This window comes from Vipera ursinii (assembly GCF_947247035.1).
Source record: "Vipera ursinii genome assembly, chromosome: 1".
Classification (NCBI taxonomy): Eukaryota; Metazoa; Chordata; class Lepidosauria; order Squamata; family Viperidae; genus Vipera; species Vipera ursinii.
The window spans coordinates 224,271,347-224,407,971 of NC_139512.1; the positions used below are offsets into that span (position 1 = coordinate 224,271,347).

Here is a 136,625-nt window from a genome sequence, read left to right on the forward strand (position 1 = left end):
TGTTTACACTCTATATATAGGCTCTGTTGTCTTGGAACAAAATATCTAAGTTGCAAGCATATACTTTTTCTAAATGTCACTTATGCACAATATGGAACTCTGTCCAGCCATTGGCAGTTAGTTATGTGCTTATATCATATATGATGTCATTCATACCCTTTAAAGTACTTTACTAAATTAATTTTAATTAGTATCAAAAATCCAAAGTATGATTAGCTATGATAATTATCTTAGCTGCCTATCTGTCAAAGAAAGTGAATGGCTGATTTGCTTTGGTCCTAAGAATCCTTGACTGAGTTCATATTCTAGATCTAAGAATATTGGCTTGCTATTAGCTGGGAATCAAAAGTTGGAATTAAGATTGCCGGAAGAAATATCAACAACCTAAGATACGCAGATGATACCACTCTAATGGCAGAAAGTGAAGAAGAACTAAAGAGCCTCTTGTTGCGGGTGAAGAAGGAGAGTGAAAAACTTGGGTTGAAACTTAACATTAAGAAAACCAAGATCATGGCATCTGGCCCTCTCAATTCCTGGCAAATAGATGGGGAAGAAATGGAGGTAGTGACAGATTTTATTTTCCTGGGCTCCAAGATCACTGCAGATGGGGACTGTAGCCAAGAAATTAAAAGACGCTTGCTCCTGGGGAGGAAAGCCATGGCAAATCTAGACAGCACACTAAAAAGCAGAGACATCACCCTGTGAACAAAAGTGCGCATAGTCAAGGCTATGGTCTTCCCAGTTGCAATGTATGGCAGTGAAAGTTGGACCATAAGAAAGGCTGAGCGCTAAAGAATTGAGGCCTTTGAACTATGGTGCTGGAGATGACTCCTGCGAGTCCCTTGGATTGCAAGGCGATCAAACCGGTCAGTCCTAGAGGAGATCAATCCTGACTGCTCCTTAGAAGGCCAGATCCTGAAGCTAAAACTCAAATACTTTGGCCACCTAATGAGAAGAAAGGACTCACTGGAGAAGAGCCTAATGCTGGGAAAGATCGAGGGCAATAGAAGAAGGGGACGACAGAGAATGAGGTGGCTGGATGGAGTCACTGAAGCAGTAGGCGTGAGCTTAAATGGACTCCAGAAGATGGTAGAGGACAGGAAGGCCTGGAGGAATGTTGTCCATAGGGTCGCGATGGGTCGGACACGACTTAGCAGCTAACAACAACAACAACATTAGCTGGGCTGACCTGAATTGTGAGAAGAAAAAGGAAGGTAGAAGGAGACTTATTATACATATGGACTTATTTTATTTATTTTAATCCCATTTATATCCTGCCCTTCTCCGAAGACTCAGGGTGGCTTGCAATTTAAGCACAAACCAATGTGCTTAGCAATAGCCTTCATTCTATGTATATGCCTGCTTATTAGGGCTTTCGGGCCCCCACCAAGCGGCATTATTACAAAGTCAGCTTAATTGCCCCCAACAATCTGGGTCCTCATTTTACCTACCTCGGAAGGATGGAAGGCTGAGTCAACCTTGAGCCTGGTGGGATGCGAACCTGCACTAATTGCAGGCAGCTGGTGGACTTGATAAAGGAAAGGAAAGGAAGGAGGGTTCAGCAGAAAAGAAATAGAAAAATTGGGTTTGGCTGGGTGGGTGAGGTAAGGAATTTCAAATTTGTGACAGGTACATATTGTCATCAATCTGAAATAGCCAAAAGAATATTTCTGTTCAGACAAAGGTATCGCCATGTTTAACCTTTAACTGTAGTCAGTGGAATATAAAAATACCTAACCTAGGCTAGGCAAATTCCAAAGAAATGTATGATGTGTAAAATACTGCTCTTTGACCATAATGTACTTTAGCATAAATTTTAGTTGTTATTATTATTATTATTATTATTATTATTATTATTATTATTATTATTATTAATTTAATTTGTATACCGCCCTTCTCCTGAAGGACTCAGGGCGGTGAACAGGGCAATACATAATAAAAACTAGATACAGTTAACACCCGTTGTCATCTTTGTCAGTCTTTGTGTAGATATTTGAAAGGGAAAAAAAGAGTAGGTGAAAGAGAATTGTGTGGCATAAGTTGTCTTCACCTTCAACCTTGTGTTCCTGGAAAATACACAGTTAAGACAATAGTGTCTATATTGCTTCTGCCCGGTTATGGTTTGGCTTCATAGAAGCTGATAAAGGTGATGAATTGAATAGTTACAGTATACCCTTAAGTGAACAACGACACTGGGTTTTCTGCTTTGAATGAATAATGAGGACAAATAATTTCACACTGGTTCTGTTTTATTCTCCTTCCCTTTGTTCTTTTACAGTTAGAAGCCTGTAAGAAAATTAAACTGTTTCAGGTGTTTTCCATTTTGTAACTTGTTGGAAAATAATTATAGAACACTGCATAAATTTAGCACTTTTATTCTCACAAACATGTTACTTTAACCAGCATATTACAGCTAGGTAAACATTATTTAAAACAAAATAATTGGATTTCTAATATGCCATATGATGATTAATTTACATGTTAATTTATTTAAAGCATTTATATATTCTTGCTATTGCAAATATTTTCCACAAAGTGATTTACAATGCAAATTAAAAGTTCCCACTCTCACATACTTATTTCTACTGAAACTAATTGTGTAAAATATTTTGGTTTTTCTGACATTCAGATAATTTAAAGGAGACCTTACACAGAACCTGCCGATATGAATACTTTAATTTGCAGACTTTCCTATTTATTTTATTCACAAAATTAAATTCTAAAAAAATTGCCTTACACTAATGGGAAGAAAAGAAGAGAAAATCTATGTGAATATATAAACAAGAACAAGAAATTTTTATTTATTTTAACTATTGTAAAAATATGAGGAGGAGGAGGCAATGTAAAAACTGCACTGGATGGATTAGCAACTTGAAATCTTAATTTTAAATGATTATTTGCAGGATTATTTTGAAGACGAATAACTAAAAGCAAGAGGAAAAGGCTGTAAGTAACATGAAAATGCATTGAATGGATTAGCAAGGCAGCAACTTAATTTTAAAGGATCATTTGTAGGATTGTTTTGAAAGCAAATAACTAAAGCCAAGGGGAAAAGGCTATAGACATGATTAATTATGTGTCATCGAATTGGTGTTGACTCTTAGCAACCAGATAGATAGAGTTTCTCCAGCCTGGCTTCAGGTCCCCAAATGGTGTGCCCACCACCATTGTAATTGAAACTATTCATCTTGCTGCTGATCATCCTTTTCTTCTTTTCTTTCCACCTTTGACTGCAGACTGACTTTTCAAGGGAACTGGGCCTTCACAAATGTGTCCAAAATATTATTTGTGCTTCCAGCCAGAATCCTAGGTTGATTTGTTCTGTCATCAATTTACTTGTTTTCTTAAAAGTTAAGCTATAAGGCATTCCAAAGAAAAGAAAATTACCACTTACCTCAGGAGTTATCCAAAGCCGTAATTCAGGATATTTCCTGAAGTATTCCTTATAACTTTATCCATAGATACCTTAAACAACCAAGGGGGCATCCGACACCTTTGTCTTACTTCCTGCTTACTAACCATTTACAAAGCATTCCACTTGTGCATGCATTATGATATATCATTCGTATCAGATTTGTCAACCAGACCTCAACTATATATTGTGCATAACATTTTATAATTCACGGTTGTTCCTTCAACCTTTTCAAGCAGAATGTCGCCAGACACTTGCTAGCATTCTTAACAAACCAATCCCCCCATGCTATGTTCTCCTTTGCTCAGGGGAACAATAAACACATTCTTCCAATGACCACATACAAATGCACTGTTCGTTCAAAAAGCTAAATCATCACACTGCCTCTCTATAAGTAAACCACTTCCTGTTTTTCATATTCCTCCAAGTTACACTATTTCAACCCTACTACATTTCCAGCTTTTCTTCAATTTCTTTTTAGATACCAGTATTTATGGCATTTATTGAAATACTGTTATTATTCCCATAACATCTCTGTTATACTCTTTCCAAGACTCCCTTACTTCAGTTTTATCACAAATCCATTATTTTTATTTTTAATTCCATTCACTCTGGTAGAAAATCTTTGGTTCAGTCACTTCACCTACTTACAAAAGAATACAAAAGAATTAAAACACCATTGCCTGTTCAGTAAGGTATTTATTTTTCATTCATTATGTTAAAAGATTGATTTTTCTACACAGGTTTTAAAATTTCTCTTTTTTTATAGTCATTCTACTTTCTTTCATAGCTTTTCTTCTGCTACTGTTTTTCACAAGATGCTTTTCTGATGTTATCAAACAACAGATATAGTATAGGTGGTACCTTGCTCAATAGTAGCATCTGTGAGAGGGATCTCAGAGTCCTAGTGGACAATCACTTAAATATGAGCCAGCAGTGTGCTGCAGCTGCCAAAAAAGCCAACACAGTGCTAGGCTGCATTAACAGAGGGATAGAATCAAGATCACGTGAAGTACTAATACCACTTTACAATGCCTTGGTAAGATCACACTTGGAATACTGCATCCAGTTTTGTTCACCACAATGTAAAAAAGATGTTGAGACTCTAGAAAGAGTACAGAGAAGAGTAGCAAAGATGATTAGGGCCTGGAAGCTAAAACATATAAAGAATGGATGCTGGAATTGGATATGTCTAGTTTAGTGAAGAGAAGGACGAGGGGTGACATGATAGCAGTGTTCCAATATCTCAGGGGCTGCCACAGAGAAGAGGGAGTCAAGCTATTCTCCAAAGGAGCTGAAGGCAGGACAAGAAGCAATGGATGGAAACTAATCAAGGAGAGAAGCAACCTAGAACTAAGGAGAAACTTCCTGACAGTTAGAACAATTAATCACTGGAACAACCTGCCTCCAGAAGCTGTGAATTCTCCAACACTGGAAGTTTTTAAGAAGAGACTGGACAGCCACTTGTCTTAAATAGTATAGGGTTTCCTACCTGAGCAGGCAATCGGACTAGATGACCTCCAAGGTCCCTTCCATTATCATCATCATCATCATCATCATCATCATCATCATCATTATTATTATTATTATTATTATTATTATTATTATTATTATTATTATTATTATTATTATTATTATTATTATTAGTCTTTCTTTAAGCTTATCTTTCTGTCCTTCGCTAATTCTCTCAATCTTCCATTATCAGCCAGTCACGACTATAAGTTTATATTCATTTCTTTGCAGAATATATGTAAAAGTAGATATTCACCATACTATTTGCAATTCTTATTCATTCCTCAGTCTCCGAAAGGTCCAGTCACTTTTTCTACAACCCCCTCACCTCATTCGCATCTGTCCATTGATGTCGTGTAATGGACTTTCCCCAGCTCTCATCATTAAATCAGAATGTTGCACAATTTTCCCTGAAACCTATATCTGATTCTTTATTATCACAATTCACTGGAGCCATAACACGCAATTATCATCCACTTATATGTATCTGTTTTCATGTGCATCCAGAACAGTCTAGATCATACCTTTTGCCATATAACATAGTCTTTTCATTCGTAATTAAATCTATACATCCATATTTCTAATTCATTAGCTCTTAACCCGGAAGATTAGCATGTTCATTAAGATCTATTCGGTCTTCCTTTTTCTTAGTTTTACAGGAACACAACTTAAGTACCTTTCCCGTTCATTTCATTTAATTAATTTATGCTGTTTATCATTGACTTCCCTTACATTCCAAATCATTTTCTTCCATCAAATAAACAAATGGATTGCCCCTGGCAGTTATACCTCCACTATCCCTCATAGTCTATTAAAGCTTTAATATCATGTTTGTTAGTAAGATAGAGGACAAGGAAACCAGGTTCTCAGTTTAGTCATACCAATAACACATGTAGTGTTCTCTGCTAATGGTATGGTCAATACCAGTCATTTAAGGCACATTTTGAACAATATGCCACAAGAGAAGCAAAGCCTAGTTTACACCCTCAAAATCCTCTTACTATACTTTGCAAGCTAGGATCTCTAATTTAGAGTCTTATTGAAAGCAAGCCAACATTATATCCCCACAAAATAAAGGAGATGTGGTGAATCAGTACACTCAGGATGCAGACTGATCCGGAAATTTCTCTTACACACATGACTTTGATCTAATCATATGCAGTTTTAACAGTTCCAGGAGCAGATGGGGTGCTTTCTGATTATAAAATTAAATAGACTTAGAATCTCATATGTGTGCCAGGGAATCAGTATAATTTGGAATAAAGGCTAATAGTTCCACTGTAGGCCCACTGTATCACATATTCAACTGTTATGGTTGTGGAATTCCCTTACAGGGATAGCTCCATTTACAACTGAGAATAATTTTGTAAATAAAGACAATCATACTGGTTCTGTTTAGGAGCATGCCATCTTTCCGTATTTTATTGAAAATTTAAAGGATATTTTAATAAACGAAGCTCTGGTCAGGGATTCTTTTGGTCTTCAAGATACAGCCTATTGACACTGCCTAGTCTTTATTTAATCTGCCCTTTGCCCTGAAAGTAGGTATGCATAACTGTGAAAGGAACTTAGAAAGATAAATTAAAATTAAGAATCTTCATTTAGTTCATCTTTTCTAAAAAAAAACAGTGTTATGTTTTTGAGACTGGCAACACACTGAGCCTATTTAGCATATCTAACCAATTTGTACATACTTTCCATAAATCTATTGCGGCTTTTGACAGATGCTATGTTTATCTAAATTTCTTCTACTAAAAGAGGCATATTGTGTGTCAAAGAGACAGATATTGGAGTTTGAAATTCTATGCCTGCGTATATAGAATATGTAGCTTAAATCACTGTTGATTTTTAAATTGTTTTAGTTAGGCTTTTCACCCCTTTTCTGATTGAAATTTTCATGTTACTGTTTCTTGAGCAGGTAAAAGACCAGCTACTTGTGAATATCAGAAAGCAACAGCAGCATCTGTTTCCTTTGAAAATAGAAATATGCGCCTATACTATTAAAATAATGAAAAGTCTGTAAATAACTGTGATTCAAATAATGGTTAGTTCTGCAGTGAGTAGGTGAGGAAGTCTCTGGAATCATTTAGGGCAAATTGAAATAATAATTTAACTGTCTATTGTACCATCCATATGCAAGTCTGGTCCCAAAAGAAGAATTGTTGCTTAAAGCTTGGAACATAACAATTAAATATGTACTTTACTATTAAATAAGAAGTAGCTCACCATTCCCAGTTTGAATGTCTAAATTGGTCCTTTTGGAATGCCACCAACTAAATTCTCCAAAAGGGGAAGCTTTAAAAACACAATTCAAATATAATCCCCAAATGTATGTTCCCCCAAAATAGTAAAAAAAAAAAAGTATAATCTTGGTCATCAACTGATTGCTGCTTTTTCACTTTCCTATGGATGTCCTTGCCTTCTCAAAAAGAGGGAAGTATGCCCTGTTGTCTCCAAAATTTTCAAAATTTTGATTTCCTTTGTGGAATTTAATCTTTTTTTACAGATTTCTTTTATCCAGATAAAAGATTCTTTTTTCCAGATTCCAGATTCCTTTTTCCTAATTTGTGACTGCAAAAGTAGATTGCCTGAATTAATAAAGGAAAAACGTGTGGCTATTATTTGTAGAATATTGTAATTTGTATGTTTCGATATGGAAGTTTTGTTTAATAATAAAATATGCATTATTATGTTAGATGTTGTAGTTCAGCTCTTAGATCATAGGACAGAAAGATAATTTTACATATCTACAAAAGGATTACTCATTTAACATTTTTCCAGTTACTATGGATAAAAGAGAAAAAAGACTTATATGCATAAGGATCCAAGCTATATACTTTTTGGATCATATTATAAGTCTAATATTATTTATGAAAAATATGCCCATGAAACACGACACCACAACATACCAAGTTCCACACAATATTATATGCTATGTGAAGAGGTTTTTTTAAAGTATACATATATAATTATTCTCAATTTCTGTTTAGTCATTCCCAGAATAACAAGTTTATATTAACTGGAATGAGGACTATTTGTGACCAAATTTAGTAAAGGATTGGATTCTGCAGTTTGTTTGTTTGTTTGTTTGTTTTGGGGGGGAATCTTTTGAGGTCTATGCTTCTGGGTTGTCATCCAACTTACTTGTAATAGTCCTTGAATAATGCAATATCTGGTCAAAATCCTTTAAACAACTTTCCAGTTAATGGGCACAAACCTCTAGGAGCAATTGCTACAATATTTTTGGAAATGGAAGTGAAACACAATTGGACAACTAATTTCCTTCCATCGGAATCTGTACTGGAAGTGTTGCAGCTGACCAGTTCATCTAAATCTAAGAATTTAACATGCAACAAAATCCATGTACTATCATGATGCATAAATTCTTGGTGTGAAGTGTTCCTGTGCTCCTACATTAGATAATAGTTTAATTAATTATTTAGTTATAAAAAGAAAAAAATAAATAGAAAAACAACATGAAGAAAATGCTTGTGCTAGAAATCATTCTTCTAACAGCCAACTCATGTGGTGACTGCTGACTGAACAGGTCTCTTGGGAAACAAAAGAAAGATATCAGAATGACTTCCAAAACAATCCAACATAAATTTAAAAAATGGGGTATCTGCCCCTACAAATCAAATCAGTTCTAGTAAAGACTGAGCACAGTAAAGACAAGACATAGTAAAGACAAGTAAAGTAAAGACATAGTAAAGACAAGGCAGTGAACAATTGTGCCAGTGTTCCAGGAACAGGAGTTCAAGGAAAGAGAAAAGCTACGTTTTAAAATCCTGCCAAGAAAGTTTTGGTGTAGTGGTTAAGACAGCAGTCTTGAAACCAGGAGACTGTGAGTTCTAGTCCCATTTTAAGTACAAAGCCAGTTAGGTGATTTTTGAGCCAGTCACTCTCTTAGCCTTAGTAATAAGGAAGCAATGGGGGAAAAACCACTTCTGAAATTTTGCCAAGAAAACTATAGGAACTAGCCCAGGCAATCATCAGGAGTCAACACTGGATGAAAGGTGCATGAAGATAGATATTCTGCCTCATTTGGGACTACCTAAACTTTTTAGCTCACTCCAGTGATTTGGGTTGTGTTGTGTTCTGTTTTTTAAGATAAACTTCACTCATGCTATCTTTACTGTTTGTCATGTAAGTCTTGTTCACGAGCACCATGCTATTAAAAACTATTGCTTATCCTTCTACTAGGCTGTTGGCTGCTTTTATAGTGAAACAGCAGGTTGTTTTACAGATAAATTTCAACATTCCTGTTTGTGAATGCTTTGACTACAGTTTATTTAATTTTCTTCCTCTTAAAACTGTATTTTTTATAAATTTTATAAATTTCTTTCTCTGGACAGAGACAGTGCTACTTAACAATGTGTACAGAGCTCACCTCAACACAGAATTTATTCTTTGTCAGCACTGGGCTCATTTTCATACCCTACTTGCTGTGGCCCAAAGATATTTTACTAATCAGAAGTTCCATATATCTATCAGCTAGGATTTCGTGTGTGTGTGTGTGTGTGTGTGTGTGTGTGTGTTTTGTGTGTGTGTGTGTATGTGTGCACATCTGCTGGGGGCAGATCATGAGATGGGGAAAATCTTTCTCCCTCACCTCCCATCCTCCCTCTCTGTCTGTCTCTGTCTGTCTGTCTGTCTGTCTGTCTCTTTCTGTCTCTCTTACATATATGTGGAATTGTGGAAGGGAGAGAAAATAGACCTTTTGTCTAACCAACATTAATTCATAGAAGAGCCCGTCTTCACAGGGGAGAAAGAGAGAAAGCTCCAGAGTGTTATAACATTAAAAGTGCTATAATTTAGGATTCTCTGTTTCACCTTTTAATCATTTAGGCAGCAGACAGACAGTCTTATAAAATGATTTCATAGATCTTGCCACCAAGAGGTCATCCAGATTAATCAAGAGATGGACAGTCCCATCAGAAGAGACACACAGTAAAATGTAGGGTCCATTAATCAATAATACAGACTAGAGATTGAATTCCTATCCATCCTCAGGAAAGCAGTAGTGATGCTCCTGCCAGTAGGTGACATGGGTGGGAGGGGAAAGCCCATCATGGAAGCCTTCAATTGCTGTCCAGAAACTACCCTGAATCATATTGCAGAATGGGTTAGGGTTATAACATTGCCCAGTCTCAGTCTTGAAAGTGTCTTAATGGTTGGCTGTAGGGCAGTGCAGTAGCTCTCATACCAGGAACTGGACAAAAGCACATGGGAACTAATCAAGAACAGAACCAACTTAGAATTAAAGAGAAATTTAATGACCGAACAATTAATCAGTAGGACGACTTGCCTGCAGAAGTTGTTGCAGGTGCTCCATCACTGGAGGTTTTTATTTATTTATTTATTTTTGGGACTTATTTGCCGCCCTATATCCCGAAGAACTCAGGGCGGCTAACAACAATAAAAATACAATAATACAAAAGTTTTTTAAAAAAGAATTAAACTAGCAGCCCCAATAATAAGTTAAAAACATTTTAACAATCCCTGTCAATCCAGGTCAGCCTGATGGAAAAGAAATTTTTTAAGGCCGCGGCGAAAGGACCGGAGATCCTTTTAAGCAGAGTTTGGAAAACCATCAGTCTGAAACATTATAAGGTTTGCTACTTGAGCAGGGCGTTGGACTAGAAGACCTTCTAGGTCCCTTCCAACTCTGTTATTCTGTTATTCTTACATTATTTATTTTTATTTATTTATTTTAATTCCATTTATATCCCGCCCTTCTCCGAAGACTCAGGGCGGCTTACAAGCTTAGCAGTAGCCTTCATTCTATGTATATGCCTGCTTATTAGGGCTTTCGCCCCCCCCCCAAGCGGCATTATTACAAAGTCAGCTTATTGCCCCCAACAATCTGGGTCCTAGAAGGTTAAGCATGTATACAGTAGGCCTCTTTCACTCATTTGAATTAAAACATGACTCTCTACAAGAATGCAAATGACCAGCTGTCTGTAAAGAGTATACATCCTTCCACTCACCACCATCCAGTCAGAGCTGAAGAAGCTTGTTGAATGAGAAGTGAAACACCTTCAAAGACAAAAAAAGACAGTCCAGTTGCCTCGTGAAAAAGCACCTTTGGGTTTCCTAGAAATAATATACAGTATTAGCATTCATACCAGAACAGAAGTACAAACAAAACTGCCCGTGATATTTGCCACATCAGAAATCAAATTAATTGAAATATCACAGCATTTATTAATGAGGCTTGTCCCAACTACTGTTACTTAAATAACAATTCTCAGCATTTCACACTAAGGCTGTACAATTTCCAGGTACTATGTTCTTGTGAAACCCAAAAACTCATATTAAAACTTGAACATCTTCAGAAGCCCCACCAGAGTTTTCAAAAGATTTCCATAAATGAATTCTGAAGGAAAGATAATTTCTTTTTCTTGTATTTGGAAACAACACATCTTTAAAACATTTAGGAATGCCACTATTTGACATTTGTGGTTTTCCTCATCTGATAATACTCAGATGTATTGCAATCACAAGTTCCAAATTATCCAGACAACAGAGCTTGTCATTTCCATGCTGCCTGGGATCATCGGGGTCAGTTTGGAGGCTGAAGGCTACGGAACAGAATCATTTTTATATAATTGTTAGATATACTAAGACTAAATTATTTGCTACAGAGAACATCAAAAGTCTCATCACACAGTTTTATTTCGGACATCCAATAATTCAGTTTTTCCTTAACATTTTTTGCTGGTTCAGACATAATTATAAACGGTAGCTATGGCTTGCACCTTCTCCCCTAGCTTGTGCCAGTGGGGATATTTGAAGTATTTACATCCAACTTTATATCAATCAGAACTTGGAAAAATCTGGCTGTTTCCAGAATCTGGTGAATTAGGTGGCATACAAATTGTAAAATAATAATAATAATAATAATAAGTAGAACTTAACCTTTGGAATTAAGTAAACCTGGAATTTTGGTTTAATGCTGATGTATTTGCAAAATCCATAATTTTAAAAAAATGAATTCTGGGTGACCTCTGGTTTACAAATATTTTTTTTTATTTCCTTCATCTCCACATACCAAGGGAAAGGAGAATGTGTATAGCCTAAATATTCAACTATAGTTTAATGTTATGTCTGAACCAGACAATGATGATGAGGAAAAAAAAATCCAATTTCCTTTTCTTCAGCATTGAAATATAATGAAATGTTTAGATGTAGTTTATAAAAAATTGCTAGTCACTATCCAAAGCACCAAGCATTAAGTATTATTATTACTTTCACAGATTTTGTTGTATTCTATGGAATCCAATTTTTCATGTAAAAATGGAGTTTGGGGGCCTCCTGTTTGAAAAGGTAACATTTCTTCTGTAGTTAAATGTATCTTAGCATTAAGTGCAGTTAGCTTTGTAGACTAATGCCTAGTAACTTTGTAAGTTGTAGGTAGCGTTTTATATTTTTTTTCTGTGTGCCAACCTCCTGTAGACTACAGTGTAGATTTGCATATTTCAGATTCATAATCATGCCATGTTGATTGCTGGATTTCAAAACAGAACATAAAATATGAATCTTCATTTAATTCCTGAATCTAATAGGCCTCGTAGGAGTTCAAAAAAAAAAGTTCACTCCAATTTCTTGTTTTTCTGATGTATTTATTCACACTTACGGTTTGAAATGGGGAAGTCATCTTAGCCAAAAACAAGGATTATGTATGATCTTGTTACATTTCATATCAGTATGACTAAACTCAGAGAAACCGAGAACTGTTAAAAGCATGTGTCTCTTTTACTGTGTACTTTCTCATTCTGAAAGTGAGATGGGTGGCATATAAATTTAATACACAAATAAATAAAGATGAAACGACCAAACATATGACACTTGGTGACTAAATAACCTGCATCAGGTGCACTATGTCTTTGAGATATCTTGGCTACCATGGATATTTATGGAGAAACTATTTAATACCTCTGGGAACACTGATATGCAGGTCACGTTTTTTATATTTTGGTATGGAAGGGCCATTTTGCTCAAGTCTAGTGGTTAAAGCACCAGACCTTAAAAAAAAACACAGCTGGGTGACCTTGGGCTAGTTACTCTCTGTCAGCCCTAGGAGGGAATCAGTGGCAAACTATTTCTGAAAAAGTTTGCCAAGAAAACTGCAGGGATTTGTCCAGGTAGACTCTGAAAATCTGATGCGACTGAATGGAAGAAAACAAAAATAGAAGAGATGACCAGGCAGGTTTTTTTTTAATGCGGTAGATTGTTGGCATTGAAACTTGGTAAAAACGTTTTAGGTGCAATGAGAGTTGCTTGTTAAAGAACACATGTCTCTATAAATAAAATGTATGGCCTATTGATGAAAGCTTAGCCTTGCTATCATTTATGGATATGTATTTACATTGGCAGAAATATATAATTTCCATCGTAATTCCACTTCTCACAAAAAGGAGAGATTTTTTTTTTAAAAGGCATTCAAGACACGCTCCTTCTCTGCAAAAAGTGAAAGACTATTTTCGTTTCATCCATAGCATGGCTATCTTTAGGCCTTAGTGTCATTCTGCATCTGAGACCACCTGATATAAAGATCTGGATGGGTTAAATAACAAAATAAAATGTAGTATGGACATAAGGCTTGCATAACAAAGAGAAAATGATCACCTTGCTTTCTTCATGTGAAAGTCATGGGGAGGGGAATTGAGCCAGTTGATCCTGAGGAAGGTCCTTGCACAGGTTCCTTGTGGCTGTGAGCTGTGAGCTTGGCTTCATTATTTTGTTGAAGGGTGTGTGTGTGTGTGTCTGTGTGTGTGTGTGTGTGTGTGTGTGACAGAGAGAGAGAGAGAGAGAGAGAGAGAGAGAGAGAGAGAGAGAGAGAGAGAGAGAGAGAGAGAGAGAGAGAGAGAGGGAGAGGGAGAGAGAGAGAAGTTAGTCTGGTAAAAGCCCACAAAGAACTGAATATAAAGTAAGAACTGAGGATTTGTGGGTATAAATAAGAAAAAAAATCATAAGTGTTGGATTGGTTTCCATTTCAAAATTGCCCACAAATTAAAACTGTGTAAAGGGTTGTGGGTAAATTTCTGTAATAATTCCCTTGTTACTTTTTATTTTACAGCAGTGAACTCATAATGAAAGAACTATTTTATTGGCAACTATCAGTTGAAATACTATATACATATGATTTGCCAGGTTATATTGGCATCCAATATGTTTGTAATCAAGATTACAGTTATTCTGAAAATATTTAACATGTGGGTATATTAAATAAGAATACTTTATTCAGTCCCTGTGGTGCAATTAGTTTGTGCTATGAACGTTCTCCATCCATTGACAGATAGATTGATTTTAATATTCAGTTTCTAATTGCACACTTGTTTGGAATGGCCTCAGAATTTCCAGCTGGTTTTGCATGATTTCAGTTAGCCAGGAACATCACTTTCAATGTTAATACTCTGATTTGGATTCTTCTATCTTTTGGAAGGGGGCACGGTGGCTCAGCGGTTAGCTGACAACCCAGGTTTGACACCCGAGCATAGTGCGACAGGGCAAGCTCCTGTTCTTGCCCCAGCTCCTGCCCTCCTAAGAGTTCAAAAGCATGAAAATGTGGGCAGATAAAATAAGTTTCACTGCGATGGGAAGATAACGGCGTTCCGTGTTTCTCTGCACACTGTGCACTATGGTGGGATGTTATGCTGGCCACATGACCCCAAAACATGTTTGGACATCACTCGTTCCCTTGGCTAAATATTTAATCCCATTTATATCCCGCCCTTCTCCAAAGACTCAGGGCGGCTTACAATTTAAAGCACAAATCAATGTGCATAGCAATAGCCTTCATTCTATGTATATGCCTGCTTATTAGGGCTTTCACACACACCCCTAAGCGGCATTATTACAAAGTCAGCTTAATTGCCCCCAACAATCTGGGTCCTCATTTTACCTACCTCGGAAGGATGGAAGGCTGAGTCAACCTTGAGCCTGGTGGGATGCAAACCTGCACTAATTGCAGGCAGCTGGTGTTCCTTAAGGAGGCATTAGCCCACTGCTCCACCAAGGCTCATTTGAGACCGCCCCTCATTTGAGACAGAGTTGAGACCGCCCCCTAGAGTAGGATACAACTGGATAAGGGAAACCTTTACCTATCTTTTTAAAACTACAGGTAGTCCTTGACTTACAACAGTTCATTTAGTGAACTGCTCAAAGTTACAACATCACTGAAAAAAAGTGATTTATGACCATTTTTCACACTTAAAACCATTACAGCATCCCCCATGGTCTTTACAGCATTCCCCGTGGTCATGTGATCAAAATTCATTTGCTTGGCAATTGGTTCATACTTATGACCATTGCTGTGTCCCAAGGTCATGTGATCACCTTTTTCAACCTCCTGACAAGCAAAGTCAGTGGGGAATCCAGATTCACTTAACAGCCATGTTAGTAATTTAACAAGTGCAGTGATTCACTTAACAACTGTGGCAGGAAATGTCGTATAATGGGGCAAAACTCACTTAACATTTGTTAAGTTGTCTCACTTAGTAACAGATTTTGGGGCTCAATTATGGTCGTAAGTCAAGGACTACCTTTATTGCTCAGTTCTTGGCTGAACTCTTACCTGAGTGTTTAGCTATCCACAGTTATTAAAATCATCTCAGGTACAGCTTCTTTCTGGCTGTTATTTCACCAATGTTAAGAAACACATGGAGCAACTGAAAAAGAAGCCATGTGAAATATCGACTCCGAGAGATTTTGGAGTCATGTTACAAACATTTGTAAGATAAGTGGATGTGGACTTTTGAGGTTGTGAAGGCAGCGGGATAGAGTAAAAGTTCAAAGAAGGGCAGGATGCATAGAGAGAGAGCAAAAGCTTTCCTGATGTGAAAAAGCTACCTTGTCTATGAACTCTTCATTAGGCTAGTAAGTTATTTTAGATATCTTACATGGATTATTCAAGAGAACTAGTTGAAAGTCAATGGGTTTAAAATCTTTCTTTTAGCATTTAGGTACCACTTCTACTACCCTTTGTTATAGCACAATGTACGTTATAAAAGAAAGATTTTAAAGTAAAAATACTGGTGTTTAATGAGAAGCACAGAGAGCAGTCAGTGTTTCTTTTCTAGAAACATTTCTTGCTTTTTCAAATGCATCTCCCAAGTATCAACGTAACATAATTTCTAGAAAAGAATATCAATAAACAGCCCATTAAAACTAACATTTTAAAAACATTCAAGGTACCGTTAACAGGTCAAAGGATGTGATCCAAATATAAATCCAGAAATGGAAGATCACATTCTGGGATCTTTGTTAAAGGAAGGCATGCTATATAAGCCGGTGATATTGTATATGTCTTAAATTCTATCCAACCAACTTCGTTCTACAAACAGAATTAAAACAGATTAAAATGAACTTGGCCTTCCCAAGTGACAATATGATATAGCCTGTATTATGTATAGAAGGGGGCATTGTTCATGTGTGAATTTTAATATCTGCCTGTGTAGCTGAAGGGACTACCAATCTCTGAGGGTCAAGTTGGAGACTGCTAATGTAAGGCAACCCCTTTCCTTTTGCATAGGCAAAGGTGTCCACAGAATCTAGTATTTCATCAAAATAACAAAAGTAGCATTGCAATGCCAACTCTGCCACTTTCATGTCATGACACAAGTATAAAAGGGTCAGAGTTTCCCTTTTATTTCATACATTCATATATATATATATATGTATATAGATAGATAGATAGATAGATAGATAGATAGATAGATAGATAGATAGATAGATAGATATAGATATAGATATAGATATAGATATAGATATAGATATAGATATAGATATAGATATAGATATAGATATAGATATAGATATAGATATAGATATAGATAGATATAGATAGATATAGATAGATGTAAGTACTATACTGTAGGTAATACAACAGGATGGTAGATTCCAGTTGGTAGTCAGGAACACAAATTGTATACAGTACTTGAATTAAACATCTAAGGCAGGGCTTTTCAACATTTTCACCCATTGTACCACTTTTAGGATATGGCAACATCCTTGTACCACCAGTCGCCTAGCAAGGTGTCAAAAACTTGATAAAAAAAGGAAACAAGTGATGAAGTAAAGGTAGTCCTTGACTTACAACAGTTCACTTAGTGACTGTTCGAAGTTACAATGGCACTGGAAAAACTGCCCCCCAAGCCACAGCTGAGCAGGAACCCTGCCTGCCTACCCGGTGGCGCTCTTCCTCCTGTCCGAGGTTTTCATTGTTGTGAGCATTTCTGTTGAGGATTGGCAGTGGGGGTGGGGCGCTTGGTGTTTGGTTTTTATTCCCCCCCTGCTGGATGGTTGCAGCAAGTTTTGGTCACTTCCCATGACCCTGGGACACTGTGACCATCATAAATATGAATCAGTTGCCAAGCATCTGAATGTAAATCACAAGACCCTGGGGATGCTGCAACGTTCCAGCTGATCAGCACTTCTTCTGGGCTCAGCAGAAGCACCGGGCTCAGCAGCAAGCTCCAGTTGGAGCCTGGCACTAATCCTGGTGCTTCCTCTGAGCCCTGAAAGCCCCAAAGAAGCGCTGATCCTGGTGCTTTCTCTGAGCCCTGACAGCCCTGCTGCTCCAGCCATCTCTCACTCAGGCTTGTGTGGTGCTGCCACCGGTTCAGCTCATTCCCTCCCCTGCTACCACTTTTCTAGGATGGTCGCATACCACCTGCTAGGTGCCAATGTACCACAGGTGGTACCCGTACCACTGGTTGAAAAGCCCTGATCTAAGGCAGTGGGTGGGCTTGTCTTTGCTGGATATCTTTAAATAGGGACCAAGTAGCCATCTTTCAAAGATGCTTTAGTTCAGATCCCTGCACTGGGCAGGTAATTTTTCCCATTGGCTTAAAAGTTTCCTTCTATCTCTACGATGCTAGGAAAGCTCTTAATTAGAAAATCTTTCTGAAAGGAATTGAATGCTCCAGCTCCAAGGTGTCCTTCAATAGTTTTCAAATAGAGCATCAACACAATTGGCCATACAACTATGTATCTGATATTCCAAAAATATCTGGAGAGCACAAGGCTGGGTATCCCTGATGCAACCAAAACAAAGACAATGTATAATGTAATCAAAACAAATATAGTGCATTCTCTGTTTGATAATTTATTGTGTATAATATCTAGGATGGTCTTTATGTTTCCAATTTATTTATTAGCTGGCTTAGGAGCAGGAAGAAAATGTGCTGAATGTTAGACATTCAGCAGCCAAGCTGTGGCCTCCAGTGCAGAGCTTGCCCAGCGTGGAGATATTGTGGTTGAAAAGGCAATAACAAAAAGGGAGGTTGGGAGACAATCCACATTAGCAGCATAGTACATGAGCATGAGTCATGTACATAGGAAGCCAGAAATGAGACTGGAAGAAAAATGTTCTTTTTATGTAGGTATTTGGTACTTACTAGTTTTATCACCTGTTTTTAAGTAATTTAAGTGTCTAATTTTGGTTCCCTTTTGTGACTATTTTAGTGCAGTGATGCTTTTATTATGAGTTGATATTTGACTGTATGGTAGTTCTTAACACTGATTAGGTTGTGCTTTGTGCAGAAAGTCAGGTTACAAATATTTTAAATAATGAAAACCAAAATTTAAAGAGGTGTTTGCTTGGCAGAAAACTCTCTCTTTCTTGACCAGAGGCATAAATTGATAGGAAGGATGTAAGATCTGTGAAGGCTAGCCTTAGAAGATGAGTGCAGTGCAGGGTAAGCTGGGGTCTGAAACTTCCTAGAGTAAATGAGTAACAATTCATTTCCAGGAATTAAAAGGAAAAAAAACCACCAGTCAAATCTCTAAAACCACTTGCCATCTACTTCCAACCACTGACACAGCAAGGAAAATAATCCAAACAACAAATAGCCTGCATCGGAGATACAATAGAATCAATCTTGGGACATTTCCCAGAATAGCAACTCTTAGTAGTTTTTCTGAATGCCGACAGGATTGGTGCTGATCCCCTTGAGGTGGAGCACCATTCCAGAGAGAAGGCAAGCTTAATCACATCACAGTTAACCACGGCAGCTAAGTTTGTCAAGGATAAAGTCAAGGGAAACAAAAATTGATCAGTTGAAGAAAAACGTAATTTCCACCTTACGGTATCTCTGCATAAAGGAAGGAGGTGCAAAAGAAATAAAATGGGTTTCATTTTGTCCATGTCACTATTTTTCACATAGATTCCATTTTGCGATGTTTTTTTAAAAAATGTAGAAAACCCATATTGACTGTTGTTTGCAGCTTTCCGCAGCTGACCCACTTTTCTATGCAACTTAGCTGGCGTAGGCTTTTTAATGCAAATCATTCTACCAACTTTATACTTCTTTGTGTGAATATTTGAATGGCAAGAGCACACATTCCAAGCCTCCAGTCAAAATTGGTTGTTGGAGTTATCATTTTTGTTGTTGTTAGCTGCGAAGTCATGTCTGACCCATCACGACCCTATGGACAACGTTCCTCCAGGGCTTTCTATCCTCTACCATCTTCTGGAGTCCATTTAAGCTCACGCCTACTGCTTCAGTGACTCCATCCAGCCACTCATTCTCTGTCGTCCCATTCTTCTATTGCCCTCAATCTTTCCCAGCATTAGGCTCTTCTCCAGTGAGTCCTTCCTTCTCATTAGGTGGCCAAAGTATTTGAGTTTTAGCTTCAGGATCTGGCCTTCTAAAGAGCAGTCAGGGTTGACCACCTTGCAGTCCAAGGGATTTGCAGTAGTCTTCTCCAGCACCATAGTTCAAAGGCCTCAATTCTTTGGCACTCAGCCTTTCTTATGGTCCAACTTTCACAGCCATACATTGCAACTGGAAAGACCATAGCCTTGACTATACACACTTTTGCTGACAGGATGATGTCTCTGCTTTTTAGTGTGCTGTCTAGATTTATTGTAAGCGTCTTTTAATTTCTTGGCTACAGTCCCCATCTGCAGTGATCTTGGAGCCTAGGAAAATAAAATCTGTCACTACCTCCATTTCTTCCCCATCTATTTGCCAGGAATTGAGAGGGATGGATACCATGATGTTGGTTTTCTTAATGTTAGGTTTCAACCCAACTGTTGCACTCTATCATTTTTGTGCTATCACACAAAAGAATCCATGCTGGATTCTTTTCTTTCTGTAGCCTTGACAAAGCTTTTTTTTTCCTCCTCAGCCATACCTTTTCTTTGGCTTCTTCCTTCAGTTGCCCAGTGTACACAGAGACAGGGCAATATTGACAGAAAGAAAACAAGGTTTTCCCTTTTTCATTGCTGAGAACAATCAGCGGGGTGGGGGGAAGAGACCTGTGTCTGCTGATGGTCTCTATCATTCTATGGAATCCTTTGATTATCAGAAGCTTGAAAACCATTTCACTAGCATAAATAGCTATGTCAGTTTGGGTTTTGTGATGCCTTTTCCTCTGTTTTGCTTTCTTTAACAGCTGGTGCTATCCAATCCTAATTTGATTGCTTTGTACATGGCTAATCCAAGTGTGTCATTTTGATTTGTAGGCTCGTTGTCCCAAATTATGTCATTGGAGTTTGGCAATAATTCTTGTTCTGCATCCAGATCTTCATAGGCATTTCCAGGCTTTTTGGAGAGGGGGGGAATGTGATGAATGTGTGAACAGAGACATCCCTAATTTTTGAAAATAGACTCAATACAACTTCAATTTTGCATAGAACTGATGATTAGGGAGCTTTTCATGCAATCTGTTTTTAGATGGCTACTGTAACAATGAAAAAGGCAAATTTTTGAAGTCTGCTAGCTCTCAATCACCTGGGGAAAAAAGCGAAAAAGCAAGTGTTATAAATGCATAAAGCACATACATTGGGGTATGAGAAAATTTAAACGGAGGGAGGGTTCACTTTCATAGAAATTGGGGGAGGGCACTAAGCCATCACCAATAAAGGGCAAGGAGCTCACTGCAGCTGCTTCTCATCTGCCCCTAGATCTTCTCACTATCCTCTCATGAGAAACTGGTGTATGTTATAGGGTTGAAAGGCAAAGCACGTGGAGTTGAAATAGTTGTTGTTCCCTTGAAAGGCAAAGCAATAGAAATGCAAAAGGGAGGAACATAATTCTCTTGGAGTGTGAGAGATTGACGTTCTTCCATGGTCCCTTAAGAAATAGGGGTGAAGAGAGATGGGCAGCCTTTTTCAGCATAACGTTTAATGGCATTTATTTTATGAATTAAGGTACAATTAAACTAGAGGAGAGGAACGCGGTGGCTCAGTGGATTAGGACACTGAGCTTGTCGATCAGAAGGTCAGCGGTTTGGTGGGTCGAATCCCAAGTGCTGCGTAACAGAGTGAGTGCCTGTTACTTGTCCCAGCTTCTGCCAACCTAGCAGTTCGAAAGCACATAAAACTGCAAGTAGAAAAATAGGGACCACTACAGTGGGAAGGTAACAGCGTTCCGTACGCCTTTGGCGTCTAGTCATGCCGGCCACATGACCACGGAAACGTCCTCGGACAAGCGCTGGCTCTTCGGCTTTGAAACGGAGATGAGCACCGGCCCCTAGAGTTGGAAACGACTAGCACACATGTGGGGGGAAAATTTACCTTTACCTTTAAACTAGAGGAAGTAAGTTTTCTTTCTTTTAAAAGAACTCACTGCATCATCATCGTCTTCATTTGAACCAAGGTCCCAATATTTATGAAAAGCTCAAGTTGTAATTTTGCTTTGCTCCAGGAAAGACACCTGAAAGACTCCTGTTCTGCTTTTTGTCATTGCACAGTCTACATCCTCCCAAACTCAAAGTTGTGAAAAGGATCCAATTACAGTTTAGCAAGTTACTCTTTGAATGCCTTCCAAGGTTTGCTGGCATTTCCACTGTAGCTCAGCAGCTGGTACCATCTTTCATATCAAATTCTATTCATTCGATCAGAAGATATTTCAACATTAAACCATTGACGTGATAAAATGACAAGGAAAACATTATAGGGCTTCAATCTCCCTTGAAATTGACTACTTATTTGTATTGTGCATGAGTAGTAGCTTTCAATAACTATCTTTTCCAGAGCAAATGTTTTTTTTAAAAAAAATCTTCAAGAAACCAGCATAAAGCATAATTACCGTAATATACGGCTGATCCTGTAAAAGACTGCTCTTACAGCTCAGATGTTCATCTCCTTTTGAAAAAGTGGTAAACTGAATTTGAGAATTCTGAATACCTAAATCAAACTTGTATGTTCTATTTCTTTGATTTGTTTGCAAAATTTACCAGCTGCAAGAGCTTAAATAATATTGAGCAATGAATTCATCAAGCTATTAACACAATGGTATTCTATAAGACACTTAATTAGAATCCCCTTCTTTGTTTATTAGACATAATTTACCATGAAAACCATGAAGAAATTTAGCAGAATCTGCAGCTCTGGCAGTATATTTCTGCCTTTGCTAGCAAGAGTGCAAGAATAGATATAATACATATATAATATACTAAAACTCTCCTATTTCATTGGCTTAACATCGATAATAACTGTCAATGGTAATAACATTGCTACCTAACTGTAATTGATAAGAAGCTGGACGTTTGCTGTATAATGATAGAAATACCTTTCTGGATTTGAACTGACTCCAATTTCTGCTCTTCCTCCTCAGGAATCTTTCAGAGCAGGGGTCCCCAACCCCCGGTCCGTGGACCGGTACTGGGCCACAGCATGCCAACAACCGGTCTGCACAAACAAGCAAAGCCCCATCCATGGGATGCAGGCAGCACACAAAACCACGCATTCTCCGGTCCATGGAAAAACCTTTCTCCACGGAACCGGTCCCTGGTGCCCAAAAGGTTGGGGACCTCTGTTTCAGAGAATGTAGCCACATTTAAATACCTGATTGATTCATCTTATTTTTTAAAACTATGAACTGGCATGAATAACACTAATTAAATTAGAGAAATGAATGCAATTCATCAGAGTCTAATCCTTTAAGGATTTGAGATTGTGGATCATGGAGTTCTGGTTCTTCCTCTCTCTAGTTTCCTCCTCCTCCTCCTCCTCCTCCTCCTCCTCCTCCTTTTCTTCTTCCTCTTTATTATTTGCCATGAATGTGAGATCCATTCTTAGCAACTATATAGATTCTCTTCGTGACAATCTGTCCCTAACCAATTCTTTAGATCTTCCAATTTTTTTTACACAATAGCTGAAAGCAATAATAACACGCATGACATTGAATATGTAGTCCTTGACTTGCAATCACAGTTGAGCCTATTTTTTGTTGCTAAGCAAGACAGTTGTTAAGTGAGGTTGGACCCATTTGATGACCTATTTAATGACCTTTCTTACCACAGTTTGTTAAGTAAATCACTGCAGTTTTTAGTAACATGGTTCAGTGAATCTGATCTGGCTTCCCCATTGACTTTGCTTGTCAAAAGGTTGCAAAAGATGAACACATAACTCTGGGACACTTCAACCATCATAAATACTGTATATGCTAATTGACAAGTGTCTGAATTTTGTCCAGAAGGTTGCTGCAATAGTCATTAGTGTGAAAAATGGTCATAAGTCACTTTTTTCAATGCTGTTGTAAATTCAAATGATCACTAAACAAATAGTTGTAAGTCAAGGACCCCCTGTATAGCAATATACACAGAGTACTGGACTGAACCAACCATTTATTTGTTTGTTTATGTATTAGACTTCTAGAACTGCCTATCTCATGCATTATAGTGCTGAGCTACTTACAAATAACAATTAAAAAACCACCAAGTTTCTGATTCTCCCAACCCCCAAAGCAACACATCCCCAAACACATTTAATGGGCTCCACCTTCACTCAACCCTAAGCAGCCAGAATTTGAAGGTTTCTGGAAGGCAAGGAGGTTAGGGGCCTGCCAGATCTCAGGGGGAAAGGTCTTCCATATTTTGATAGCCTCTAGTTTTTGTCCCATACAGAATGAAACATAAAGACATAAACTGTTTGAAGCAATTATCCAGATGAAATCTAATTGTAGATTAAAATATTTAACATTTGGCAATAAGACCAAATGAATGAAGGTGAGAAAAATCCTATTGGATCAAATCAAAACAGGACATGAACACAGTTCTACCTACCATTCTGCTTGTACTACCCAGGAACTGAGGTTTTTCTTTTTCCTTGTAACACATTGAAATGATTTTGTCTGGGCATACATTCCCCCTTTGCATTGTTTTCTTCTATTTTAACTGTGTTAAATTTAACTGTGTTAAAATTTCCCAGAGAAATTTTAGTCAAGTAGCCATCTAAATCTAATACAATAAATAATAAATATAAAAACTAATATTTAACTACCACAACAGTAAAGGATGCTACTGCTAATATTAAACCACCATAATCACAATATGGTTAAATAACCGTCATAATATTTAACCATCAGTGAAATATTAGTATTTCTTAGTATTATGTGTTTAAAATTATTGTTAAGCTTTACTTTCTATTATTAGTTTAAATATAAGTTATGTTTGTCCTAGCTGACAAATATATCTCTTTCCATCTCCTAACAGATCCGCCGTACTCATGGTCTCCAACTCAGCAGTCCTTCAGTGAGGAAAGATATTCTCCTGTTTCAAGGAACATGAAAGGATTATCTGGTGGGCGTAATCAATCACAATTATGTTCTGCGCATACTTGTGGTTTACCATCCCCTGAAGATTGTGAACACAGCCACGATCATCTTCATCATGGCCAGGAGTCAAGGCAATCGTATCTTCTCAGCCCAACTGAGAGTTGCCCAGTGGATCACCATCGCTGCTCACCACGAAGCTCTATCCATTCAGAATGTATGATGATGCCCATGGTTATGGGTGATCATATGTCCAGTAGCACTTTCCCCAGAATGCACTACACCTCACACTACGATACTAGGGACGATTGCACCATGTCTCATGCGAATACTAAGATTAACCGGATCCCGGCAAATTTGCTGGATCAATTTGAGAAGCAACTTCCTCTCCAAAGGGATGGCTTTCACACTTTGCAGTACCAAAGGACATCAACAGCAGCTGAACAACGCAGTGAAAGCCCAGGTAGAATACGTCACCTTGTTCATTCAGTCCAAAAACTGTTCACAAAATCACATTCTTTGGAAGGATCTTCCAAGAGCAATGTAAATGGGGCAAAGGGAGATGGCCGAGGTGATGACCATCAACATGGACATCATTCTAAACATAGCAAAAGAAGTAAAAGTAAAGAGCGAAAGCCTGAAAGTAAGCATAAAACTGGAATGAGCAGCTGGTGGAGCTCTGATGACAACTTGGACAGTGATAGCACTTACCGAACACCTAGTGTGGTAAACAGGCATCATGTAGACCATATCTCTCATTGCTATCCTGAAGCTCTTCAGGGACATTTTGGGGATCTCTCATTAAAGACTTCAAAAAGTAACAATGATGTGAAATGTTCAGCTTGTGAAGGTCTTGCCCTGACTCCTGATGGCAAGTATATGAAAAGGAGCTCTTGGTCTACCCTCACAGTAAGCCAAGCTAAAGAAGCTTATCGGAAGTCATCTCTTAATCTAGACAAGCCTCTAGTTCATCAGGAAATAAAACCCTCCCTGAGACCATGCCATTATCTTCAGGTAAGTGTAAGATGTTGTTAATGTCCTTAACTGAAGAGCAATGTACTCTTTTAACATTTGCAAGACAGGATTCTATGGGCATTCTTTACAGTATTTTTTTTTGTTAAATTTGGTTAAAATTCCCTATTTTTTCCAAGGTTCACCTACAGTTAGAAATTAAACATGAAGCAGAGATCAGAAACTGGTTTTATATAAGTTATCCCTAACAAATTTTAGGTAAAAGTAAAACATAACCATTGCCATGGAAAAACCCAGTGAAAAAGACAAGAGACAGCAACACAAAACAATAATTCTTACTTTAAGATTCAGAGGTTTATTTCAGCAGTAATTTAGAACATACACATAAACATCACTTACATTAAAAACCCATTGCAATGAGGTCCAATGACATAGCAGTTCCAATAAGGACCGCTGTAGGCCAGTGGCAAATGAATCAGCCCTGGTCCCAATCTCTTATATCCTTTCTCATCCTAAAACCACAGACTTTCTGCTGACTTTCTGCTGACCCTTTCTACAGACCTGTGTACATAGGAATCTGCTTCCATCAGCTACTTTCAGTTCCCTATTTCTTACAGTTCCAGTCCTTATGTTCTAAATATATTTGAAACAAGCAAGCTTAGCAAAATTATATTAAGTAAAATACAGTTGTAGTTTAGATTACAAACAGTTCTTTCGGATTGTAAAACTGAAGATAGCACGAACTTTGGTTCAATACTTTCCCATGAGGCCTGATTTAGTTCACCTGGGCCTAAACCTTGCATAGAAGAACAATAGCCAATATTTTCGTTTTCCACACCATCATAGTCCTATTGATATTTGACGGCCTTAACCTCTTCTCAGAAGTAGCTCGGATATGTTTTACCGGGCTTCCTCATTCCCCCCCCCCCTTTAACAGCACCTGCATAAGATAGCAGTGGTGGTGGCCATAGGCCACAGGTCCTAGTCTTTAATTATGTGCTAACCAAATGGGGCAACAAATGCTCTGTTTCTCCCTGAGGACTCTGAATGGAGCCTGAGTACCCTCAAAAATGTGTGATGTGTGTATTTTCTTGCAGCTTTGACCACCCAGTCACAAAGGATTAACTTTGAAAGATGCTGATTGGCTTTGCCAAATTCATGCAATGCATGTATAACAAATAATACTATTTCTTTATTTTAAAAAAAAGAAGCAGAATTGTGAGATTGGAAAAGCCTTATTTCAAATTCTTTTCTGTTTGCCTGTTCTTTTCACTATATCCTATTCTTGGGCACTTTTCCCAGCTAGTTGTGAAAACCTAAGCTCAACATCATTGCTGCAACTTTTCTGTCCATTAATGTTTTATTTAAAACTCCCTTTAAAAGTGAGATTAAAGTTTCTTTGCGGGCTCAGCTATAAATGTCTAGGTTGTTTTACCACTGTTTTCCTTTTCTTAAGCTCAAAAGAAAATAATTACATTCAAATTTTATCAGACAAAATAGTTTCAGTTAATAGGATAAAGACTAAAACCATAATATATAATATTAAATATATATATTTAATTATATTTATATTTACTTGAATTGAGGAATTACATGATATGTAAGCATAAACAAAACAAAAATAGATATCAAAATTCATCAGGTGTACATTTCTCATGTTAAAATCATATAATTTGTTTGGTCTCATCTCCTATTAATAAATTATCAATGTGTCCATAAATTTGATGTCCTAAGCCAAGAAATCTTATTGACATTCTTGTGAATGGCAGTTCAAAACACAGCAGTAAGAAAAAACATATGAACTGATTTTCCAAATTTAAATTAGGTTTCTAACATGAACATTATTGCCAAGTTTTATTAAACATTCTCTGAAATATTCATTAAATACAGACTAAACATTTAATTGTGTAAACCACATTAGAAAATAAAAAATGAGTGACAGTTAAGTGGCCTAAATCTATCAATCAATCAACTAAGTTTTTTGTGAAGAAATATAATTATTCTATTGAAGCCAGTACATTTTCCACTCTGGAGCTAGGGGAAGTTTAAAGGAAAATATTTTAGAAGAGAAACAATGAGAGTTAAGCATTATTTCTTTTGATTTGCTTTCTTTTTCAGCAGCTGCAAAAAACTGCTAATATTTTTAATTATATGAGATTGCATAATGGATCACACAGGTCATACTAAAACATTACTATTGATCTTTATGTTAGAGATAATTCATTTATTATATATTTATTTTATTTATTTATTAGATTTTGATTCCACCTTTATTACTTTATAAATAATTCAAAATGGCAAACACACATAATATACTCTTTCTTCCTCCTATTTGCTCCACAACAATAACCCTCTGAGGTAAGTTGGCCTGAGAGTGTGTGACTGGCCCAAAATTATTTTGTATACTATAATTTACTTATATTTTATAAATTTATATATTATAAATTATATACATTGCACAGAGAGCAAATTAGTCTATCTTTGAAGCATCAAATCACTGAATCTTCAAAGAGTTGCCTATGATACTGCCAATTTGAACAGAAAATATGTAAATCTTAAACAATGCAGCAAGTAGCTAATGTTGTTTAATGAATGAATAAAAAATAGATCAATACCACTTTTACTTGACTGTGTCTAAGAGATATTTTGAAATGGATGTTAACTAGCTGAAAGAAATTCGTAATTGTACATGTTTAAAGTTAAAGCAGACTGACAGAATGAACCTCTTTTTAATCACTGAATGGAAATCTATTATTGATTTTCTTTATTCAAATACTCATAAATGTAAATGTGTGTAAGGTACATAAGATTATTCTAAGAATATAAAAGCAAAAAGGGAAGGTAGAGATAGGACATATTTATCTACAGGGGCCCTTAGTCTGTATTCCTTTTAAATAAAAAAAATAAAAATGAAAAGATAAAAAATAAATTTACTGGCTGCAGTAGAGATTAGGAGAGAATGAATAACAGAGACTTTGGAATCAGAGCTCAAGTTGCAATTTGTTTTTGGCTTAGTGTGAAGTATGAACCAGTGCCTTATACTTTAACTGACAGTTCCAGCGGATAACCCAGAAGTGAAAAGCTTAGTTTTTCACCTGGCAGTTACTTCAGACAGCCACCATTCCTAATTCTTGTTCTCATCAGCTGATAGCTCATTTATTTTTCAATAGCTTCCAAAAATGCTCTCTGCCTCAGTCTGAGTAGTAGCTGCTGCTGCAGCTCTTGAAAGACTTTTGAATTGCCACGTATGAACTCTAAGAGGAGGATGGTTCTGGAAGTTAGTGATTTGCTTTGCAGCATGCCAGCGTCCTTTATTTAATTAGATTTAGGCACCATCTGACTCCAAAATGATTCTGGGTGTGGCTGACAATATAAAGCAATATAAAAACTAGACAAGACTATATAAGTAAACAAAATAACACCCACCAAGACAATGGAATATGTATATGAATACAGGCAACAGTGGGGGAGGGGGGGAAGCATATCCTATCCTAGCCCAAGGCCAGGGAGAACAGCCAGGTTTGCAAGGCCTTCTGGAATGACAAGAGACAAACAAGATAATTTGAGTACACCACCCAGAGCCATTTTGCTTGATTGGGTGGCTTTTTAAATCTAATTGAGAAGGAGAAAGAAGAGAAGCTTGATTGTGCACCAAACAAATTAGCAAGGTCAGAGACTTGTGGGGAAATTGGGGACAGGATGGTATGCAATGTCCCGTGGTCTTTAAACACTAATTTCCATACCTTGTTGGAACACAGTGAAGAAACAGAAGCTTTTTTTCCTGGAGTTCTTCTCAATGTAGTTTGACAAAAATTCTGAGTACAGGGTAAATGCATATTGCACGAAAATGTAGAAATAATGCTATACAGGGATGGCATGCATACATAAATTACCTATAGAAGCTGGTAATTAGCCATACCCTTAAAAATAAAGAACGCAACCATACTGATGCAGATAAATCTTCTACCAGATAGTAAACTTAGAATATAAAAATTGCTTGATACATTAAGCAATGTGTGTACAAAGATTAAGTGTCTAATTCAATAGAAGTCTTCTAAAAATATCAAAATTTATAATGAAGTATTAGAGTACTGACTCTCAGCCGATACAAACTCTACAGATGGAAAATTCAGGCTTCGGTTACTATTTGAACAAGCAGCAAAAAGCATTTTGATGTTTTTCTGTGCGTACATATGGGGTTTTACTACCAATTGAAATGACACGGAGAAATAAATCCAAGATGAAAACGCTTCCTTGTGCAACTGGCTATATGAAATGGGGAACTCGAATTTGAGAGAAGCTGGAATTTTTATTTATGTTTCTAGAACAAAAGTTATCAGAATTAAGCTACAGAAGAAAAGGCAAACTAAAATGATACATCTTTACAAGCTAAATTGAAATTTCACTTCAAAAAATTGTTTTTCATACTTTCCAAATGAAAGTTCTGCAGAAAGTAATCCCCTCTTCCCCCTTTTTAGGCCTTTCTGGCATTTTTTCCGCTTTCTGTTAAGCATTCAAGGCAGACTTTGATCAGCTTTTAATCGGGTTGTAAGAAGCCTATTCTACATATCACTCTATTACTTTAAGATGTTACTTAAGCTTGAGGCAGATTTTGTTGTTGTTTTAATTGGATAAGCTTTTTACCCCCCTTTGTATCTTGTCAAAACCCATAGAGGCAGACTTTCTCCATCTGTTCAGCTCTGTTCTGAGATAAGTAAGATAACATGATGATGTGATTTGTTTTGCAAACTGAAATTTTCTCATGATTTCCCGCCCACCCCCTTTTTTTCCTTTCCATTCTTTTTTTTCATTCTTACAGATTTTAGAATGTTTTCACCTGTACACATTTACACAGAATTCTTTCATTTTATGTAACATTGCTTCTTGGTTCAGGAGATTGCACGCCAAGAAATCAAGCAGTTTCTAAGTATATCAGTACAGCTGTATTTTAACAAATCTTTATCAAGTGCAGGAGTCCAGAGATTCACTTAATATATAATTATTGAGAGTAGAACCAGTAATATTTAATTTAGTGAAATGTGGTTCACATCTGGAATTCTTGTTTTATCAAACAGTTTACAGGTCAAGCAATTCACGCTTTTTAAAGCTACTCCGTTTCTTTCTCAACATCTGCTCCCCTGCTGCAATCCTTTCAGTAGGAGTCTTATAAAACACAGTTCTGTATGTTTCATGTGAGCCTTCCATAAGACAATGATTGGTAAAATGGTTTCCCAGGCATTTGGGGTATTATTTTGCTTTTTACTCTTCGACTTTCAGCCATTCATTCAAAGCGACTTATGTTTGTTTGTTTTCACACTTAGAAGTGTTGCACCAACCCCATGGTCAGGTGATCAAAATTCAGGCCCTTAGCAACTGGCCTGTTTTTATGATGACTGCAGTATACCGTAGTCACACGATCACCGTTTGAGAGCTTCTGACAAGCAAAGTCAATGGGGGAAGACAGATTCTCTTAACTAACTTAGTAACTGCAGTGATTCACTTAACAACTGCGGCAGGAAAGGTTGTAAAATGGGGCAAAATGCACAACAACTGTCATGCTTAGCAACAGAAACCTTGGCTTAGTTGCGAGGACTGCCTGTATGTATCTTCTCATGGACAGAACAGTTGATCTAGGAAGAGAAAACTCTCAAATGTGCACCATGGGAAATGGTTCCAGAAGAGAACAAGCAGAGAATGAAGGCTTTGCAGAAAGGGCATTTTAAGGAAGATCAAGGGAAACTATGGTTTCAGGGGGAATCTTCGTAGAAAAGTAGGATACCATAAAATAATTGCCTCAGTTAATTTACGACATAAATTCTGCTTCTTCTGCCTTGCTTCTTTTTCAGCTGTTTTGTTTGCTTAAAGCACAATAATATCTTGTCAAGTAATATTGTAATACTCTGACAGTGTTGTAACCTGGGTTTTTCTGCAAGCTCTGGGAAGGGATCTAATGTAAGTTAAATGACTTGCATTTGGATATTTTTACTCTTAGTGGCCTTAGACTCTTTCTTAATTACTTTTTTGTTACTAGTTCTCACTGTGGCTTTTTATTTTACTATACTATTTTTGAATTTTAGCCCTTTTATTACCAGAAGGGTATATAAAATGCTCTGCATATAAGCCTCAAAACATCAGGGATATTCCTGTATATAGCTATTTGACGGGGGCGGGCAGAAGGCTTTGCTTCTAGCCTCTCTTAACTTCTGGTGACTGCTACGATGAGTCACAGCAGTTTTCTTGACAAGTTTTTTTTTCCAGAAGTGGTTTACCATTGCTTCTTTCCTAGGGCTGAGAGAGTGACTGGCTTAAAGTCACCTGGCTGGCTTTATGCCTAAGGTGGGACTAGAGCAGTCTCCTAAAGTCTAGCTTGGTGCCTTGACTACCACCCCAAATTGGCTCTTACATGTCATTTACAACAGGAAATATTTATCACGCTGAGGAGAGAGGAAATTAGGCTCATATACCCAAACATACAACATCCAGCAGTGCAGGCACAAGGTGTTCTGGGTTTTGTGCTGTATTAAAAATCAAAAATACAAAATTTTCAACAGTGGCTACAAAATCTTTATGTGTACGTTTTTTTACACGTGTATGTTTTATATATTGAAGACTGAATGTGTGCGCCTTCTCCACCATATCCCATGTCCAAAACTATCTTAGTTATGAATTAAACAGTAAGATAGGAAAAAGAAAATGTTCCCTTTCATAGTCCATAATAAGAAACAATAGCACTGAAGGCTGAATAATGTAATATAAAGCCATGTAAGCACTTTTTTATTTTGTCTTTTTTGTCACTTTTCACTGTTCTCCTAAATCCAGGATCATATTGTCAATCATATTAATATGATAATGGCCTTCATAATTCTATAGCTGTGGTACATGACTGTTGATTTTAGGGACGGTTATATAACTGTGTGTATATAGTGTGTGTGTGTGTGTGTTGGTGTAGGTGTGCATATTAGAAAACAGTAAACAGGAACAAGTGTTTAATTGAGGCCAGAACCAGTTAGAGACTACAACTATGTATTGGATTAAGGACCTGCCAAAATTCAGAGCCAAAAGCTAAGTTGGAACAATTAAACATTAGTCATATGCATGGACAAAGTGTTGTATATAGCAATACAGGTTCATGGTATATTTAATAATATTGTGTGCTATTTTTTGTAAAACTTCAATTTATTTAGAGATTTATTTATTTATTTATTTATTTATTTATTTATTTATTTATTTATTTAAATTCCATTTATATCCCGCCCTTCTCCGAAGACTCAGGGCGGCTTACAAGCTTATGTTATTATCTGAATGATATTAATGTTTTCATTTGATTACCAGGTTGCAAATTTAGATTTCCATAGCATACATCAGGCTTATTTGGGTTTCTGCTAAATCAGACAGGTGTTTCAGAAGTTTTTGTTAGGTTGGTCTTCTTTTTTTTTAGCCTGTTGTGTAGAACTAACATCATACCCCATTCTTTAGCAAATACGTCTAGTTATCAAATGCTTTTATAATATACAACTTCAGTTGTTGCCTGTCTCAGCTTCAATTTGATCAGAAATCATCCTCTTTTAAGACACTTGAAGAATCAGAGTGATAGTTTTTCCTCACTCACTTTGACCGTATGCTTGATTTTTATTTTTGTTGGGTGAACCTAGTCATTGCTGTTTATAAATCGAGGTTTATGTTTTGTAGCTAACTGTGCTTTTCCCAATAAACATTAAACAAACCGTGGTTCACCACAAAGTGCAAAGCAAGCAATAGCTGCTGTAGGTTACTACACCACACCATCGTCTGGTAAACAATCTTCTGCATTTGACCCCAGTCAAATATCATTAGAATGTTGTACTTAGTTAATAGCTAAACTAAAATCTATCCTTTTGGCAATGTCAAGTACTTAGTTGTTATTTGTAACAGATTGTTTAAAGGGCCCCACAGCAATGTCAGATTTATTTCTGTTTTGTGCTTGTTGTAATACCTGTCCCAGGTACCTCAAGATGAATGGGGAGGTTACCCTGCTGGTAAAGATGAGGAGATTCCCTGCAGAAGGATGAGAAGTGGAAGTTATATTAAAGCCATGGGAGATGAGGAAAGTGGAGATTCTGACACTAGTCCCAAAACATCACCAAAGGTAGCAGTCCATCCGGAATCATTGTTAAAATCTATTGGACAAAGAGCCCTTGGTGACCACCAGAAGTAAGCCTCGCAAAGCTTTTTCCTGTTTTATTTTTGTGGGTTTCATTTCGTTCTACTATTTCTTCATCTTCTACTTCAGCTGATAATGTTCTAAAAATAATATTGGTTGGATATACACTTTCTCGGATTAAGCTGATGCTTTTTATTGCTGGCGGGAAAATGATTTCTTACTCTAGAACAACTGGCCATTGCGTTTCTAAGTCACAGGGTGAATGTCTAGTCAGTATTCAAAGTATAAAACACCTGAATGTTGGTCAGTTATTGTGGAGTACTTTAAAAAATGCAAAGTAATGAGGGCATAGGCACCTGACCATGTTAAAATGCCATCCACCATTCCTTGAATTGGCAGAAAAGTGTGCCAGCGTTACTGCCAAGCCTTATTCTGTCTCAGTAATGAGGCCAAGGAGTAGTGCTGTCCATACTGTTTTAATGCAGATCAAGTTACAGAAAGTGAGTAATGGCTTCGCTATCTTGTTCCTCTCCACCAATCATTCTTCTTAATGGGGTATAAAGTGTGGATGGGTGCTTAGTGTTTCATCTCATCTCATCTTTATTTATTGATTAGCCCATTGGGCCATATCAAATTGCCAATTTCCAAAAACAAAATATCACTAAAACTTGACAAAAACAATTCAAATGAAACTGGATAAAATACAATTTAAAATGAAACTGAAACAAAATACAATCAAAATAAAATCAGGATAGAATACAATAATTTAAGATACAGGTTAAATATGCTTAAAATTATATTACAGTATCGCCCCTGCGTCTACCCCAAACAGTCTTAAAACTACTTTTAAAATCACATTTTTAAATCAAGTGATCTTTCCTACAATCTACCACACTCTGCTGCACCAACTTTGTTCTTATTTCCATCAACTTTATAGCATATTTGGCAATCCATTTCACCAACTGTAAATTAGAGCCTAACAAACAATGATGCAAGAAGCACTCTTTAGACACATGGGTACTAGTATAAAAGAAAACAGTAAACAGGAACAAGTGTTTAATTGAGGCCAGAACCAGTTAGAGACTACAACTATGTTTTGGATTAAGGACCTGCCAAAATTCAGAGCCAAAAGCTAAGTTGGAACAATTAAACATTAGTCATATGCATGGACAAAGTGTTGTATATAGCAATACAGGTTCATGGTATATTTAATAATATTGTGTGCTATTTTGTTGTAAAACTTCAATTTATTTGGAGATGTTGGAAATACACAATCTTAACAGGCTTCTGAAGCCTTCATTGTTTTTCTACTTCAGTTGAAAGGTAAAATACACATGGTATATTATTACAAGGCTAAAGGGAGAGATGGCTCTACAGTTACAATTTATTTTTCTCTCCAAGTTAATCAAACCTCTTAAATGGAAGGCAAATATGGTCTCACCTGTGGTGTGCAGACCGATACAACTTTGTATCTTTTAAGAAGTAATAATCAAAAGGTGTATTTACAAGTCCAGCCCTCCCACAGATAAGCTTGCTTAATACTTGGAGGATCTTTTAGATTTGCCATGGAAAATTTCTTTCATTTCTTAGCTGCTCATTGGGGAATACCGTCAAAGGGCTTCTGATCTCTGCCTTTCAAAGTAGTCCAGGAAGTCCCGGTCATGCACTCTATTTCTGTATCATTTGTGACATTTAAAAACCATAGACTTTACTGAAGAAAGAGACTTTTCATTGTTCAAAGACCTTTTATAAGAAGCTAGGATGAACCGAAGGTATTCGTGCATCCACTGAAATTAGTTTCTGAGGCATTTTTTAAATGAATATTAGACAAATTAGCCAATGCTGGTAGTCTGTTAATGAGGAAAAACCTGTCTGTTTCGAGTAGATAAATTGTGCTGTTCCTTAAAATGGATTTAACATCCAATACAGGGTCATCAACAAGAACAATAATTACCAATTTGAAAATTGTCAATCAATTTACCACTAATAAGTCAGATATTTATGTAACAATAGCATAAAGGAAGTTCAGTTAACTGCAGTGAAGAAGTGGATTACAGGTTTGCAGTTTTAAGCTTTACAAAAGTCAAAATATTAATAGGAAAAGGAAAATTGTCTGAATTCACTTCGCTACCCTTATCGCGTCCGCAGATAATCGCCCGGCCGCCCTGTTTAGGGTGACCCGCTCCCTCCTTAATCAGGAGGTGAGGGAGGAACCCTTGCAGGGTCGTGCCGAGGAGTTTAGTCAACATCTGTCGGAAAAAATCGCTCGGATTCGGACTAGTTTTGACTCCGACTGGGCAGAGTCTGACGATCAGGACACGGGTGGTCTTGTCGATGTTATCTGGGAGGAGTTTGATCCTGTGACTCCAGAGGAAGTGGACAGGATTATAGGGAGGTTGAGCTCCACCACATGTTTATTGGACCCGTGCCCTTCCTGGCTGGTTTATGTGGCTCGGGAGGGGACACGAGGCTGGTTCCAGGCGGTTATATCTGCGTATTTGAGTGAGGGTAGTTTCCCCACCGTCTTGAAGGAGGTGGTGGTGAGACCTCTCCTCAAGAAGCCTGCCTTGGACCCAGCTGTGTTAAATAACTTTCGTCCGGTCTCCAACCTTCGCTTTCTTGCGAAGGTTGTTGAGAGTGTGGTGGCGCATCAGCTCCCTCTGGTTCTGGATGAAGTGGATTATCTAGACCCGTACCAATCGGGTTTCAGACCCGGGTACACCACGGAGACGGCATTGGTCGCTCTGGTGAATGATCTCTGGAGGGCCCGGGACAGGGGATATTCCTCTGTCCTAGTCCTATTAGACCTCTCAGCGGCTTTCGATACCATCGACCATGGTATCCTGCTGCATCGTCTCAGGGGATTGGGAGTGGGAGGCACGGTTTTTCAGTGGTTCTCCTATCTCCTGGGACGTTCGCAGTTGGTGTTGGCAGGGGGGCAGAGGTCAACCTCGAGGCCTGTCGCTTGTGGAGTTCCTCAGGGGTCGGTCCTCTCGCCTCTCCTGTTCAACATCTACATGAAACCGCTGGGTGAGATCATTCATGGTTTTGGAGTTGGGTATCATCAGTATGCTGATGATACCCAGCTTTTTATTTCGACCCCAAACCACCCCAGTGATGCCCTCGATGTGATGTCCCATTGCCTGGAAGCAGTTCGGGTCTGGATAGGGAGGAACAGGCTTCAACTCAACCCTGACAAGACTGAGTGGCTGTGCGTAATGGCATCTCGGGATATTCAGAACATTCCACCTCTTTCTATGGAGGGTGAGCTATTACCCCCCGTAGATAGGGCTCGCAACTTGGGAGTCCTCTGTTGTGACTCAGGGCCAGCCTGTGGGTCCGACAGCCGGCTCCGACGTATCGGAGGACTCAGATGAGGGGGAGGAGGGAGACAAACCGGCTGATGATGGTTTGGAGGCTTTGCAGAGTCCTCAGCCGGGGACCTCTTCTCAGCTGCGTGAGCCCGAGAGTGCGGAGGATGATGACCCACAGCTGGCCCTGTTCAAGGACGCCCGACGCAGGAGGCAGTCGAGCAGGAACAAACAAAGAAAGGCTATGGGACTCCTCGGGAGGAGGCACAGGGAGACCACGCCCTGAGCTCTCTATAAAAGGAGTGTTTGGGGAGGGGCTGGTTGCTGAAAGCAACTTTTCCGCTTGAGAAGACAAGCTCTAGTGTTTTTGTTAACTGCGTAATTAAATCTTGGCAGATGCCTTTTAGCCTTGGACGCTCTCCAGTCTCTTCTTTCTGATAAGGGGTTTGCCTTACTACAAGGCCAGAAGGGCTGGTTCAGAACATCCTCCTAGATTCACAGCTTTCTTTGGAAGACCACATAATAACTGGAACTAGGGGGGGCCTTCGCCCAGGTTCGCCTGGTGCGCCAGTTGCGGCCCTATCTAGACCGGGATGCCCTGCGTACAGTCACTCATGCACTCGTGACCTCTCATTTAGACTACTGCAATGCTCTCTACATGGGGCTGCCCTTGAGAACCATTCGGAGGCTCCAACTGGTACAGAATGCAGCCACGAGAGTTGTGTTGGGAGTCTCCCGATACTCCCATGTTACACCTCTGCTCTGTGAGCTGCATTGGCTCCCAGTTGTCTTCCGGGTGAGATTCAAGGTTCTGGTAATGGTTTTCAAGGCCCTACATGGCATGGGTCCGGAGTATCTTAGGGAACACCTGCTGCCGGCGTCAACTTCCCTCCGCCCTGTGCGTTCCCACAAAGAGGGCCTCCTCAGGGTGCCACCGGTCAGAGAATGTCGTCTGGTGGCCCCCAGGGGGAGGTCCTTCTCTGTGGGCGCCCCGGATTTATGGAATTGTTTGCCGGTTGAGCTCCGGATGGCGCCTGACCTTCGCTCCTTCCGACGCGATCTGAAGACTTATTTGTTCGAACAAGCCGGCCTGGCCTGATGGGGGATGGGTTTGGATTTTATTGTTGTTTTAAATGTATTTTAACCTATTGTTATAACTTGGGCATCTCGTTTAATTCTTTCTTAACTTTTTTATTTTTGTATTTTTATATGTTTGCCCTGTTCACCGCCCTGAGTCCTTCGGGAGAAGGGCGGTATACAAATAAAATTATTATTATTATTATTATTATTATTATTATTATTATTATTATTATTATTATTATTATTATTATTATTATTATTATTATTATTATCCCATGTGAGGCATTTTGAGAATTACATTACCTAGCACAGCAAGCAAGTTATCGTAGTGTTAAGGAATCAGATTATTGGTACGTTAAAAGGTTATGTTGTCTCAAAAGTACCAGGCTTTGCTACATTGCTTCTGAAGCTGTATTCTGGAATCAGGTTTTTGCTTGATCAAGTCTTTTACATGTGTGTAAAACTCCACAGAAATATAGGACAAGCTGTAAATCTGCTATGATCATGAGCTGGTGGCAGATAAGTGGTTTAGGGGCTATATCCGTTACTTCCAGTCCTCAAATTTAGCCTTTAGCCTTATTTCCTTTTCTTTTTTTAATGAAAAAGAATTTTAGGGAGTTGACCAGGTAATTGGTAAAGGAGCATTTAAACAGAGGAGAAAGGATGAAAGAAATGAGGCCCGCAACCATTTGTTTTCAGAAGGTGGGAATTATTGACCACCCTTTATAAATAACATTACATTTTTCGATGCCGAAGAAATTTGAATCCAATTATCAAGCATCACTTGCCCACCTGTTGCCTGCATAATCTCTTAAGGTAGCTGGCTGGGGAAATCAAGAATAGCACATTTATATGCATCCCTCAACATAAATGGATCATCTGCTCAGTTGCCATCAGCCACATTCTCCAGAATGGAAGTTAATGAAGTCTCCTACTGCCTTGATCCTGGGTTAGTCTTCTTTTCAGTTCCTCCACTTCATCTGTGCAGTACTTTCACAAAGTCTTTCCAAAGCCACAAATGCTTGTATTGGCCAAAACAGTTGTGACAAAAGTAATCCTTCTAAGGTCTTTCAGGAAAGAGTGTCATGGAGAAGACCTGTTGCAAGAGAGAAAGGCAGCCCCTTCATGAACTATGCTGTGGCAAACTTACAGTAGATTACTTTTCTGTTCCAAATTATTATTTTTTCCCAAATGCCTTGGGGAATAAAATTGGTACAGAATATATTAATAGATATTTTTTTATTTTTTTATTACATTTATATCCCGCCCTTCTCCGAAGACTCAGGGCGGCTTACAAGCTTAGCAGTAGCCTTCATTCTATGTATATGCCTGCTTGTTAGGGCTTTCACACACACCCCAAGCGGCATTATTACAAAGTCAGCTTATTGCCCCCAACAATCTGGGTCCTCATTTTACCTACCACTGTTGGGTGAGTCAACCTTGAGCCTGGTGGGATGCGAACCTGCACTAATTGCAGGCAGCTGGTGTTACTTAAGGAGGAATTAGCCCTCTGCTCCACCAAGGCTCTCCTTCCCTACAAAACAAAACACAGTTGCTTAATTTTTCAAAAATATTAATTAATATTAATTAATAGGTTCATCAAAGACAAAATTTAAAAGTACCCTTTTAACCGAGTCTCAAAGTTTTCAGTTGTTTGCATGCCTCCCTGTTAAAGTTTCATTGATTTTAAGGAAAATAAGTGATACATCTGGGTCTAGTTCATTTTATTGGGCTCAAAATCTAACTGACCATATTAGCCCAAAATTAGAGGGGCATGATTTGCTAAAGTTTGGAGTGCTTATAAATTATGTGCAAAGAAAAAGAAATTATAAATAAAACGATGCTCAAAGGGTTTAAATATTTCCAGATAAAAAGTGTCATTATCCATCTTTTAAGTTAGCTGCTTCGTTTATGAATCTTATAGTATAATTTCTCCATGAAAATATTCAGGTCCTTTCAAGTTCACTTTATTGTATCTGAAGTATTTTTTTCTACATTTGCCTGCAGCTTTATTTCTTTTTCTGATATTGTTAATGGGCACTTAGTGACCAGCCAGTGTTAGAAATCATAGCCAAGATGCTGAACATTGATGAATGACAAAATCACACTATCAGTTTCTTGTGAGGTAGTGAGCCTACTGATCAGTATAGGTCATCGGGGTCTGAACTTTCATTTATGTTTGGCATGTTGCTTTAGTTTTGACATGCTCCAAGAAATTCACTGAAATTGCAAAGTTAGCCAGAAGTCCCCAGTTCTTCCAATGAAAATGTTTTTCCCTTGCTATCAAACTTAAGGGGAATTCAGGTTGCAAAACTTCAGATGATCACAAGAGGGCATTGAGTAACTAGGATTTTCTATAACTCTTTGCTGCCAGCTATTGTTAATCCCATTATTTACAATTCAGGTCTAGGTGGCCTAGTAAAATAGCAACTTGAACAAACATCTTCATAGCTTAGATGCTCTGAATGATAACTTGTAAAATGGGGAATGTAGTAACTTTCATTCTGATGGGAAACATCTTGCTGAAACCACTTGATCTGAGTCTGCTTTGCAGCATTCTGGTTGCAATTCACAATAGCAGTTACGATGCCTCATAATTCTCAGTACTATATTTGGCTTCCAAATTTTAAAGACCAACCACCTCTCTGAAACTGGTCGTCTGTTCTTTTGAGATTATATTATTGATTTTTCCATCAACAGAGGAAAAGGCTATGCAGAGAAGTATTCTCAGTCACTGCTTTGTAGCTGTGGATTTCCCTTCCAAACTATGTCTTGTTGTGTTCTTATGTTTCACTAGAAAAGGCCAGACTGATAGTAAATGAAGAAAGAACCAAACATTAATGGCATTTTCTGATCATATAGTTCTTTCTTTCTATATGACAGTCTCTTTGATCTTTCTAATATCTGTATGGGTGCTTGCATGCGCCATAGAGAAAAAAGGAGCAATCTTAAAGTTTTTCAGAGAGATCTGAAGAATCAGGTGATGCTAAGGACTGCATGGAATTAGGTCTCCATTCTTGAACAAGGGTTAGTAAAGGCCAAAATGGACCCAACAGTGGTAGGAGCACCCAGGGCTATGACTCCTAAGCTGGGTGAGGAGTTGTCTGTCCATCGGAGCTGTCTGTCCATAAGAGTGCAGTGCTAGGAACAGCTAAGATATTGCACAAAACCTTCAAACTCCCAGGCCTCCCTCTAGTAGAGGACCCGAGATTGAGCGAGATGTCTACCAAGAAGAGATTTTGTTTGGGGAGGGATTTTTTAATCATGGTTCATACATAACAGATAGCTCGTGTATAGTTCATAAAGTACAGAACACCTGAAGAGTTAAAGATCACCTTCCTCTCGGCTCCTTACATTTCCTTTATTTTGACCAGTTTGAAAATCTAAGCTTCTTGCCTTGTTAATAAATTTTTCTAACAGAAATTTTCACCATCAGCAATCTAAGAAGAGAACTGGAAACTATAGAAATAAGAAAACAAAACAGGGTAAAATCATTATTTTAACCGAAGTTATTCTGTCAAGCAAAGATAACTTTAATCTTTGCCATTTAATGATTTTTTTTTACTTGCCTCAAGAGTGGGTTGTAATTCCTACATACTAATTGGCTCCCTTCTTTTATCATATAATACCCAGGTATTTAAATGAAGATTATTTGAGCTGTATTTCTGACAAAACCAGAATTTTAAGCTTTGGATTGAATGGCATGGCTGTGCAGAAAAGAGATGGCTTTTTTTTTCTTGTATTCAAACCCAAAGTAGTTTTGAATGAATTTGAAAGTATTAAATGGTTCCAATATAGCTTACATGAATTAGAACATGCTTAATGTGAACAGATTTTCTTTGTGATGTACACTTTTCCACCTGTCCCTTGCTTTGTGGATTGGAAACAGATCGCTTCTGCCACACAACAGTTGTAGAATAGATATGGCCAGGGAAATAGCATGATCTTCTGTCATTTTTTTAAGAACAGTCCTTTCTGAATTACTGTACACTCAGGTGTGACCTGTGTATTTTCACATCAGTTTTCTAAGGTACAAATAAAAGCTCCTTCAAATCATAGTCTTCATGTGACTTAACAGATGGACCTCCTTTCTAGACTAGCAAATATAAATGCTTAAAATCAAAAGGGTAGCCAGATTTGTAAAACATCATTTAATAGAGTCTGCCGTGGGTTTTACAAGCATGAAGATCTATTCAGACCTATTCAGTAACAATATAATTGCTAAATAGAATTAACTGTACAAGACAGAATTTTAACTGAATAGATTTAACCATATAAGACAGAATTTTGATAACCTGATTCTAAAATTCTGTAGCTTGATAGGAGAGTGGGAACTCAATTCTCTCAAGGCTTTAAGAAATATTATTACCGTAATTGCTAAACGTCTGAGATCACTTTCCCAGTGAGAACTTATTAAAAAAAACAAGGAAAGGAGCTAAAATATATTTCAAACACTTAAGTACTTATGTCCGTCATGCTAGGTGATATTCCGTTCTTAACGTGCTTCTAAAATGACGTGTTCAATTATATGAAAGGCATTTAAATTCCAGTGAGAAATTTAAGTGTTTTTTCATTTGATTTTGTTGACACAATTGCTATTGTTTACACAATCAGGTGCATTTTAGATACATAAATCAGGAGGCTGTACCTTCCTTGGTCTAAATTTGAACTCTAGAGATATTAAAGAAACCTGTATGTAACTTATGTAGCTTGAAATTCAGACTGCCCATAAAATCCTTTGGCAGGATTACTGCAATTAATTTTATGAAGAGAAGAGGGATCCTTTAAAATTTTCCTCCCTTATTTCTCCTAGCTTGATTAACATTGATAGCCTCAAAAGCCCTTTTATGGCAGCCTTACCATACAAACCTTGATTTAAGACACAGCGTGTCTTATACCAAGACAGGACTATTAACTAGGTTTTCATAATCAAACATCTGAATATTTCTTTTTACTCTTTCAACAATCCATGCCTATTAAGTAAACAATTGTTCCCCTGCCATATGAATAATCTTAGTTGATCTCCAGTATTAACCATCTTATTCCTAAAAAAAACCAGAAGCAAGCGAACAAACAAAATGTTAATCTTACAGTAAGGCCTATGTCTATTTTTTTAAAAAGGATATACTCTCTCACTATTTATATTTATATTCCAAATATAAATCAAATTAGAGTCATGAGAAAACTGATTAGATTTATTTGCACCTTATTCTGAATGCAGGGTCATCTATCATCCACTTTTGGAAAAAGTGTACCATTTAAATGCTCCTTCCATAATTGTCTCTTTTAAAATTATTTGATTTTCCAAGTATACGTACTGTAAAACTAATAAATCTCATCCCTACATTTGAGGTGTAAGAATTTGCTACATTAACATTATTAGAACTATTGGAACTTCTAAGAAATGAATAACATGTTTCAGGGTTGCCCATAAGCTTTTCCATTCTTGCTTATTAACTTCCCAACACCGGCTTCTTACAAATATGTGAGCAAAAAATGTTATTAATTAATAGAAGCCAAAGAACTAGCTATGCTTTGTTGACTGTTGACATTAAAAACACAAATCGGTGATGCATCATTTGGAAATTCTATCATAAAACGCTAGATGTTTTAGGGAGATGGTATTTAACAAGCTCAAATGTACTTGACAGCTAGGTCTCTTATCCATAAATCCTCTTTTCTGACAATGGTTGCTCAACAATGACTCTTTGAAGTTGCATTTCATGCTGTTCCTTGAAGAAGCAAAAGGCTTCTTGTCCAATTATTTCTGTCTCAATTGGCAAGCTCTCTTTCATACCGGTAGCATTGTCAGTCTCTTTTCTTCATTGGTTGGCAACATCACTTTTAGATTGGCTTTCCAGGTAAGTGCAGTTTCCAAAGTAGATTTGTCGATCTGCAGAGAGACATTTACACTTTTCACTTTCAGTGATTCAGTTGTTCAGAATATATTGTCAATGTTAAAGATGGCTTTGGGAAGCAGAAAGGCAGCTGTGGCACTGATAAGCATCAGTCTATCTTTGATTATATTTCTGCTTGTTCTTCCCCTTGAAAAGAGCCAAAGGTGTTTTCAGATTCATTTTAAATATTGTGGTGGGCTATGATGTTGGAATCTGTGATTCAAATTCTGAAAAATCACATACGGTAAACAGCCCCAGAAATTGAGATTACCATACATGAAAGATAAATGGTGTGTGAATTTATCCTAATTTAAGATGCTTTCGGTGAAAAAAGAAGATAAAATGGAATGCTGTAGCTACAGTTAGCAATCCATCTTAGTGAGGGATGTCTACTACTGACTTACGGTATATGTTGCATAAGCAGAATAAATTAGATAGCACACAATATATTGAAAGAGTTCACTGGTGATCGGGATATTTATAGAGAGATTGAGAAAAAGTCATAGAATAAATGAGGCATTAGCTTTGACCTTTAGTGTCAGCTCTCTACAATTCCTAATGTTCAATCTTAACTGTATTATCCAAACATAGCAGCCAAATGTTTCATTGTTTATCTAATGTTCATCGGTTTATCAAATGTTGATGATTGTTTTACAGATCTGAATTTGTAGAACATTATTTTAAAGAACTCATAATTTTTGGCCTTTTATAGCATTGTATTTTTAAAAATCAGATGGTATGAGTACATTTGATAATTAAAGTAAGAGAGTGTTTATATATATTTCTTAAAATTTTTCCATTTGTTCTTTTATTTACATCCTGCACTTTTGTGTGTGTGTGCTTTCAAGTCAGTGTTGACTTCTGGTGACTAGCCTCTGAGGTCTGATACTTTGATACTAATATAACTAATGGAGCTAATTTGGAATAAAAAGAATATTCTAAACTATAAAATATATTTTTAAAAAAACATAAATCAATTAAGAATTAACTGTCTTTTTGAGATGAATCCTGGAGTCTAAACAGAAACACACTTTCTATCAGATGGCTCTAAATGCCTAAATAAATCATCATTCATCTTCCAATTACTACAGATGTTTTCCAGAGAGTAATCTAGTGATTCTGATCATCTTAACATATCTTATTCACTTAAAGCTTAATTATGTACATGTCTGGGAATGCAAATGACCTCAGAATACATCCTATTATGAACATAAGAAAGTATAAAAATGACAGATTTGTTTGAGGTCTTGTTGCAGCAATACCAAGAAACTTCATGATGATGATGTTGATGATGATGACATAGATATAAAGTTTATATCTTACCTTTTCTCCAGCAGTTCAAGGTATCTTAATTGGGATTATTCCTTCATTTTATATTCATAACAACAATCCTGTCAGGAAGGGTGACCTGAGAGTCATTCACCTATCTGTCTTCCAGTGAGTTTCCATGGCAGAAGGTTGACTGTAATCAGAATATAGTATATTCCTGTCTTAATTAGTATACTGCACTGACTCTCGTGTGCCCATTCAAGTGGTATTGAGAGACAGAATGCTTTTAATATATAGCTACCGAGTCTGTTAATGATTGATAGTCTAATCCCATTTAATGACATCATAGTTGGTGGCCATAAGAGCAGTATTTTTTTATTTAACTATGTACTAATTAAATAAATGCTCCCTTTTTATATCACTTCCATCACTCAGTTTCATTGATGAATCTAGTTATCACAGCAGGAAAAAAAATTAATTATGTTTTATCCATATAATATGTAATTTTATACATATCTATCATATCCACCCCAATGAATTTTATTTTCTGAATTAAAAAGTCCAAGCTGTAATGGAATCAAAAGGCATTACAATATTGGCAGTTCTTTTCCTATAATTCCCATCAAGATATTGGGCTTCGTCATAGCAATACATATAGACTGGTATTCTCATTGTGCTTTCTGCCACAACTCTACAATTCTATTTTAGTCAGTCCATTATCATCCCTGATCCCATCAGCCTGTAGGTGTAGGTAGAATATTTTGTCCCAATATGCATTGTTCTGACTCATCTTGTTAATATCTGTTCTCTCTGTTTGAATATATCCATTTGGAATTCATTATTGTTCCTTTTTTAATTCTAATTACCCTAAATAATTTAGCATCACCAATTTGGTCATCTCAGTGCTTACCTCTGACTCCAGATCATTTATGAAAAAACTCAACAACACTAATCCCAATATTGATCTTTGCATCTCTGATTGAGAGAACTATCCATTTATTCCTACTCTCTGCTTTTTGTTCTTTAACCAGTTACCGATCCATAAGAGAGCTTCTTCTTATCACATGACTGCTAACTTTGCTCAGGAGTCTTTGGTGAGGGATTTTGTCAAAGCGTTTTGAAAGTTCAAGTAAGCTATATCTTCTGGATCACCCCTCTCTACATGCTTGTTGACACTGACAAAGAACTCTTAAAGGTTAGTGAGAATAGGACTTATCTTTGCAAAAGCTCTTCTTTAGCAAGACTTGTTCTAAATGCTTACATTTCTTTTGTGCAGGTGTGCTTCCATTTTATTGTCATCCTTTGCTGAGAAAACTTTCTTTTCGGTTATAACTTCCACAATAATGCTCATTAACCGTGCTGGTAACCACTTAGGTTTGGTAGTATCTTTCCAAACTGCAGCACATACTCCAACAGCTTATTATTGTATATTTGAGAAAAGACAAAGATTGTAGAAAGCAAGACTAAACTCAAATTATATTTAATATAAATACCATTGATGGTATTGAAAAATATAGATATCAATGAGCACAATGTTGGATGTGCCATTTCCATCCCAGCTCCATCAAAGGTAATTGTCAAGCACAACCAATGCCATCTCAATATTTTATCCTGGCCCAAAATCTGTTTGGAATGGATCCAGATAATCCATCTCCTTCAAGAACCTTGGCAGCTGCTATTAAACTACTTTCCCTCTGACCAAAAAGGGAAATCCAGGATGAAAGGGTCTAGCAATGGCCTCTTGAAAAGGAGTCATACCACTGCCTCCTTCGAGGCCAGAGGAACCCTTTTCAAGAAGCCTAATCATAATCCAAATCACAGGTCACTTCTTGGGCTGCCTTGACAATCCAGGAGGAGCATGGATCTAACAGTTAGCCAGACTCACAGTTCAGAGGACCATATATATGTGATCAGTATTTACAGAATCAAACCCAGTTCAGATAGCATCATAGGACTGATGTCCCAGGCAACTCATTTGTATTTACTCAGACTCCAAGATTGCTTTTTGTCAAAAAGCACAATACTCCTCACTACTACTCTAAAGATGCTCCTGGAGTGTATCTCTCCTATCTACAAATGCAATAAAGGTTGAGAAATAATGTTTGCTAAGCCCAACCTGTCCCAAATATCTCCCAGGTCTTAATAGGTATAAATCCCTTCTTCTCATACTACCATTGGCTTCATATCTTGAGATGTCTCATCTCTTCTTTCTAGTGTGCAGAACAATTAGTATTTCAAAAAAAAACCACTGCATTTTAGCATTTACACATTTATGAAAGCTTAAGTTTGGCTCCCAGGAGTTAATGGCAACATGTTTAAATGATTTCTAAGATGTGCATAATTATATGTTCCAATTTAGCATCATCTGGATTTTGATTATTAAGAAATCAGTTCTTTTATACTGCTGGAGCCATACTGATTCACCTCTTATAAAAGTGAGCTCTTCACTCTGAATATTATAACCCCCAGAATAACTGAGGTGGAAGGGACCTTGGAGGCCTTCTAGTCCAAATCCCTTCTCAAGTAGGAGACCCTATACCATTTTAGACAAATGGTTGTCCAGTCCCTTCTTAAAAACCTCCAGTGTTTGGAGCACCCACAACTTCTGAAGGCAAGTTGTTCCACTGGTTGACTGTTCTTGCTGTCAGGAAATTTTTCCTTAGGTCTAGGTTGCTTCTCTCTTTGTTCAGGTTCCATCCATTGCTTCTTGTCTTGCCTTCTGCTGCTTTGGAAAATAAGTTGACCCCCTTCTAATATTGGAACACTGCCATCATGTCACCATCATTTAGGCACAAAGGGGGTGACTGTTTATCCCTCTGAAACAGATGACTTCTAAAGCAGGGGTCCACAACACCCGGGCTGTGGACCGGTACCGGGCCGTGACATGCCAGCAACTGGGCCACACAAACAAGCAAGCCCTCATCTGCAGGATGCAGGCAACACACAAAACCACACCCCCTCCAGTCCTCAGAAAAACCTCTCTCCACGTAACTGGTCCCTGGTGCCCAAAAGGTTGGGGACCTCTGTTCTAACGGACCATCTCCCCATTCTTTGCTGATCGTCCTCTTTGCAGCCTTCATTATTTACCAACTCCTTGATTTTTTTTAGGTAACAGTCATTTAAGAATCTGGAAAGAGTTTTTCTTGTAAAACCCAAGCTCTTAATTTATTGCTTTTACCACTTCACTGTATACTATTGTGCTAAGTGGAGCCTTGGTGGAGCAGTGGGCTAATGCCTCCTTAAGTAACACCAGCTGCCTGCAATTAGTGCAGGTTCGCATCCCACCAGGCTCAAGGTTGACTCAGCCTTCCATCCTTCCGAGGTAGGTAAAATGAGGACCCAGATTGTTGGGGGCAATTAAGCTGACTTTGTAATAATGCCGCTTGGGGGTGTGGTTGAAAGCCCTAATAAGCAGGCATATACATAGAATGAAGGCTACTGCTAAGCTTGTAAGCCGCCCTGAGTCTTCGGAGAAGGGCGGGATATAAATGGAATTAAAATAAAAAAAATAAATAAATAAAAAAGTGACTCCCCAGTAGCTTCTTTTCTTAGTAAAGTATCTTTCCTATTTACTGCCCTAAGTTTTTCCTATAGTTGTATGCATATTGCAACAGAAGAACCTGTCCACTAACTCCTGTATCTTATCTTGAGTAGATGTATAGAGTAGATTGAGTAGATTGCACTTTATTTATGTTGTAAATTTAAGCAGGTTGTCCAAAGAAGACTTTTATCATTCAAGATTTTGCCAGGCTACCAAATGAATGAATATAATGAGAATATAATCTAAGCTAACATTAATAATGTTAAGCTATGCCTGAGGATAAATTGAGGCAATTTAATTTTATTTAAATAATTCATAGTAATGTTTAACTGCAGCCTGTATTAGTGGTAGCACTACAACAGGCGTTAAGTGTACATTGTAAAAATAAATAATTTGATCAAGACATGTTACCTTGGTAAATGTATTGTAGCTCTCAGTTTACATGACTAGAATGTATTAAGTTGCAATGCTGGATTTGGTAATTTGTTTCTCTACATATTTAACAGAAGTTTGCTAAAAAAAATTCTACCAAATTCCATTTACTGTAGAATTCAGCAGTATGCCGCTACTTCTTTCTTATTATAAGCCAAAGAGAATGTATGTTTTTAATAGCATTCAACTCTTCACTAGATCCAGGGAAATTTATTGAAAGTTGTTTTAGGTACAATATATTGAATTTCAGAGACATTTTCTACAAATGTTTACAGCACACATCTTATGCTTTTGTAATGAATTGAACATGGAAATCCTAGGATTACATAAAAAGGTTGAAAGCTATAAAAACCATTTGTTATAGCTGTCATTTGGTTGTGTGTGTTACTTGGGTTTTTCTTTTCCCCAAAGTTCTTTAAAATTTTCAAGGTGTCTAAAAGCATTTTTAATTTAATTTAACATGCTAATATATACCATTCAAAGGAAAAAGGTCTTTTGCACTGACTGCTGACATTCAAAAAAAATGCAATAAGACAGTCCTGCAAAAGTTTAACAGTTTTAGGTCAGATGGATGTCAGTGGGAAAGTCAAAAGTATTTTGAACACGTAATTCTTCCATTGACAAAAAATGCTCTCTAAAAGATTATTAAAGCCTATAGGAAACTTTATTCTTTTATTCTCCAATTAGCTTTGCTAACTTTGCTATTTTTACTAGTAAGCTTCTATGTGAACTGTACCACCTCTACATTTTTATGGAATTAAGAATAATAATTACAATACAGTTTCCTAATAAATACATTTAGGTAATTATTTCCTAGAATTATTTAGTATCAAGGTTCAGTTAGGAGTAATTGTAGATAATGTCATTTACTAAGGATTGTATTTATTTATTGGCTTACTCATTTACATGCTGCTTCAGATGCAATTGTTATCCATATATATTGTCTTGTTATTATGCAAGAGATGTGCTAATTAAACCCCGAGCTACATGCTAGTTGTTAAGGGTGGCAAGTTAAAACTAACTTTTCAAGCACAGAAAATCTATATTTGATTTAAAGTACGCACTGTTTAAATTAGTTTACAGGAAGCTATCCTTTGGGATTGTGTATAAGCATCAGTCCTGGGCCTGAGATATCTTTCTTAATGAAATGGGCAGCACAGCCTTCCCAGGGGATCCACTGCAAATGAACGAGAGGACTGAACATGAATTAATCAGTTTTCTCAATGTAGCAGAGACTCTACTGAACATAAAATGATCAACACATTTAAAATGTAATATAACACAAAGCCTAGAGAAAAACAAAGATCTCAAATGCTAAGCATAAAGAAAAACTAACTGGCAGATCAAAATTTGGAGGGAGCTGTTCAGGTTATCTGGCTTGCATAATGAATTTGAATTACAGTACCATTATCAGTTATTGCTGTTATAGATTGCTACTGCAGAATTATTAGATTATTTAACATAAACTAAAAGTTACATGCTTCAAAAACAAGTAGGGGAAATGATCTTTGGGGCTGTAAGCTTTGGGGAAGATTTGTTCTAAGCCTAAATTTTGAGTAGGATGTCAGCAAGTTTCAGAAGAGCTTCATTGATCTGATTGTCTCAGAACTCTTAAGTACTTATTATGCTATTGGAGTTTATAGTAAATTTCAGGTCTACTCCGTGTCCTGTTTTGACCAGATGGTTATTACTGACAGGGCCAAAATTTTACCTAGCAACAGAAGAAGCCAAATCCATCATGTGTTCTTTTTCCATTGGGACATTCCAATTGTCAATACCATGTCTGCGAATACCCACTATGCAGAAATCATTTATTTTCTTTATTAAGATACGTTATATAGAACACTTTTGAGCTCTTTCAGGAATGTTTTTGTCACAGTTTTTCAAACTTTGTGTCTATCTTTCTTTAATAGTCAGAGCTATCTGCAAGCTACAAGTGAAGTGCCTGGTGGCCATACGTTGGATCCTTCGGCAAACTACAATTCCCCTAAGTTTCGATCAAGGAATCAGAGCTATATGAGAGCAGTAAGCACACTCAGTCAGGCCAGCTGCGTTAGCCAGGTTGGATTCTTTTTCCTGTTATGCATTTTACAATAATATTAATAATAATAATAGGGTATTTAAAAACAAATTCAGGAGTTTGACCACGTATCCCAGGCTTCTAATCAATAATTTCTACTGTTATTTTCCTAAGCTGAAAGCTGTGTTTATGTGCAATTTAATAAGATTTTTGTAATGGAAACCAGAAGAGTCTCAGGCTGCTTATACACTGAAGTTTGTAAATAGTAGTTTTCAATGGTTTTACATATATACCTAACAAGAACAAGTCATAAGTGAAAAAAAATAATTTGTAGATACCAATTATCTGCTCCCTTACTGTATATTTTATGGCAAATACTTTCTTTCTTTGATACTATATATGAAAAATAGCGGACTGAGTTAATGCATCCTTAAGTCAGTACCTGTGTTACACTAACAGTAATTTGCAATATATTACAACTACAAATAAGTAGATTGTACTCTTTGATACCTGCACTTATATCTACAAAGTCACAAATAAATGATTAATTTCTTCTTCTTTTGGGGGGGGGTTAACTACTTTAAGAAAAATCTGAGTTGGAAACTTAAAGGGAATGGTCAGCCTGTGGGTGATATGTATTTTCAGAGTCCCATTTTTGCAACTGTGTTATCTAAAATCTATCCCAATATTGGATAGTTATTTTTTTTAAATAATCCATATAGTTTCAGTGATGTAATTTTACACTTTTTAAAGGAAACCGCAAATTAAAGTGGATTCATCATACCTTTGCAGGCATAAACCACATCCATTGACTTTGTTCCTAGATCCATAAGACATTAGAAAGACCTTCCTCATCCAGGGACACCGTCACCTCTTCTCCCACAGCCATATTCCTCCAGTCCTTGCTTGGCTTTCAAGAGAATTCTGTTCTGTAGGGAAGGACCCTGCAATCCAAAGTCACTTAATGTTAAATTTTGATGTGTCTGCCTTTGGTATTCTTTTCATATTTAGGTATAAAAAGTTTAAACTGGAGTCCTTTTTTTTGTAGGGGGCATGGTGGCCTAGTGGTTAAGACACTAGGATGTTGACCAAAAGGTTGGCAGTTCAAGACCCAAGTACCACATAACTGAATGAGCTCCCATTCTTGCCCCACCTCCTGCCAATCCAGCAGTTTGAAAGCATGCAAATGCGAGTAGATAAATAAATACCGCTTCAGTGGGAAGGTAACAGCGGTCTGTGTGCTTCGGCATATAATCATGCTGGCCAGATGACCACGGAAAGGTCTTTGGACAATGCTGGCTCCCTCAGCTAAGAAACAGAGATGAGCACAGCCCCTTAGAGTCAGACACAACTGGACAAGGGAAACCTTTTTTAAAAAAAAATATTATTCAATCGCTTTCTGTGTAACATCACTTTGTAGCTGTCACAGCTGAATTCCAACAGTGAATTCCAACAGGTTCAGTTGTTGTTGTTTTTTAAATAAAGCTTTATTAGTTTATAGTATACAATACAAAGAAAATATAAAAGCAAACAGGGGGAAAGATAGGGCAGGGGAAAGGGAATAGAAAAGTGAGGGAAGGGGGAAAAAAGAAAAAAGAAGGCATTGATTTCCGACTTCCTTTGGTGCAGTAAAATAGAATATCAACTATCAAACCTCAACTTTTTACTTTTACAAAATAGTGTAAACTAGCCATTTCAGTAACAATAAATCTATCCAATCGGTAAAGCCCAAAATCAAAAATTCATTTATTTTTTTTCACCTCAAGCACAAAGTCCAGAAGCGGTTTCCATGTAGAAATAAAAGTATTTGTATTCTTTTTCTTTAATCAGTACAGTCAATTTAGCGATCTCTGCTAGTTCCACCAGTTTTTGTAACCATTCCTACATTGGGGGAATCGATGCAGTCTTCCGTTTCTGAGTGTAAAGTACTCTTGCTGGTATCAACATATATAACATCAAGGTTCCATTTTTTTCCAGATCTTTATCCATTAGCCCCAGAAGAAAGGTCTCTGGTTTTCATTCTATATTCACTTTAAGAATTTTCTGTATTAACATATGAATCCTACTCCAATATTTTCTTGCTTTATCACACGTCCACTGTAAATGATAAAAAGTCCCCTCTTTACATTTACATTTCTAATATTCATCTGAAATGCCTTTATACGTTTTTGATAACTTATCTGGTGTTAAATACCAATGGTGCATCATCTTGTAAAAGTTTTCTTCTAAATGATAGTTTAATGTAAATTTTAATCCTTTATTCCTCACATTCTCCCATTATTCAAGCATTACATTGTACCCAAAATTCCTTGCCCATTGAATCGTACGATGTTTTACTTGTTCATTTTCCAGATTTAAATTCAATAACATTTTATAAACTTTAGCAATATTATGTTCATCACTACCACACAGTAGGATTTCCAATTCGTTTTTAACAAAGCTAAACCCATGATTCTTTTTGTCTAGCTTAATTAAATCTTTCTTTCGATTGCATATATGTAAACCAATGGCAGACATGACCTTCTGATTCTAGCTCCTCCTTAGATTTGAGGCTAGGCTCGCCCAAATTTAAAAATATTATTTCACCATAGGTCCACCAATTGGGCCTCATCACCATCTCTTTTCTTAAAAAAGGTTTCTTGTGTGGAAACCCAAAGTGGCACCATCATAAAGAACCTAGTTTTATATTTAACAGCATGTTCAATTGCGATTGCCCACCATTACTGTAACAGGCTTAACAGCTGAAATATCTGTAGATAGGAAAATCTGAGCAGCATGAGAAGGAGACGATTCTTACTAACCTTATGCAACTCTTGTACAAGAGTCCCAGTGTCTACTGATGGTACAGAGACTGTAGCCAGTTTTCAGTGCTGCGAATATATACAGAGCTGCTTTGCAGAGCCATAAAATAACAGAGAGGACTGGCTACTGGCAATCCAGCAATCCAACATCACCTCTTCCTCCTTTCTTTTACAAGGCTAAACAGAAAATGTAGCTAGCACCGTTCTAGAATCTTCTGCTGTATAGAGAGACTACTGCCTTCTGCCCTCTGGGATACCAAGATTTATACGCACCCAAACCTGGCCCTGTTTAAACAAGCCCTTGAAACCTGGCCTTTCCCCCCTGGACATGGGTGTTCTGAACCAGCCAACTACCGGCCTTGTAATAAGGCAAACCCCTGTTCAAACAGTAGAGACTGGAGAGCGTCTGAGGCTGCAAAGCGTCTGCCAAGATTTATTACTCAATTAACAGAACAAGAAACAAAAACACTGGAACTTGAATCCTCAAGCGGAAGGGTTGCTTTCAGCAACCAGCCCCTCCCCAAACACTCCTTTTATTTAGAGTTCAGGGCGTGGTCTCCCTGTGCCTCCTCCCGAGGAGTCCCACAGCCTTTCTTTGTTTGTTCCTGCTCGACTGCCTCCTGCGTCGGGCGTCCTTGAACAGGGCCAGCTGTGGGTCATCATCCTCCGCACTATCGGGCTCACGCAGCTGAGAAGAGGGCCCCGGCTGGGAGCTCTTCCAAGCCTCCAAGCCATCATCAGCCAGTTCGTCTCCCTCCTCCCCCTCATCTGAGTCATCCGATACATCTGAGCTGGCTGCCGTACCCACAGGCTGGCCCTGAGTCACAACAATGGGTCTGCTAGAATGGGATGTTTCAGCGGGTGGTGTTTTTTTTTGTTGTTGTTGTTGTTTTTACTTTTTTTCTCTGGGTTCTCTTTTGCTGTTATTTTGATGCTTTGATTGCATTTTGTAAGACACAGTTACAAGAAATTGGAGCAGAAATCGATTGATGAATCACAGATGCACTTGAGTTATATGACCTCATAACAATTTTGTATTATTAAATACTAGAGGAAAAGGAAGAACAGCCTCATCATTCATTTTCTATCATTTTCCAATTATAGCCGTGTCCACTGGCTATAATCGACATCCCCACTTGACCATAGTTCTGTTTTCAGAATAAGGCTAGGGTCAGATCTACAAGGGAGATCAGACTAGGAAACCAAAACTCTATAGATCAGGGCTACTTTGATTGCAACAACTATAGTAATAGAATCTTGCAAGTGTCAATGTAGTTCCCCCTCACTCACTTTATCTTCATGAGAACTAGACACAGCTTATCTGAGAGGTTTTTTTTCAAGTTATTTCCTTGGCTCCTGCTCAAGCCCTACTTATCTGACTATTGCCTTGGTAGCGATGCTTCCTCCTTCAAGGCCATTCCCTATACCCTCTGGTATGACAAGAGAAATGGCTATGTTCACGAGGCATTTGGAGTTTGCTAGGTATATCTCCTACCATTTCTGCAGAAGACCAAAGGACAATACAAGCTGAGGGTAATGCAGGTTCTTCCTCATATGTTCTCCATCTTATGCATTCTTTGTACTTCTGTATAAAACATCCATCTATACTGCAAAAGAGGATAATATGCCATTTTTGCTCTCCCTTTCAACAGAAAACAAAGATCCTTTCTGCTAGCAGATTGGGTTTGCAAGTAAGGAAATACGACATTCCACTTCATCTTATTTATAATTGTCACGTCCATCTTTCTTTCTAAAATAAATCTTCCTTTGTTTATATCAAATAATTCAAAATAAGAATGTTTGTCTTTCCAGAGTGTACTTAATATGATTAGAATTTATTTATTTATCAAATTTGTATGCCGCCTGACTCCCTATGGGAGAATTGAAATAATAATTGCAAGCATTGAAACTGATTACATTCGGACCAAATTCATTATGGAGGTGTACTTATGGGGCATGACTGCGCATATTCTGTGTGGATAGACACACCACACTGAAATTATTTAATTAACATGTTTAATCAACTTGTCTTCCTGCTTTTTCATATTGGCATAGTTCAAGCAATATTTCTGGGCTGAGGAACAAAGTGCGAGCAGTCAGAACTGCTGATGGGCATAGCTGCCAGTTGGGCTGAATTCTACATCCAGCAGCCTTATTTGGTTTGATGGAAATGTTGCTCAACAATATCTAGGTTGTCACAAGTGCCCTGCCCTGTTCTAGGATTTCCCTTGAAACAGGGACCTCTTGAAACATTTTTTTAAATAACATATGGAAAACAATACGCTTTGGTTCTCCTCATATTTCTCCCTACCAACTTACTGACACCATTAAATGCAGTACCAAGAGAGACCCTATATGGCACGGGAGCAATATCTGTTGTACTAATTCTTACTTCTTGTAGTTCCTCAGCTTTGCTGATGTCCAACGTTGCTCCTTAAATGTGTTTGAGTTCCGCTCCCATGTACACCTGAAATGTACAGAATAAACAGTGTTTTATGAGTTAACCATTAAACTGTCTAAAAGAATTGACAACTGGAATACATACTTTCCTGATCAAATATAACAGAAGGCAAAAATTTCCAGTTATGGTCTGGGGAAACTTCACTTAGTCATGTCATCCCCTACTTCTTCATCAGGGAATAAAATCTCACTTTACAGTTTAAAATACAGAATAATTTCCTATTATATCCAGATTTGAGGGAATGATGAGCCCAACCACATGAAAATCAAGTTGGTTCCAGACCAGAGTTAGCTAACTAATTATAGCTTGAACAAATTAGTGTCCTGTTGGGGATGTAACCTATCCAGCTTTCCCAATGACACAATGAACTAAAGGAAGGAAGGGCAAATTAAATGAAGCAAGCACACAAGCCAGAACTCACTGCTGAGCTGTCACAAGAATGGTAACTTATTGCTGTAACTTCTAAATATGAAGAGTTGAGGGAAATATTTTGTCATTTTTCCTAAAACTGCTTACTTGCTTAAGATTTGTAAAAGAGGGTATTTTAGTTATATTTCTGTTTTATTTTCAGGATGATTCCTTGAGAAAGGCAAAATAGTGGCAAAGGGAATACAGGTTAACAAAAATTAAGACAACAATTAAAATGCCTCAGCTTTAGGACATTCCTCCTGTTTATTTAATGTAATGTAATATAATAAAATTAAAAACCAATATATGAAAATGTTCTTTCAGACTAACACCGGAATTAAAAGATAGTTTGTTTAGCTCTCAGATTATAGCAAAGGGAAGCTAATTTCAATTAAGTTGATGTCTACTGCTGCAGTATGAAAAATATTAAGAATGGAAGGGGTATATGTGGTTATTGCAATAATTATATTGAAGTAAAAGTCTTTTTGAGCTCTGATAGTGTATTGTAGCATAATGCATTTCTTCAAAGCCAGCGGGGGGAAAAAACACACCAAATGCATTGTTGTTGTTTATCTAGATGAGTGAAGCAGAGGTCAATGGGCAATTTGAATCTGTTTGTGAATCAGTGTTTAGCGAAGTTGAAGCTCAGGCCATGGATGCCCTCGGCTTGCCAGGTTGCTTCCGAACCAGAAGTCACAGTTACCTGCGTGCCATTCAGGCTGGTTACTCTCAAGATGATGAATGTCTCCCTTCAATGGCATCTTCTAACATCACCTCAACAATCAGGTCAACAACAGGTGAGTATTCTTCTTTGTATACATGTGTGTGTATATATATATAAGCCATGGTGACGCAGTGGTTAGAATGCAGCACTGCAGGCTACTTCTGCTGACTGCCGGCTGCCAGCACTTCAGCAGTTTGATTCTCACTGGCCCAAGGTTGACTCAGGCTTCCATCCTTCCGAGGTCGGTAAAATGAGGACCCAGATTGTTGGGGGCAATAGGCTGACTCTGTAAACCTCTTAGAGAGGGCTGTGAAGCGGTATATAAATCTAAGCGCTGTTGCTATACTTTGTAATCATGAGTCTTACATCTAAAATGATGGCAATACAAAAGAGGATGGATGGATGAATTAATTGAAAGCTACATCTCCATCTCAATCCAGTGATGAATAAAAAGAAATTATTTTAGCTCTGATATGATTTTAGATTTTGGGTAATTTTACTGTATTCTTTTTATATATTGATTTAGGTTGATATGCTGATTTTATAAATTGATATATATTTTGCATAATTTTAGATTGTTGGGACTGTGTGCTATCTTCTAAGCAATGACCTTTCTCAGCTCTGTGGCAGGTTTCAAGCCCTGCTCGTGCCTTTTATCCCTGAAACTGTAACATCCTAGCTGTCTGAAGAAGACTGAAGTGATACCAGTTGCCTTGCAGTCTCATGATTCATAAAACTGCTTAGTTACTGAGGGAGAAAGATGGAGAAAGTGGCAGAAGTAGTGGAAAAGAAGGACAGAAATAAAGAGAACACAGTTCCTGCTGTAAACCAAGTACACAAAGAAACCCGAAAGCACCCTAATGAAGAGGAAGTGTATACATAATCATGCTCATGACATTTATATTAAGAGCTTTTAGTATGTTCATAGCTTATAAATGATTTGTAAAGAGAATTGTGTTCTGCTCAGAGCCTGGATGAATCTCAGCATTCTCTCTCTTTCCACTCTGATTACTCATCAGGGGATTCTTTCATTGATTAATCCCTCTGATGCACCATGCAGGAAACTTGTATATAATCTGCACACCGTTACGAGACTATGGCAGACATTATAAATGCTGCTGTGCCTCTCACCTTTTAGCAGCTTTGGGAGTTGTGGGTTACTAAAGACTGCCCCTTGGAGGTCGTCTCAACTCCTTCAATCCAAAACCTGCCAGTCCTGCCAGAGTCAAAAGTTGTACCCTAACAGTTTGGTTAAGAGATCACCAAGCCTTTAAATTTCCATTCACTAAGTTAATCAAACATGGTCATGCTGCAGACATCCAGATCAAGCTACAGATTCTTTTAAGCAAAATGTGGTTTACTTAAAACAATATTTTAAAGTTTAAAATACCAATTAGACTTGATATTCAGATCAGCTGCAGCTGGCTTGAATTAATTTTCTTCTTGTTGTTTAATTCAATCCAGCTGGTGCGGATTTTGAATCATATGAACACATTTGTGATTTCTTCATCCTAATACAAATAAGGGGTTTGATGGAAAAGCAAAGGTGAAAGGGAAGTAGAGCAAAGTCCATTGAGATCCTAACAATGATGGGACTCCATCTTTTCCAGAGCATGGTTTCCATACTGCATGGTTTCTCTTGACTGTGACAAGTTGTCCCTTGAGGGCTGTTGACCATTTATTGGAGCTTATCAATTTTCCTTATCATAAACTTCTAAAATCAGGCTCATGTGAAGTGGGCAAGTCAATAAAGGGAAGTAGAAGCTTCAGGGGCAAGAATTAACAGGGAGGAGAAAGTAATACCAGTTCTCCAGCATGATAGATGGAGAATCCACGAATGGGTTAACTCTGTCTTCCTGCCCAATTAGACTAAGTCTGTCAAACTTGCCATGCCTCTCCTGGACCAGGATACCTCCCAGTCACGACTTAGTCTGTGCCCAGAATAGACGTGATAATTTTGGCTCCCAGTTTGCGGACTGAATTCATTGAGCAGGTTGTATGGTTCTTTACTTTCCATTCATGAATTCTCCATTTCCCTCTCTGCGCTGGGATCAGTGCAGCTCCTAACTGCTCAGCAGATTTTCCTCTCCCTTTGGAGCTTCAAACTCCAGGAAGCATTTGGCTTCCCAGCCACTGCAGAAGGCCCTTTCCACAGGCCTCAGCCTACATTTCTTCTTCATCTCTCTAGCTGCACTGGGATCAGCGCAGCTCCTAACTGCTCAGCAGATTTTCCTCTCCCTTTGGAGCTTCAAACTCCAGGAAGCATTTGGCTTCCCAGCCACTGCAGAAGGCCCTTTCCACAGGCCTCAGCCTACATTTCTTCTTCATCTCTCTAGCTGCACTGGGATCAGCGCAGCTCCTAACTGCTCAGCAGATTTTCCTCTCCCTTTGGAGCTTCAAACTCCAGGAAGCATTTGGCTTCCCAGCCACTGCAGAAGGCCCTCTCCACAGGCCTCGGCCTACATTCCTTCTTCATCTCTCTAGCTGCGTTGGGATCAGCGCACTGCCGTACTGGGTAAAGGTGCCCTTCTTACTCTGCAGTCTCCAGGAAGCCCCAGGCCTCCATCCCTTATCGCGGCGCACTCATTGCAGGTGCTATTTTAGAAGCCCCATGGGGAGGTTTTCTTTGGAAATCCTCTGCTGCCTTTCAAGTGTGCCTGTAACAGCTTTCCTTACCGGCTCTCCCTATCATCAGCCTAACCCTCTTGAGAATTTTCCTCAGTAGCGGCTGCCATTTTAGGCGCCGCTATTGCTCCAGGTGCGGCCTGTCTCTGCCAGCCACAGGGGCGTGGAGTGCACACTTCTTTGAGCTAGAGGAATTAGAACATACTGTATTGCTACCCACTGCTTGACTTCATAGGTTAAGCAGGCGCAGGCGTTCTTTTATACTTCTTTTCTTCCAGCCACTGCAGAAGGGTCTGGGACCAGAGCTCTTCTTTTGACCATGGCATCAAGGCCTTAGAGTGATAATATCGCAGGCCACACATTTGAGGTTACAGTGGCTATCAGTTCCAGCTGTTCCTACAACATCAGGTCCAATCACCTTTACCTCGCCTCCCTACTTACATTCTCTGGACAAGCCTCTCAGAAGTGGATGGTCAATTACAGGAGGCAACAGTAACCCAGCATGGGTGTTTCCTCATCCACTCCAACAGACGATGTGTGCTGGCCGTGCCATCCTTGGCCTTGCCGCCACTAAGTGAGTTATGTGTAAGCTGGCCGTTATCACTGAGATGATCTTGCCACCACAGTAGACCTGTCCAGTACACCAAAGGTGCTTTCAACTGGTATTATGGCCATCAGGAGCATTGCAGGTGTGCCAGTGTCCATTAAGTTGGTCCTGCAGCCACCATTGCCCTAGAGTTCTTGTTGATCCCTGTGAGGTGGCATACAGCCACAGGTCAGTACTCTGCTCCTCTACTTGAGTTCCCTCTCAGCATACCACTGAGATATCTCCCATTGTGATGGCAGACAACACGGCACCTCAATCTTCACACGGTGCCCCCATCACTTCTGGGCAGCCAAAGCACAAGTCTTCCAAGCTGGAGGCCGCTGGGAAACTCAAGGCCAAAGTCATTTCTGGCAAAAGGCCCTCCAAAGCAGCAGAGAAAGAGGCCAGCAGGAGACACCAGGCCTTAGAGAAACAGTTTTCCAAAGCCCATAAACAAGGCACAATGGGTTCTGACCATGTCTCCTCTCCTCTCGCAGAGGACTCAGTATTTGGCCCACAACTCACTCCTCCCACCTCGTCTGCCCAAAGGGCCTGGTCTCTGGAAGGGGACGCTGGCCAATCCTACTTTCCCAGGGCTGAACAGGAGGAGATGATTCCCTTCACCCAGGGACCCAACCTTCGACTGGCTCCTCCTATCCCCATAGTGACACAGTCAAGACCTGAGGCCACCTTTACACCCACAGTAGCCAGTCTTCGACCCTCAGAAGCGCAGGGAGCATGGTCACCAGAGCAATTACAGGCCCTGATCTCCCAGGCGGTCGCCCAGGGGTTGGCTTCAACATGCCAACAAAGGTCTGGACCTGATTCGGTGGCCTCAATCTCTCCCAGTTGGGAGCTCCAGACTTTTCTGATCTTATTTCTCCTGCCCGGTCTCCTCTCTGAGGAGTACGACCCAATGGACCTGCTGCTCTCAGATGATGAGGTTCTTGCTCCAGACCCTCCTGGCCTATTCAATCCAGCACTCTTCAAATCATTGCTCCATAAGGCCAGTGCTACTGCTAAGATTGGTCCTGACCAGGTTTCCCAACCTGATTCATCCACCAGCCGAGACACAAGTCTGGTATTTTCTGAGCCTATTGTCACTGAACGCCACATCCCCTGTCCCCCTCTCTTTCTCAACACAGTGCAGAAACAATGGGGTATGCCTGGCACCTTTCCCTCACTGGGGGGGGTGGACAAGAGACTGTTTAATGTAGCCCCAGCCTTGTAGGAAGTGCTAGAGGTTCCTACTGTGGATGAACCTCTAACCCCACTTTCTCTTCATCCACGGTGTCAGGGGATATGGCTGAAATGTTGAAGGCGGAGGACAGAAAATCTGAACCCTCCTTCCGCAGGACACACCAAGCCTCAGGATGGGTGGTAAGGGTGGCCACATCCACCTCCTTCTTTCCCAGAACCTCCCTTCTCTGGCTCCGCCAACTTCAGGTCAGAGTACCCCAGTGTTGTGATTCAGCGTCAGCCTGTGATACCAGCAGCTGAGTCTGATGATTCTGAAGAGGAGGAGGAGGAGGGGTTTGGAGAGCCTTTGGTGTCAGAGGGAGGCTCTGATGCACTGCAGGACTCTCAGCCTGGCCCCTCCCGTCATGTTCCTCATCAGTCTCAGCCGTGTGAACACAAGGTATTGGACATAGATGATTCACAGCTGGATCTATTCAGGGATGCTAGGAGCAGGAGGCAATCCAGCAGAGTAGAACAGAGAAAGGCAATGAGGCAACTCGATGAGAGGAGAAGGCAATGAGAAGCCATACCTTGGGACTGCTGATAAAAGGAGAAGGTGTGGGAGGTGCTGGTTGCTGAAGGCAACCATTTGAAGATCTTCTGCTAGAGTCCTGGTCTGTTATTTCTATTTAACTCTTGTTTGAACTTTTGGTTTAACTCTTGTTTGAAGTTTTGATTTCTTTGTAAATAAATTTGGTTGGGTTTTTCCAGCCTGTTGACTATAAAAAGGGATTGTCCCTGACATTCAAACAGGACCGGTCTTAGGCTGGAACAGAACACCCTGGAGGAAGTCCGAATGCACCAGGACTTAGGCAAGTTACTGGCTGCTTCGGCTCCTGTGGCTCAAACACTGGCGAGCGGATGTTAAATCCAAGTGGTGCTTGGCTGCCCTGTACTGTGGTGGTCAGCTGTTTGGAGAGGCCTTAACACCTTATTTGGTGGAAAACAAGGACAAACGTAAGGTGATGTCTCACCTCCTTAGATGGACAGATAGACAGCCTACCCCGTATGCCCATAGACAGTCTTTCCAATCAGGGTCAGGATTGGAGTTTGCTCTGCCTTCCCGCTCCTTCCCTCCCAGGTCAGACCGTCAGGTTGACCGATCTGGGACTAGAGACAGATGCAGGCTGCAATTTCAGGCCAAATGGCCCTTTTGAGGCATGGGGGGGCATCCCTTCAGAAGATCCAAATGACTTCAGGGAGGCCCCCCCAATTGGTGGCAGATTGACTCTCTTTCCTCAGAAATGGGAGACCTCCACCACAGACTCCTGGGTCCTTGACACAATCAGGTGCGGCCTGTCTCTAGAATTTATATGCAACCCCCCAGTGTGCTTCATTTCTTGTCCACTGTCAAAAAATCCAGTCAGGAGGGCTCTCATGACAGAGGCTATTCGGCACCTCTTGGAAATAAGGGCCATAAAACCAGTACCGGCTGGACAGCTAGGAAGGGGGTTCTATTCCATCCTCTTTGTCATTCTGAAGGCTTCGGGAGGATAGAGGGCAATTCTCAACCTAAAGGGGCTGAACTCTTATCTTGCATACAAGAAATTCAAGTTGCGAATGCTACAGTCCATCTTGGCCAGCATCAGGATGGGAGACTTCCTGATGTCTATCGACCTCACGGAAGCATACCTCCACATCCCCATCCTTCCCAACCACCGGATGTTCCTCAGGTTCTGTTACACAAACCACCATTATCAATACAGAGCCTTACCGTTCAGCCTCTTGTCGACTCCAAGAGTATTTACAAAGATCTTGGCAGCACTGGCCGGGCATTTGAGGTCAGTTCCGGTATGCATTCAGTAATACCTAGATGACATCCTCATCCATTCTCTTTCTGTTCAGATGGCTCAATCGGACCTGGCCTTGTCTATCAAGACCCTCCAAGACCACGGGTTCTCGGTGAACTTTCAAAAGAGCCAGACAGTTCCCTCAACCCATCTTCTTCATCTGGGCGTGGTCATGGACACAAAACTATGCAGAGTCTATCTATCTTGGGAATGTCAGGACAGCATCCGAGCCCTGGTTGTCCAGGTCCAAAGGGAGTGTGTAGTTACACTGGCCATTCTCTCCCAATTGTTAGGGAAGATGGTTTCCTGCAAGGCGATAGTGCCATGGGCCAGACTACACTGAGGAACCTGAAATGGTTTTTGCTCCCGTTTCAGAGACTGGGCACCAGCTCCTCCAACCAAAGGGTAAGGGTTCCATCTCAGACCCTAAGATCCCTCCAGTGGTGGACCTTCCCAGCTGTAGCCAGAGGCTCATTATTCAAGGAGCCCATTCAGCTCACCCTAACTGCAGATGCCAGTTTGTTTGGCTGGGGAGCGCACCTAAAGTCACAGATGGCTCAGGGCCGGTGGTCCTGGTCAGACCTGAAGCACAACATAAACTGGTTGGAGCTCAGAGCCATACATCTGGCCCTATGCCACTTCCACAACAGGGTGGCGAGACAACATGTCCTGGTCTTCATGGACAACGTGGCGGTGAAAGCCCATGTGAACCGGCAAGAGGGTACCTGTTCCAGGTCCCTTATGGCCGAGGCCTAGTTGTTAGGATCCTGGGCAGAGACCAACCTCTCCTCCCTCAGGGCTGAGCACATCTCGGGAGAGGCAAATCAGCAGGCGGATTTTCTGAGCAGATCAACAGTGGATCACTCCGAGTGGTGCCTGCATCCTGATCTCTTCGGGGAGATATCAGAGAGGTTTGGTCATCCGGTACTGGATTTGTTTGCTTCTCTGGCGAACTCCTAACTTCTGAGGTTTTTCTCCCAGTTCCCCTATCCAGGGGCAGAGAGAACAGATGCCCTCCACAGTTCATGGCCTGGGGGCTTGCTATATACATTCCTGCCTCCCCCTCTGATCCTGGCGGTCATCCGCAAGATACTGCAAGAACGAGCAGAGGTGATATTTGTTGCATCATACTGGCCAAGACAAGATCTCTCCCGCATGGGGGATTCCTCCAGGTCACATTACACTCAGCCAGGGAGCTCTGCAACATCCAGAACCCCAGTGGCTCCAGTTATCCGCCTGGCACTTGAACAGCAGCTCCTGACGCATGAGTCCTATTCACCGGGCATAATTGCAATGATTCAGGCCTCCAGATGGCCTACAGCAAACAGAATCTATGACTCCACTTGGAGAGGTTTCTGTCACTGGTGGGCAAAGAACCATTTACATCTCTGCTATTACTATTCTGAGGATTTTGGACTATTTATTGGAGGGGCTCAACAAGGGTTTGGCACCCAATACTATCAGCAGACAAGTGGCGCCTCTATCCACGGTACTTACATGTGGCAATTCATAGCCATTGGCCCAACATCCTATGGTACGCTCATTTTTCAAGGGAGCAACCCACACCAAACCACCTATGGTTTACCGGTATCCCTCTTGGGATTTGCCACGGGTCTTGCAGGCCCTTACCTCACCTCCATTTGAACCCATCAGAACCTATACACTGAGGTTCTTGACAATCAAGGTAGCCTTCTTGACAGCCGTCATGTCGGCTAGACACATTTCTGAACTGGCAGCTTTCTCTATCAGAGAGGACTTATGCGTCTTTCATGATGACAGGATGGTCCTTTGATTGGATCCCTCCTTTATTCCAAAAGACAATACCTTGTTTCACAGGACGCAGGAGGTAATTCTGCCAGATTTTTGTCCTCATCCATCTCATGACTTGGAACATCAGTGGCATGTCCTGAACGTCCGCAGGGCCTTACGCCACTACTTTAAGTGGACAGCTTCCTTTTGCAAGTCGGAAGCCCTCTTCGTTTCCTTTCAACCTTCTACTATGGGGCAGAAGGTTTTTGCCTCCACTATAGGCAGGTGGATCAGTGCTTGTATTGCAGGGGCATACCAATCACATTCACTGTCAGTTCCAAGTCATATCACTGCTCACTCCACTCACAGCACTGCAACTTCCGTGGCGTGGGCAACACAGGAGTCCATTGGGGACATTTTTAGGGTGGCGACATGGTCTTTGCCTTCCCCCTTCGTGAGGCATTATAAACTGGATAGGTTTGCTTCTGCAGATGCCTCATTCAGTCAGAGAGTGCTACAACAAGTAGTGCCACAGGGTGGGACACAGGCCCAGACTGATTCCTTCCCATAGGGACAGGAAGCTTTGGTATGTCCCATTCATGGATTCTCCATCTATCATGCTGGAGAAGGGGCGTTGTCTTACCTGAATGACTTTTCTCAGCATGATGATGGAGAATCCACACCCACCCCTTAGTGTCCGTCAGGTCCTGTGTCAGGGGTATGGGAGCCAACACGTCGGACTGTCAATAGCTTCGTCGTAACTGGGAGGTATCCTGGCCCAGGAGAGGTGTGGCAAGTTTGACAGACTTAGTCTAACTGGGCAGGAAGACAGAGTTAACCCATTTGTGGATTCTCCATCAACATGCTGAGAAAAGGCGTTCAGGTAAGACAACGCCCCTTCTTCAAAGTCGCTACCCAGATTCTACTATCTTCCCCTTTCATTTTTTTTCTTGAATCTCACTCTATTACAGCTCTTAGATTCACTCCTCTCAATGGATGGAGACCCCCCCCCCACTTTCCTTTTAGTCTTTTCTATAAATGAATACAAATAGTATTTAAGACATTTTCTTTTTGTAATTTGAAGTTTTCTTTCTCTTGCTGATATCCCTGCATGATTTTTATCATGGTTCTTAATGACCTTTGAAAATTATAGTTCAGTCAATATAACAGTTGTTTCTTACAATTAATTAGCACTCCAATACCTCACACTCCTGTATTTTTTTTGCCAAGAAAACCACATGAATAGAAAATGTAAAATGATTGACATTATAGTGCTGGACAATGGGCCCCTCAGTTCAGATGATAGTCAACATGATACTGAGGTAAAGATGGAGATCTTTCAGAGTACAAGTGGTGTTTATGTCATGGCTAAATGAAAGCCTTTCGGGATCTAGTTGGTGAAGTCGTGATACAGAAAAAGAAAAATCAAAGCTGCAAAGACAGAATTTATACTAGTAGGAATATGGAGCATAAGAAGCATGATCATAGGAAAGGTTAACATATTGAAAGATGAAAGGACTACAAATTGATATGCTAGTCATCAGCAAATTTAGAGAGACTGGCAATGGACACTGTCAGTCAAAGGTTACACTATTTATTATAACATGAAAAACAGAAGGAATGGTGTTGGTTTTTTTATAATTAGGAAGAGTGTATCAAGAAAAGTATTTGGCAACAATGCAAGTTGTAATCAAATGCCCCAATAATATTAATTATACTTCATGGACACATCTTTAATATAATAGATAATTCAGGTTTATGTTCCAACCACTGATGCAGAAGAGGTGGTTATTGATTTCTGTGATCAAGTTAAATTTGAAATTGATAGAACACTGAAGCAAGGTGGGCTGCTTGTGATTGGAGACTGGCATACCAAAATTGGAAACACGAGAGAGAAAAATGTAACTGGATTTTGTGAAATGAAGCAAGAAACCAACATATCAATTTCTGCCACTCCAATGATTTCTTATTGGCTAATACTCTTCAAGCAACCAAAATGATGCGTTTGTATATGGGCATCACCAGATTGAGTATACAGAAATCAAACTGACTATATTATTGCTAAGACGAGGTGAAGAAGCTCAGTTGTAGCATTAAAGGGATGGCCAGGTGCTGACTGTGGAACAGATTAAAAATTGCTTATGTGCCAGTTCCATGGTACACTAAAAAAAGAAGAAGAAAGCAGGTCAATTTCCACAATATGATATTGAACATATAACCACCCCTTTTAAGGATAACATCTGGAATCGCTTTGAAATCCTGCACCTTATTGATAGAGAACCAGAGGAATTATAGAATGAACTTTAAAAAGTTGTTAAAGTAAAAACAACTGCCAAAAATGAACATAAAAAAGCAAAATAGGTATCACAACAGATGGAAATTGCCATGAAGGGGAAAAAAAGACAAAGGGAAGAAAGACAAAATTTTAAAAAGAAGTTAATGAAGAGATTTGGAGATCTGTTAGAAGAGACAAGAAGGAATATTACAACGACATCTATAAAGTTAAAGCATATTTAACAAGGGAAGTCTTCCAAAAGATGAAGCAGACTGGTTCCAGGTTTGCAAAGGTGTGAGACAAGTTTGTATACTACCCCTTTATTTATGCAATCCATATGCTGAATGTATATTAAGGGAAGTTGGGTTAGAAGAAGATGAACATGGTTTTAAAATTGGAGGAAGAAACATCAATAATCTGTGCTATCCTGGTGACATGACTCTGATAACCGGAAAAACAAAGGATCTGCAAGCCCTACTAAAAAAAGAAAAAACTCAAGGAACACCTTACTATCATTAAATATAAAGAAAACCAAGCTAACGACAACAGATAGAACAACCATCATTGGAACCAGCAATAAAATTATCAAAGTGTCATATAACCTCTATCTTTTAGGATAATCCATCAAGAGTAAAGAAACAGTCAACATATATACTACAGACTAGCATTTGGTAAAGCAGGTATGAAGACCTTAGAAAAGATACTCACCTGCCACGATGTGTCTGTACCTAAAAGGTAAAGGTAAAGGTTCCCCCGCACATGCGTGCTAGTCGTTTCCAACTCGGGGCCAGTGCTCATCTTCATTGCAAAGCCGAAGAGCCAGCGCTTGTCCGAGGACGTCTCCATGGTCATGTGGCCGGCATGACTAGACGCCAAAGGCGCACAGAACGCTGTTACCTTCCCACCGTAGTGGTCCCTATTTTTCTACCTGCATTTTTACGTGCTTTCGAACTTCTAGGTTGGCAGAAGCTGGGACGAGTAACAGGCGCTCACTCTGTTATGCGGCACTCGGGATTCGACCCGCCAAACTGCCGACCTTCTGATCGACAAGCTCAGCGTCCTAACCCACTGAGCCACCTACAAAGGTCAAAAACATGCAAACCATGGTATTCTGTGGAAGCAAAAGTTGGACTTTTAAAAAGCAAGGTAGGAATAGCTTTACTGCTTGAGATTTCTGAGAATACCATGGATAGCCAAGAAAATAAATCAATGGATCAAGAGTTCTTACTTGAGAACAAATGACCAGGCTCAAATTATCCTACTGCAGATACATTATACAAAGACCTACTGTGGGTCTTTAGGGAAGGCTCTAATGCTAGGGAAGGTGTAAGGCAGGGGTGTCAAACTCAATTTCATTGAGGGCCGCATCAGCATTGAGGTTGGCCTTAGGGGGTCGGGTGGGTGTGGCCAGGGTGGGCGTGGCCTACTGGGTGGGCATGGCTAAAGTGCGTATGGCCTACTGGGTGGGCATGGCCAGCTCTACATCATTGGCATCAAGGGTGCCTATGGGGGCCTGGGCAGGAGTGGGACAGATTGGGGGTCTCTGGCAGGAAGAGGGTCTTTGGGCTAGGGCCAAGACAGTAGGGGCCGTTCCCTCACTGTTTCCAGGATGGCTTCGCGGGCCGCATGAAACCACTTTGCGGGCCGGATCTGCCCCCCGGGCCTTGTGTTTGACATGTCTGGTGTAAGGAAAGAGAAGAAGAGGATGACCAGCAGTTACAGTAGCCATGAGGGCTCATTGGAAGAGCTAAAGGACTAGGTTAGGGACAGAGCATCATGGAGAAAAGAACTGGCTAGCACTGACTAGCACTGATGATGCTATCTAGTTTGGTAATGAAACATCTGCAAGAAAACTACGAAGCTCAAAGAGCACTAAAGATTCCACAGAAAATCTATGCATGTAGCCAGTAAGAGTTGACAGCATGGCATGTAATCAATCAATCAGCTGACATATTTACGTACAATATATATAAGATTACTTTTTTCTGAATTCAAATTGTCCATAGTCTCAGATGAGAAGCTAGACTTGTTTCTGACCACAAGACTATTCAGCATAAAATCTTTCATAATAAGAGGTACAGTACTGTAGAATGTCATATGAGCAAATGCTTTTTATTTTAAAAAAGGACAGAAATAATTAGCATATTAGAGACAGTTAAGCAAAAACACTACATCAAACCACTTCATCATACACCATCAATTTCCATGTACAAGTTTACAGTTTATATTTTCCTATGGAAGTTAATTGTTTACATTCAGTATTATAGTTCAGACACAGGTTTACTAGTCATCTGTTATTTGTAAGAACAGATCTGTGTCTCTGCATGCACAGCTTTCAGAAATATAGTTAAATAGCTGAAACACTGTGTAGCATAATAAAGTTTAGGACAGTTTTGAAAGTCAGATTACTTCCTACAATTTTGACAAACACATTCTCTGCTGGCTCCTGAACTGTGAATTCTCTTCCTCAACCAAGTTCCCTGACTCCTTCATTATGCACTTCTAAAGCCTATTCTCTTTAATTAAATAAATAGTTCAGTTTTGTTGTCTTTATTATTTACCTTATAAACATGATGAACATGCTGTTCTAATTAGTTTTGTTAGTTTATGTTGTTGCTATTTGATGATAATATTTGATGATAATTATTTTACAAGCCTTCTCTGAAAATGCATAAATTGTGTAACCTATGAATAGGTATTGTTTTATTCTTTCATTACAAACAGTCCATTTACAAATGTTAATTTCATGAATTGATCATCTGAATGGAGCCTTTTGTTATAGTTTTTAATCATTGGCCTTTTCCTCTTTGCAAAAGAAAAATAATTTTAAACTTTTTAAATCCAGTCATGCAATTAAACCAATGAAACATGAATCTTATTTGTATTTATAACAAATAAATCCCACCAGGCTCAAGGTTGACTCAACCTTCCATCCTTCCGAGGTAGGTAAAATGAGGACCCAGATTGTTGGGGGCAATTAAGCTGACTTTGTAATAATGCCGCTTGGGGTGTGTGTGAAAGCCCTAATAAGCAGGTATATACATAGAATGAAGGCTACTGCTAAGCTTGTAAGCCGCCCTGAGTCTTCGGAGAAGGGCGGGATATAAATGGAATTAAAATAAATAAATAAATAAAAAAGAGCCACAAGGTATTGAGGGGTGTCAGCAGGAAGAGGTCAAAAAAGTCAACATTGCCACTAAAACCATGTAATCGAAGTGTCTCACAACAGATGTAAAAAAGGATCAAGACTTGGACTGAATGATTTTAGGAGTACTGTTGACATTTTGGACCCCCTGTGAACAATTTTGAATCTGTTCTAAGGCAAAAAGATCTCAGATGACAGTGGTTTTGCTTAATGTGGGATGCGAAGCATAGATATTAGGGTGCCTTGTGTGGTAGACCAGGCAGGAAACATGGCCAAATGAGCTATTTTTACTTTATAATAAGATTACATGAACAGAATCTTACAAGTCTGAAAGTACTTCTCCCCCCCCTTCTCATCCCCTTTATCACCTAGGAAAGTAGGTGTTGTGGTAGTGAGTTCTTCGTGCAGGAAAGGAGACAAGGCAAGTGAGTTCAGCAAAGCTCATGGTTTATTGCTTGCGGGATTTGAACTGAGAATTGGGCTGTAGCTTGAAGCAATTTATAGCCTGGCCCCTAGGTGGCAGCCAATAGGTTTAAAGTAACCCATTGCCGCCTAGGGGCAGCCAATGGCAGCACTAGAGACCTGGAGTCTGGGTTGCTGGAGAGCCGTTAGCTGCTCCAGCTTACCACGTGGTGTTACAAATGAGCCCAATACATAACAGTAGGGATGGTCTTTTCTGAGCCTCTTGCCCCACCCACATTCCTGCTGGGCAGTCAGCTGCCTTTTATCAGATCATTCCCTTTTCTATGTCTCTTCATTCTGTCTCCTAAGGTCATTCCCACACACCATTATAGAGGCTGTCCAATGTGTTCACCTATGGCTTAACATGCTCATTTTTGTCCCTTAGAGCTTTCCCCCAAGTACACACACCAAAAATAAAAATAATTTTCATCTTTTCCCCTAGTAATGCCATCCATATATACTTCCAGAGACCTTTTTTCCAGAGACCTTTTTTTAAAAGAAAATGTGGCTTTCAACTAAAAATGTTGCCCATTATTAGATAGAGGAATATTTATTTATTTATTTATCAATTATTTATATATATTTCACAGTTCTTAACTACCCATCTCCCTCAGAGAGGGACTCTGAACAGTGTACAATTAATCAATAAAACTGAGCATTAAAAACAGAATAATTTAAAATATATAAAACAACATTATTTAAAAGATAGAGTGATATGTTCCCAATGTGATCTTATCTTGACCTGAGATCGTCTTTATGATTTTTTATTTTGTTTATGCTATCATAACACCCAATGCTAATCTTAAAACAAATTTAGCTTAGAATCTTTAAGAGTCTCACTTTATACATATGATGTAAAGCAGGTCACCACATTAATCAGAAATGATTTGAGAAAGACAGGAGTAATACGTATTATTGTTATTGTAACCCAGAGTTGGGGAAGTAAATGGGTTAATGACAAATACATTGGGGGAGAGAAGTACATTTCACCTAAACAAGGTTTCTGGTACTTTGCCCCTTTCAGATACATTGTGTTCCCATTGTCCTGCTGTTCCAGTTCAACACGTCTGAAGGCCATCCAGTTGGGGGGGGGGGGAAATCAACCTGAAAGGTTCTTAATTCCCAGTATAGACCCTAGAAATTTCAACCTAAATCAAAAATAAATTGAGCTCAATGTGAAAGCAGCATAAACTCCAAGGAGCTCTTCTTAATAGAAAAGAAAATAAATACGCCATGTAGTACAGCCTGAAAATTGCCAAAGAGCTCCTGGCAGGTTATGAAAAGGAATGAGTCTCAAAGGAAAATCCCCAAGTGAAAAAACTCAGCTTCTGATCAGTTCAGTTTGACCCTGGGAATGATAACAAGAGTTTGAGACTTGGTATTGGCTAGATTCATGGAATAGAGCATAAAGGCCTTTTTTTTTAAGGAAAAAGCTTGACTTTTCTGGTTGTTGCTAAAGGTGAGGAAGCCCTTTCTGCTCTTGAGGTTGATCAAGTGAATAGGTCTGTTGCAGTCTTTATGAGACTGCTTAAGGTCATGATCTGTTGAATTAATGCAGATTGGTCTCAATCAGCCATCTTGCTGATCCCATAACGCCAGCAGTGAGGAGGCTAGTCATTGCAAAAATTATATTGTAATAACTGTAGGGGAAAAGCAAAGAGCAGCTTTAAAAGTCTGAGCAGACTTAGTCCACAGACAGCAGCTATCAACAATTTCTATGAATATTATTACAAGTTCCACTCATATCTTTAAATCCAATTGATTCTAAAATGATCACACAGCAGGAGGAAATATAGTGTTTTGCTGATAATAAAATCTTCTCACATTAACTTCAAAATTATTTGAGATGCAAATTATAGCATTTTGTCAAGGCATCGGTGATAAGAGCACATCTTCATGAGGTCAGAAAAAATAATTTGAGCAGTATGATGTAGATCAGGGGTGCAAACTCGCAACATCACATGACGTGTTGCAATGTATTGTGACTTTTTTTTCCATTGCCAGCAATGGGGTAGGTGTGGTTTGGGCATGACGCATCCGGCCCGCAATTTGACACCCCATGTAGATTCTTGACAAATTCTAATCTATGATTTATTAGTGTGCTGATGTGGAATGTGCTGGTTATCGGGCACATACATCCTAAATATTGTCAACATTCAAATGCAGTCACTCCCACCTTATTTTTTTTTCAATCTGTCCTATTTGCTAATAGAAATAATTATGTAGTACAACTTGAAATTTATGAAGTACATAACTGATACAACTCTAATCCAATTTAAGCACACACACCCTTTTTTTAGAGGGGATATATGTCATTTTCAGTTTCAAAAAGCAAACCAAATAAATTTTTACAAGTGTTATTTCTCTGTTTGCTGTTACTGTTGAGAACAAATTAATCAAGTTTATCCCATGAATAAAATGGGGTGGGGGGGAAGGAGGAAGTAATTTTAAAAATCTATCAAGAAGCATCTCTTTCATCATACTTTTAATGGTTAATCAAGTATTAAGTTCCCAGACTCATATGAGACTGATAATTGAGCAGAGAGAAATTTAGGAAACTCAGCTTCTCGCTACATTGGTGGTAGGGATTGCAACCTCATAAACAATTGCTTTTGACTTGTTTTTGGAATTTAATTATGCCCAGGCCAGTTGATCAGGGAGAGATCCAGGCATCAGAAACTTCCTTAATTACAGAAAGTGAGGTATCTTTCCTTTAATCCCATAGTCCAGGGGTAGGCAACCTGGGCTCTTTTATGACTCATGGACTTCAACTCCCAGAATTCCTGAGCCAGCTATGCTGAGGGGAAAGGGAGAGGTTTCCAAGTTGAGCCATGCTGGATCAGGAATTCTGGGAGTTGAAGTCCACGAGTTATAAAAGAGCCAAGGTTGCCTACTCCTGCCATAGTTTGTTGGCAGTAAAGCATGCACAGAAGTATACTAATGCCCATATTTTGGAATTACCAGTGTTGACAATCTACCCAGTTCATATCAGTGACTTGAAATCATATCACCTAGACCTGCGTGGTCACCATTTGCCACCTACGTACCCAAATACAATTTCTAGCAGCGGCGATCCCATTCATTTATTTTCAAAAGAAAGCCTCGCTATCTTCAATGGAGTGTACTCTATAATATTTTTAGGGTTGTGTTTCCAGGGAACTTTTTAAATAAGTCTGCAGTTTGAAAATCAGTCCCAATAAGCATAATCAAATCAACCTACACTTTGACCACCATTTCAGGGGCAAAGATTCTTATTGATATATGAATGGATTTGTTGTTTGTTACAAAGATTCTCTAAAGATATTTGCACCAATAGAGTGATAATTTTGAGATGGATCCTTCAAGGGTCATTTGTCACCTCCATATCAGTTTAGATCACGTTTCTGTAAGAAATTAATTAAATCTTGTATCACTGTTTAGCATTTATATGGAAGCATTAAGGGATGCGTTGGCTCAGTGGGTTAGGACGCTGAGCTTGTTGATCAGAAGGTCGGCAGTTTGGCAGGTCGAATCCCAAGTGCCGCGTAACAGAGTGAGCACCTGTTACTCGTCCCAGTTTCTGCCAACCTAGCAGTTTGAAAGCACATAAAAATGCAAGTAGAAAAATAGGGACCACTACGGTGGGAAGGTAACAGTGTTCCATGCGCCTTTGGCATCTAGTCATGCCGGCCACATGACCATGGAGACATCCTTGGACAAGCGCTGGCTCTTCAGCTTTGAAACGGAGATGAGCATCGGCCCCTAGAGTCGGAAACGACTAGGACGCATGTGCAGGGGAACCTTTACCTTTACCTTTTATTAAGTACATCTGATTTTAAAAGACTCAATTTCCTAATTTTTTTTTACTGGAGTAAGAATAAACAAAAGCATAATGATGCTGGCTAAATCTCCAGTTTTGCACCTGGTTAGCAAGAGAAATTGGATCTATGAGAAAGGATTAAAAGAAGTACTGTGGAAAAAAAGGGAGCATATCTTAATACCTAGGAAGCTTATTTAAGCCAGCAGAACAAAATGAGGGCTATTCTATCCAGGCTGCAAAATGTAGACAACCATAAATGCCAAAACAATACTGTAGCATTAGTTGTTCTCCAAATGATTTTTGCAGCCAAAATCTTTTTTTTCCCTCCCTTACGGATGGTAGCTTTGAGTCAGTTTTTAAGTCCTGGAGATCGGAATGGGACAATTTGCCACGGCCAAGACATCATGGGACAACTTGTCACAATTCAGCAAATACAAAACTTAAATTAATTTCAATAGAACCATGGCCAATAATAATAAAATAAAGAAAGTCAAACCAGAGATACAAGAGTTAGAATAATTTCAGTGAAAACGTATAATAAAAGTAACTGAATGAAACGTTTAATGTAGGGTTGAATTGTCCCATGGAGAGTTGGCCCGTGGCAAGTTGTCCTGGAGTCTGCCTGGACAAGTCTCTGCAGTTTTCTTGGCAATATTTCAGAAGTGGTTTGCCCTTGTTTGCTTCCGAGGGCTGAGAAAATGAATGGCCCCAAATCATCCAACTGGTTTGTTACCTCAGATGAGACTACTATTCAAGATCTCCTGGTTTCTAGCCTGGCAAAATAAAAAATAAAAAAAATCGAATAGCTTTAATAAAACTACATCTCTCAATAAGCAATCCAAAGTAGTAATAGTAGTAGTAATAGTAGTAATAGTAATCGTAATAGTAGTAGTAATGATAATGATAATAACAATAATAGAGTTGGAAGGGACCTTGGAGGTCTTCTAGTCCAATCCCCTGCTCAGGCAGGAAACCATATACCATTTCAAACAAATGATTGTCCATTCTTTAAAAAATCCAGTGTTGGAGCATTCAAAGCTTCTGGAGGCAAGTTCTTCCACTGATTAATTGTTCTAACTATCAGGAAATTTATCCTTAGTTCTAGGTTGCTTCTCTCTTTGGTTAGTTTCCATCTACTGCTTCTTGTCCTGCCTTCAGGCACTTTGGAGAATAGATTGACTCCCTCTTCTTTGTGGCAGCCCCTGAGATATTGGAACACTGCTATCATGTCACCCCTAGTCCTTCTCTTCAGTAAACTAGACATACCCAATTCCAGCAACCATTCCTTGTGTATTTTAGCTTCCACTCCCCTAATCAGCTTTGTTGCTCTTCTCTGTACTCTTTCTAGAGTCTCAACATCTTTTTTACATTGTGATGACCAAAATTGGATGCAGCCTAGCACTGTGTTGGCTTTTTTGGCAGCTGCAGCACACTGCTCGTCATATTTAAGTGATTGTCCACTAGGACTCTGAGAATCCTCTCACAGTTACTACTGTTGAGCAAGGTACCACCTATACTGTACCTCTGCATTTGGTTTTTCTTGCCTAAATGTAGAACCTCACTTTTTTCACCATTGAATTTCATTTTGTTAAATAGCACCCAATGTTCAAGTCTGTCAAGATCCTTCTGTATCTTAAGCCTATCTTCTGGAGTGTTGGCTATTCCTGCCAGCTTGGTGTCGTCTGCAAATTTGATGAGTTCACCATCTATCCCCTCATCCAAATCGTTGATGAAGATGTTGAAGAGCACTGGGCCCAGAACAGAGCCCTGGGGCACCCCACTACAGACTTCCCTCAAGTCCAAAGAAGTAGTTGTGTTTATCTGTAGAAGGATATGTACATGTATGAAACCAGTAGATAGCAGAGAATACTTTAAAAAGCGAAGAACTAGACATATGAGATTTCTCTGAGTCAGCTCATCTATTTCTACTGGAGCTGTCCTCTCATTAGAAATTATTAAAACTGTGATGATAACAAGTTTTTGTAGGAGTGGGAGCTTGTTAACAAGATAGAAACATAGAAGGTGGAATATGTGTTAATTGGTGCTACCTTGACATCCTCATTTCTCAGTACGTTTATCAAAACTGCTGTGGCAACACAATTGATATGTTTCTTTTTGTGAAGACAATAATTCTTGAAAATACAGTAGAAGGCAAGGAAGCAACTTGCGGCTTGCTAATTACGTACCGTATATTCATGCTTATATCATCTATTACCTGTGAAATGTATGATTATATGGTGCAATGGCATAGGGGTTAGAATGCAGCATTGCAGGCTGACTCTGCCCACAGTCTGGACTTTGATCATGTTGGGGCTTGAGGTTGACTCACCTTTCCATTCTTTTGAGATCAGCAAAATGAGAACCCAGATTATTGGGGGCAATAGGCTGATTCTGTAAACTACTTAGAGAGGGCTGTAAAGCAGAGGTCCCCAACCCCTGGTCCGTGGCATGCCAGCAACCGGTCTGCACAAATAAGCAAAGCCCCATCCGTAGGATGCAGGCAGTACACAAAACTACACACTCTCCAGTCCACAGAAAAACCTTTCTCCACAGAACTGGTTCCTGGTGCCCAAAAGGTTGGGGACCTCTGCTGTAAAGCACTATAGAATGTAGTACAAGTCTAAGTGCTATTGTTATTGCTATTATAATTTTGTCTTCCTTTCCTGAAATGTATAAATATGAGTGTATCCTTTTGTCTGTAGGACTCTCTCTCACTATTTTCTAAAGCAGACATCAAACTCGAGGTCCGTGGGCCAGATGTGGCCCATGATGTGTTTAGATCTGGTCCGCAAGCAGATTAGTAGGAGGCGGTGATTGAGTATGTAATGGGGGAGTGAGCTGAAGCAGCAGCAGCACCAGAGAGGCCTGGAGGAGAGTCAGCTGGAGCTGTGGTATTGCTGGGGCTCTGCTGAAGCCTCGGGATCGGCATACGTGGCTCTAGCTCGGGGATGGCCAGCAGCTGCATGCAGTCTTTGGGGGGAAGAGTTAGCTGGAGCTGTGGGGCTGCCGGGGCTTGGGGACCCCAGAATCAGTATATGGAGCTCCAGCTAATGAACACTGCATGAAAAGGCCAGCCGAGCAGTGAGAGAATGCATGGGGGAGAAGAGGAGAGGATATAAAAGGAGGGGTTTTGGCGGGAAAGAGGAGGAGTGAGGGGGGAGAAAAGGTGATAGAGAGGAGAGGAGAGATGTCAGTGGGGCAAGCCTGAGAGAGAGAAGGGGCTAGAATAGGAGAGGCTTCTGTGGGGCAAGCCTGAGGGAGAGAAGGGGACAGCAACTGGCCTTTTGAAGGCAATCATAATGCTGATGTGGCTCTGAATGAAATTGAGTTTGACACCCCTGTTCTAGAGGGAATTCCTCAAGTGCACTCTGAATAAATAATAACTGCAGTGAGCCTTGATTATTGGGTTTTGTGGGGGAGGCTCTGCGTTTGAACCCACCAAAATGATGTATATTAAAGGGAAAAAGATATGGCTATTCTAAATATACATATTGCCGCCCTCTTACTTGCTCTCTCTCTCTCTTTTATTTTTTTTAGAAAAGATTATTTCAATGTCCCAAATGCTGAAGAACTTTAGATGCATTTGGCAGTTTGTCATTCCTTTGGCAGGCTTTACATGTGAAGCATGCTGTGGCAAATCAAATGCTGTTATAATTATACATTATCAAATTTGTCAGATTAAAAATACTATTATGTGTAAAATTTTAAATTACTGTTGAGCCTTACATATTATTCTCTGGCAACTTCAAACATGAGTGATGGATTAAACTGTCTATGTTCCAATGCTTTGGAAGCTTCTCAAGGATCCCTTCGTAGTATTTACAGAGAATTGTCTCTGAATGCAGGATATGTACTGCTACTGATCATCCCCTGCCATATGTGTAACAACAAGAATGAATTGAGCATGCATCCATAATCCTTTGCAATCCACAGGCTTCCATGACACACAAGGAAAAGCTTTATGGCAGATATATAAATGAATGTGGAAAATGTTTTTTGGAGGCCAAGTGGATGAAAATCACTATGATATATGATTAGTGTCATCTTTTGGTGTTCTCAAATGCTAATCTGTAGCATGCTATCAAGTACTGCAACATTAACTGCCATATATATCTGATACTGAAATTAGTTGCTAGTGACTAATATTTTAATATTTGACAAGTAAATGAACATTCAGAATGCATGAGGAATATCCAGTATTTAAATGCTGTTTTTTTAATATATGGGAACCTGTGCATTTCTTCTCTGCTTTTAAAAATAAAATGCACATGCCCCACACTAGAAAACATTGATACTTATTTCGTGGATTGAATACATGCCTTTATTTTGCTGTTAATGCACACACACAAACACACACACATACACACACACATACAGAACCTTAACTGGATTGCTGCTGTTAAAATTGCTCACATCATGTTGATCATCCTGAAAAAATACTTTGATGATACAAACATTAATAAAATGAATACAAACTTTGCCCTCTGCTATTATGACTCACATTTGAAGTCTGCTTAATTACAGGAACACTGCCAGGGCTCTGACACTTCAGCCTCTGCAAAAATGCAGAGAGTATATATGGCACAATGTTTACAGATGCTTAAATTATGCTCGTTTTTTTAGTGCACAGAACAGTAAATTCTGCTTCCTATCTGACAGCAGGAAAGATTGTCTGGAAAATGGGAGAAAGCAAGCTGCTGTCAGTACTTCACTGTCTTCAAGACTTCAACTACTTGATACACTATAATTTATTGCTAATTAACAGAATTGAAATAGAACCTTTTGTATGTCATCTATTGGCCTCTGTGTAGCTCAAGACTCTCTAGCTTCAATGCAAGTGTTCAAGTGGAGGCTTGCATGACGTGTGGCTTTTGCAAAAGAACACTGATTACGCTGGGATATGGAATATTGTTTAGTTTGAGAGTCACACTCATACCAGTGTTAAGAGTACACATGTCAGTGCTGCAAGTTGTTGTTAGTTGCGAAGTCATGTCCGACCCATCGCGATCCCATGGACAACGTTCCTCCAGGCCTTCCTGTCCTCTACCATCTTCTGGAGTCCATTTAAGCTCACGCCTACTGCTTCAGTGACTCCATCCAGCCACCTCATTCTCTGTCGTCCCCTTCTTCTCTTGCCTTCAACCTTTCCCAGCATTAGGCTCTTCTCCAGTGAGTCCTTCCTTCTCATTAGGTGGCCAAAGTATTTGAGTTTCAACTTCAGGATCTGGCCTTCTAAAGAGCAGTCAGGGTTGATCTCCTCTAGGACTGAAAGGTTTGATCGCCTTGCAGTCCAAGGGACTCGCAGGAGTCTTCTCCAGCACCATAGTTCAAAGGCTTCAATTCTTTGGCATTCAGCCTTTCTTATGGTCCAGCTTTCACTGTCATACATTGCAACTGGGAAGACCATAGCCTTGACTATATGCACTTTTGTTGACAGGGTGATGTCTCTGCTTTTTAGTGTGCTGTCTAGATTTGCCATGGCTTTCCTCCCAAGGAGCAAGCGTCTTTTAATTTCTTGGCTGCAGTCCCCATCTGCGGTGATCTTGGAGCCCAGGAAAATAAAATCTGTCACTACCTCCATTTCTTCCCCATCTATTTGCCAGGAATTGAGAGGGCCGGATGCCATGATCTTGGTTTTCTTAATGTTAAGTTTCAAGCCAACTTTTTCACTCTCCTTCTTCAGTGCTGCAAGTAGTAAGTGTCAAAATTTGAAAGGCCAAAGCAATGCTCTCTATTTGCCCTCTGTTTTAATTTTGTTAGTTTTATCTTTCCTTTTTGATCTCTCTTTCTCTCCCTAAATCAAAGATACATGGGTTATATAAAACTTAAAAGCTGATGATGCAATTTCTGGAAAATTTAAAGGGAGTCATTAATGCACAGAGAAGGAGGAGTATCACTTTCCTTTAGAAGTTTTAGGCAACAAGGTAGGAGGGTTGGAGAAAGGAACTGGGAAGAAACTGTGTTCCACTTTTGTTAAACAGGAAAAAGAGATAAAGAAAGAATCCTGAACTGCCATGGCTGGGATAGGGGTGGCTTAGGACAGCCACTACTTACATTACTAAGGGAGGAAAAAGGATGGGAAGGTAGGAGGAAAAAGAAAATAGAGGAAGCCTCAGAGTAGCATTTAGCTGCACTATTAATAATGGGGAAAAGAGGAGCTACCTGATTTCTGTCCTCACCCATTTCGCAAAACACTGTAAATAAAAGTGCCTTCAGTCTTAATTCCATTTGCCTGGAACACCACACTGACACAGCCTGCTTCACCTAACCTGCCGTCCATTGGGTGTATCTGGTTTAATGAAAAGAAGGATTAGAGGTGACATGAGAGCAGTGTTCCAATATCTAAAGGGCTGCCTATTCTCCAAAGCACCCGAGGGCGGGACAAGAAGCCATGGGTAGAAACTAATCAAGGAGAGAAGCAACCTAGAACTAAGGAGAAATTTCCTGACAATTAGAATAAGTAATAATAATAATAATAAAGTTGGAAGGGACCTTGGAGGTCATCTAGTCCAACTCCCTGCTCAGGCAGGAAACCTTATACCATTTCAGGCAAATGGCTGTCCAGTCTCTTCTTAAAAACAGCTTGCCTTCAGAAGTTGTGGGTGCTCCAACATTGGAGGTTTTTAAGAAGAGATTGGACAGCCATTTGTCTAAAATGGTATTGGGTCTCCTGCTTCAGCAGGAGGTTGGACTAGAAGACCTCCAAGGTCCCTTCTAACTCTGTTATTTTGTTATTCTAAGAGTGCCTTAAAATGTTGTGGCTATAAGAAAAATCTCTTTTAGGCCTGGTTGCTCAGAAGAGGTCCACTTTGAGAACAGTCTGTAGTTTCCTTTCCCATTTATATTTCTATATCTTCTGGTTTCCCCATCTCTTATATCTTCTGCTATATTTTCAATTCATTCCGTATCCTGGTCATGTCTTCTTGTGTTATTCACCCTGTCTCCTGTGGCAGAATAAGACAAATGAGTTGAGCTGACCAGTGAAGGAGACCATCAAGTTATGGCAAATCCCTGAGCTTTTCAAATGTCACAGTGTGTTTTATAAAACCAATGACTCCACAGTGAAATATTTACCAGGAGCAAAACTTTATCTTATCTGAATCATAGAAGCATTTTTCCCTTTTTTTTAACGAGTGGAGTATGTAGTTTTATTTGAGTTAACAATACTACTTTCAAGGAAAATTGTGAAGAAACAATGTGACAATGCTGTTCTTATTAAACAAAGTTGAATCTATTTGAAGAAAAATAAATTACAAGGAATTAAACATTTATTCATATTGTGGATAATTTATGCTGTTATAATTTTAATTTTGGGGATAGATTGTTGAATTCTATTCCAAAAAATGAAGCAAAGACACACATGCCATAGTTCTACCTAAGGTGCAGTTGAGAGGTATGCAGGGAAGGCTGGAATTAGTTGTATTTTGGACATACGTATTATAAATACAAATGAAAAGCAAAAGCCTCATATCCACTCTTATTCTCTATTACCATGGTAATCCTGATGGTAATTTGACCTTGTTATCAGCAATTAAGTGGCTGAACAGTCCCTCATTTCCCCTCTCTAATTATATATTTACTTTTTCAATTAGCCAGTGATTTATTGGCAAGGAACAGCATTGCAGGCATATCATAAGGCCATGTTCACTCAACAAATTGCATCTCATCTTTCAAATTAAATTATCAATTACCATATAGCTCGTTGAATTCCACATATTCTTCCTATCCCACCCCAAGTTCTGCTTAGCATGTGAGACAAAATTATTTCTAAGTACCGTAGTAATTAGTCATGTACAAATTCCTTTTGGCTCAATTCAGAATCTTCTTGACTAAAATTAGTTGGGTTAGCGCCTCTCCAAGCCCAGTTTGTCATTTGAAACATATCCTGCTCCTTTCCCAAATGCTGCCAAGGGAAGCTTGGGCATCTAATGGCTGCTAAACTGGCTTCTCCTTTTCTAACTTGCTTAATTAAATCTCTCCCTCTGATAGGTTTGCAGAAAGAGCACTCCATGGGCTGTAAGTAAGGTATTTAGGAACATCCCTTTTGTTATTCACACACACACACACACACACACACCACCTTACCAGGACAAAATGCTGGAAAATGTGCCTATTTAGGGGTAGTTGGTGTGGGGGAGGTAGCATGATTCTAAGGGGCAAAATGAACGTCTAATGCTTTGCAAAGTTTTCAGATGCCGTCTTACCATCACACCCAAAATAGATTATTATAAGATATGGTGGGATCTCTAGCTAGACTGGAGGGAGGTGTTAAGAGGAGACCAGATTCCTTGCACTGGAAAAGCAGCACATGCCTGACCTCCTTTAGAATCCTTGAGACTTCATCTGATTGTACCCAAAGGAATATAGTCAGTCTGGCAAGATTCTTGTAACATAGGTGACCAACAATAAAGCTTCTGTTTGAGACTCTTCACAAGTGATTCTGGTTGCTTGTGCGTGACAAAATTCTGGTTCAATATGAGGCAGGTTTTCCAAAGAACACAGGACAATTTCTAGAAGCAGAGGTGAAGTTTATTCAACAGAAAAATAGTCAGTTCATGATCAAAAGTGGCCACGAATTGAAAATAAAAGCTGGTTTCTTTTATAGAGAGATGTCTTTTGTCCCTAGAAACCGAGCAAATTTAGCAAGGGATTACTAGAAAGCACTTCAGATCCACTGGAGAGGAAATGTGGCTTCCTGCCCTGTGGGGTTTTGCAGTTGTCATCTTTTCTAAGTTAATGTGGTGACCTCGAGGTGATGGGCTTGAGTGGGGAAGCCTATTGTGAGTGTGAGGAATGTTCATATCTGGTGGAAGGTCTCCTAGTTTTTAACTGAGTTGTCAGTGTTTGCCAATTTTTTATCTAAGAGAGATTTGGTGAGTTTCAGCCTAGATGTCAGAATCAGTGGTAAGGCTTAAGGTCTGTGGGTTCACTAGCAGGTCAGGCCAGACAGGGTTGGTGGGTGGCATGTTGGGCTAAGGGGTGGCTAATGACAAGATCAACTCTGCTCTTGGTCTTGCCCATATTTCAACTACATTCTTTATCGTATTGCACAAAGCCTGTTGCAGTTTTCGAGCCTTTAAAGGATACAGATTCTTTTCTAAGGCATTGCCTCTTGTGGTGGAAGAATGTATGTTGTAAATTGAAAAGTAGTTGTTAACTAAGAACAATGGACCACAGGCTCTGTGGGAAACTGGTTGAGGAACAAGGCTCTTGTCCCATCACCATTTGCTGAAAGCTCAACTGTAGAAATGCTGCAGACCACGTGGAATGGCAAGCCCAGTTCACACAAGTTGCAGCCAAGCTGGACAAATGCTAGGAAAAGGAAAAACTTATTTTATGATTCTCCTACTCTTTTCATTCTTTTAATAAAAATCAGATTGTGAAAGTCAACGGCTGTAGCATTTTTATTTTAAAAATGAAATGTCTCAGTGGAACATGAGAACAGGACAACTAAAAAAATTCTTAAATAGGGCCATTATTTAATTAGAAAATGAAATATTTATAGCTAAAACTGTCATACTTCCTTTGTATTGTCCATCACAGGGCTGTAACATTTTGAAGGCAAGGCACGAGTGCATCTGTGATGAATGAAATTTGTCACACAGAAAATGCAATATGTTTTCATGTCTTTCCAGCAATGGAAAATAAGTGAAATTCAAGTGAAATTTTATCTCCGTCAGACTAGATATTTTCCACTTAGACTAGTGTTATATTGATTCATAGGTAGCTCATATTTTCAAATGAGATAGAATTTATGGAGGGATCCTGCACTGTGTGCCTTTGACACTTTCCTGAATGTGTCCTTCAGATGACTAACATTCCAATTAAAAGTGTTGTCCCAGAGCTTTCCCATCTCATTCATATATTGTTTGATATATATATTCAGTGTGCTATAATTCGTAGTTTAAAGAAGAATATATGTATAAAACCTGGGACAAGTAGTCTAATTCTTTCCACGCCAGCTTAGGCAAACAGAAATTAAATACAGGGAAGATGTTTATGCTGTATGCTATACAAATAAAACAGTAGCCTTGTATGTCTATCAGATTTTGTGGTCTCATAACATTGTGTGCAAGAGTTAAAAGGACTCCTGCAAAAGATTCTTAAGTGTAAGAATACAAACACACTATTTTCACTTTCAGAATTATCACTACTGTAATACAAACATTATTTGGTAAGTATGTTATTCTCTGTCTTCTGCCTTCAACCTAATCCTGCAAAGTTGGATGAAGAGGCATTACACCACTGACACCTAGGTGTTCTAACACATTATCTCCAGCAAGCAGGGTCAATGGCTATGTGGTCTGTCTATGATGGGACCTGTAATACAATGCTAGAGAGCACTGGACTGGAAATGACTACTTCTAAAGCTGTTCTCCCCCATCAAACATATTAGATGTCAGCTACTTCTTTTTAGGATCTACCAGATATTCTTTAATATCAAATTATCTAGCTTCCATTTCAGCTGTCCTATCCTTCCTGTAGTAGCAAGTTCCAGTGTAGCAAGAAGATTGTTTGTGGACACTCTCAAGAACCACTGTAAGTATTTTATTTCTTATCTTACACAACTGTAGCACAATAGACCACATGAATTCATCTAAAATGAACCCGTGTTGAACTAACTCAACATGATTATGCAATATAATCTTTTTAACTGAACATTTGGTAGCTTACTTAACCAAATTTTGTATCTTAAGCTAACTTAAAATTGGCAAGCCTTTGTCTTCACCCTTTGATGCACATTGTATTAAAACAATTGTATCTAGGTAAATAACTGTACTTTTTGTTCCTTCCTAGAATTTCAACAAAGGAGTCAGGATATTCAAGATAACAACAGAAAAGGCTACAGCATTGTTCCTACAAAGAAAATTTATACATATAAAAAGTGCACTGTTTAAAAACTGAATAAAACTGAACCCTGTGGTTGTTTGAAGTAGATGCTTATGCTTCAGACTGTGTTTTTTTTAATGAAAGAAAAACAGTCATTTTGTGGATAGATCATGTTGGTTGAGTGACCAAGAAGTAGACTGGGACCTATTTGAAAGTCGCCAGGCAATATGCAAAGGTTTCAAATTCCTATTGATCCCTCCATATCTTCAGTGTCGTAGCTGAAATAAATATAATAAAGCAGTTAACAAGGAATTGTTGTATGAATGAAGTGTGCTTTTCTTTTGATTCTTTCAATTATGGTTCTTAAAAAGCAGCAGTGGAACAAAATGAAGCCACAGAATTTTTGAAATTATACAATATGTATTATCTTTACTCAAGTGAAAATAAATAGGAGCTTAATCCAGATTGGGTCCTCTATGCAGTGAGACGGGGAATCTTTCCTTCTCCCAATATTTGCCTGTTAAAATAGTAATTGGTATCAATGGAGAAGAAAAAAGCCACACATTCTGATTGTGTTGAGTAAATCAAAGAAGAGACAGAAACTGTAATATATGGTAATAATTACACATGTAATACTTAAAGCAACAATAATCATATAAATATTAAAACAATGCAAAATGCTGAATCCAAAAGTTGCAGCCTCACACCTTTTTTGAAACTGGAGGGGACAAGAACCAAGAAAAATTCTAAAATAGTTGCACAATTTAGGGTGTCACACAGGAAGAATCCCTTTATATGGGGACCAAGTAGTGTGCTTCTGCAAGTGGGAATTCAAAAAGACCTACAGAAATTTACATCTGTGTAAAATCATAATGAGACCACCAGTCCCTCTGATAGTCTCAAAGATTAAAATTGGAAATTAGACATAAAAAGTAGCCCGTTCCAATCTTTTATTCAAGTGTAATGTGATCAATGTAATATATTGGTTGGACCATCACAAGAAAAACAGAAACTTCTAGCTCCAAGTTCAGCACCTTGCTTGTTGAAAAAGCCTGAATTCTGCCACTTTTAGAGTACCATTCACAAAATCTCCTCTAATTAAGAAGAGGTCAGAAATTTGCTCCAACTATATAGAACTGGTTAATTCAGTAAACTGCTTAATGGCTACATTCACCTGTTGTTAATATTACTATAGATAAGCCTGTCTTGTAAGCACAGTCACTCTCTTGCAATAACAATAGATATGTATTTTTAGTAAATCATTTAAGTAATCAAAGGCAATGTAATTCCTCACCTTTGAAAGGAAATTAAAAGGGTTATCATTATATTGTTTTCCAAATGGAGCACCATTGTAGCTTCTTCTTTGGTTCCCCTTCCTTCTCCCAAGAGTTTTCTTTGGTGAAAAAGAGCAGCTTCCAGGAAATTTTTTAATAAAGCATATAGAGATCTTTATTGAAATCAGTAGTCTGCTGTGTTTTCATCCTGGATTAACTTGTAATACTATAAACTAGGTAAAGGCTCATTCAGATAGAGTTCAACTTCTGAAGACTTCATGGGCAGAGCCATTCTCTAGACAGCCATTAACAGCAGGGATTTCCAACTTCTGTTCCATGGACTGGCACCGGTCCACGGCATGTTAGAAACTGGTCTGTGCAAACAAGTGAAGCTCCATCCATGGGATGCAGGCAACACACAAACCCATGCCCCTTCTGGTCTGCAGAAAAACCTCTCTCCACGGAACCGGTCCCTGGTGCCTAATGGTTGGGGGGGGGCGCTGATTAACAGTGTCTGAAATAATTCCATATCACTCACCTCCCTGTGTCCATTTTGCTTCTAATTTTGTTCATGTACAATTCCATTCTGTGCAGGTAAAATGGGAACATGCTGGTTTTGTCTGCCCTATCAATAGAAGAACTTTTCATGAAGAAGCATTTACAGCTTATTTTCCCCCCTTCGATATCAGAATAACTGGCTTGAGAAACTATGCATTTGACTACTGTAGGGGTCAATTCCCCATTCCATTTAATGAGAAAAAAAGATACTGTATATTAGCCCCATTTTACCCTGTAACTTTCTATTTTCTAGAGGAAGTCCTCAACTTATGAACATTTGTTTAGTGACTGTTTGGCACTGAAAAAAGTGACTTATGACCAGTCCTTGTACTTAACAACTAGCATCCCCACAGTCACATGATCAAAATTGGGTTGTTTGGCAACCAGTATGTGTTTAACAATGGTGGCAATGTTCTGGGATCATATGATTTCCTTTTGTGATCTTCCCAGCCGGCTTCCAACAAGCAAAACCGATGGAGGAAGCTGGATTCACTTAACAACCATGTGAATTAATGACAGTGGTGATTTGCTTAACATAAAATCATAAAATCAGTTGTGACTCACTTAACTATCACCTCACTTAGCAATGGTCATAAGTTGAAGACTACCTGCATTACAATAAATTTCAGTTTATTTGTTATTTAAATTTAGTAACTGGAACAGTGGAGTTGCATGATGAGCCAGAACACACAGTTATGGTTGATTGATTGGAGAATACTGGCTCCTTCCTGAGGCAATCTGCTTTGTGATTGGTTGCTGTGGGTGTGGAGAGGGAGTTTCCCTTTTTTCCCGCCTTTTTCTTGTGTGCCTGTGCGCTCTGTGATTTACCTCATAATGCTCCTATTTGCCCAACTATCTTGCTTGCTGTGAATATAGATTTAAAATATATTTATTTATATAAAACTACAAGTTCATGTCAGCGACTCTGACTTCATTGGGACACCTGCTGCGCAATTCCCTGACATTATTTCTCCTCAATAAAACCAGAAGTCTTGTTCTAAGTTATTGATTAGGTCATATAGTATTGTGACTTGGGTGGAAGGAAAGGGCAACGGGCCAGTTCTGAACAAAGACAGTAGCAATAAGATATGTATTGGTAGGTTTTAAGATGGTAGCATTTGACCAGCCCTATTTGGGAAGTCCAAAAATCCCAGAAGGGGTCAACTGCCAACCACCTCCATATTCATGTGACACACCTACATGTCTTTGTAGTTAACAGAATTCCTAGAAAGTGCAAATTACTCCCTGAGGGGAAAAAATCCTGCTGCCTTGCAGCTCTGTGTAACTAGCCTTGAGCACATCCATCAGCTTGTTGGTAGTGAATCCTTGCAAACATTGCGAGTGGAAGAAGTTAGTAGAGCTGAGGGAGAAAGTTGACTTTAACTTCCTTTTTTGTTTCAGCCTCCAAAGCTTCTTCTCAGGGCCTTTACAAAAAGAGAAATGTTACTGGAGCTGACAAGATGTGACTGTAATCATGATGTGATCACCTACAATCTTTTACTGTACATCCACTTTATTCTGCCTAAATGGGATAATTAAAACAGGGAAGAGGTGAAACTGACTTCTTTACTAGGACAGCAGACCATTTCATAGCATTAGAAGAAATGCTGCCTCAGATGATTCTCCAGTTTCAGAAAATATCATCCGGCTTTTTATTCAGCATATTTTCAGTACTTTCTCTTCATCATCACCTAAATACCTGCTATAACTGAAAAAGACACAGGACCTGTGATTCAGTTATTGCTTGCTACAATATCATTCACAACTTGTTTTAGGCCCTGCAGAATCTTAGCAGCCTTTTCATGCAGCTCAAACTCCAAGGAGTCCCCCTCCTTAAGTGTGTAGATTCAGACCCTTTTTACCTTTTTACTGATCTTCCCTTCCCCACCCAAGCCTCTGCATGGTGGTGGGGGGGGACTCCTTTAACTTATTAATGGCTGAGGATGCTCCCTGCCATTGTTACTTAGTGTTTGAAATGCAAGGTATGTGTTGCTATAGCAACCTGTTCTTTTTATGAGGGAGAATTTATGCTGATTCTGAGGAGACTCATGGATGCAAATATTAAAGAAGGGCCTCCAGTTTTTAAGTAACAAGAGTCAGGTTTGCCGCCTTTGTTTCCTTGTAATGCTTTTTACTAACCCTGTTTTCTCTCCTTTTCTGCATTCCTTTCTCAGCTGTAACTTACACAAGTTACAAAAAGACCCCGCCACCTGTACCCCCGCGAACCACCTCAAAGCCACTCATTTCGGTTACAGCACAGAGCAGCACAGAATCCACCCAGGATGCCTATCAGGATAGCCGGACTCAGGGGATTTCCCCATGGCCTCAGGATGGCCTCAGGATGTACAATTCCACTGACAGTTTGGATAGCAACAAGGCTATGAATCTGGCCATGGAAACGGCAGCTGCACAACGCCACATGTCGGACAGTCAAATCAGCTCCGTGAGAACTAGCGACAAGGCCATCCTTGTGACAAAGGCTGAGGAGTTCCTGAAGAGTCGGCGCTCCTCTATAGGGATCCAGGTAGCCTGTCCTTAACACCTGTTCTGGGATAAGCTGCTCACCTGAGCTCAGTAAAGAACATCAAATGAGTCATTCAGCCCAGAAGCCCCTAATAACCTGAACAACAATCCCTGTGTGCAGCGATTATCATGAATTACCATTCATATCCTGGCTACATGACCATGCAGGGCAGAGTTGAGCCAGTGTGCAGTGCCCGGAAATAAAATGAATGAATATATCTGGTTATCTGCCACTAATGCTGCAGATGACAATTATCCTGCTCAGCCACAAGTGAACACAGCATGTTCATCTTTCTCTCTTTCCCCGGAGAGATCATGAAATTATGGCTGTGCAACTGTCAAACTGTAGTCAGATATTCCTCTCTACTTTGTACTGCCCTGCTTTTCATTCATGGCTGTGTTTTAATTACCTAGCAATGGAGACTAATATAGAAGAGTGAGTTTGAAGCTATAAGAAAACAATCTTATAAAGAAAATAGCACAAATAACACCTATTTCCTTTGGTGTTTGGGAAGAAAGGAAGAGATTTTGAAGCAAATGGATTTGAATCTGCAAAATGTGATGCTATAGCCCATGCATTAAGATTTTAATTCAATGTTTGTTTATTTATTCATTTATTCATTCATTCATATCCCACCTTTATTATTTTTATGGAGATAATTTCTTTGAAAATATTCCTCTGTTAAGAATGTCAGCTTTGACATTTTGACTTGTTATGGTGGTATTTTTCAGTGTGTGTGTGTGTGTGTGTGTGTGTGTGTGTGTGTGAATTTACATTAATCATTTCCCTTCTTAAAAATTGTAATGATATCATTCTATGATAAAACAGTAGCACATAATGTTGCATGGCTTAGAATGATTTAGCATAATGTAGTATAATTTCCACTGCTGATAATGCCACAAGTGTAACAAGAAGAAATATTTCTAAGCACATACTACAGCAAAATATCAATAAAAATTACAGCATGCCTATAGGTCTGACCTGCAACACAACTTTTACAAATCTTGAGGTTCCACAGAACCTGCCTATACCTCTATTTTAGAAATAGACAGGTATTTCTAAAATCATCTTTACATTTGGTGATAAGAAATAGAACGAATTCCTGGTAATAAGCAAGCACCATAGAAGTGATGCTTCATTGGTCAGAATAATCAGTTTTAAACTAGCTATAAAGTTCACTGCTTCAATTAGCCCATTTATTGGAGCAGCATTGTTTATTTTTATTTTAATAAAAATCAAAATAACTAAGGAGATAGGTTAACTGAGATCTGTTAATTCATGCAACCAAGGAGTTTCCATGGATGTGGGAGTCCCAAAATGCAAGGTAGTGGGCAGGTTCACATGATTTGAAGCCTTGCCACTTTTCTAGGTATGTGTCATGCATGTATTGCACATCAAAGGGGGTGGGGCTTTGATCTCACCTACCATCTTAACTTTTCTGATACTTCACCCCATTGACACTCCTGATGATGCTTCACAATAATAGCTGGATTGATCCATAAATGTTTGTTGCACAAGCCATAAAAACATGGGTTCCCATAGTGCTAAGCTCTAATGAGTAGGTTCATAATCATAATAAACTAACCACATGAGTCTAGAATGGCTGCTTGGTTTGGATTGCTTTAGTTGGATTGGTTTATGTGGCTGTCAGGTTTCCCTTCTCTGAAGCTGAAAAGCTCGTAGAAGGACCAACAATTAATTTAGATTTCATTAACATCTTATCTAGGGTTGAGGATTCTCTGAAGCAGGAAAAGGTAACCTTGGATGTTGTGTAGTCATCCTCCCTAATTAGGTTGTATTACTATTGCATTTTTCACCTTTCCCCTCCTGGCAATATTGGCAGCAGGGTGAGTGTTGAAGTTGGATGCTGGTTCCAAGTTTGTGCTCTTAGGTGTCTTGGACATGATAGTTCCTGCCAAAAGAGAAAGGAAAGGAAAGGAAAGGAAAGGAAAGGAAAGGAAAGGAAAGGAAAGGAAAGGAAAGGAAAGGAAAGGAAAGGAAAGGAAAGGAAAGGAAAGGAAAGGAAAGGAAAGGAAAGGAAAGGAAAGGAAAGGAAAGGAAAGGAAGATGTAATTACTGTTCCCTTAAAATAAAAATGATTCTATTGATAATAATTATTGCTGAATTAAATAGATACCATGAAGCATTTCTTGACTGTCTCATTTAAAAGAGACCTTCCAAAAGCATTTCTGTAGCTATGTGCAATTCGACTCAAGGAGCTATGCCTATGAAATGCTATGAGGCTTGGATAAAAATCCATCCATTTCCTGTCCAATGGCTTTGCTACAGTCTAATGGAAAGGATGCAGTTTAAATTCAATCACATTTAAGTATCTAAAACATTTCCTTTATCTAAGTCATTTCAACTTTTTTATATTACTCATATCAAGAAGGAGAATAAAAAAGGGGGAAAAGCATTCTATATTATTTAGGGAATTCACCCTCTTAGAATGTCATATATATTCCAAAACCTTTCTATTTCTTTAACCATATTCAAACAAATGTTTCTTTTTTAAGCATTCTCTCTGGTAAGTCCCATCATCTATTTTCTTGGTTTCCACTTTAGTCTTTTTCCTTTGCCCAGTATCTTTCTTAATCAATGTATTTCGTAAATGTTGCTGTAGATATAAAAAGTAAATCAGGTGAAGTGTCTTTGTATGGGGCTTCAGCCTTTCCATGTTTGTTCTCTTATCATTTCCTTTCTCTCCAAAGTTCCTGACATCTCTACAGTCCATTTTATCCAGTCTGTTTTTTTGTCCTCAGATTTATTTTGTAGTGTTAAGGAATAAGTTGTTTTTTTCCAATTCTTGTGAATTTTTCCCACTAGGATTAAATCATGTTTTCTTGTTTTGTTAAGTTCCATCTTTAAGTCTCTATTCTCAATTCTATATCCATTTATCTGTTTTGTCTGCTCCTTCTCTGTTGTTGTTTTCTGGGAATTTTTTTATTATAGAGTTAACTTAGAAATAGATTGATTTATATTTCCAAAGTTATTTTGGATTTCTTTGTGGTTTAAAGTCATTGTTGTTTGAATTAGTTGCAGTATACTATATATCTCCTCCTGTGAAGTATTTATGTTTTCTTGATATGTTCTTTCTACATGTCTCTGATTCATGATGGCCAAAAATTTGAGTTTTTCTCTTCCTTTCTTTTCTCTGCAAATAGCTTTAGAGTCCCAATTAAATAGATATTTGTAATCCAAATAGTTCAAAAAGGATTTTTTATGAAATTTATAATTCTCTCTTTGTCTAGAGCCCATATTATTGTCTTTTTTTGTTACAGCTGTTCTTTGTTGTTAAAACTTTAAAGGTCACAAACACAGATTAGCTATTCCCAGGTTTTGCCAAGTCTTATATTAAAGTCATAGCTGTCATAGTCTTCATCCACCACTAGGTGTCAGCAACTGTTTGTTTTTTAATTTCCAAAATAAACAATTATCTTTAAAAGGAGAGTCTTAACCATTCAAACAATTTTAGATTTATCCAGATTTAAGTTTTAAATTTCAGGTTTTATATTTATTTCACTTCCATATATTTTGATCCTCCATAAAAAGATTAATTCGCCACTTAGTATAAGGGTGGGAGAGAAATCCCACTCCTTCCCTTTTGGAGGTATTTTGCTTTCCAGGAAATTAAATGTAGAATAGAAAAGAGAAGATCGAATTCCTCACTCAGTTTCAAGCACTCTGTTCACAGTTGTGCTGGTTAGTGCTTTTGGACTTCGGTTGCTAGTAGCTCAGATTGGTCAATGCAATACGGCCAGCCTTTCTCCAGTCGTGTTAGAAGGCTTTCCCCAAGTTGAACAGAATGGCCGCCACCATTCCAGAATCACAGAAGCACCCTTCTTTCTTTGTCGCCTCTCTGGGGCAACTTAGACCCAGGCAGGGCAACATCAGCCATGGGGGTGCAGAGAGTCCGCAAAACTGAAACCAGTCACTACCATGGAAAACTGGATAAAAAAATGTTTTGAATAAGAGTTAATTTAATATATATATTAAATGCTTGTATACACACACACACACACAGACACACAGACACAGACACAGACACACACAGACACACACAGACACACACACACAGACACACACACACACACACACACACACACACACACACACACACACACACATATATATATATATATATATATATATATATATATATATATATATATATATATATATATATATATATATATAACCTTGCTAGGCCCCAAACATGGGGCAAATCTTTATTTCCTGTTTTCAGCCTATCTTGAAGGCAATCAGCCCAGGTTCGAATCTCAGAAGGGTATGGCTGACTGATGAAGACTAAAGAGTCAGAAATGCATCTCAGTCTCCCTTAATTCTTTGTTAGTAATTTACACAAATATATGAACTGTCCGGTGTGACTACAGCCGGTGTGGCCTTCAAGATAGGCTGAAAACAGGAAATAAAGATTTGCCCCATGTTTGGGGCCTAGCAAGGTAATCTAAATAGTTAACATTTGACACATATCTCCCCTTGCAGAAAGCTAACAGAGCGAGAGAGATCCTGTGGCTCAAGAGGTAAATATACTGCCTAATATGCAATCAGCCCAGGTTCGAATCTCAGAAGGGTATGGCTGACTGATGAAGACTAAAGAGTCAGAAATGCATCTCAGTCTCCCTTAATTCTTTGTTAGTAATTTACACACACACACACACACACACACACACACACACACACACACACACATATATATATATATATATATATATATATATATATATATATATATATATATATATATATATATATATATTTGTTATCTATCAAAACAATAAGAATTGTATTAACTCAATGTTTGCAAAAGAGGATATTTTTGGAAAAGAGGAAATCAACTAAAACCATTATGTGGATTATGGATTATAGAAATCGTTAATGATTGTTTTACAAATGTAACCCAGACAACACACTGTTCACCAATTATTAAGTGATTTATGTTTTTTAAAAAAGATCAATAAAATATATTACACACACACAAAAGGAAAGGATGCAGTTTAGCATAAATATAAAATGTTCAGGTCAGCTATTCCTTATAGGTTTATGCAGGAATTAAACACAGGGATGTATCACTGCAGTGAGTTTTTTCTTGCTCTCTTAAGGATGTGCATGCAGCTTTAGTAAATGATAATAAAAGATTTAGAAGATTGTCCGCTAGTTTGGGTTTCTAAGTACCACTTTCCTATTGAATCTATTCAGTCAGAAAATGTGAAGGGCTTTTTTTCATCCATTATGTGTAGTGTTTGTGACTGGGTCCAAAGCTGTGATAATATCACATTCTTTGATTCATCTATTTTCTGTACAATTAATCATAACATTCTCATTTCGTCATTCAAATGTTTCTTTTCCTTATTCCTTTTAATGCCCTTTACAAGAAGAGTATTTGTCTATCAGTAGTGGGATTCAAATATGTGAACAACCAGTTCTCTGTGTGGATGCCGCTTCCAGAAATCCGTTCTGGGCCTGGGCAACAAAAAATTAGCTACCGGTTCTGCCGAAGTGGTGCAAACTGGCTGAATCCCACCACTGCTGTCTATTCACTGATTTGTAATTGTGTAGGTACAGAATTCTATCATATATTTGCCTAGCAATTTACATAGACACACACCAAATCTCTATAGCAACAAGACATTTGGTGTTCATTCTCTATTCTTTGCTTTCAAGTGCAGTAAATGACAAATATTATTTGTCAAAGGTATAGTCTCCTTTTAAAAAAAAATTAAGCTGAGTAAGGTAAAGATTTCCTGCAGCCATTTCTTCAGCAGATCCCACTGAGACTATAGAGCCCATAAAACTGGAAGCACAAAAGCAGCCAAATTTATTTGTTTACAAATAAATAATTTCTGTGGTCATTGGCAAACCCTTGATAGTTGTGCAATCTGTGGAAGAAAATACAGGATGGTTATGGCTGCAAAAAATACAAGTAGCAGGATCTTGTTTGCAATATACAAATCATGTGTTCCATAAACCTTTTTTGGTTTTCCAGTCAAACCTGCATTTAGAACATCTGAGAAAATTTTATTTCCATATTGACTTCATTAAAGACACAGCAAGCATGGTTATTAGATGGCTATGCACTAATTTTGCAGTACATCTCTATTTTCATTCACTGCGGGATTGTTTATTTAAGAGGTTATTTGATTTGTAAAGCAGTTTTATATAATTTGGAAACCAGCAGTAATATGAAGGAATGCAGCTTAATGTAAAGCAATAAGCCAGTGCGACATTCTTCATTTTAGCCTTTTTTGACATCAGCAAGTAAAAATCAACTACTATCTTTTAACAGGAATTATCTATAGAGCAGACTTTTTCTAAAAAATTATTTTTTTGTTGGATTAACCAAGTAGATGTACAGTTTTCAAACCAATGGCTTAGCTATGTCATCATCAGTATTTAGAATCAAAATATTATTTCAGTTTTAAATATTTCCCAGAAATATCTGGAGAGCTATAATTCAGATTATTTTCCCCTCATCAAATATTCATTTTAGTTTAATGTTGCATTTTGTTTAAAACCTACTTCATACTTACACATGGCAGTCAGATTCTGTTACTGTTTTCCACAATGAGCATGTAAAATATAAAGAGGGGCAAACATTTTGGATCATGTGGGGAAAAGATACATGCATTCTGAAATCCTTGGGATTTATTACTTATTGGCTTTCTCTCTCCTTATCCTTTGTGTGTTTATTACAGAAATCATTGCTGTGGATGTTAGCCAAACTCTTTAGTTTGTTTGCAATTATGGTCTCTGACCAAAATATTTCATAAAATGCCAAATGTATCCTGTTTATAGTGTTTGTATAGTAATTTGCTTTGTGCAAGCTGCAAAAATGTTCTCAGAGGCCTCATCTCTGTTCTGCCACAAATGCTCAGGTTGTTGCTCTTCCTCATACAAAACATAAATGACTAAACCCTAATGTTGCTAATTCTTCTGCACTGCCATGCCTCTCCTGGAAAGGAGAAGGAAAAGGGGTGGGCCAGCCATTAGATTGTTTTTCATCAGCATATCTGTACAGGCTGGGAGAGTTTAGACTGCCTTTTCCAGCAGTCATAATCATTGTGGGTAGACATAATCTGCAGATGTCATGTTCACTTCAAAACAGCTTGCCTTTGTCTTGAACTAGGTGGAAGCAGCAACTGATTCAGATACCGACAGCAGAGGCTTACGGGAGTATCATTCGGTTGGAGTGCAAGTGGAAGATGATAAACGGTAGGTTGAGCAATTTCTGAATATGTTTTTGTCTGCTTGGTCTATAAATGTCAGACTCAAAACCAAGAATGGCACATGACACACACATGGACATATGACAAGAGTTCTACAGGTGTTTATTCAAAAAACCCCAAACAGTTCCTCAAAAAACACCCCTGTTGCGCAGGTCTGGATTTCAAGCTCAGCCCAGCAAGAATCACTGGGTAACCAAGTGCAATGGGCATACACAAAGTCCAGGAAAGCAGTCTAGGAGTCAAACAGTCTATGATACATAGCACGAGCACACAAGGCACAGAACTGGGCAGGTTGCTCTAGCAATACTCAAGTCCTCAGGGCGGGGTTAAATAGGCAATGCCTTCATGAGAGGCGAGGTAGACTTTCTAGCTGACTGGCATTGTGCCTGTCTCCTCTCTGCTCTATATATTCTTGGATCACGAGGAGGTGTGGATTCCACCTCCTCTGCATTGCTAAGGGACGGCAACTGCTCCCAGTCTCACCAACCTGCTGCAGCTATGGCTCACCTCCCTCAGCCACAGCCTGATGCTGGTCTGATAGACCCAGCTGAGACTGCTCCCTCAGGCTAGCATTCTCTGAGCCCCAATCCTGACCAATAGGCAGCTCCACACTTTCCTCTGCAGACTCAAACTCACCCACCTCCTCTGAACTCACATCTGGAGAGAGGTCCGGGAACAGATCAACGATACCAGATTTAGGACTCATCTACAGTATACTCTAGGAACTATTCAGAAGAGGCTGTCTTCACCCTTTTTCTATCACATATAGTATCTGGGCTGAGTTGCCTCTTACTCCTCTGAAATTCATCCTCTCCTTCTGGGAATCCACCTCCTCACTATATTACATTCCATAAGATCAGAATTTCTCAGCCTTGGCAACTTGAAGATCTGTGGATTTCAACTTCATTCTGGGAATTCTGGGAATTGAAGTCCACATATCTTCAAGTTGTTAAAGTTGAGAAACACAGGTACAGATATAATCATGTGCTCACATACTGTATATCTATTGTTGTTTCCAAATAATCTTTTCTCAAATCCCATCATCTGCACCCTCTGTTTTAAACTTCATGGTTTTCAACTCATTTATTTGTGTTTTGTTTAGTGATAATGTGTCACTGTAGCATTTACAAGATACTTCTAGTTTCTACTGTGAGAATAAATCAACATTTGCTTTCCAAATGAAGTTTGAGTAATATTGATTTGTATTTTGCTTTGGGTCATTAATAACCATTTATCCTATAAAGACTGCAGTCCATTCATGTTGTGCCTTTCAGTCTTTATACTTATTGTTATTAATATTCCTAAAGCTTTTTTTAAAACCCTGAAAATCACAGAATGTAGATGGTGCCTTCTTTTTTATAAACTAAACATTGTCAATATATGGATCAGTGTGTTGTTGTTTTTTCCATTTTACTTCAGCCATGGACGATTTAAACGCTCAAACAGTGTAACGGCAGCTGTTCAAGCCGATTTAGAACTTGAAGGCTTTCCTGGTCACATAACAATGGAGGACAAGGGTCTTCAGTTTGGTGGCTCTTTCCAGCGACATTCAGAGCCAAGTACTCCTACTCAGTATGGTGCAGTAAGAACTGTACGGACACAAGGCCTGTTTAGTTATAGAGAAGATTATAGGACCCAGGTTGACAACTCCAATCTCCCACCACCTGAACCCTGGTTGGAACCATCCATTGAGACGGTTGAAACAGGACGAATGTCTCCATGTCGCCGGGATGGGTCATGGTTTATGAAGCTGCTACACACTGAGACAAAAAGGATGGAAGGATGGTGCAAAGAGATGGAGAGAGAAGCAGAAGAAAATGATCTTTCTGAAGAAAGTAAGAACATATCTAATTCTTACTGTGCTTATTTTTATCTTTAATTTTAATCTATTCACTTCTGTACTGTGACTGTCATCAGTTTGCATTTTGGAATTGGACAAAATAGAGAATGTCTGATGGACCATGCACCCTGCCATTGCACCGCAGAGTAATTTCCCCGAAGTATTTCCTTTTCTTGTAAAAGCTGAAACTTCTACATTTCTATATAGAATCGCATGAATATGTTTCCTTGTAAGTACTGACTTCCAGATATGAAAGAGAATTCAGATGGGATTCCAAACATAAAACACAATACACCACGCTTTTATAGAGAGGAAGAATTAGATTAGTTAGCATTTGACTCTTGCCTTCATTATATACTACTAGCTTTAAAGAAAAATAGATCAAATTAATGTCAGAAGCCCAATAGAAATATATATCGTTTCTTAAGTTTAACACATTTTATGGATTCTATTATTCCTACATTCTTATTAAAAGCTTACTAGCTTTTCTTATGCTGGTTAATAGTAATTCTGAATAAAATTGTTGTCCACCAATCACAGTTTTGCCATCTGGATACGTTACTCACGCGCTGGTCGCCTCATATTGCATTAGTGCAATCTGCCCTCAGAAGACCACCTAGAAGCTTTGTTTGGTTCAGAAAGCAGCTGTGCAAGCAGTAGCAGATGCCTTTTGGTGTGCCCATGTGTCATCACTGCTATGCCAGCTGCATTGGCTGCCAGTCAGCTTCAGAGTGGAATTCAAGATGTTGGTTATTTTCTATAAAGCTCCACCACAGCCTTGGTGGAGCAGTGGGCTAATGCCTCCTTAAGTAACACCAGCTGCCTGCAATTAGTGCAGGTTCGCATCCCACCAGGCTCAAGGTTGACTCAGCCTTCCATCCTTCCGAGGTAGGTAAAATGAGGACGCAGATTGTTGGGGGCAATTAAGCTGACTTTGTAATAATGCCGCTTGGGGTGTGTGTGAAAGCCCTAATAAGCAGGCATATACATAGAATGAAGGCTACTGCTAAGCTTGTAAGCCGCCCTGAGTCTTCGGAGAAGGGCGGGATATAAATGGAATTAAAATAAATAAAAATAAAAATAAAAATATGATCTGGATATCTGAGAGACTGCATTTAAGTTTCCAATCGTTTCTGCCCACCCACTACATTCTGGCAGAGTGGGTGTGGTCCAGATCCCCAGTATAAAACACCATCTTGCGGGACTGAGGAAGTGAATCTTCCACACACTGGAACAGCAGCCCCCCCCCCCGAGATAAGAATGGCACCCTCTTTCCTGGAGTTCCTGAAAGCTTCAAAAACCTGGCTTTGGCCCCAGGCTCAAGGTTGATTTTTATTATTTGTTCAATGATCCATGTTTTGTTTGGTTTCATTTAATTTTGCAGTGTATATGATTATTTTAATCTGGCTGTCCATCTGATATGATGTTTTATTTGATTTGATATTTTTTCTAGTTTTTACACCGCCTAGAGCCCATTAGAGATGGGCAGATAATACATTTGTTGTTAGTTGTGAAGTCATGTCCGACCCATCGCAACCCCATGGACAACGTTCCTCCAGGCCTTCCTGTCTTCTACTATCTTCTGGAGTCCATTTAGGCTCATGCCTACTGCTTCAGTGACTCCATCCAGCCACCTCATTCTCTGTCGTCCCCTTCTTCTATTGCCCTCAATCTTTCCCAGCATTAGGCTCTTCTCCAGTGAGTTCTTCCTTCTCATTAGGTGGCCAAAGTATTTGAGTTTCAGCTTCAGAACCTGGCCTTCTAAAGAGCAGTCAGGGTTGATCTCCTCTAGGACTGACCGGTTTGATCGCCTTGCAATCCAAGGGACTCGCAGGAGTCTTCTCCAGCACCATAGTTCAAAGGCTTCAATTCTTTGGCGCTCAACCTTTCTTATGGTCCAACTTTCACTGCCATACATTGCAACTGGGAAGACCATAGCCTTGACTATACGCAGTTTTGTTGGCAGGGTGATGTCTCTGCTTTTTAGTGTGCTGTCTAGATTTGCCATGGCTTTCCTCCCTAGGAGCAAGAGTCTTTTAATTTCTTGGCTGCAGTCTCCATCTGCGGTGATCTTGGAGCCCAGGAAAATAAAATCTGTCACTACCTCCATTTCTTCCCCATCTATTTGCCAGGAATTGAGAGGGCCGGATGCCATGATCTTGGTTTTCTTAATGTTAAGTTTCAACCCAACTTTTGTACTCTCCTTCACTCGCAACAAGAGGCTCTTTAGTTCCTCTTCACTTTCTGCCATTAGAGTGGTATCATCTGCGTATCTTAGGTTGATGATATTTCTCCCGGCAATCTTAATTCCAACTTTTGATTCATCTAGCCCTGCCTTTCTCATGATGTGCTCTGCATATAAGTTAAACAGGCATGGTACAGTATACAACCTTGCCGGACTCCTTTCCCAATTTTGAACCAGTCAGTGGTTCCGTGTCCAGTTCTCACTGTTGCTTCTTGACCCGCATATAGGTTTCTCAAGAGACAAATAAGATGGTCTGGTACTCCCATCTCTTTAAGAACTTGCCACAGTTTGTTGTGATCCACACAATCAAATGCTTTAGCATAGTCAATGAAGCAAAAGTAGATGTTTTTCTGGAACTCCCTAGCTTTCTCCATGATCCAGCATATATTGGCAATTTGATCTCTAGTTCCTCTGCCTCTTTGAAATCCTGCCTGTACTTCTGGTAGTTCTCAATCCACATACTGCTTTAGTCTAGCTTGTAGGATTTTAAGCATAACTTTACTAGCATGTGAAATGAGTTTGAACATTCTTTGGCACTGCCTTTCTTTGGAATTGGAACAGTACATACATTCTTAGAAATTGGAAAAACTGTTCTAGAAACTGACATTTTATCAGTTATATTAGAGAAGTAAGCATACTATATTCTATCTTGGTTATCATATATTATTTTCTATAGGTAAGGGCTTGTCTGTCTTTCATTCCATTATCAACAGCAGTCCAAGCTCCTGTCAATAAAAACAAACATTTAATAGGAGGATTGTGGAAGGAAATGTTTCAATTTATCCCACACTAAGAGTAACACAATTTCTAATAGGTACAAGTTACAAGGGAGATAGGTTGTGTTTTGTGCTAAGACAAGTTGACTTTGGTAAGCTACAATATAAATTGCCCTTCACTTTTTCCATGTAAAACATAAACAGGCAGCAGGTCAGAAAGAGTTGTAGAATTTTTGCTCTACTGAATACAAAAATAAACACATCTTGCTCTACATTAGAAATAATTGGTTGGATCCAGAGAAACTTCATCAATCAGTCAGTTAAATGAAGGGATGGTTTTTCAACAGAAGTCCTTTAATGCTAGCCCATTAGTTAGCTAGCAAACTTAGTCAAATTCTATATCAGATAAAATAGATTGTATACTTCCATTTTAAACCAAGATAGGGATTTTCAAAGCTAAACATTTATTAAACTCTTTTTAATATTGCACAAATAGAAATTATTTAAATGATGCTTTATTTCCTGAAAAGACTGAATTGCTTCAAACATGTTTTTAGCATAAACAAACAGTAATATATATTTCTCTTTTTAGTTCTAACATGAAATCAGTTGGATTATTAACATTCCCAATTCTTTGAAGGCAGATAAAAACAACCCAAAAATATTTTAAAAGAGCTATATAAATCTCCATAAAACTGCTCATCTTAATCTACTTAGAGTACAAGTTTCATTTTATTCCAATATTCAATATTCAAAAAAATACGTATTATAATAATCCTGCAATGCAAAAAAAGAAAATCTTGTGATGAGTAGTTACAATACTTCAGTTCAGTAAAGCATGCAGGAAATAAACAGTTAAGATAAGAATTCTTTTCCTTTTTTGCAATGCTATCCCATGCATAAGGATTGTTGAATACTGAACACTATTATGTTCAGTCGTGCTTATTACCAACTGTAACCTAAATATAATGTACATATAAAATATGCTTAAGAAAAAAAGGCTTCTTACAGAAATGGTGATCACTTCAGCAAGGAAAGACATTGGTGCAGTGTGTTAATCCATGTAAGCTTGTTAAATCTTCCAGGTCAACACTCTCTTCCATGCTTTTTCATCACACATAATCAGGTATTTGTAGCAGGGTATAATAATAACATTATGTGAAATAACAAAGAGTTTGGTGATATCTTAAAGGCTAGCCAACATATTTATCTGCTGTGACAAATTTTGGAATTTGTCACAACTTGAAAAGCATGTCAATCAACAGATGAGTAAGATGAATGCACCTTCAGGAGCAGAAGTTATGACCTTCTGGCAGCTCAAGTCAGATACCACTATGTGGTGAAATTGGGTGCTTAGTAGATTTTATAGGAAAATTTGTGTATTTGAAGTGTCCTGGCTTGTGTGTCTATTACTTTAATCTAAGTAGATCTTCTTTCAGAAATAACTGGATGGCATTTATCAAATACTGTAGTTCAGTTATGCTTCTTCTTCATCTCTATGATTTATTCCTACCAATAAAAGTTTACAGTAGTCAAAGCAGAGATGCATCTTGAAAGTCCGCACTGTTTTCTGTGAGTGCAAATTTCATTAAGATCCATGCCAGTGGGATTCCAGGAGATGTATCCATGTATCCCTATTAATTATACATCTGCAATGTGCAGTCAATTAATTTTGTGTGTGTGCTGTTTCAAGAGAATACTTGTGAAGCTGCTGCTTATATATAGCACACTACTACAATATTGCTTCATTATTCCCCACTGTAGATTCAATGGATGTTTCAGTTTGCTTTTACATAATTTGGCCATCCTGTAGTCCTTTGATTAAAAGATGTGTGATTATAATGTATACCTGGTATGGTGAAAATACCAGTCTCAAAGCACCAGCAATTCATATCTTCAGACCAACAATCTTGGTGACTCTGTTGATGGCGCTGATATATCCCTTTTGGACCATGAAATGAGATGATAGCCACCCTGTAATGCTCTTTGTGAATGATTTAACTGTGAGGAATAGCCATCTATGGATAACATCTAATTTTTATCAAAGCCATGGGAGCACTCTTCTTTTAATATTGTGTGAACGGAGAAGACATATATGAAAAGTTTGTGTCACCAGTAGTATACATTTTTGTAATTCATTCTCAGGAGCAGTTAGACAGAAGTGTCATTTTTCAAAATGATTTTTGGACAAGGAGAGGGGCTCTGAAACTTTGCAAAACAACAACAACCCACATCTTCATAGTACATTAGCATTACCTGTTACTCAGCTATATGTGACAGGAAACTTTCTTTTACAGTGAAGGGTTCTCAATGACATGGAGAAAATTTAGGTTCCAAATTGAAATTGATTCGACCTTTGCTGAATATGGTCTCATCTACCAGCCTGTGACAAAAGTAAAAAGGAATGGGAGATGAGGGGGTGTTATTTGTCAAAGAACAATGGACCTCCCTTGCTTTAGTGATTGTTGTATAGTTTGCAAAATGCACTTTATAAGTTTAAGATTAATTTTTTTGTCCATAACTAATGTTGAAGCTAAGTGCTCTGTAATAAAGAATGGCGTATTCTACGTATATGTGTACCTGTGTGCACACACACCGCTCAAACATCATGTATTGCATAATGTTTGCACGTCTTCCAAAATATATGTTAATTTTAATGTATAATTAATTAGTCATTAGAATTTAGGTAAACATCTTTTTAAAAAGCACTTCGAAGAATAATCCTTTTGAAAATAAGCAATACATTAAATATGTAACAAAATGTGGCCTAAGAATTGAAAAAATGGATTCTCAGTGTTCTTTTCCTGTGCAAGTGTACAACAATCATCCCAGTGGATCTATTTTGCAGTTTAATCTTAGTAATCATTTACCATCTAGGTATCACTTCCAGTGATGAACAGATATCTTCATCTGTTCTGTGTTCTGAAATGCAAAGCCATAAACAGTCCTGTAAAATTTCAGTGTAAGTTTCAGTCCTTTAATCTTCTTCTTCTTCCTCTCCCCTGTCACTTTATTAGTTTTTGAACTATGTATTTATCTTTTTTGCTTTTTAATTAATAAGAAAAAAGCAAAACCCAAATATAATGGAGATGGTGATATATACATAAAAGTGCTTTAACAAAAAAAAAAGAAAGAAAGACAACAAAGAACAAAGAAAATATGTCATTATAATAATAGTTATAATTCTATATATTCTTGTCTAACAAGCATATTATTCAAGTATGCATATATTTCTAATACATTTACATAACTATATTTGTTTTTAACCAATTGTATTTTATATTCATTATATTTATGTATACAAAGTCTAGATGTATATTCAATCTGCTCAGAAGAGGCAAGTACCATCACATCTTCAATCCTTTTAATAAGTGGGGCCATACATTTATCTTTCCAATAGTGCAATATCAGTCTTTTGGCCATAACAAGGGCATGGAGAATCCATTTACTATGTCCCAATTGTCAAATTTCATGTGCTAGGTATATAATTCAAAATAATATTATCCTCTAAAAATTTTACCTTTTGTCTCATATTTATATTTGCATAATCCATAATATATTTGGTAAGTATGAGACATTGTAGAAACATGACAGTACTTTTTTATACAAGCATAATGGAGTCCAATAAATTCTAAATATTATTTTTGTTGTTGTATAAATTGTAATTTGAGGTCTATAGAAATCAAGGCACTCTCCCATTGCTAGACAATATAGAAACCTCTAATTCTTTGTTCCACTCTTTTCTTAATAACTGCATATAAAATTGATTTATAAATAACAATTATCTATAAAAATTCAGTAGTTTTATTGGTTTTAAAGACAAGTTTCCGGAATATAAAAATACCACCCTATCCCTGCAAGTGTTGAAACCATTTTAAGCTAGATGTCCTGCATGTTATACAACACATTCTCCTCATATTTTCACTTAAGTAGCAGAAGTCCTTATTTCCCTGAAACTGGTGATTCAAAACACTTCACATAATCTGTTTTTCTGACTTGTTCTTCATTTCTAAGGTGGTTTATAAAGGTCTTGCTTTAACTGAAGCACTGCCCAGTTGTTTTCATTGGCTTGATGGGAATTAAGGTTGAGGTGTTGTGAAACGCAAGGTTTATGAATGAATTTAGTCAAAAGCAATGCATTCTTTCCCCATTTTTAGACAATTGGGGAGGAGGGAAATCATGCCACTACAGGGATAATAGATTTCCAATCCAAAAAAGAAAAAAAGAAAAAAAATCTGGAGGCATTTTCATTTACTCTTGTTGCTATAAAATCTACTAGACAAGGGGAAGCCCTTCTAAGCGCAATTGGTTGTATTCAACTGCAGCAAACGGGATTCTTCCTCCCCTTCCAAAACATTTTCAGTTGTGAGTTAGAAGAAAGGCATGTGCACTTTACACAGGAAGGTATCCACGTGCAAAACTGAAACTGAATGGAAGCAGACCGGGTCCCTTCATTCCTACATCTTGTCACTGAACAGGCGAGACAATAATTCTACCCCTATTAGCAATGAAAGGCAAGTAAGCAATCGAGGCAGTATGACTGCCTGAAGTCAGAGGGAATAATAATAATAATAATAATAATAATAATAATAATAATAATAATAACAATTATTATTATTATTATTATTATTATTATTATTATTATTATTATTATTATTATTTTATTTTAATTCCATTTATATCCCGCCCTTCTCCGAAGACTCAGAGCGGCTTACAAGCTTAGCAGTAGCCTTCATTCTATGTATATGCCTGCTTATTAGGGCTTTCACAACACACCCCAAGCGGCATTATTACAAAGTCAGCTTAATTGCCCCCAACAATCTGGGTCCTCATTTTACCTACCTCAGAAGGATGGAAGGCAGAGTCAACCTTGAGCCTGGTGGAATGCGAACCTGCACTAATTGCAGGCAGCTGGTGTTACTTAAGGAGGCATTAGCCCACTGCTCCACCAAGGCTAATAATAATAATAATAATAATAAACAGCCTAGTAACAGCAAATGAGGAGGCCATGTGCGAGATATGCAAAATTACCTCACTGCTCATAAGTAAGCCAGTGGTGGGTAAGTTTATTCTCTTCCTCCTAGACTTCAGGGTCCAGTGAAGCACACTTTCTTACCTCCCAGATCCTGATGGTCAGTCCAACCTTGGGGAAAGCACCACAATGACAATCTCAGCTGCCACCACGCAACAGCAAACTCAGGATTTGTTGGGGCTTCTTAAACTGGCACCAGGGCAAAAGGGAGAGCTTAAAAAAACTTCCTTTGGTTTTTATACCACAGTACCGATCAGACACCCTTCCACTACGCAATAAATTGCTCTTTAGCTGGAGAGCAACATGCAAAGGAGAAGTTGGTTGGGCAAACATCACTGGACTGACTTCCAGATCAAATGCATTGTAGTCTGGAAGGGCTGTAGAATCCACTGGGCTAAAAAAAATCTAGGAACCTATTAAGGATCCACTGGATCAGAATTAGGAGGAAAACTTTGGTAGAGTTTTGCCCATCCTATTCTCTACACTGGGATTGGAATTGCAGCTATATTTCACATGTATTTTTTTAAAAAAAGTCAGCACAAAACTGTCTGAAAAAAACATACAGTAAATATCCGGTAAACACTGAACTTGACAGATTAGTGACAGAAACACCTGTAGATCTGCAGAGAATAAAGATTCTAGTCAGTACACCCAGGATTTTTACATTATTTTCTGAGGGGATGAAACAGTATAGATAAGATTTGTATCGTATGCTTTCACCTTGATTCCTTTGCAACTGAGAAAATAATTTCTTTTCTCAAGATTCTCATGCGGCTTTTTGCAATATTTTTTAAACCGAGCTGATTTCTGATTTTCTTTCTTGAATACAGATTGAAAGGCCTGTGCACCTAATTGAATTCATAACCAAAGAGCAAGAATATTTTTTTTTCTAGATTAAGCCTTGGTTATAAAAACATATTGTTTCAGATCTAAATTGATATTCATCCTTCACCTTCAGTTCTAGGTAAGATCCGAAGTGCTGTAGGAAGTGCACAGTTGCTAATGTCACAAAAATTCCAGCAATTCTATTGGCTTTGTCAACAGAATTTGGTAAGTTCACATTTTTAAAGATTGCGTAGTATATCTTAAGTTATTTATTATTTTTCTTCAAATATTAAATGCTACTATTTTATTATTTATCTGGAGATTGATTTCCATCAGAAGACATTTAATTCCACATCTGATAAGCAAACAATTGCACACATACGGTAATTTGTGCATAGAAACTTTATTATTTGTTCATATTGTTGTGGAGTACCCATTGCCTGAGCTTTAAAGAGGAAGACTCCAGTTCTCCTATGAGCATTTCAAAGTCATCTGAGAATTTATTGCATCTCAGCATGATCTGTATTAACGCCTTGGTCTGAATATAAAGTGATAAAGATTGTGATAAGATTGCATTGAAATAATGTTTTATGTCATTTTTATATTTGATAATATATATATTTATATTAGAAATCACCTTGTGAGGGCATAACTTAGAAACTTTTCTTTAAAAAACTCCATTATTTTATAAATACATTAATAACGTTTGAAAACTTGTTCTATCAAAATAAAAGGAATCAGAAATTCCACCCTGGATAGTGAACCATGAATCTTCAGTACATCGAATAAATCATAATTTCTTAAAAACCATTTAGGACAAGGCTTTTCAACCTTTTCTCTCATTATACCACTTTTAGGATATGGCAACATCCTAGTACCACCAATCACCTAGCAAGGTGTCAAAAACTTGATGACCAAAAAACAAAAAAAAGGGGAAAAAGTGATGAAGTAAAGGTAGTCCTCAACTTACAACAGTTTGCTTAGTGACTGCTCGAAGTTACAATGGCACTGAAAAAAGTGCCCCCCAAGCCACAGCCGAGCAAGAGACCTGCCTGCCCGCCCAGCGGCGCTCTTCCTCCTGTCCGAGGTTTTCATTGTTGTGAGCATTTCTGTTGAGGATTGGCAGTGGGGGTGGGGTGCTTGGTGTTTGGTTTTTATTCCCCCCCTGCTGGATGGTTGCAGCAAGTTTTGGTCACTTCACATGACCCTGGGACACTGTGACCATCATAAATATGAATCAGTTGCCAAGCATCTGAATGTAAATCACAAGACCCTGGGGATGCTGCAACGTTCCAGCTGATCAGCACTTCTTCTGGGCTCAGCAGAAGCACCGGGCTCAGCACCAAGCTCCAGTTGGAGCCTGGCACTAATCCTGGTGCTTCCTCTGAGCCCTGAAAGCCCCAAAGAAGCGCTGATCCTGGTGCTTTCTCTGAGCCCTGACAGCCCTGCTGCTCCAGCCATCTCTCGCTCAGGCTTGTGTGGTGCTGCCACAGGTTCAGCTCATTCCCCTCCCCTGCTACCACTTTTCTAGGATGGTCGCATACCACCTGCTAGGTGCCAATGTACCACAGGTGACTGGCACTTCTTCTGGAATCAGAAGTGCCAGGATCAGCGCCAAGCTCCAGCTGGAGCCTGGCGCTGATCCTGGCGCTTCCACTGAGCCCTGACAGCCCTGCAGCTCCAGCCGTCTCTCGCTCTGGCTTGTGCGGTGCTGCCACCAGTTCAGCTCATTCCCCTCCCCCACTACTACTTTTCTAGTATGGTCGCGTACCACCTGCCAGGTGCCAATGTACCACAGGTGGTACCCATACCATTGGTTGAAAAGCCCTGATTTAGGACTCAGTGGGGCATCAAAGGTTATCTTATAAAGCTCTGTCAATTTTTTCCCTGCAGTACAGTCAACCCAGAACAGATTATTTTGGTTTATAAAATATTAAAAATAGTAATCTATCTTATTCATCTATCCATCCTGCAATAGATTCCCCATTCTTTCCAGTGCATAGCTCTGTTGGGATTGGGGATTATACTAGACCAGGGGTGTCAAACTCGCAACATCATGTGACGTGTCACGACGTAGCGTGACTTTTTTCCATTGCCGGCAATAGGGTGGCCGTGGTTTGGCCATGACTCATCCAGCCCACGGGCCGGCAGTTTGACACCCCTATACTAGACCATGGAGATCTTGAAAGTGATTGTTCAGAGGAGAGGAACAAAAATTCCCATTCCTTGACCAAAAAGGCCTTGTATGTAAAGTCTGCTTTAGCCTACCTTTAAAGCTCTGGAAATCCATTGTTGTTGTTTTTTAAAAAAAACTTTAGTCAGAGACAATAACTTTGTAAAACCTATAAGCAAAGAATAAGATCTCAAGAAATATTAGCAGGTGGGTAAATAGACATCTACAGTAATTGTATTGTATTGTTTTGTTGATGATATCACTATTTTAGTCACCAAAATCCTTTTGAAAATGAGAACTAGTGTGCATACTGCTTCAATCAATAACTGTATTCCCCTGGCATAATGATTAACACAACAAGTTCATATGGACTGTGACAATCATGAGCCAATGGCTGCTAATCTAAAAGGCTGACGGACTACAAGAATTAATCAAATGTTCTACTGTCCAAACTACTGAGCAAAATTGCCATGATACCTTTCCCATCAGTATGGGGCAAAATACCCACAATACCTTTTACAATTAGCTTCATTTCATTGCTAAATTAGATATGGGGAAGGCTTCTGCTGGTAAATATTGCCAGCAAAGAACAACGTTACTGTTACATTGGCTTTTCCCGGAACTAAATAAAATTTCGAGGGGGCATTAGAGAATGTGACCTATAAATCTGTCTTATTTAAAATCAATTGTTCTGTAATATTTGCAGTTTAACCTTTACCAGCATGAGAAAGCATTTCTTCTCTCTATGTCTATTTGAAATCTGCTATCCAGTAAGATTATACCAATCCAACATTTCAAGAAAACATGCATAGTCTTTAGTTACAATTGCTGGATTTTGATTCATAGAATTAACATTATCGGCGCCCATGCCAGATTGTTCTTGTCATTGTGTCTCCTTCTCCTTCTCCTCATCTTTCTTTTCTTCCGCACCTGGGGGGGGGGGGAAGCAAGTGATCATATCTGCATCACAATGGCAGAACATAAGCCTTGTGTCCAAAGTCAGGATACAAGTTCAATTTGGTGGCTTTAGGTGATGTTGAAATAATACCTGTTTTTACTTTTTCCTAATTATGGCTAGTTGTGAATGCTAAGCCCTGGGGTATCACAGAGAGTTCCACCACATTCATTGAGAGTGTACAAATATCTGGCCCATACAAGTAGAGGCACTTTTTATGAAAGCAAAGCTTCCACTGGATTTAACCCTTTCTTTCTGCTTCTCCATATTATTTTCTTTGCATGTACTTCACTACTTACCTAAGATGATGGGTGGACACTGTAAGTTTTCCATATGCATATGTAAAGTGCTTTGAACCACACACCTACCAACACTGGCAGGGCAGGCTACTGTATACAAAAAGGGAGTAAACAAACTCAGCAGCACTGATAAAGTTACCTGGTTGGGTAGTGAAATGTCTGCAAGCATGTCTAGTGTTCTTAAGTCACATAGCAGTAATAGTAATCCAATTCACTGGGTGACTCTCAGCCAGTTACTCTTTTCAACAGACCTCACAAGATTCTTGATGTTCAAAAAAAAATTAATAATAATTGGTGAAGAGAACACTATGAATGCTACCTTGAGCTCCTGAATAAAAGGAAAAGGATTAGAATTTAAAAACAACAACAGCAAGGGTGCAAATGCACAAAAGGATCATTTTTGGTAATGAGATGTTGTTGTGAGTTGTGCTATCTCCCATGGTGCCACAGTGGTTAAAGTGCAGTACTGCAGGCAAACTATGCCCACAGCTTGGAGTTTAATTTGGCGGGCTCAAAGTTGATTTGGCTTTACATCCTTCTGAGGTCAGTAAAATGAGGACCCAGATTGTTGGGGGCAATATGCTGGCACTGTAAACCACCCAAAAGAATGCTGTACATAAGCCTAAATGCTATTGCTATCTAAGGCTGGTAATTGGCCAACAGGCATCTCAGATGGCTGATGAGAAGATACATCATGGTAACATAAACATGCATTTATCTTTATAACACTGAAAAGGTCTAGTACTGCCACTTAATTGGGTCAACTACCATTCAGAAATTCAAGGAGTTAAGGAGAATGTAAACAGAGACATTATTTGTCCAGAATGTATAGACCTGACATGTCAAACACAAGGCCTGTGGACCAAATCTGGCCCACCGTGTGGTTACATCTGGCCCCTGGAAACAGTGAAGGACCAGCCCACAGCATCTCAGCCCAGCCAGGCTGACTGGGCACTGATCTTCAACCCGATGCCAGTCATCAATGCGCTCAGCCTTAGATCCACGGGGCAGCCCTGGAATCACTGAGATGGGCATTACCACCCCACCCCGTGTGCACGCACAGGAGGCGGTGAGCACATGGAGCCCGGCATCCCTGCTGATTGTCTTTCCCCACAGGCTGACTTTACCCAGGACTCTAGCACTTGCTGCCTCCTGTGCACACACCAGGGGGCGGGGCAGTGGTGGTGGGACAGCCCCTCTCTGGTTCCAGGGCTGCCCCGTGGATCTAAGGTGAAGGAATTCTTGCTTTGATGGATGCAATCAGGTTGTAGATCAGCACCACCCACCCCCAGCACCTCCATGACCCTAGCCTCGCAGCCATGAGGCTTCCCTTTCACCAGGACCGCCCCCACCTATGTGGGATTGTGAAGGCCGGCAGCAGCATGGCCACTGGCAGCACTGGCAAATTCTCCCCCTCCTGTTGTCCCTTCCTGAGCATGGAAGAAGGAAAGAGATGGGAATGAGAATAAGGGAAGGAAAGAGGGGAGGAAGGAAGGAAATGGGAAGAAGTGGGAATGAGAAGCAGGGAAGGAAGGAAGGAAGGAAGGAAGGAAGGAAGGAAGGAAGGAAGGAAGGAAGGAAGGAAGGAAGGAAGGATATAATGAGAGGGAGGAAGAGTCTGAGGGAAGTCCTGCTTTAGCACTCGGCCACCAGTAGCCCTGCTGCCCTTTCTCTATCCATTGTCCCCTCCTCCTGACCTCTCCTGGTGGTCTCCCATCCTATCGGTAAGGATATACCACAACCCTGATGCGGCCCTCAATGAAATCGACTTTGACACTCCTTCTACAGACAGTCAACATAAACCTTTCAACTCCTTTTAAGTAGATGATGCACCATTTTTGAATAAGTTGAGGCATACGTGTTTCATTTAACAATAATTTGCTTAAGACCAGACCATTGGAAGAAAGAAACACGGAAGCCAACTTTCTTAAATGTGTCCAAAGGAAGAGAGTTTGGAACATAGTCCAAGTTGTAGAGTCTTAATACAATTTGCCTGTGGATTCATATGAAGGGTGCTATAAATCTCTAGGCAATGCCAAACATGGTGTCTTTAGCCCATATTTTAGAATTATAGAATGTATTCTCCCAAGTTACATTCACAGACCAAGACCAATAGAATAATATAGCTAATAAATTTAATAAAGGAATTCCAGCCAACCAAAACTGATCATTTGTATATTAAACAGCAGCCCTCTGTACTATATCCCTGTTCTGAAAATGGGGGAGGTTCTAAAAGAATCCAAAACAAATCAACAAAGCAAAAAAACAAATGCAGACCAGTGGTTAAGCTTTGCTTTTTAAGAAATCAAAAACTGTTATATATTAATTACTATCTATTAACATCAATGCTAAATTAGTGATAAATTGTCAAACTTCCTTTCATCCACAAATTGTAATGCTAGCACAGACATATTTTCACACACAAATGCAGATCTACATACACACCACTGAAGCAGTATTTCCCTATCTAATGACCTTTAGGCATCTACAAATCGCGTTATTTCAGCTCGAGTGACAAGTGATGTCTTTGAAACCCATCATGCCTTGAGGTTGCTGGGTGGGGAAAGATGGCTTAAGTACCTTTTATATATTATATTTTGCTGAAACAAGATTTTTCTACATGTGCCAAGCTAGTAGACATTAATGCAGCCATTGTAATAAGATCAGAGCTCAAGGCACTGTGTAAGTTAATACAGATGTGCTAACATGATCCAGGTCCTTTTTGTTAATTGTCTCCCTCTGGATATAATCCGCTTATTTAGGACTGCTGCATTATTATTATTTTAAGATACATAACTTCCTGAGTAAGATTACATTTAAGGATGCCTCAAGATGAAGCATCTCTCTTATTATGCCTTTTGAGGAAATTGTGTTAGTCTGGAGCCATACACCTTATTATAGATACATGTAGTTCAGCAGCACAAGACCGCTCTCTTGTGGCCCAAAGCAGATAAAGCAAGCTTCATTTAAGGAAACAACTAGGCTTAAAATTATGTAGTTGTGCTACAGATTGTTTCAACAGAATACTAGACCTTTGTTCAGAAATAACTACCTCAACTTACAGATCATAAATAGAGGACTTCTGTGCCTTCTAACTGATAGGTGCTTAAAGTTATTTAAGGCAGGCAATCGTCAATGGGAGGTGAAGTGATGACAGGAGAAATTCATCAGTCACTTTCCTTATCTTATGATAAAACTTGCCAAGAACTGAAGGAGTTCTCCACAACCCAAGGCCACAAAATCATGGATTTCAGTTACATTTGTAGAAAAAACTTTGTGATGTTAAGACTAATTCAACAGCAGAACTAATTACCAAATGAGGTTGAGAGAAGTCCCCCTTTCCTGGATGTTTTCAAGCAGAAAGTGAAATATTTGACATGTTTTAATCTGGATTTCTGCATTCAGCAAAGGGTTGAGCTTGGATGGCTTGAGTCTTCCATCCAACATTTGACCATTTATATAATGCCAAACATGTTCTATACCCTACTTTTCAAACACATGACATTTGATTTTTTTTTTTTTTGTTTATTTGTTTGGTGAACATGGCAGGATCCCAGTGCTATGCCCCGGCCAACTTCACAGGACTTAGCAGGATTCTGGGACTTGTTACAACTCTCAATTGAAGACGTCAGTATGAAGTTTGATGAATTGCATCAGCTGAAGCTGAATGAATGGAAAATAATAGAATCGCCTGAAAAAAAGGTAAGCACAATTCATTTCAGATTGCACTGTCTAGTTTCTGGTGGTGCATTTCTTTGACTTTTAAGCCTGAAATTATTTTTCTTGTGAAATCATTAGTGGACAACACTCTCCAGAAGTGCAGAGAACATGACAAGTACCATGGCAGATATTTCTCAGCATGCTGTCATACATAATACCATAGTGAAGACCTTTCTTTCTTTCTTTCTTTCTTTCTTTCTTTCTTTCTTTCTTTCTTTCTTTCTTTCTTTCCTTTCTTTCTTTCTTTCTTTCCTTCCTTCTTTCTTTCCTTCCTTCCTTCCTTCTTTCTTTCCTTCCTTCCACCTTTCCTCCCTTCCTTAAAATAGAATTTATGTGCTACTCAGACCAAAGCTCAAAGCAACTTAGAAAACATAAAAATAAAAAACATATTAAAATACAACTCTAAAAAACAATAGAGACACCCCCCTCCTTTCAGCTCAGTATCCCAAGGAACAGCTTTAATAACCAAACCCATAGGCAGGTTGTTCTCCTGGCTAAACTATTTCCCCAGGCTCTCTGAAAAAGCTACTATTTTGTAACCTTTAAAAAAAACAGGAAGTAAGCAATCTAATCTTGGAAGGATCATGATTCCAAAGAAGTGAGGCCGTGACTGAGAATTCTGAAGATGACACTCACTATGAGATGACACCCGAGCAAAACCCATCTTTCCTAATATTGCTGAGTAGGCAGAAGCCACTGGGAGAAGGCAATCCCAATAGGTATCCAAGTCATATGGGACTTTAAAGGCGATAACCAGAACTTTGAACTATAAGGAAGCTAGCAATTAAGGCAGCTGTTACAATAGATGAGTTAGATGGGAAAATGTAGACATTCCCGACACTACACAATATGATGAATTCTGGGCCACCCGAAAAGATGGCTAAGGGATGAGTAATAGGGCCTCCTGATTCAGGATAAGCTTTTACTGGTGCCCCCTAACGAAGTTGTGTGAGAGTCCTCCTAATCCCAGCTGCTGAGTAGTCTTTAAGGAGCAGGTATGAATCCAAGATGACCTCCAAACCCCATTCTGCACGGAATAGTACAACCCCAACCAGAACTAAAGATGGAATATTCCTGCTATCAGAAGACTTTTGCACCTGTAGCCTTTAACTCTTGCTGAGATTTAACTATAGTCTATTAATCCCAATTTTCTGGCATTGAGCTAAGACTTCACCTCATCTCCTGTTTAGACCAGGAACAACATCTACAACTATCATCTGTATACTGATGTTACTTGACCTTTTGACAGAGAATGACCTCACACAGCAGCTTCCCATAGATATGAAATAATTTTCAATCTTGGGCCACCCTGTAATAGAGAGGTCTAGGGCATGATCTCTACCCTCCCACTATTATTGACTGGAACTTCTCTTTCAAAAATCAGGCAAGTGATTGCACAAGAATGCCCCCGATTCCAACCCCCACCCCCAGAAGTGGTCCTGTAAGATATCATAATTGGTAATAAAAGTTCCAGCTAGTGGGAGTTCCAGCAAGATCAGATCAGCTGTAGTCCTACTGGCCTGCGGTTGCCAAAGGTCACCCAAAGGAGTGATCTGTGTGGCCTTAGTACCATGGCTCTTTTCAGTTTTAGACTGATCACCTTTTCCACAATCTCCCCTGAAAAGGGAGGGGGGACATAGTTATCCATTATTGCCGAATCAAGTGATCACTTCTTGAGGTGAGGCCACAAAACATTCAAGGCAGGTATGGCCTTGGCTGCCTCTCCATAATTTCCAACCATCCCTGTTGCTCCCTTAGTAGTTTTCATAAACCAGGAAGGGCAGGAGTCCAAACCACAGGTGGCCAGGCTAACATTACAAAGCACCCTGTACAGTAATAAATTACAGTAATAAATTTAAACTCCTCCTAAGATGCAGCCTTAGTTATGTCAGATAGTGCCTAACACCAAGTTGGACTTCAACAATTTTATCTTCCAAATGCCTTCAGTGGCACAGAGACTGTCCTCAGTTCAGCAGCAGATTGGGCAGCCATACAACACTTAGCTCAAATTCCTTCACCTTGGTGTTCTGATGTTACTTTCTACTTAAATTCTAATGAGCAGCCAATTACTTGCACCTTTGCTAATAATGTGCTGCACATGCAATTGTCTTAGTGTTGGATAGAATATTTGGATTTTCTGAGACCAAGATTAGAAATGTAACGTGAAAATTATGTACTAAGGATTAATCATATCTTTGGTATAATTACCTGGTCCAATTGGACCCTGACATCCCACAAAACTGCAAAAATTTCATGAGTTCTGATATTCTTTTTTTTTTAAATTCCATTTATATCCCGCTCTTCTCCGAAGACTCAGGGCGGCTTACAAGCTTAGCAATAGCCTTCATTCTATGTATATGCCTGCTTATTAGGGCTTTCACCCCCCCCCAAGCGGCATTATTACAAAGTCAGCTTATTGCCCCCAACAATCTGGGTCCTCATTTTACCTACCTCAGAAGGATGGAAGGCTGAGTCAACCTTGAGCCTGGTGGGATGCGAACCTGCACTAATTGCAGGCAGCTGGTGTTACTTAAGGAGGCATTAGCCCACTGCACCACCAAGGCTCTTATATTCTCACCTTGATCTCATGTTAAGATGCAGATTCTGCAGAACCATCTCATAAGATCCTGGGTAATACTTGATGACTTTGCAACATTTTTACCAATACTGTAATTGGAGGAGTGTCAGTTCTTTTTTAATTTAAGTTAAAGCAATCTCCCTATACTAAGCAAAATGAACCCTGAATATTAAAAGCAACACAGTCTCATTAGTTCCTTTTTGAATACTTGCTCAGTCAATAGCCTGCCCAGGATTTTAGTAAAGAAGGAGCACAGAAATATGCACACAGCTGCTACCTCATTTGCAGTGAAGAAACACATTAGTGTTTAAAAACTTGTCTTTATACCGTTTTCACTTCACCTCTAAGGCTGAGAATTCTTAATAAAGCCAGTTAAATATTAGCCCCATTGACTTTAGTGTTAGAGTTTAAAATTCATCTTTCTCTTCCATGAAAGTTAAATACTTCAAATTGGTATTTCTAGTTGCATCCACTCTTGCCAGAGGGATTTAGTCATTTTGGCAGGGCTAAACAAAAAGTGCTGGGGACACTAGTGCCCCATTCTGTTCACTTCTGTAGGGAGTGCAAGGAGGTAACCTGTTTATTGATGTCTACTTGTCCTGCAAGATCTAGCAGAAACAGCATGCCTCAAGTCCATTCTAGGAAACAATATCATCTAGTGGGACATAGGAAGTGTGCCTATTCTGTTGTAGCATCTGCCGTATGGAATAATGTTTCCCTTACAGGGAGGGAGGGAGGGAGGGAGGGAGGGAGGGAGGGAGGGAGGGAGGAAGGAAGGAAGGAAGGAAGGAAGGAAGGAAGGAAGGAAGGAAGGAAGGAAGGAAGGAGAGATGACAGATGGTAGATGATGGATGGATGGTATAGATCCGTGGTGGTGAACCTATGGCACGCCCTCTCTGTGGGCACACGTCCCGTCACCTTCAGCTGGGTTTTATAAAACCTTTTCGCTTTAGGCCTCTGCCACCATGTGCAAAAAAAACCCAGTTTCAATCAATCAATTTCAACTTCTCAGGGGGGGGAAACACCTTGCAAAGTTGGAATTGATTGATTGAACTTTTTAGTCCCACCCACTCTGCTGTTGCCACCATAGCCATGCACACCCAATGGGCTTCGCCCACCCAATTGGCCACACCCACCCAATGGGCCATGCTCCCCGGCACCCGACGATACATAAGTGGGTTTTGGGTTGCAGTTTGGGCACTCAGTCTCTAAAAGGTTTGCCATCACTGGTATAGATAGATGATAGATAGATAGATAGATAGATAGATAGATAGATAGATAGATAGATAGATAGATAGATAGATAGATAGATTTATTTATTTATTTTTGGGACTTATATGCCGCCCTATCTCCCAAAGGACTCAGGGCGGCTTACAACAATAAAAAACAACAATACAAAAATTTAAAAAACAAATTAAATAACAGCCCCAAAATAAATTAACTACAGTTAAAAATTAAAAACATATTTAAAAACCCATCATCAATCCAGGTCAGCCTGATGGAAGAGAAAAGTTTTGAGGTCGCGGCAAAAGGACCGGAGGTCCGGGGCCACCCGAAGCTCAAGGGGAAGCTGGTTCCAAAGGGCTGGTGCTCCCACAGAGAAGGCCCTCCCCCTGGGGGTCACCAGCCGACATTGTCTGGCCGACGGCACCCTGAGGAGGTCTTCTCTGTGTGAGTGACTGGGCGATGGGAAGTCGTCCCCGGTAGCAGACGGTCCTGCAAGTAACCCGGGCCTAAGCCATGTAGGGCTTTAAAGGTAAGTACCAGCACCTTAAATCTCGCCTGGAAGACAACTGGTAGCCAATGCAGCTCACGCAGGAGGGGTGTAATATGGGAGTATCGGGATGCTCCCATCACTACCCGTGCGGCTGCATAGATAGATAGATAGATAGATAGATAGATAGATAGATAGATAGATAGATAGAAATAATACCTGATGTATATTTGTATTTGGAACAGAGATAAGAGAACATTCTTGATGGTTGCAAATAAAGGAGAGAATGCTCCAACCTGAAGGGCAATGCAGACCAAAAAACCATGATGATATCAAAATGATGAAATAGAGACCATGCCAGGTCTCATCATTGCACATAAACACATAAGAGTCAGAACTTGTATAGCAATGCACATTTTGTCCCTCGTCTTCTGCCAGTGTGTGCATGAGCGCAGCTGACCTTGGTCAGTGGCTACCGTGCTCGGGACAACCTCTATTGTCATGGATGACTCACCGGGAGTCACCTGCAGCTTCCAGGGAAAGTCTCTGAAGGAAGCCCATACTGTGCCTTGTTTAGGCTCCCTTCCTTCCGTGCTTCATTTCTTTTTTCCTCCCCTGCATCCTAGGAAGAGAGAAAGATTCCTCCGCCTGTACCAAAGAAGCCCCCTAAAGGAAAATTCCCCATCACCCGAGAGAGGTCTTTGGATCTGCCTGACCGACAGCGCCAAGAAGCTCGAAGACGCCTCATGGCTGCTAAGCGGGCAGCCTCTTTCCGGCAAAACTCTGCTACGGAGCGTGCAGACAGCATTGAGATCTATATTCCAGAAGCCCAAACGAGGCTTTAAAAGACCCAGATGCTGCATAGTTGCTTCCTCTTTTTTAAAAAAAATAAATGAAGGAACCAAGCAAGTGCTTGTACAGCTGGTCTCCTCTTCCCTGCTCTCTTTTTTTTTTCCTCCCCCTTCCCAGCTCCTTCCCCGCCCTGTTGTTGTCGCCTTTGTGCCAGACGCACAAGAGAATGCTCTTTATGTCCTCAGAATTTGCTGAGCCCGTTGCGAGAACCCCTGCTCTTTTCTTTTTTGTATCATTAGGATCGAACTACACCAGTCAGCTCCGATGCATAGGGCTTGTTGAGACCTTACTTATAAAATTACGTTCTCAGAGGACAACAGGAAACACCTCTTGAGATGGAACCCAGCTTACTTTTTTTGGTTATTTATATTTTTATAAATGATGTGATAACTAGGAATAAGAAAAAATAAAACACAAACTTTGAATTGGGTGCATCTCTCCATTCACCAGAGGCATTAGCTAATTCAAGTAGAAGGTGCTACAAATGTAAAGTGCAAGAAAAGAAGGAATCCATTTCTCTCCACCCTTCCCTTCCCTTCCAGCTTCAGTTACTTTGCTTCGAACCCAATTAGATTTTCTGCCCACACGCTCAGCAATTCTGCTTCTCTTGGTTACTGCAAACTCGCACCTGGTCTCTCCTCACATCTCACACTGAATTTTGGGAGATGAACAGAAATATCCAGCCATGAAAAATCCAACATTCATCCAGAACAGAAAAGCGAAGGAATCATTTCCAAGTGGGAAAATCTTTCCCTGAGAGAAAGTGTCCCCTTGGGAGACCCATCCGGAAATCCTCCAAAGGAAAAAATGCAAAGGAACTTGAAGAAAGAGGAACAAAGGAAAGCCTTAAGAACTTTGATCATCTGTAGCAAGATGTGAAAGCTCTATTTACTCTTTGAGAACATGCATTACATTTTAAACAGTTCTTTTATGTTGTACTTCTTTCATTTGTGAACACTCTTTTTTTTTAAATTTGAAAAGCGATGCTACACGTAATATTTCAAGTTTCAAAATGCTAGATCAATTGAGTTTTCAGGGTATCCTTTCAAACAAAAAACAAAACACAAAAAAAGTTTGCTTGTTTAAAATACCAGTTGTGATGTTGTAACCAGTTTAAGAAATATGAATGTGAGTGGTAAGTATATCTCAGTTTCAATGGTAATCTTAAGGTAAAAAAGGTGAACTGTGGTTTACATTTGTATTTTTTTTTCAGAATTCTTTTTTCCTATGCAGTATGAATTAAAGATAAGAAAAAGTCTCTTGATTGTTTCAGACATAAATAACATGTTTTGAAAGACATGTGGTTTCTAACAGTAGAATGTAAGAAAGGTAGCATGTTTCTAAGTTCTTGATCAACATCACAGCAAAAGCAAGAAATTATACAGAAGTTTAACAAATTCTGAGAATAATACATTATTGTTTTTGCCTTCTTGAAGGCTGTGATCCAAGTTTTTGAATCTTTTCAGGTGAAGATACAAGAAAACATATCCCACCACTATTGAAGTAAGAATTCTGAATCATACAAAATATTAGAACAGAGTCAAGTTTCTGTTATCAGTTTGTTAAACAAAATGTATTTAGCCATAGACAGAATCGCTATTTAAACTAGCCTACAGCACTTTGATTCTTCACCTTGATGAGCACTTTAAATATGTACTTTGCAAGCCCTTCAGCTTGTCACATGACATTTTAACAGCAATCTCCAACCAGGTGCCCTCCATAGATGTTGAACTATATCTCCCATCATGCTAGTTTGCATGAACAATAGCAGTGTTATATAGGAATTGTACAAATGATGGGGAAGTTTAGTGCTAATGTATCTCAAGAGCACATGTTGGAGATTGCTGTTGTAGGAAGTAAAGAAAATATTAGGGTTTCCATCTCTCATCCCCCTTTCTTCCAATATATTTTGTTAAGCATGCATTCTGTTTTAGGACAAAGCTGATATAAGCATGTTTAGCTTCAAGATACGAATTTTTAGAGTTGAATGTTTGAGAAGGAGGGAAAACTGTAAATTAAGCCTGATCTCTTATGTAGAATTTACCAAATAGCCTTAAATTGCATTTGGAAGCAAAAAAAAAACCCAAGAAGAATGTACAACATGAAAGAAAGAAAGAAAGAAAGAAAGAAAGAAAGAAAGAAAGAAAGAAAGAAAGAAAGAAAGAAAGAAAGAAAGAAAGAAAGAAGAAAGAAATAACAATAATAATGAAATATTAATATTCCTGAACTATTAGTCTGTGATGATTAAGATATTCCCATCCACAGAGTATTCAAAGCATTTCTGCACTTGGAAATAAATTTCGGGGTAGTGTACAATATTAATGCTGCTTATAGTTTTGTTTTGAATGCAAGAATATCTGCAGGGATAAGGCATCTTTAAAGATAACTTTATTTCAAATGGAGCTGTTAATTAGAAATAACTATATGGAAATAAATGAATAAAATAAGCATTTCTTTGAGACAGCAGATTTGAAATATATCTTTCTCTCCTTCTGCTACATCCCTATTATGCTGCTATATTTTTATTTCATTTTATTTTATAAATATTGCCAAATCACATGTGCTTTTCTTCCTTCAGTTATCTTATACAGATAAGGGACTGATGGTGATAAAATGATCTGCATTTGATTCGCAAACATAGCATACCCAGAGACAAAAAAAGTTCCTAGCAATGAAATAGAAAGCTTAGCCCAGCTAACTATATTTGCACATCAGTGCCCTCCAATATTGTTTGAACAAAAAATTCATTAAATTTTAAACGGTTTTTGCTGGAGCTGTAATTAGTCCTTGCACAGTTAGGTGCTTCTGTATTCAATATTCGGTTTCTGCTAATTGCAACGTATGTTAGCATACCAGCAACGATGACAACAAAAAATATATATGTTAGACTGAAAAAGCACATATAAACACAACTCCAGCAAATGTACATTTTAAAAAAAAAATAGTGTACAGTATATCCACTTCACATACAATTAATATATAGTTTGATCCTTTCCCTAAGAATCTAAGAGAAGTTCCCAAAGAAAAAAAATCACTTCTGGGACAAACAAGATGTTATTCAAAATAGTCTGAAGGTCTTTGGGGTTTTTTTTAACATAAAATCATTTTTTAAAAGCATACTCTCATTGAAAAGGAAGGCAAAATACACGAAGGGTAAATTTGGCCCTTTTAAAAGAAAGTTCTACACTAAATTGTATGTTGCTCATGCAGTGATGGGAATATGTTGAAGAAATGCCTTTGCCACTGTATGTCCCCGTTTGTTCCACTTCTGTTCCAAAGAAAAATCTTTAAAATGTAAACCAGATGCCTTCTGCCCATTCCAATGAAATGTTACCTGTTCACAAGTTGAGTTTTTAAGTGCAATATATTTAATCTCTTTTATATAGGAAAGATTAAAACAATAATGGCAAATAATAAGCCATGCTTCTTATGTATTATATTTTTAATTTGGGAGAGGGAGATAAAAATTAGTGTTTCTATTACGTGTGTCACAAGTCATTCAGCCCTGTCTGGAATGAATGTGAAAAGTAATATATTTGAGAATGACTTGCAGTGCTTTTCATTTAAAGACTCTTTAATAGTATAAAATACAACTGTATATTGCAGGACCATTGAAAATTAATCACTTCCATTTCAAATATGACTATATTCCTGTTTCAAGACACAGCAAAATTAACTAATTTGGGAAATAAAATGATCTAATTCTAATAGACAAAATAACAGTACAACTCACAAAACAGTGTCTCACATGTGTACAATATCTGTTTAGCAGTAAGGTCCATTAAAATGCAGATGGTTTATTCTCAAGCCATGTGGGCATGGGGTTGCAACCTGGTTTTGTTTTGTTTTAATAAAAAATGTACATGTAATTACTAGAATCATGTACATTATCACATTTCGTTAACAACACTATCCTCCATATATTTATTCAGAAATAAGCACTATACTTCATAGTGTTTAATTCTAGACTGTTTTTAAATCCTAAATCCACGTTCAAGACAGTGAGCCCCAATGAATTCAGTAAGTTTTAATAATGGATAGTTTTAGAGCTTGATGGCAAACAGCAGTCCTTATGCTGGCATATCTCAAATAGCCTTATTAAATATATTACAACTTGTTTGCAGTAAACATGCAAAGAATTATTAGCCTGAATGGAACAAATGTCTACATGAAAGTGGAAACTATTCTAGACTTCCTTTTCCAGGAGTCTGGACTATAGTTTATATCACCCATCTTCCATTTTATGTCATCCGTTTATTATCACCTTAATTAACATTCTTTATGAGTTACATTCCATTATTTAAAACACCATTAGAGCCAAATACAATAAAATATTTTGTATGTACATTGTGATCTTACTACATAATTGATCCGAAAGGCCTTTCTTGGAATAATATGCAAGGATGAAAATATCATTATGGGTAAAACCAAAATGGTATTTGGTAGCTTTTAGTTCATCAACAACAAACAAATTTTTGTCTTATCTACTTTAATTACAGCACATTTATGTTCAAATCAGAAAAAAAGATGTGGTTTTACATAAAACATTCATCAAGAGCATTTTGGAAAAAGGATTTTGCTGTTTTGTTATTACACACCCACAGGCACACCCAAGCCCTTAAGACTGATTGTATCAAATGCATTCCAGAAGCCATGCATCTATTCAAAGATTTCCCTCTTCTACAAATGTAAGGGAGCCTTCAAAGTGAGCAAGACACCACATCCTGCAGTTTTCTGCCATTCTGTCTTTCTACAAGGTTTTTCAGTTGCAATTAGAGCTCTGCTTCTCTAGAGGAGTCCCACCCAATTGCCCGCTGGGCTTCCAAGCTCAAGCATGGTCAGTTGTACACTGTCATCAGCTAAAAATTCTGAAAGCCTGAAAATATGTTCACTTCTTAGAAGCAAACTGACACATGCTTATGTTATTCTGACTCAGTTCTTCCCCTGCCCTCTCCTTCCTGAAGAATTGTTAATCCCTGCACAGATGGGTATTGACAGTGGATATTCAAAACAAGTTGAGATAGGATATATTAGGGTATATTTCCCCTTTTAGAAAATAATAATAACGGTATCCTTCCTTAATGCAAGTTAGTTTTAATAGATTAATCTGGGCTATAAAAATACAGATGACCACTAGATTCTTACTTTGCTATCCTGTAATGGACCTCCTGATACAGGCAGCCTTTCTTCTCCATTGGCCAAGCAAGCAGCAGGCGGTATAATTCGGATCCTGTCTTTGGGCGTTTTTTCCGGTACTATTTGGGCTTGTCAGCGAGTCTCAACCCTCACCCCTCCCCTCTCTGGCTCTTTTTCATCAGAAGATTAGTTAGGCAAAATGGGCCAATTGGCGGGATAAAGATATTTCAGTGACATGACCGATCGTGTGAGGTTTGACCCTATAGAAGATAAAATATTGTTGGTATTTCCATAACCCAACAACAGCCCTCCTTCCTGATCCGGTTCAGATGATGAAAGAATAGGACTTGTTGTGACTCCATTTCTCTAAAATTGGCGTGCTCTAGTTTTGCATTTGCACAACTGATACTGGAGCCTCTTAGCACCTAGGAATTATATCGTGCAAGTTTTTCTTTTTAATTAGCAGTGCTTCGTGTACTATGCCAATTAATTTGTATCGTTTATATATTAATTCCATTTCTCACATTCATTCCTTTAGTACATTTTAATTATGGGACAGCCCTAGAAATCTGTGCTCCATTTACTCACAAGGGCTTCTACAGAAGGTTTATCAGCTAGAGAGGAAAAGGTGATGTAATCAGAAAAAGAAATCAGAGTGTCCTTTCCACGCATAGTTCTTTTTCTGAATGAAGATATAGAGTTCTCAAATGTTGATCACACTGTTCGCATCTTTCTAGCCCTGTAGAATTAAGTTTTAAACTGTAGCATGGAAGCTTAGGAAAAAAGTAATTAAGGGAGACAGTATTGCATTGACAAAAGCCACAAAGATGAACATAACTCCTTTTTGCTTTCTTTTCTGCATCATTTTCTTAATCATGTTTTTTTTAAGATGGCTGATACAATAGATGCCTGAGTAATATAAAAGCTTTAAAGCTTTTCATAACCAAATGGCTTCATACTGAGTATGAGATAAAAAAAATTAGAAATCAACCAAGACTAGCTATGAGTCTATCACAGCCATTATTTCTGTTCCAACCAAACTATCATCACAACAGGGTTTGCCTGGATATAAATTTGGATCTATAAAAACAGCTCTTTTTATAACAGAGCATTCTCCCTGTTCTGTAAAATGTACTCAACGTTTAATGATAAATGTGGATGAAGTCCTTATTGAAATTTTATATTCTCTGTCCTATCCATTTTCCGCCCATTCCAAATGTACAATTATCTGTGAGATTTACATTCATATCTGCAAATTAATTTACCATTGACCTTTCGTTATTTGTCACCCTTTCACTTTTAAAGGGCTCAGGATGTATGCATTATCTCCTCTGTTATAGGCATTTATTATTTTTTATAATGGATCGCAGTGGATTGCTTTAAAAAGAAATCTCTATAATCCATACAAATACTACTACACTGGAACTGTTCTTTCCTATAAAGCAAAAAGTCACTGTTATTATAGTATAGCTTCTTCTGTGCATGAATAAACAGAGGTTCACTTAGTGAGTGATGCACCAAAATATCCAAGGTGGCCTGACAAATTAAATTCCTTTTATAGAATTTCAAGGAATGTTAGAAACAGGAAAATAGTTATTATATATATATATATATATATATATATATATATATATATATATATATATATATATATATATATATATATATATATATATATATATATATATATATATATATATATATATATATACACACACACACACACACACACACACACACACACACATACATACATACACACACACACAAGAAATCATGTTAACAATGAGGACAAACTGAGTGCCAAATATTTGTCATCTGTATAAATCTACACTACTAGAGAAACTATTTTATGTAATTCTCTTTTCCCATGCTTTTACGGTTCTTTTGAGCAGTTCTGTTTGGTAGCATGCAGGATATCTATACAGAATATACAGTGCAATGTTTCATTACAATAATTTCTTGCTTCTTGGTAATATCTCATTTAACAAAAAAATGTTTATTTGAAACTTCTTTGCCAATTGTTTTATTCCTGTTTTTTCATTATCTTTTCTCTGCCTTCGGCTAATTGTAAGAAGAAGAAAAAAAACAGATGTGCTTCACTACTTCCCCACTCTCCCATGGCTCTTTTATGAAGCTGCCTCTTTTAATTGGTTCCTGTATTGTTTATGACCATATTCTGTAAATAATTCTGCAATTAAATTTTTTGACATAACTGGCTTTTCCCATTATTAACTTAGCCTTGGGTCACTGCAAATACATTGGAATTGGCACATCGTAAGGAGTAGTATGTCTCATACCTAGGCTGCAAAACACCAGATGACCATTAGATGGCAGAACAGAGGTAGTTCTCACCTACCAACCATACTTGGGACAGGCAACACCCTTGCTAAAGAATGTAATCGTAAAATGAAACATCACCTGACCATGACTGATTTATTTATTTATTTTTATCTCACCTTTATTTCTCTTACAAACAACTCAAGGCAGTGAACATATCTAACATTCCTTCCTCTTATTTTCCCCACAACAACAACCCTGTGAGGTGGGTTGGGTTGAGAGAGAGTGACTGCCCCAAAGTCACTCAGCCGGCTTTCATGCCTAAGATAGAATTAGAATTCACAGATTTATGGTGTCAGATCCACAGGGGGTATTAAGCAAATCACCATTGTTCATTAAGTGCAACAACACATGATCACATGATTGTGATTTCCTGTTGGCTTTCCCTCGGCAACTTGTTGGAAGCTGGCTGTGAAGGTCACAAATGGTGATCACTTGACCATAGGATACTGCAACTGTCATAAATGCACACCTGGTTGCCAAGGGCCCAAATGGCAATCATGTGACCATGGGGATGCTACAACAGCCACCGCTGTGAGGAATTGTTGTTAAGTCTCCTTTTTCAGTTTCACCAAAACTCCAAACAGTTGTTGAATGAGTGCTCAGTATGTGAATTGCCATCTAGTGGCCATGTAGGTTTTTGTGGCCCAGGCATGGTACTTCGAAGAAATGGAAACCCTGAGGTATATAACGGTTTATCTAACAAAGGTAAAATATATGTGGATTATTATCTACATATATGCATAAACCTTTTGTTTATTTGCTTGTGCCTTCTGGATTAAGAAAAGCCTCTTTTACACTGGAAAATTCCTTGTAGAGTATAACTTCCTAATCTTTTTGGAATTTAAATTTACGCTTCCTAAACTTTGGGGGCAATTAAAATACTGAAAAAGCAGCTCTCAAGAATGTCGACCATTCCCAAAATGGAGGACACAAGCAGTAACCAAGAAGTGGTTTTATGTAACTTCATTTGCTCAATCTCTCACTCACAGGACACACCCTTAGTATCCCTACCTATCATTTCCCTTTGGACAGACAAGAACACGACAAAATGTTTGTATTCTGGTAAGTAAAAAAAAAGACGCTGGGACCTATGGTTTAATATGGTTGCAGATTATTTTTATAGTATAATTACATGGGAGACGCAAGCTTTTTACTTTTATGGTAACAGACTAAAAGCAGTTTGCGAGACGAATCTCTGAGAAGACATGCTGTTTCATCAGAGAGGTGATGCACGCTTTGCTTCATGTGCAAATACAAATTTTGATCACGTGACCATGGGGGTGCTGCGATGGTCATAAGTGTGAGGATGCAAGTCACTTTTTTCAGTGCCCTTGTAACTTTGAAAGGTCACTAAACAAATTATTGTAAGTCAACAACTAGCTGTATAATAACACCAAAGAGACAGATCAAAGAAACTGACAATACCCAAATAGAATACCTAAAATCAATTTAGCATTTCCATTTAATGTAGCAACAATATCTCACCACAGCATAGCACAAACCTCTTTGCACTGTGCTCCTTTAGCAAAGAACACAGTCCATATAACACACATTTTAACACAAATAGAAGATAAAGCAGAATTAGTCACCACAACACGCAATCCTACTAACATTTCATCAGGTGTATTTGGGGATATGCAAAGAAAATTAACTGTGCATGCCCACACAGACAGACACTGCTGGAAACTGTTTCCATAGTAGCCAAATATATGTAGAAAAAAATGTACAGTAGCTTCTTCAACTATTTGAAGAGGTGCTTCACAAATGCTCCTGCACATTCACAGCCCTTCTGATGGACTGGAACACTCATATTGTGTATACACAAATAGAGGTATATGATTTATTCAACCTATGCGTCAGATATGAGTGAGGGACGCAGGATATTTGTAGCCCATTAATTATGGACATTTTTCTTTGATCAATGGCCACATTCATTATTATTGTTTTATTTCAGGTCCGCAGTGTGCATTCGAGCGAAACAGTTGCCTCACCCAGGCACAGTTCCTGGTTTATACTTCAGAATAGGAATGGAAGATGGAGCTATTCAAGAAGGGGGGGGTTCCCTGTTAAATAGCTAAAAAATCTGGAAACTCTACACTATTAAATTAGAGAGTCAACCCACCTCTGCCAGGTGCCCCAAAGTTCCCCATTCTGCCACAAGTTATGTATGCTTAGCTACTCCTACAAGCAGTTGGTACTATGGAAAAATGACTGGACAATCTACACTAGAACAACTGAACCCCAGATACAGTTGTGGTGATGGGTGTGCAGTCTTCTTTCAGCCTCGGCTGATAAACCAGCTGCACCCAATCCTAGAGAAAGTCCATGGGGCAGGGGGTGGTCACTCCGCCTCAAGTATTGTGGGGCAAGCCAGAGGTTGCAATTAGTCGAGAATGTGGGGGTTGACTGAGAACATCCATATTTAGAAACAGCTACACTACAGTCCTTGTTTAGCAACCACAGTTGGGACATTAAGCTGGGTCATTAAGCAAAGCAAAGGTTTCTAAGTGAAACTACAGTGGTGCTTATGTGTTTATAGACGGCAAAGGTTGTAAATGTGAGGATTGGTCACAAAATTACTCTTTCATCATTGTTGTAACTGCTAAATCAGACAGTTGCTAAACAAGGACTATTTGTTATAGGTCACTGTGTGTGTAAAATGTTATTTGACTTGGGCCTGTATTATGTGTAAGATGGCTATATTCACACAATCTAAGCTGCACTCCCAACCCAACTGTCTAAACTTTGCTGTCTCTTGCTCCTCTGGAATGCCGCCCCTCCCTCCTGGGAATCCAGACTACATTCCATCACAGCAAGGAAAGTAGGAAGGGGAAGGAAATGGCATTGGTTTTATGATGTACTTTTACTTTTGAAACATTTCTTCTTCTCATCCGCTTTAAACTTTTATGGTCTGGGATTGTTTTGTAAAACAAGTTTCTTGTTTGAATAACTTTACTTTCACTTATTCAATCAATAACCTCTATTCTGCCATTCAGCTACAAATTTTCCAGACGTAGCATTATTTCTGAATAGACCCAGGCCATTCCCTCACTTTAATTCAGCACCACAGAGAGCCCTACTTAGCTTGAAACATAGCAGTTGTCCAGGACAATTCTTGGGGAAAAATACAGTCTGGTCTCACTATTTCCCCTCCCTCTATCTTTGATGAGCACAATCAATGGTTCATGGACAAGGTTGTAAGCTAACAGCTGATCAGAACAACATGCTTCAAGTAATTTCCCACACAACTGCCCTGATCTCAATGGCAAAATATAGTTGAGACAATTGTTTTAAAAAGTGGCAATGAATACATTGCAAAATCCTTTACAACTTATAGTGATTGGGTTAACATTGTCACATAATCATAGTAATTCCCCAGAGCCTTTAAACTAAAAAAGCCTGTCCAGCAAAATATTAGTCTTGCTGAGGGTTTTTGCGGAGAAGTGATTTTACAACCACAGCCTAACAACACCATTTCATTTCAAAGACAGATTTCCCAAATGCATTAGAATGAGGCATGAAACACTTTTTATTTCATAACAATGTTCCTCTCCAATGGTAGTGTTGGAAGGAAAATTAGATCCATTCTCACCAAGTTTGAAAAAAAATGCAAGCAGTTGTTTAAAATAGAGGAAAAATATATTTCTGAGGGCATCATAGCTTGGGGGCCAAACTATTTGAAGGACATTCATCCAGCACACCAATACAGTAAGGCAGGGCATGTTATAGGTCCCAAAAATTAAGGATTGTCATCTGATGTGACTATGAAAAAGGGCCTTGTCGGTGGTGGCCCCTTCTTAATGGGAAAAAATCATTCTCTCCAAGGTATGGCTGGCCCCTGCCCTGTTGCTTTTCTGAAAGGCTCTAAAAGCATGGTTTTAAGACCTAGGGACCATGAATGGAGACAGAGCTGATCAAGTAGCTGATTTGATTTTGTTCCTGTCATGGGGGAGGAATGGACTTTTTAAAAATGTTTTTATTATTATTATATGGTGGAATTTTTAAACTCCAAAAGTTAGGCAGCTATAGACATTGTTTAATAAATAAATAAATAAATGCTCCAAGCCCAAGATCAGCTTGATCAGAGACAATCAGCTGATCACCCTGAGTACTCCCCTGCAAGCCCCTTACATGGTAGAGCCTTGCCCTGCAATTGCCCTGCTTACTTGTGGTTTCGTGTTTGTTTGTTGATTGGAAGTGGTGATCTCTTTGGGAAAAGGCTTTTTTTTTCTTATTTGATTGAAGAGATCTTATGCTAGGGTCAAACAAAGAGGCATGTTGCACCCTATTACATCTGGTGTTTCCCATCGCACTTTGATTTTTGTCTAAAGCCTATTCTAGTTTATGGTTTTCTATGACAAGAGGAAGAATGTGTGAGGAAAGTCCTTTAGTTCACATCTCCCTAACTATTGAGGCAGGCCATAAAGAAAGATACAAAGAATACATAAAAATGCTGCATGTCATAAATGTGAGGTAGGACATAAAAGTGAGGCATGAAGAAAATGTGTGTATTAGTTAAAAGAGGAACAAGAAATGGAGAATGCCAAACCACAAGTTCAACTGTGGGTCACCCCTCATAGGCCAGCACAAAGTTCAGTTCCCGCTTACCACATATGTCTCGCTTGTAGCTAAACCACAAATTGTGCCGGAAACTTAGATGTTTAGCAAGACACCTGTAACCTTTGCTCGAGACAGGGTTGCAAGATATTTAGCTATAATTTAGCAACGCAAAGGGGGGCTAGAAATGAGCCAGAAGGGGGCTTAGAATTCATGTAACCAATCAGAGCTCATACTGTAAGTTACATTTCCTTGTTTTGCTACTTTTGGAGACTATATACTGTATGTACTTGCTTTTCCATGACAAGGTGTTCAGACATTGACCTTGCTTTTTGTTCTGAACCTTTTGCGCAAAATAAACCAAACTTCTTTTGATTCCGTGGTTTGAGTCTCTTGATTCTGCAACACTATGGCCCAAACATATCAAACTAATCAAGGAGAGAAGCAACCAAGAACTAAGGAGAAACTTCCTGACAGTTAGAACAATTAACCAGTGGAACAACCTGCCTCCAGCTGTGAATGCTCCAACACTGGAGGTTTTTAAGAAGAGACTGGACAGCCATTTGTCCGAAATGGTATAGGGTTTCCTGCCTGAGCAGGGGGTTGGACTAGATGACCTCCAAGGTCTCTTCCAACTTTATTATTTATTATTATTTATTATTAAAAAACAAACCCCATTGTTATCTGACACGGCCTCATGAAGTTGCCTTTGTCTTTTCATCCCCAGACCAGATAGTCTGTTCCTGTTTCAAAGTAATGTTAGAAAGAAATCTAGCTCAGGAAATCCTCTCCTCCTTTTTTCTATACAGTAAGACAATTCAGGCAATTCCGTATGGAAAATAAATAGGTTTTCCTACTGCAGTTTCTTTGGTAAGGCATATTTTAGCTCTGAGAGCATTTCAAATGGCAAAACAGCTGAGTAACAAGAAAACACCCATCAAACAAGAGGAGCTACTAGGCCCAAAATGATATCAATAAAAATGATTGTATAGTAGTTAAAATGAGATTGCTATTGTAATGTATTGGGCCTTTTTACTTGAACTGTTTTCACATGTCTTTGAATGCTGCTTGAGATTGCTTAATTAGGGTGTCTGTGGTCGCTGGCTGCCCAGACATGCAGTCTCCAGGACGATCATTGGTTGGCTCTGGGGCAGGAATAGGCTCCTTTAAGCCTATTGGCTGCCACCTAGTGGCCAACCATATAAATAGCTGCGTAGAAGCCTCTGTTCTCAGTTCTGTTCCTGTTACTACAATAAAATAATGTTCCTGTTTGAACCCTCTCATCTTGCCTCCTGCTTCCCAAGAATCCAGTACGCAACAGCTATCATTAAAAAGTAAGCCATGCTTATAGTGCCTATGTGTTTTCCAATTTGTAGCAATCTGCAGGGAGAAAGATGTGCATAAATCAGCTTTTTGCTCGGAAACAAAAATTTTAAAAAAGCAGAGAAGCTGCAGGCTCCAACATCAAGTGCAAAACAGCAACCACCAGAGGGCGCTCCTAAAATACAGATGGGTTTTCAATTTACCCGCTTTTCTGAAAGATCCTAAGAGGTTAGGATAGCAAAATCTGGTAAATACAAAGCAGTTTATGCTGGGCAGGAGTCATGCAGACCTGCTTTTTGCTCAATGAGAATAGAATGGAAGTGTCAAAGAAAACTCTACTGTATGTTTGCTGATTTAGAAAAAGCTTCCATTAAAGCAAATAGATTTGAATCGCGGAATGTGTTCTATTCATATGGTTGAAAAGGCTTGCCGAGTGTGAAAATAACAATATTTTATTTATTTATTTATTTTAATTCCATTTATATCTCGCCCTTCTCTGAAGACTCAGGGTGGCTTACAAGCTTAGCAGTAGCCTTCATTCTATGTATATGCCTGCTTATTAGGGCTTTCACACACACCCCCAAGCGGCATTATTACAAAGTCAGCTTAAATATATAATTCAAGTAAATGATAGGGGGAAAACAGGATGCTTCACAAATGGTTCTGCACTGTGCAAGAAGAAATGAAGAATGTCCAGCCCTATGCCTGCTCATTCAGGGCTGAATATTTGTGGTGATGTTGTAGTGCAGGGGTCTTCAAACTTGGCCCTTTTATGACTCATGGACTTCAACTCCCAGAATTCTGGAGCCAGGCATGCTGGCTGAGGAATTCTGGGAGTTGAAGTCCATGAGTCATAAAAGGGCCGAGTTTGAAGACCCCTGTTGTAGTGCCTCAGTTGAGGACATGCATTTACAGATAGCCCTTGCCTAACAGTAGTAATTGGGGCTGTAATTTATGTCATCAAACAATGTTGTCATAAAACAGGATGTCACATAACCATGCCACCTATCAACAGCAGTTCCAGCAGTCCCCAATTACCATTAGTGGTGGGAAGCTGGCAGGGAAGATCTCAAATAGCAATCACATGATTGCAGGATGCATGACAGCTGGGACTTCAAGAACCAATCATAACTACCACTCATTCAGAGCCATTGCAAGTTGGAAAGATATCTGAACAAGTTGTCATTAAACAAGGACATGGTATGTCATGATGCTGTGATATAGACTGTGACCTTGAATGATTCCACCAAAAGTTAGGTAGATAGTATGATGCAATGAGAAAGGTGTCTCTCAAAGGGAAATGAATCTAAGACCAAGATAGGAAAAATGGAGTGAACAATTGGAAGTTATACATAAATGACAGGCAAATAGTTGAATTTGCATATTTCTTTATTAGACTTATTTGCCGCCCATCTCGCTTTGAGGTGACTCTGGGTGGCTTACAAACATTAGAAGCCAAGAAAACATTGCAACTAATAATACATGTCTCTTTAGCATGTTTACTATAGAGGGAGAAATAGAGAACTTTTAAGACTTGCAAATACTAGTCGAAAGATAGTGGTAAAAGAATGAATGCTGAACACCATGAAAAAAATGAAAATTAGCTGGGTATAACAGCATTATTTATTTACTGAGGTGCCTTTGAGCCAGCGCTGACTCTTGACAACTGCAGTTTTCTTGGCAAGATTTGGGAAGTGGTTTGCCATTGCCTGCTTCCTAGGGCTGGGACAGAGTGACTGTCCCAAGATCACCCAGCTGGCTTTGTGCCTTGGATGGGATTGGAGCTCAGAGCATCCTAGTTACAAGCCTGAGAGTTCAGCATTGCAGGAGAAACATAAAAATAAGTCGAATGCACTGGGGACAACACACTTCAGAAGTAAATATAGTAAAACAAGAGTAGAGAATAAATAGGTAAGAAATCAATATTGCTTGAATACAAAAATGATTGTGGAGAGCCTCATATAAATAGAATAAAAGTCAAATTGCAAAGCAAGAAGAATATACATGGAAAAAATGTAAGTAGATCAAGACGAAAGGATAACCAAGAAAAGTGGTCAGGAGGCATTGATGAGAGAGAGAGGGAAAGGGAGAGAGAGAGAACATCAACAACAAAAGGCATATAAGAGAATATAAATCTTTATAATCCACTTCCCCAAGTCTTAGTCATGACATATTCTGGATTTTTTTTAATCTAAATTCTTATATTTTCAGAGATTTGGTGAAGGAATGAGCCTATTAAGACCAAATCTAATTGTAAATAATTTAAATTGTTCTGGGGGATTAATCCCACCTTTCCGCCAACTCGGTTTATTTTTAGCACTTTATTTCTTTGAATTCTCATTCTGTTGAGAGAAGTAATCAGTCCCTTATGGACATTGGGAATAGTGGATGCCATTACAAGCTTTATATGCCATCAGTCATGTCAAAAGAATGCCAAGGCTACTTAAAGTTCCTGTTGCACATCAAGAATACAAGATTTCATTGTCTCTTGGAGAGAGTTACAAATACCACATACTGCTTATTATCCTGGGGAAACTTCAAGAGCTGCTTTCAGATTTTTGCGGAGACGTGAGATTTTTTTAAATTATGCATGTAATTTATAATCATAAATATAGCAAAGAAGGTATGACACACTGTGCCCAATTACTCTACAATGTTAGACATTATCAAAACAAACATTCAGTTGTGCAGATACATGATTAGGTCACGATCAGCAAACTAATTAA

General features: G+C 38.8%; 1 protein-coding gene across 1 annotated transcript; it reads left to right on the forward strand.

Moving 5' to 3' along the window:
* Positions 1–24,429: 24,429 nt before the first annotated feature.
* Positions 24,430–120,533, forward strand: DLGAP2 (DLG associated protein 2; the record flags this gene model as incomplete). The annotated part of the gene is made up of 10 exons (XM_083348161.1): positions 24,430–25,446; positions 33,386–33,594; positions 50,988–51,135; positions 57,342–57,561; positions 89,995–90,344; positions 97,492–97,577; positions 99,011–99,426; positions 108,383–108,474; positions 115,226–115,378; positions 120,315–120,533. The coding sequence occupies exons 1-10, from the start codon at positions 24,445–24,447 to the stop codon at positions 120,531–120,533; spliced, it is 2,895 nt and encodes a 964-aa protein (XP_083204287.1). The 5' UTR covers positions 24,430–24,444.
* Positions 120,534–136,625: the final 16,092 nt, after the last annotated feature.